Raw genomic sequence first — 128,366 nt, 5'->3', positions numbered from 1 at the left:
CTGAAGTTATATACCGCTGGTGTATTTTGCCACAGATGCACATTTACCGTCATAAAAGATACTGAGAAAACTGCCATGGACTCAACTCAGTTGTTGGTCGAGCATCAAAGGCACATCCTCTACAAATAAGCAGGTGACACTTGAAGCTTCATCAGGGCTTTGTCATCCATGACTATCCTGGGATACAAAGCTGTGTTTAATGATGGGCATTATGCTGTTAATACTCTACCATGCAATAGTGTTCTTTGCAGGGATACCACTGCCGGTGAAGAAGTGACTGCTAATTTACTCTTTTTTTAAAAAAAAAGATGTTTGAAAATGTGTGTCTTCACAGAAGAAACGTGCCCTGGTAGGTGGCGTATAGACACGGAAGATACTGTCTCTTCCAGCGTTTCCCTAACCCCAGCCTGCAAACTCCTTCAAAACAATACGCAGCAGTAGCTGTTCTGCCCACTCACTGCAGTTTCTGCCTGAGCCTGCAGCTCCTCAGCCTGCCCAGCCACGGACCCACCTCCAGGTGAGGCTGCAGGAGGAAGACCAAAGCGTGGTGAGAGCATTTGAAGCCCACGACAAATTAGAGGGAAGCGTGGCTTTAGGGCTGGTTCTAGGGCTGAAGTGATGCAGCGATGATGAGGGCCACCATTTGGGCTGCACGTGTGTGTGACAGGTGGATGGGAATACAGAAATGGTGAATGTAAACATACTTGCTACTGTGTGGTATACAAGACCCACCGACAGCTGCTGCCATCCAAGCAAGCTACGTTTGGAAAGCCATGGCCTGTCCTGAGTTGCATTGTTTTCTTCGCTTTTGGTTTTGTGCCGCCTTCACTGGCACCTGGTTTGATACCATTTTTTTAATGTCCTGACTGGAAAGATCTTGTTCTACTTCTTGTTCTAAAGGCGTGATTCGACTTCATGGCGTGTATATAGTAGGTTTGTTTGTTGCAGGAATTCAAATGGTGGTGTTTAACAAGAAGCTGGAGCAGTACTATTGACAATACTAAATTGAATAAGATAGTTTAAAAATCAGTTTACCAACATGTCATCTGGTAGTACTCCAATGAGTTATAAACATGTAAATGTTCTTGATAAAATTGGGGGGGGGTTCTTCTTTTTTTCTCCCCCCCCCCAAAAAAAGACAATGGAATTGCTGACATAATAGGTAAAGAGGAGTATCTGATGAGTTTTGCTGCTCATAATGCTGAAGTAGGCTGCTAATAATTCAGTTCATCCAAAAAGATGAAAACTTAAAAGGATCTAAGCATTTGCTCTGCACCTGCTGAATATACTGAAAGTTTTGGAAACACTACTTTTGTGTGTCTCCTCAGGCATTTTTTCCTGCATGTGACAAAATATTTTTGAGTAATCTTTTTGTCCATGCTTACCAAGAATGTATGAAACTGCAAAATAAATATTTGTATCATTCATAAATGGGATGTTATCTGCATTGCTGCTAGCTTGATTTGTGTGGCCAGATTTGGCAATCAAGGAAGTCTTACTTCATGCCACATGAGCTGTTAAGATGAAGCCTGAACTCTTCCTTACAGCGTCAATAAAAAATGAGGTAGTGGGTTTTTTTTGAGGAGTTAGCAGTTCTGGAGACACAGCTAGAAGAAACATCTTCCTCTCTTAAACAAACAAACAAAAAAGAACACCCCAAACCAAATTAACCACAGACTTCAGCGAGGGAAGAATGTCCATTTCCTTTCGTGAGACCTGCTGTGAACAGAAAGACAGGTTTGAAACTTACCTCAGGCCAAAACTGTTGCCTTACTGTCTCTACGAGACTACGTACAGAATGGTTAATGGAGTTAACTGCTTTTTTTTCATTGCTTACATTTCTCCTTCTTAGCTTGTGAGTGGCTAGAAACAGAGGTGTAGCTCCTTTGAAGGGAAGTTTTTGAAATTAAACAGTGAAAAGATGGTTATGGTTTTCAAAAGGAGTATCTTCAGAAACAGAAAAGACCCGACTTCCCACTGTGGATGAGCACCTCTTCTAGTGACAGGTTGTCTATAATTCATAGTAAAGCTACCAGATAGTGAGGACATACTGTGCTAGCAGAGAACTGCATAATATTTTTTCCTCCAGTTTCCCTCCTTTTATACAATGAGGTGGAACTGAGAGAGATCACCTTGATGTGTGCAAGGAGTACGTAAGTGTTTCTTGCCTGCCCTGCAGTGGTCTAGACAGCACAGAAAATTGACAAACTGGTGTTTATTTCATAGCTCTTCCATGGCATCTGAAGGAGAGCATAATTTATATTAATCTCTAAGCTAAGACTCTGAAAAGGAAACAGGATAGAAGGAAGCTCCTCTGTCCACCAGTTTCCTGTAAGAGCAAAGACAGTAAGTATACTAGAAAGGCCAGGATGTTAAATAAATACTTAAGATGGATTTTGGATGCATAGCTTCCAACAGCACTGATGCCCTCAACTCCAAGTAGAGTAGGCAAGAAATGCATACCATTGATCCAAGGGAAAAAATCAAACATTTGGTGTCTCAGATTAGGCTCTCAAAAATGGATATGTCCATTTAAATTACATGGGTCTAACAAATTTTTAAAAATATTACATTTTTCTTGTTTCTTTCCACTGTTGACACAATGTGATCACGGCTGCCTGTCAGAAGGCAGGTTGTGCACGTTTGAATTTCTTGTAGAGCAGTAACTCAGCTATTAAAACTGCAGCCAGTTTGTGCACTGAAGAGAGTTGTCAAGGCAGTGACTATCTTTTCAACACACGTGCAGGCAGGAAGAAAGGTGGTGTGAAGCAGTGTCTTGCCATGGCCAGTATCTTTGACACTCAGGAGTTTTCTCGTCACCCACACACATGCCAGATCATATCTATGTATCACTGATTTGTAACTGCAGGATATTTAAGTTCAAATTATATATAGGTGAGAGGGTTTAGCTTTACCTTAGTGATGTAAGGACACAATGGGTGTGGTGGGTAAGTTCCGTGCAATAAAGTGTCTAATTTATTCTTCCCAAAGCAAATAAATGTTTGTTAGTTAATACCATTCTATTAACAGTAGATTTTAATATTTTCTTTCTGAAGTTTTCGGACTTGTATCGGAGATCTTATTCTGCTGTAGATCCTTATGAGTTCCCCCCCCCCCAGATATATCCATATGTTTTTCCATTTTCAACTCTATTTACTTCTGGTTTTTTGCTAAATCTTTCACCTCTTCAGCCTTTCTGGACTTCCCTGAGGGCACATAGCTGGTGCTCTTCAAAGACTGTAGGGCTTAACATTCATGTTTGATACCATCCACACCATCCTCACTAAGGAATGATGAATCCTGCAGAGCAAAAGGTAATTGTTAGCAGCACACTTTTAGGCCTTCACTGCTTGACAGTCTTCCATTCCTTGCCTCAAATCATGCTGTTTTCTGCCAGCTCACTGGGAATGGAGAGATAAGCTATGACTGCCATCCAACAGGTGAATCCTAACGTTGTTTCCACCAAGGCATTCATTTGATAATAACAGTACAATCTAAAACTGAATTGCGTCTACTGACCCAGAATTCATCTGTAGAAACCATGTTTGGCTTATGTTTCCCCTTTCAAACGAAGTCTGAGTTCTGCTTGTCTGCAGAAGCAGAGAAATTCACACCAAGGCTGAGAGAAAAACACCAGCCAGAAAACATCGCTTTGTACCACAACCACAAGATGGTTAACAGAAGTGGCCTTCTTAAAAAGTTAAGCTGTAAGTGCAGGTGAAGAGAATAGCAGGGGAGCCCGCATTGTGCCAAGCTGAGCTGGCATCTGGTGTGAGTTTTCCTTACACTCTCAAGTAGTTTAGAGGTAAAAGAAACACGTATACTGGGTGCGCGTCTGTATTGGCAAAATACCATCCCAGGTAAAGAGCTGCATTTACTCCGGTCTTACACCTTGCTGCCTCTGCCTGCCCGAACAGCTCCATCCCCGTGCCAGCGGGGCCCAAGGACGGACCCTGGCTCTTTCCTCTGCCTGGAGGGCGGTGGGCGCCGGTCTGCCCTGCCCGGAGCAGCCCTGCCCAGGCCGGCCCGGCCCGGCCCGGCCCTGCCCGGCGGCCGCGCCTGCTCCGCCGGGGAAGGATCGGCGCCCCGCGGTGCCCAGCCGTGTCCGCAGTTTCCTTGCCCGCCCCCTCAGAGCAACGCTCGACCCCCAGGCGGGGGTGGTGGGGCTGTCTGACACCGAGACCGCGGTTTCCGACAGAAAAAGTGCGGGGGGGATGCGCAAGGATTTCTGCAGCTCTGAGCGCTCGCAGGTACAAGGCGCCTTCCCTCCTCCTTCCCTTCCTGCTTCAGTGCTTGCCTTCCCTGCTGCTTCCCTCCAAAATACCCACGGGCAGTTCGGGGACCGCCGGTGTTCGACAGAGGGGGGAAATTCCTGTCCCTCCCAGTGCGCGGGTGCGCTGCCACCGCGGCGGGCAGCCTGCGGGAGCCTTTCGGGAGAGGCGCAGCGCGGCCGGGGGCCGGGGCCGGGGGCCGGGGCCGGGCGCTGCCGCGGGGGGCGAGGAGCCCTCTGTGCACCGGCGCAGATCCCTCCCGCTCCGGCCGATTTCGGTGAGGAAGGTGAAATGCGGAAGTTGCCACCCAGAACTGTCAGAAGACCGTCGGGTTTTCAACCCGGAGCATGCAATTAAGAAAAACAAATAAATAAAGTCAAGCCGCCCATCGCGCGTACCGCCGGCGTCGGTCCTGCTCGGCAGCCGGCACCGCGACTGCTCTTCCCCCATGGCGACTTTACCCGCCGCAGACAGGAGGGCTTTCGCCCTGAAAATCAACAGGTAAGGGGCTTTCCTCGTACTTGGCAACTATCCCTCGCCAGTCTCATCCTAAGATCCGGCCAGGAAAGGCGAGGGGGCGGCGGGAGCGGAGACGGGGCGGCCGCTCCTGGGAGACCCGCGGGGCGTGGAGCCATCTGCCAGCTCCAGATAGCCGGGCTAGCCCCGCCGCCGCCCGCCAGCCTGCGGGCGGGCACCCCCGCTCCTCTGCCTGCTGCCCCGCCGGTCCCTCCCGGCCCCAGGGAGGTGCAGCTCTGCAGTGAAGTTTGCTCAGGTGAAGCGTGCACAAGACGTCGCCGGCTATGGGCTCACGTCCTCCGGCACGGAGGAAACGTCCAGCCTCGCCCCAGGAGTTTGTTCCCCATCTGCGCTGTCCGAGCGAGCCCCGCACCTACTGGAGGTCGCACCGCTGGCTGGCGGCGGTGCGGAGGCTTGGGGGGTTCCTCCTCCGCACGAAGCGGCGGAATGACCCGGTCCCTAAAGTAGCGCTCCTGGGAAATCAGAGGCTTATGTAGGGCAACGCTACTGCAATGACATATATGCCTGGGATTTTTTTTCTTTTCGCCCTTTCATCTATGAAAAGAAAGAAACCCTCATGATGATGGAGAGTAAATCTACCTCCACCCTTCCCTCCTAAACCAAATAAATTAGAGTTCGGCTGTTGGAACATCATACTCCTGCTACTGAGCTTGCTGTCTGCTAGACTTCGGTGTCTTTTCCCAGGGAACTGCTGACTCCCAGCTGGTCTGTGCTCTGTGATGGCAGTAAGAAGCCAAGACAATTATTTTCATATCGTTAGGTTAAAGGAAAACACAGACCTCCTTTTCAAGAGTCTTGTCATCTGAATCAAAAGCTGTGTTTCCAGGGTGTTGATGTAAATACAAGGTAACTGAGTTTGGTGACACATAAAAGAACAAATAGCATAATGGTCATACGAACTGAGGATAAGTCTGTGCCAGAGAGAAAAGTATGCAGAGAAACTCCACCTCCTCAGTAATTTATTGGAAGACATGGGGTTTGCAGTCACAGAGGATAAAATTAGCTTCACTGTGATGTGCCTTTCCCATGGCAGAATACACACCAGTGTACCTTTCAGTATCCTTTGGGAATTACTTTTAAATTTTTGGTGGAATACTCACAAGAGTGAGACACCATATTGAGAAGACATCGGATGAGCAGTTCACTGCAGGATCCTGACGTGATTCCTGATCATTTGGAGACTTGCTTGAATCAGGAGTGTAACTGGCTGATGTTTAGAGGGTTTGGGTTATTTTCTTTCTTCCTATTTTTAGGGTCAGCCTTCTGGCAGCTTTTCCCAGCTGTGGTGATGGTCACTGTTCATCTATGTGACTAAAGCCTTACAAAGTAGTGAAATCATAACAATTGCTCTGGCTTCGTTTCACAAAGTCTCACAATGGTTTTGCGAGTAAGAACTGTTGTGAAATTAATCCCTTGCTATGATGTTTTTTAAATTTCTTTTGTTTCAGTAGTGAAATATTCAATATTTTTTGTAGCAAATTAAACATTAAAATGTGATTTATCATGTTTTGAATATGATTCCAATTTAACAACCTGTATGTTTATTTTGCAACTAAGAATATTCTCGTTTACACAGTATGTGTACAGAAATTATATATATTTGCTAGAAGAACATCACGTTTCTGTTTCTTCAAAAGGAGCAGGTCATTTTTACGTGACAACTGCAGTTTGTTCTACTGACAGTGGAATGATCTTCACAAAAAATTTTTTTAATGTGGTGTTTTGTATTTTCTTAAAGAAATTTTCAGAATAAGAGAAATAATAGGTCAGTGTGTTAGCTCTCTTGCCTGTACACAAAAGACTACAAAATTTTGTTCCTCTTTCTTCAGAGTTCCTGAGTATACTTCTTCAGAATGCAATTCGTAGTGAAAGTTGGACGTTACTGGCAAGGCGTCATTTACAGGCGTTATTACATTGCCTGTATAATTACTCTTCATTCACTACAAATTTACATGCAAGCTCTTCTTTTTCTTGCTCTTTCTCTTACTAGTGACTTCACTAAGCTACATACTGTTTTTATGAGGACCAGCGGAGTTCTAGACTCTGTACTGGTTCCTCAGTACAACAACATCAGCTGCCTCCCAGCTAGTTACACAAGGCGTACCCTGGTGTGTTCAGTGAAGCATAACAGATATCTGAGCAGCTTATGAACTATGCTACACACTGTTCTGTAAAAAATTAGCAATGACGTGATCCAGAGTGTTGTGTTAGTGGTCTGTCTTGTGATGATTTAAAGTTAGTGTGAGTTATTGATCATGAGCACTGGAGCTGCAGTTGCTTCAGGAATAGCTGTTACATGACAAGCATCACATTTCTTTAAAACAAGGTCAAACTTTAAAATCAGGCCTTCAGATGCCTTCAAACTTGTAAGTTGCATATGCAACCTGCCCATGTCTTCCTATCACTTTATTCTTCCTTCCACCCATCTGGTGTCTGTTGCCTCAACCTGTTGCTTCCTGCCTTTTTTAATCCTGCAGAGATTTGCACATATGTTTTTAATGCATGTATGTGAGTAGTTCCTTCTGTTTTGATGGGTTCACTTTTATGTATAATGACGTTCATCTTGCATGTAGAAGTGAAGGAACAAGCCTTTAGTGTCCCTCATGTTAAGCAGCATTCCTACTACTTACTGGTGTAGTAACCAGAGCTAAGTTGCTGAAAACTGAGCAGGACCTCAGAACGCATCCTCTTCAACCAACTTTTTTTTTTTTTTTTTTTTACATGAGAAATTAAATTCCTGTCCAGCTTTATATGTTCTTTGCAATGAAGCCTAAAGTATCACTTAAAAGTAAGTTGTAATTGTCTTTCACGTGGCCTCCTGCATTGGACAAAGGAAGGGGAAGAAAGCCCTCATTAATGTGCAACGCTAAGAGACCTTTATGGCACTCTGAGCCTTAGGTGTCTGTGGTGGTTGAAAGCCAGCACAGGATGTGAAAAAGAAGATCATCCTTGTTGAGTCAAGTCCTAGAGAGTAATTAGAAAGTATCCGGATTACATGGTGTAAATGTGTCTACTTTCCAGTCAGGGAATTTGTACCCAGAAACCAAGAAAGTTGAAAGATAATTTTGTAAATTACTGAGAAAAAACAAGTCATCATTGCTATAAGTGTGGGCTCTAACATGTACCAGCTGAGCAGTGTACATCTGAAAGACCATAAAAGCTGAATTTTAATCAGTTTGCATCAGCAGTGTTAGGATGAACACAGCATTCATGGAAGAGATTTTCTTGGGTTTGTCTACATTTAGCTGGTACCCGGGGCTAAACTGTTAACAGTTGCTGTATCACTCAGCAACCCCTCATCAGCCAGGGAGGGGAATCAGGAAAAGGAGAGCAGACCTATGGGTTGATGTGAAAACAGATTTAATGAAATAGCACTAATACCAACAGAGGTATACAAAGTTATACTCAGCCAGATGAGTATGCAGCAATCAAAATTGACAGGAGAGAAGTCCTTAGGAGCAGGGAGAGCAGAAACCACAGCCATAACTCCAGCAGGACCCCAACAGGAGCTCCCGCTCCTCAGCAAACCTTCCCCCTTCACAATGACCATGACATTATGGTGTGGGCTACATCTATAGCTAACTCCGGTCAGCTCCTGAATTGAAAGTGCTAATAGCCTGGCTGGCATGGCTGGGCTGGGATTCCATCCCAGCCAAACCAGGACGTTTTTATTTCTTTTATTTAGCTCGTGTTGTTTATTATTTTATCTTCCACATAGCTCTTGCAGTGGTAGTTATTTGTTTTGACTGCAAGTGAAGAAAATTGTGCTTTAGGTGCCTACCAGGGGTCCTGGCCACCAGTGCTATACATTTGAAACATTTCAACACGTAAATTTCAAAACAGAAAACTATCAAGAGCGGCAGTACAGCTCCATAACATACCACTTAACTTTCAGTCACGTGACTCATGCAATTAAAACCCCTTCCAATAGACATACTCCTCATCTGTCTTTACAGACAACCAATGTCTGCATTTTACAAGTGTTATAAAACAAATTTTTAACATTTACTTCTATCATTTCATCTCCTTGTCCCTGAAATTGTCCAGTTGCCAAACAAAATTTTCTTTTCCTGTTCTAGTTTTAAGAAATGTTCTTAAGGATGAGTTTACATGCATAGATTTATATTTAAAAAACCCAAACAAGCTGCACTGCCAATATTAAAGCAAACATTTAGCTAAAGATTTCAAATTGAAAGAAGCCTATGATAAAAGTCAAACCCCTACCTAATTGTCAAATTGTACCGTGAATTCTACTTTACATTAATTATGTCAATACATTTAAATTATTTCTAGCTGAAATGAAAAGGTGAGCTTAAATCTTACATTGTACAAAGTCTTGGATCTGAAGGTTCACAAGAAGTTACCCTAAATGGCAAAGGCTGTTGCAGAGGGGTCAGTTACAGTGCAAAATGGTTTCAGTGGCAGAACAGACCATTTCCTATGTACTTTGAAAGCAGATTTCTGTTCAGTGCAACCCATTTGTGGGTCTGAGGCCAGCATCTTCTATTTGAATTTCAATAAACCCTTGTTACATGGATATAATAAAATGCTAATTACTTACAAGCATTTCCTAAATGCCATTATATAGGCCAAGCTATTTCTTTTAAATATGTTTTCCTTTTAAACTTTAAATATATTAAATAAGCTGCAGGGACAACCTCAGTCCTTTGTGTGTACATCAGATTTATGTAGCAAGTATAAAGATCTAGTGCATTTTTTAAAAGATGTGGTGATTCTTATAGTCAGTTTCTTGCATAAATACATTATAAAAACTTTAATAAAATTATCAGTCTGCTATTAGCGGAGGCGTTTTCTATGTCTTTGCTGCATACCTAAAATGTACATTCGTACTTTATCAGCTTTTAAAAGGTGCTTGTAAATATATCCTTCTTATCTAGTGCGATCACTGCGCCATAGCCTTATAATATGTAGTGTCAGGACAGTGGTAGTATTAAAAATCTTGTTTTCTTTTTTTACTGAGTCAACCTAATTCAAGAAAGAGAGTCACAAAGGAAAGCACACTTGATGAAGGGGTCGAATCCTGCTTTATTCTAATGTGTTGCACCCTGGGAATGTATCTAAGTGAGGATAACTCAAGTTAATAAGCCTTTGCAGGTTTATATTCAAGACTTTTTTAAAATGATCAAATAATAAGCCATTTGAGTTAATCTAATATCCATACCATAAGTATACAGTGCACTATGGCTTTTAAGAGAAGTTAAAAAATTCTAATTTGTAATTGCTATGGGCAGAGACTACTTCTTACGTGCTACATGTATGAAATAGTAGTGGGTTTGTATTTGGTACAGAGAATATTAAACACTAATAACAGATTAAAGATAAGAAAGTAGGATGTATATTAAGTTTCATATGTTATGTATAACAACCTATTAGTAACACCTTATGTGTAAATGGCCAGTTTTCTTAGACTTCCATAAAAATAAATGAGAAGCTGTTTTTTAAATCCTTCAGAGAAAATTACTTGGAGTTGCATGTGCAGGGAGTATAAAGATCAGGTTTGCATCTTAGAACCATAGAGTAGTTTGGGTTGGAAGGGACCTTTAATGGTCATCCCGTCCAACCCCCTTGCAGTAAGCAGGGACATCTTTAGCTAGATCGGGTTGCTCAGAGCCCTGTCCAACCTGGACTTGAACGTTTCCAGTGATGGGGCTTCTACAACTTCTCTGGGCAACCTGTTCCAGTGTCTCACCACCCTCATCATAAAAAATTTCTTCCTTATGTCTAGTCTGAATCTACCCTCTTTTAGTTTAAAACCATTACCCTTTGTCCTATTGCTACAGGCCCTGCTAAAAAAGTCTCTCTGTCTTTCTTATAAGAACCCTTTAAGTATTGACAAGTCCCTGGAGACTTCTCTTCTCCAGGCTGAACAACCCCAACTCTCTCAGCCTTTCCTCACAGGAGAGGTGTTCCATCCCTCTGATCATTTTTGTGGCCCTCCTCTGGACCTGTTTCAACAGGTCCATGTCTTTCTTGTACTGGGGGCCCCAGAGTTGTACCAGAGCTGGACGCAGTGCTCCAGGTTGACTCATGAAAGCAGAGTAGAGGGAGGGAGTCACCTCCCTCGACCTGCTGGCCCCACTTTCTGGGCTGTGAGCCCACATTGCCAGCTCACATCTGATTTTTCATCCACCAGCACCCCCAAGTCCTTCTCCACAGGGTTTCTTCCAATCCCTTCATCCCTCAGCCTGTACTGATCTTGGGGGTTGCCCTGACCCAGGTGCAGGACCTTGCACTTAGCCTTTTTGAACTTTATGAGATTCACATGGGCCCATCCCTCAAGCCTGTCAGGGTCCCTCTGGATGGCATTCCTTCCCTCAAGTGAATCAGCTGCAGCACAGCTTGATGTTATCTGCAAACTAGCTGAGGGTGCACTGAGTCCCACTATTTATGTCATTAATGAAGATATTAAATAGTATTGGTCCCTGTACTTATCCTTGAGGAACACCACTTGTTGCTGGTTTCCATTTGGACATTGAGCTTTTCACTATAATTCTTTAGATGCACCCATCCAGCTAGTTCCTTATCCACCTAACAGTCCATCCATCAAATCCATGTCTCTCCAATTTCCTGGTAAGAAGTTTGTGGGGAACCATACAGAAGTCCAGGTAGATGACATCAGTTGTTCTTCCCTTGTCCACTGATGCAGTCAGTCCATTGTAGAAGTCCACTACATTAGTCAGGCATGAGTTGTTCTAGGTGAAGCCTAGGGGCTGTCTCTAATTGCCTCCCTGTATTCTGTATGTTTCAACATAACTTCCAGGAGAATCTGTTTGCTGATCTTAGTGGGCACTGAGGTGAGGCTGACTAGTCTTGTTCCTGCATACTGGTTTTGTTTGAGACCCTTTTAATTTGGCTATAGGGAATACTGGGGTGGTTGTCTTTCAAGAATATCATTATACTTTTTTTACCTTTCATTAACTTTTATATTAATTTTTTTCCAGTTTTTCAGCTGAGTTCAGTGTGGGTTTTTTTCCCAATTGCCAGAGCATATATCTCCCATTTCCGGTTTACACTGACAGTTTATAACCTGGACAAAGTATCTGCTCATTTCTTTCATAGAATGGTTGAGGTTGGAAGTGGCCTCTGAAGGTCATCTTGCCCAACTCCTCTGCTCAAGTAGGGTCACCTAGAGCTGACTGCCTGGACGGCTTTTGAAGACCTCCAAGGAGGTGGACTCCAGAACCTCTCTGGCAACCTGTGCCAGTCCTTGGTCACCCTCACAGGAAAAAAGTGTTTCAGTTGGAACCTCCTGTGTTTCAGGTTGTGCCCATTGCCTCTGGTCTTGTCACTGGGCACCACTGAAAAGAGCCTGGCTTCGTCATCTTTATGCTCTCGCTTCACATATTTGTGTACATTGATAAGATCCTCCCAGAGCCTTCCCTTCTCCGGGCTGAACAGTCCCAGCTCTCTCACACTTTCCCCATAGGAGAGATGCTCCAGTCCCTTCATCACCTTCATGGCCCTTGGATGGTCTCTCTCCAATATGTCCATGTCTCTCTTGTGCTGGGGAGCCCAGACTTAGACACGGAACTCAGGTATGTCTCATCAGCACTGAGCAGAGGGGAAAGATCATCTCCATCAACCTGCTGGCAATACTCTGCCTAGTGCACCCCAGGTTAACATTAGCCTTCATTGCTGCCCGGGCATATTGCCGGCTCATGTTCAACTTGGTTGAAGTCATGGTCTCCTAGGACTAACGTGGTCATGGTCCTCTAGGACCTCTGGGTCCTTTTCTGCAATGCTGCTTTCTAGATGGCTGGCCCCCAGCATATATTGGTGCATGGCGATGTTCCAGGTGCAGGACTTTGCACTTCTTGTTGAACTTCATGAGGTTCCTGTCAGGCCTTTTCTGCAGCCCGTTGAAGTCCCCCTGAAAGGCAGCATGACCTTCTGGTGCATCAGCCACTCCTTCCATTTCTGTGTCATCAGCAAACTTGCTGAGGGTACACTCTGCCCCATCATTCTGATCATTGATGAAGGTGTTAAACAGGATTGGACCCAGTATTGACCCCTGGGGTATACTGCTAGTAAATGGTCTCCAACTAGACTTCAGGCCAGTGATCACCACCCTCTGGGTCTGGCTGTTGAGCCAATTTTCAGTCCAACTTGGCTGCGCGTCCAGCTCGTACTTCACCAGCTTTAGACGTAAGTTCCCTTTAGACATATAAAGAACCCAATCTCCTAAGTGTTACTTCTCCCCAAAAAAAGTCATTCCTGACTTACTGCAAGATGATTTCTCTTGGCTTTTTATGGCATCATTGTCTTGGTGTCTTCTGGATTTGTATTCAGCATAAGGAATAGGTTACACATGGCTCTAAAGCAGGTGCAGAGGAGGAAGAGAAGACAGGGAGCTCTGCTAGTTCATATGCTACTCATAAAGGCCAGTCCTTACCGCAGCCTCTGTACATAGCTGCTTTACTTCTCATCCCACCACTGTTTGGATGCAAGGCAATCTGAGAGAGCAGAAAAGATGATAAGGAGGAGTTGAGACCGTGGTTTCATGCCTGTCGTATCAGTTTTGAGTGCTCACTGCATGAGAATGACTGAACAGCCATTAAATGCCTCAGGTGGCTGTTTGCTTAGGTATATTAACCTCTCTCTCCTTTTTGGGGACATTTTTACAGGTACTTGTCCACTCCAAGGGAGAGATGTAGTCTGCAGGAATAACAACCTTCTAAATTTACCACAAAGTCAAGAACGTTAAAGCAGGCTGGGAAAGGATCCTCTCTGTTGTAAATAGCTCTAAAGATAATAGAGGGAACTTCTTAATACCTGTGAGGTTATCTTTTCATCAGCCCTAAAGATAATTCATTTGCCTTTGCTAGGGTGTTTCCAGTGAGCAGTCAAATTAGACTAAATCTATGTCAGTGCAATGCTTCTAAACTTGTTTTACAACCACACTTGAGCAGACAACAAATTTAGGTGGAATACAGTTTGGCTGGTCACTATGTATGATTCAAACCAATATCAGCTGATTGGCGTCTCTCATTCTGGCATTGATAACTGTTGCATTTAAGCCCAACTATATCAAAGCCTGTCTGCATCCACAGAGCCTGTTGAATTATACCTGGGAGTAAGCTGTACTGTAGACCACGTGAGCTAGAATGTAGCTGGAGGCCATAGGAGAGACAACTGCATGAAAGGAGGAACAGTGCTGATATATCTGTTGTGGACTAGGCTTAGATCGCAAGCTGTCATGTTTCGTACAAGCACAAAATTAATAAAAACAAAAGCAAAAAATGCACAAAGGCATGTGTGTCTGTGCAAAACTGCGAGTGGGTCCTTAAGGTGTTTCTAATTCTGATGTGTGTCGGGGAACTGGGTGAACATTGCTTCCTCCTTTAGCAGGAGTGGATTGTAAATCAGTTACAGGAGTAAGTTGAGGAAGAAAGCAATATTATATATCAAGATTATGCCACAGGGTATTAATAGATGAAATTAATAGATGCCTGTATCTGCTCATTTTTCAAAGATAAGATTATTTAGGGTGCTTTTACTAGATTTGGCATCCTATTTTCCATCACAGAGACTAAATGCGCAGACCTTTCTTCTGGTACACTGTGCAAAAGATTACAACATTTCCTGCCTAAAATACATTTAACTTTTAGGAAGTAGAAATGAGAGAGTAAGAAAATGCTCTCTTAACTACTTTTCAGAGGATACTAATGCCTTTGGTTATTCAGAGTGACTTACTTTTGGTTTGTATTGTTTACCCCAAACATTATGATTACCTTTTCTGGAGTGGTCTGCCTGCTATACAGTCAAGGTGATAGTAGCTACTTAACTAGGGGATTGGTGAAATAAACACCGGCCCATCCAGCCAAATCTCTATGAAAAATTACAAGTGCAGGAAAGATAGGCTCCATAATACAAGTGTCCTCTTTATCAGCAAGTAGGCAGCTGTAGGAGCAAAGCCTTTAGAGAACAGTTGGTCATGCAAGCAGAATACTGCTGTTACTGTTGAGACAGATGTTATTGGCAACTGTTGTTAGCAGGAAGCTGATCTTTTCATCTGATTGCATACTGAAATTGTGTTTAAAATAGAACCACCTATTTTTTGTTACAGGTGTTGAAGACTGGTATTATACTGTACTTACATATCTGTGCAACCACTGGAATCAGACATAATAATCCCTGATACATGATTAGAGTACTGAAGCTTTTGCTTTGTCTCTGGAAGATGGCTGGTGAGCAGGAAATGGGTTTTAGGCTCTTGAGCAGAAAAGCTGCATTTTAAAATCCTTTTTTAGGATCTTATGTCCCTCTTAGACTTCTATGTGCATTGTAAAATGTAGGCTGCAATTTATTATGTTCTTTTTTGGTAGTACAAGAAATCCTAAGTTTACCCAAGAAAAATGTAGTTGCAAATGAGAAACATCTTTATGTCTGCCAGGTCCCGTGTATGAATATTCCTTATTTATCTTTCCAAACAGTTTTCATTTTCAGATATGAAGTAAAAACCAGCAAGGAAGAAATATTTGATGTTGTATTTTATACCCTCTACCATTTTGAGATTTTATGGTCATTAAAAATCACAGTTCATTAGCATAGTTCAGCATAATTGTCCTTTTCTCTATTCTGACTTGATTTTTTTTAAAATTTGATTCAAAAACCACACACCAGACTATACTGTTGTCTGTTGCAGTGGGAAAAAGGATAGCCTGAGAAAAGTGCTTACCCAGTAAAATACTCATATTAAATGCTTGCAATCGTGAATGAAGTTACAGAAAAATGGGTCCAGGCCTAGATCAGCTTTTGGGACAAGTTCATACAAAAAAAGGCCACAGTATTTTTCCTCACCGCCTTTGTAGAATAATGCTTGCACAGGATGATTCACAGTTTCCTGAGCTTCAGTAACAATGACTTGGAGACTTTTTATAAAGGAGTCAGCACACCTGGACTCGGTATTTGTATTTTTCCCTAAAGTCAAGCAAACTAGATTAGGTAAGAGTGTATTTTGTTTCAGTTGTCACATGATCTGAGCATTACAATCATTGTAATAACAAAACCTCATGTTTAGATCATTGTTAGAGTAAAATTTAACTTTTCCCTAAGCTTGAAATTTTCCAGATGAATCACGGAAGTGAAATTCAGTTTGTAACTTATGATATAAATTGTCTTCCATCATCCAAATATGTTTATGAGGGTGCATAATATAATTTCTGTGGAAATTCTGCCTGTACTGATAGCCAGCAGATAGAAAAATACATTCTTTTTAACACGTAATTGTTAACATATGCCAAATTGTGTGGACGTTCTTATTTTTAAAAGTGTGAGTGGAAGATCCAGCTTTCAAGTCTGTCTTAGTTACTGCTCAGGCTCCCACTGAAGTTGAATCAAAATTCCATGTTCTAAAAAATGGCCGTACCTCTTCATGTACTTGAAATTGGGCCAATTTTCTTTTCAGGTATGCTGCCCTAATAAAAGAGCCTACTTTTTGTAGTTAAACTCACAGCTCTAAAGAAAAAATGTTATTCTAAGAACGAACTGGAAAAAAACCAGTTCGTGGGGTTTGTGTCACATAAAGGTCACACTGAAGCTCCACAAATCTGTGTTCTAGGAAATAAGGGGCAAAAATATTAACACAAATTATTTTTCCAGTTCTGTGCCATTTGCATTTTCTCCTCCTCTGGCTTTTGAAGTACTCACAGTCTTAAAGACCCGTCTGTGAATATATTGTGAATTTCTTTGAAGTTGACAGTCATGAAAGAGAGAAAATACACATTTTTTTTCCTGTGTTGATAAAAATACTATGACCTTGATAAAAATAAAACCAACCCTGTAGGAGCAAAAAGAAAAAAATCCCTGGAATAACATTTACATGGACTTTATTATTATTCTTACTGTCTGACCTATTTTTTCACTTATTATTAATAGTTGTTTATTAGGAAGAAAGTGAAAATAAAACACTTTTAAAAAATAACTATTAAACTTGGTACGGCTTTTACAATATTATCAGCATTATGGTAGCATTTTCTTAGTGAAGTCCTTGTGAAGCTCAGATAATACATGTGCGCTGGAAGATAAACCTTGCATTTATCTCATAATCACTCTGTTGCGAATTGGTAGGATAGTGCAGACGAAATAAGAGTCTAAAAGCACAAACTGATACCGTTCTGTTACATTTCAAGTCTCAGTATAAAAGGAAGACGGCATGTATGATCACTAATGCTTTTGAAATTGCCCTTATCATTGTTGTAGAGGATCTATGATTTTAGAATACATTCAAAGAGTTTAGCAAGGAACAAGTTGGGGGGGGGAAAAAGAAAGAAAAAAAAAGAGATAGGCCCTAACTAAAAAGTTTTGTCCTGGAATATAGACCTGTAGAGTCTTCTAGAGACTTCAGGGGCACATTTATTATAAAGCTTTTCTTCAGCCATCTCAGTTGAAACGAATGTTTGATAAGGCAGCCATGTGAGCTTTAATACTTCAAGCAGAGAGCGCTCTGAGCCAACAACAGAAAACAATCCTTAGATAAACTGCGGTTAATCCCTTCAGTAGGAGACATTTGTGTATATATTGCTGTATGCTGATAGGTTTTAAGCTAATGGGGACAACAAAAGAATTCTCTTATTTTCACACAGATTTATCTTCTCATAGCATCATTATTTAGCATAATGTGAAATATTCATTAGTAACTTTGTATTGCATATGTAGACTATCATGATCAGTTTAAGACTACAATAGGATGACAGATAAGATTAATTTATACTCTCTGATTTCCAGGAGGTACCACTAAACTTATGATATGAAACATTACACCTAAACCCACTTTCATTACAGGAGCCAACCAGTCAACAATGCCTGCACAATGTCTTCTCAAATGTCATATCATAGCTTTTCCATATTATCCATAGAGCACAGTGATTAAAGCACATAAGAGTATGGTTCATCAGGACCAAATCCTAAGCCTTCCATTTCTTTGTGTGGCATGAAAGTATGGTTGTCCTTTTCCTCCACTGCCAGGGTTGGAAAATTAGTTTTTATGTGTGCCTATGTCTCTTCCTGAGGGACAAACAGCAAAACTGAGCCGCAGTGAAAAATCTTCTCTGACTGAATGGCCTATGTGACCTGGGACAAAAATAAAAATTGACTTCTTCCCTGTTTTACTTTGTGACAAGCTGCCAGCCTGATGAAGTCGATGATTTCCTTTCCTAGACTTCTTTCTTTGTTCCTGCACCATCTCCTTTGAGAAGACCATGATTACATTTCAACCTTCTTGAATAGGATCTTTATTGCCTTCGCTGATACAGTCTTAATGTCCCCAAAGTGGGATGTTCCAGAGGGTATATAGCCTACCTGAGCCATCAAGGAAATAGCAGCTAGTTCAGACCGACCGACCACTGCTGTAAACAGTGACTAATAATGCAGAGCTCTGGTGCCTTAAGGACTGATTCAAAACTTAGAAGAAAAACAGGCAGTTCCACTGGCAGTAAGAAAGGGACTTCTAAGAAAGATTCCCATATTTGCTAGTTAAAGATCTGGATTGTTGCCCAAAACTTTGTGTGTTTGTGTGTGGGAGTGAGGGGGGAAGGGGGGGGGGGGGGGTGTTAGGTAATTGCTGCCGCCTTCTCTTCCAGAGTTTGCTGTTGCTTGTTTTTGGTTGTAGAGAAGTTTCATGTTAGGCTCAGAAAAAGAAAAAAAAGCTAGTCAAGAATTGTCTCTGTCAGTGTCAGATGAAAGGGATTACTCCTCAGGGTATCCAAGACTGAATATTTTACCTGCTAAGCAGAAGTTTTCACTATTTTACTTTATGATTCTGCCATCTGTATACATTTAAATGGGAATGTTTCTCTGTCCTTGGGGATAGTTCTTACAGTCTCTTTTTATTTCATTTTTTCATCTTCCCTTGCTGTCTACTTGTATATGCAGCTCTTGCAGAGGACACCTCACTGTTCCTCAGAATCTGCTAGAAGAGATTCTAAGGGTGTTAAGCATTAGTCTTCCTGCCTCCCTCTAGAAGGTAACTTCTAATAGCAGGTAACTTTGGATAACCTGATCCAGTAGGTGCATCAAGCATACTTTTAAAATCAGGTTTTTTCTTAGGAAGTTTCTGATTTCCAGTTAATAGATGATCTTTAAGGCTCTTCTCTTTCTGTTTTCTTTTATTTCTAAATTGCTGTTCTGTGTTTAAGTTTTCAGATTATCTACATACTAGCAAAATACCCACTGTGCCTGCTTTTAAACTACATATTTCAAAGAACAATATATCGTTGAGCAGAATTTGCAGTGAAACTACAGAACCAGTTTACATGTTGTGAGCACTCATATAATTTTAACTATAGAACCCAGCAGTGTTCAGCCACAGATCTAACATACATTACAGAGAGAAAATAAATGGCTGTTTTATCTTCTTATGCTGATACCTCATCTAGGCCCAACCAGTAACCCAGATCTCCACGTTCCCAATACTGCAATGAGCTCTGCCCTGAGAAACATCTCCGAATTTGACCTACAAATTAAATTTAATTTTAAGAACCTCCAGGTGTAGTCTGTTACTTCGGTTACACTGTTGGTTTAACATATTATGCAAACTGTGCACTTTGCATTGGAGAGTATTTGTGAAATACAGACTATGTCTCAACTTTTTGTTAGTAATTCAGGAGAATTGCTAGAGTATTGCATCTACCAGTGGGATAGACACTGGTGAAATTCTGATTAAGCAGCACCAGTTTGAGGGTTTTGGGGAGTTTTTTGGTGGTGGTGGTTTGTTTTGTTTTTGTTTTTTTTGCTACCCTCCAGTCCCATCTGGGTGGATCAGGAAGTCTGGTGAGTTCCAGCTTTTTCAGGATTTACACCAGAGGAGTACAGCATCATCATTCAGGCATGGCCAAGGCGACACAGAGTGAAGCAATGAATTCCAGTTGACATTACTTTGCTCCAAACACCATGGAGCAGCCAAGGATCTAAAAAGTCTGGAAGAGTCTTAGGCTGCCATCATCTCCCATCTTTCCACAGGTTTACACTATCTGGCAACATGCCATCTGAATGCTGACTATCTGTGAATTCAGCAGTGACTTTTGCAGCAAAAAACTCCCCCAAATCTACACCTTTTTCTTTTCAGCTAGTGTTTCCTCCTTATACTAAATAAAGGGACAGGTACCAACAGGAGAGGTCTGTAGAGCTATTAACACTGCTCAGTCCCATTGCTGGTCTCTGAAAGGCTTGCAGTTGCCCAGATGCTGTTATACTGGTAGTTCAGAGACATGGATCTATATCACCAGTGTGCTCTTGTCAGTGTGGCAACACCAGAAGGACACTTTCAGTGTTGTTGCAGTGGCAACATTTTTCCTAAGAGGTTCGTAAATCTTTCTTGCTTCAGTTTAAGCAGATTACTTCTTTTTATGGACATGACTTGCTTTCTTTACAGATTGCTACCTTTTACATAGTTGAGAACAGCTACTGTCTCCCCTCAGTCATCTCTTTTGTAAAATATCTGTTTTTTTCAATCTTTCCTCATTGGTCATCCTTCCCAAAATTTTTGGCATTCTGATTGCTCTCTTTTGAAGCCTTTTAAATTTGATTGCATCTTACTCTGTGGTGTTCTAATGTGTACATCAGCCTAAGCACTGTCTCATTGGCTTAAATAAACAGAAATAAATTCTCTCCTTCCTCACTTTTATGGTACTTTGTAAGTAAGTGTCCCAGTATACTCTCTCAGAACCGCTTCTGTGGCATGGTTGTTTATTTAGGCAGTTCATTTCCCTTTTTGTATTTTGGCACTTGGTTTTTTTTCTTCCTAAATGTAGGTGTTTACATTTATTCTTACTGCTGATTTCAGACTGTTTCTAAAATATAAGACATTTTGAGTGCTAGTCCTGCCCTTCAGAGCACTCATAACTCCTTCCAGTCTGATGTGATCCACAGATTTTGTTACTATGATACCTTTATCATCATCAGTGTTCTAAAATAAAATATGGACTGGAACTAGACTGAGGACAAATTGACTTGCTTCTTTCTCACAGTAATACATTGCTTGAAATCTCTTCACAATATTCTTTTGAACTATTGATGACTATGCTTTGAATATAATTTTTTTAACCAGTTTTGGAACCAGCCGTGATGATTCCATCTATCCACTGTCTCTGTGCTTTGCTTATAGGAGTGTCACAAGGGACACTATCAAGAGCCTTAAAGCCAGTTAAACCATCACAGAAAAGTATGAGGCTGGTTTTACATGAATGTCCTTTGATAAATCCATATTGGCTGTTCATCATTACCTAATAGCTGCCGATAATATATCAATAATTGCCAAAGTTTTTCGACCATCACTTACTACAGTCTACAGTTTCTAGTTGCCCGCCATACACTTCATCATCAGGCTGTTAATAAATAGGCATTACTAAGGTGATGTACATTTTAATGTTAAGTATGATTTCATGGTCCCTTGCTTCAACTGGAGACCACAGTTTGGGACCTGATGTTCCAGGTACTTATGTCCAGTAAGTTGCTCTAGTACTTTTTGAGGTCAGAGACCAGCTGACTGGCCCATGATTATTTGAGTCCTCCTTTCTGGAGACATAATTGCCTTTTTTCCTCAGATTTTTCAGTGACTGCTTTGTATTCATCCTTAATCACTTGCCTTCTTTCCTTACTGTTTTTAGCACGTAGCTAGACCGTCCTTACTGCTAAGGGTGACTGTGAAGCTCTCCTCGGAATCGTACAGGCCTGCTGTACAGGCAGGATGAGTAAAAGTATGGCCATGGCATAGATGGGCTGCAGCCTCTATAAAAGGTGGGACACCACATGCACTAGGTTAACATGGACCACCATTTTCCTGCGGGTACCCAGAGAGTGTCCGAGGTAGCTGTTTGATCAGTAAACAGGCATCTCACAGACCACAGCCATTCTGGCATTATCAAAGAGCCATCTAGAAGGACCTCTGTTTCCACCTTGGTTCTCAGGTTTTCAAAACTTCCCATGCTGGTCTCTGACTGTAACATGCACCTTTTCTCCATGTTGGGGTAGCTAACTTGTGCATATTTTAGCAGCTGTGTCTTTCCTTTACATATTCCTGTTAGATCCTGCCAATCAGTTCTGTGTTGGTTCAAACCAACTTTGCTGTCTTCTGTTATTCTTACTGTATTTCTTCTCCCTTTCTTTCTTCAGTGATATGAAATACATGAAATCAATCAACTGAACTACTCTTAAACTGTTTGAAATTCATCTGTATATATTACAGGATTCTTCTTCCATTGGACTGATTTTTTTGCAGGTTCTTTCTTTGAATATTGGGGAGACTCTGGAACTAATGTCAGCACTTGAGAAATGTCTTTCCTCTCAGTTAGCTGGGCTTGCACCCACGCTTTTACCAGACATCAGATTTGGCCCTTCATATACATGCATTATTCAACTTTCGTAGATGAAAATTCATGCCATGTCGTCTTCAAAGAGTCTCATGACCTGGTGTAATTCAGAGGTGTGTTATATCATTGTTTACAGCAGCAACTTCTGCAATACACTGTAACACAGGTTTTTACATACATTAAGCCAACATCTGCTGCTACTTCTATTATTTACATCAGTAACAGATATTTCACACAGGGTAGAAGCTGACTCCGTTTGAAGGAACGTAATAATTTTGAATAATTTGAGTTTGGTCTCATACCTTGCTACATACATTCATGATCAGAGATTATTTGCAGTGGGAAAATGAATAACAATAACCTTGATATACAAGATGCTTTTATTTTTAAAATAGGGCAAAAATAATCTAAGGAATGCATAGACTTCCTCACTCTCCCCACATGGTTTCTTGCTTATATAAGTGTTGAATAACCTTTAAAAAAATCCCATTTTATCCTGTATGTTTTTTGGAATACCACTGATGAGTAGGAATTTCTCTTCCAAATGGATCTCCTTTCTCTATAACTCTGGCTTTGCTCTGTCTGCAATTGCTGCTGCCTTCAGATTGGAGCAATGTCCCACTCACACCTGGTGTGGCCTTTTGACCTAAAAGCAACTACTCTTACTTATAAATCTTCTGTTTTAGAAATCAGACCTAATACTTCTAATACCTTTAATACCTTCTGTGAGATGCCCATCTCTTAACACAAGCAGAAGTGCAGTGAGTGGAGCTTAGCTTTTTGTCATGCTTGTTAAGAAAAGCAGTAGTAGGATGTTAAGTGTCACACAAGAGATATAGTAGTCATAGAAATCAAGAGGCCACAGAGGAGAGAAGGTGCAGACCAAACAAGCAGACTCTCATGTGGCATCTGGTGATTCTCAGATGCCTATTGATCCTTGCTGGAGTTGGAAGAGAGTCTCATATGGAAGGGAAAGTCTTCTTAGCTCTGTATTTTTCTGTCTCCCAGTTGGCTGCCCTGGTGGACTGCAGGATTTTTTTTACTTGGAATCTGCTTAAGTGCATCTTGTTCTTTTAAAAATCTTGTTCTGAACGTTCATGGTGAAATGCTACATATGTTCTAGATATTTTGTTACCATTTCATGGTTGATTATTCTTAAATCATATTAAATATTAATTGATTCAGTGAAAAATGACCAAGCTACTCTGATTACTGAATTTTCAGATTGGATACACGCAACTGTACTAGCATTCTGGGATTTCTGAAGAATTCAGTACTGGCCTTTTTCTGCTCTCATTGAAATCAATTAATTAGCACCTAAGAAGTCTTTTCCTCAGATGTTCAGCTGATACAGGATAGGCTGATTTTTAAATTCATGCTTTGGTTTGTCTTGTGCTTTTCGCAGCAGACTGCAGTAATGTAAATCTGGGCTTGTATTGTTCAGTGAGTGGTCCTGTCTTGTTTTTATCCCTTGGTCAATTACTAGTTCATTAAAATATTTGCCTCTGTGATACTCATTTTTCTTTGTCTGCTCTATTATCCTGTATCTTTACTTTGCAGAAATGAATCTGCAAGTATTGCTGTACTGTCTTGCAGTCATGCTTCACTTAAGGGCAAAGTTATTCTTTCTTGCATAGCCTTTCCCAGTTGCGAGGACTGTAATATAGTGATAGAAAAGTGTTGACAAGAGTGTCAGAATCTTAATTATATAGGACTGCAAATGTTTTTTGAGATTTGCATCAACTGCAAACCAAAAGGAGTCTAAAGCATAATCAAAATACATTTCTAAACATTGGAATAGGAGACTAAATTGGCTACAGTCTGACATTTGGCATTTATGTGGGGATAATTGTAATTATAAGGGTTTTTCTCTGCTTAATTAAAGGCACTCCTCTGCAGAAATAAGAAAGCAATTTACTCTCCAACCTGGCTTTGCGCAGTTCTGTCAACGAAGCTTAAGTACCCCTGGCTTTTCTACTCTTCATCTGGTAAGTTCTGGGTTTATCTTCTTTACACAGGTTTGGCATCTGCATTGATTAATGTTTTTAGGGTAAATTAAGTGGTCTTCTTCAGTTTTCTTGCTTTCCACAGGCTTCTGCCTGAAGCTGTTAAAAAATACTCCTTGGTGAGCTGAGGAAATTATGCATTTGAAAAAACTGAGAATGGTCTTTGGAGCCTGAAATAGACTAATTTACTAGAAATTTAACTAGAAATTTATTCACTATCAAAGATAATTAGTAAGTGTTGGGGTATATGACATCCTTTGCTTGCTGGAAACATTCAATTCCATCAAGTAAATGCGGTTGTGTGGTGATCACAGATGATTTGCAAAAGGTTAGTGAATAAAGACACAGCAGAGAGAGCACACTCATGTGTTTTTCAGTGCTGTACAGTGAGCATGTTAAGTGACAAATGCCATAGTGTGTCCTGATTTGCATAAATATGATTGAGTCAACTGTTATGTGTCTCCGAATCATCGTCAGCCTTCCACGTGTAATCCTCTGAAGAAGTCAGACCGTGTGACACTGCCCTTATGACAAAGGGAAAAAATGCCAGATCTTCTTAATTGCCTTTCAGGAGGCTGGGTATTCTGTGAACATACTATGGCATAAATAAAACTGACCACAATTTTGATACTCTCCTTCTTCCTATCTTTTTAATTTTTTCTTTTTTTTTTTTTTTTATTTGAGGCCCAAGCAGGAAGAGTCTTTGTGCACCAGTGATTGTGAAAAATGTAAAGCACTAGGTGTAAGCAGTTACTTCCTGTGTGTCAGGGCCTCCCGCCACTACTCACTTCCTTAATCTGAAATGCTGTGGTGTTTTAACTTGTTCCTTGCGGTTATTCAGCCTAGGGAGGTTAGGTCCCTTCTACACGCAGACAACTGCTTTTGCTCTTGAGAAACTTGGTAACATTTCATTTACCGAGTATTACGCCGTAGCTGCCATTTTGTGTGCTGTCACAACCTACATGCCTCTAATCCATCATCCTTAAAAAGGTATGTTTGCAGTAATGATTTGTGCCATTTTCTGTAGAGTAAGTGTTTTGCACACTTGTATGATGCATGAGAAGGACTGTTGACTTCTTAGTTGAAACAGTATCTCTGTTTCCTTTGATGATCTGTCCCGGTCATTAGGGACACCGTTACCCTCCCTCTGCATTACATTTTCACCATCTTTTTTACATTCATGTCTAAATTACAATAGTCAGAAGCACACATTTATAGTGATTAAAGACTATTATTAACACTTCAACTAGAAAAAGGTGGAAGACATAATGAAATGCAATGGGTTTGGCTTGTCAGAATGGAAAAAAGTGTTATTTCTCAAAGAAAGTGGAATGCTTAATCGAAAATTAGACTGTATTAAGCAAAAATATTTTGCATGCAAAACATTACGTCTTGAGCAGCTGAAAGGATGTAATATGCTTATGTATACTTTAAGCTGTGTTTTACTTTAATCTTTTGTGATTTTTTTTTTAAATAAAACTTCATATATATACACTAACATGTAATGTTTTACCCATTGGCAGTACAGCAAGTGAACGTCAAGGATATTATGCTGACAATTAATTAAAAAATCAATAGCTAATAAAGATCACTATTTACTCATAACTGTTGATCCAGTATGCTCAGCACTACACTAGGTACAAACCAGAGATAGTGCTCAATCTAAGCATTTATTAACAGCACAGTGTATTTCTTCAGCTGACTGCCTCATGATTTGCTGGACTTACTGTCAGTTTTAGGTTTTCTCTTTGGATAAAAAGAGCAAAGAAAGAGAGAGATTTTCCCGAAGGAGTTTTCAGACAATACAATCCATCCCTTAAATGTACGGGCAGAGGGTTGAGCTCAGAGACGTTATTTATGCAGAGACAAATACAGTTTCTCTATAAAAGGGGAACCTGAGGTGGGGGGTGGTAGCTGATTGTATTCCAAGGCCTCTACTACATCGTTTGAGGAGTGTTTACCACATCTATTTTTTTCAAAAGTGTAAATGGGTTTGCTTCTCCTAGATGTTTTTAGCACATTTCTTCTAAATATGCTTCACTTTCTGCAAGATGTTTCCAGATTTTTAGTAAGTGAATAACTACCTAACTTATATTTCCAGAATATTAAAAAGGGTCCAAAACTTGTATTTACCACTAATCAGCTCTAACTCATCTTCCAATCTGCAGTGACTGACGTGGCATATTATGTGTGAGCCATTTTAGTTCAGAGTTAGCCAGAACTTTGAAAATTTTGAGCACCTTTGCATGTTTCATAAATTGTGGAATTCCTCATTGTCCTATTGAGCTAAAATTCAACAGCACCACAGAGGTAGATTATCTGATCTATGTTCAGAGTATTTGTTGCTGGCAGCTTCAGAAGGCAATCTTGTGAAAGGTGTTTGGACTAATTAGTGCAATGGAATCCTTGTTCTTTACAGACAAGGATGATTTGATCGCTATTTTTTGCTAGAATTCTATCTTCTAGTAAATAAGTTATTCCAGTGCTATTATTCTAATGCTCCAACTGTTTTTCTGTGCTCTTAGTGCACTGAGGTGTCCTCAGCCTTTCTGGAACTTGCAGAACATAAACTATAGGTTTTCTAAAGCTGTACTTTTTAGATCTATTTGCTACTTGTCAAGAAAATTAACAATATGAGGTGTTGGCCTCTGCACTCAACTGAGAAGATGTTTTATTTTCTAGACATATACAGGCTATTTTCTTTGGCTATATAGCAAGTAAAATAATATTCAGTTTTATCTATACATAGAATAATACATACTTTCAACATATGAGTCACACTTATGTGTATGTGGAACATTTATAGGCACCATATCAAAACAAGATTTCCTGCCTCTGTTTTTGAGACTAAGCAGATAAAAAGAGCCAGACAGCTTCATAGCATGTGTGAATGGCAGAGCTTGTACTTGTTTAACTTTGTTCTGATAGGATGTTCTGTGTAACAATGGCTGATTAACTGTAATTATATACAACTTGCTCTCTATCAAGGTGCACTGCCATGTGCTGTAGAAATGCTGAGTATCTAAGGTTTGCAATAACAACTTTAGCAGTTCCATGAAATCCTTTGTATAGTTACTGTACTATCCCTTGAAAAATCCAATAGAATTAGGACTCCAATAATATGCAAACCAGTAACATTTAGAGACAGAAAAATAATAATTTCTTCTGATTTTGGGTATATCTTGTCCTCAACTTTGTTTGGAGTTGAAAGCACACAGCACTTCTAATAGTATCCTTCAGGCACAGCACCTCAAATGAGTGAGATCTTCATGATGGCAGCCACGGTGCTCATGGTCCTTAGCTCAGTATAACTTCCAAGACTTACTGCCTTGGCCTTGCTATTGCTAATGCCTTTTGTCACATATGCTGTAATGTCCATTGGCAGCTCCCTGACAGCTGGCGCTGACTGGCACTATCATTTTGGTCACCTGCCCATGTCCTCTGTTGTTCCTATTCACTGCTGCCTTTTTCATAACTCTGTTTAATACCATGGATTGGACAAGGGGGACTGAATGCACTTCACAGGAATCCAGCAGAACACATCTGAGGGCTTCCAGGATATACCTCAGTTAGCCCTCCTTCTACCAGCATCTAGGAAAGCTCAGCAGAGAAAATAGATGCAAATTTGGGTGTAGGTGTTGTATCTTCCATTTCTTGTTTGTGTTTTAAAACTTTTCTGTCTTTGTTCCCTTGTTTTTTTCAGCTGAATGTTTCATTATAGAACTCATATTCATTCAGTTCTTTCGTAGAACTACAACTTTTCTCTGCATTAAATGCAGTGCCACTGTGTATCAGGTCAAAAATCTGTTTCTGATGCTTAATAAATAATGGGACAATGACAAGAATTAAATAAATAAGCCTAAATTACACTATTAAGAAAAAACTTCTGTTGCTAAAGTCAGCATCTTTTTATTTCTTCCATTAGCCTTCCTTTTACGACGCAGTAGACCCAGTAGATTTTGAAGGCTTCCTAATGACGCGATTGAACAACTTGGACTCAGAACTAGCACAAGAACTTGGTGACTTTCCTGAAGATGACTTGGACATTGTCTTTACACCCAAAGAGTGCAGGACTTTGCAACCCTCTATGCCAGAAGATGGGTAAGGAGACTTTCTGTCCCTCTGAAATGCTGCACGTTTAAAAATAGTTTTGAAGATGCTGATCTAGACACCTCACTCTGCCATCCGTCCATCCATTATGCACTTGCTGAACCTCAAACATTTTAACTTTGCTATTGATTCTGTTAGGCCTGTTTGCACACTTAAAATTATGCAAGCACTTACATGACTTCCTGAGCTAGCTAGCTGGTAGTGGCGGAAGTGAGGTAGGCGTAGACCAGGAAGATAAGTAAAGAAGGGCAGGAGGGTAGTATGGAAAATAATTTTGTAGCCATGATTCCAAAGGTGGAAGTTGATTCTGATCATGTAGTAAGCATAGGATTGTGGGTTATTTCTTTTTTTTCACCAGCTATGTGTTACATGGCATTAATCAGAGCACTAAGCATCTCTTTCGCAGTACCTTTCTTGCATAAAAGGGGGGAAATAGTTCATACTTCACAAGGTTTGGGGAAAAAAGCTGTTAGTTTCTAGTGTAACAGTCACTTTTGGTTTTGGGCTGACATTAATAAAATAATTCCACTATTTTCAACAGCTTTTAAATTAAAATAGGTAGCATGTGTTGATACAGGTGCTCGGACATCCTGGAAATATTTAAGCTGGTTTGATAAATACAGAAACTATGGGCATCAGAATTTTTCAGTATGAGAAAAAGGAATATATTGGAGAGTTTTCTGATGTGGTTTATGAGAAGCCTATGCATTGTATACAAAATACTCTTCAAGGATTTTTTTTGCTGTGAGTGGTACTTTCAAGTAGAACCACAAAGGACTATTGAGCTTTGCAAGCAGTGACAGTCAGATAAATGTGAAGTCAGCACCAGTTTAGCCTTTAACTGCTATGTCTGCAAAGATGGCAAACCGTGCAACATGGGGGGATGGCTCCTTCCAGTATATTCAGGAAATGAATGGCGCAGTCTGTATTCTCTGCTGTGCTAAACCTGAACACTAAAGGGACAAATACGGTGTCTTGGCTCGTGGGGCAGACTTGCATCCCCCTCTGTTCCTGCAAAAGTTGTAACAGCCTGCTCTAATTTATACCAGCCAGCTGTATAAACTAGAGCCCTATACAACAGTGGTATTTGTTCAGTGTTTTCTGCCCAACATAGCAAATGCAATGAGGCTAAGACAGTTTATATGACTTTTGTCAGCTGTTGAGTATTTGAGAACGCCTCTGTCTAAGCAAGGCCTCAGCCTGCAAGTTCCTTCTTGGCCCAGTGCACCTCTTGAGGAAGTTCAGGAGAGCAAAGATGGAAGAGACGAGGTGCCATACTAGGTCATCTAGAACTCTTTGAATCACACAGCTCCTAGGGGATTTTGTAACATTTGCACAGCAGGTGATTTTCGCTTGAAGTTACTTACAGAAAGTGTTCTTTATCATGAATTCTTGTTTTCCTGTGGATCAGGGAGAGAGAATGGATGTGAGAAACAGTAAATATTTTGATGCTTGAAGTTCCCATTTATTTAAATGGTGGACAAAAATAGTAAAAAATTATTCAGCTTTGAAATGAGATTTAAAACATAAGATGACCATTTCTCTCCTATTTCCAAGGTTACATCCCTCCCCCATGCCTACTGTTTAAAAATATTTTTTCCAGTGGGAGAACATGTAGACTCATGCTGTACACTCAGTTTTAGGCCTGATTTGCACCACAGTGACATTAAGGGTTTTGTAAGGAGTCTGTGGCAAAGCTGAAATAGTCAATACCAACAGACAGGCTTTCAGCCTATTTTTTTACACAGCATCTTCCTATTTAGCCATTCACACCACCATTAATCAATATTAGTGCTTTCACAGAAAATCCTGGTCAAGGGAAGATGGGAGCACAGGAGAGGCATGCACCAAAGATTCACCTGCAGGCAGTGCAGTCTGTGTCTTCTTGCACCAAGAGCAGGAAACAGTTACCACCCACCAAACTGGATTAACATGCTGCCTGCTTGCAGACATATGTCCCACCTGAACCAGAAGCGGAAGCGACCGTGTGCTGTGTCAGTCCACTGGTGGCAGGGACACACAGCAGTCTGGTACCAGCCAAAGCTCCATCCTGCGGTGCATGCATGAACCCAAATCAGTTGTTACAGGGTCTTGAAAATTGTTTGCAAATCTGTTAAGTTTGGGGTGGAAAGTGCTAAAAAGTGTCATACCTTTCACCCATTGTTGCATTACATGTGTATTCTGCTCTTTTACTCACTTGGATCGGACAAGGTAGCAATTTTTGCACAGGTCACTAAAACTTTTTAGAGTAGGGGTAGGGGAATTTCGCTACAGTATCGTGACAGCAAATTCACGCATATCAAATTTAGCTTACAATATTTCAGTTCCAGTCACTATCCAGTCTATCAGGAAGCACTGACAACCCCCTACATCAAATGAGACTTAGCTGAAAGTTGAAAAATTAAATTATAACATATCCTTAGATCTTAAAGTTTTATTATGCTATCTGATTAAAAGCTTAGGGTCCCTTTTTAGAATTTTCTTCACTTCTCTGAGAAAGAGAAAACTACACCAAAAACATGCAAGACACTATGTATTTGCAAGAGTCCAGGAGCTGAGTGAGGTCTCTAGAAAAATATCTCTGTCTGTTGAGACTTGTTACCGAGTTTTGAAAATCACAAAGATAGGTACCTGGTATAATTTCTTTTATTTCACTGTATTTTATAGCAACATTGGTCTCATATTCATGAAATGCATAGTGTGGCAAATGGTTACCTCTGTTAAATGTATGTTTGTTAATTTATAAACACAAAGAAAAACCTGCATCAGGGAATTCATACAGTACACAGAATTCTTTAAACCTCAAACAATAGTTTAGCAGTAAAATAAATATACAGGAGATGACTAATAGAGAGGCCCTTATCTGAATAGTGGTTTTAGATATGTTTCTTTGTCCTTAAGGCAAAGAAAGGTACTAAAATATTTACAATACATTGCTCTTTCCCCAGGGTTGAACTGGACTCACATGTCAGAGACTGTGTTCAGACGTATATCCGGGAGTGGCTGATTGTGAATCGAAAGTAAGCTACATACAAGTAAATAAAATAGAAAATACTTTGCATTTTATTTGTCAGAGAGGAGATGCATGCTGTTGTAAGTAATCCTACAGAATAATGATTTGAATCACTGACTGAAGACAAGAACTGGTTTTTCAGTAATATATATAACTATATTGGTCCTTTTGAACTAGTGGGCTATAGCTAAGTATTGTTGCATTTACTTCTTATCAGACACTATGGGAATTAATTGCGAAGAAATTCACTGTAATGATGTCTGTAATAAAGTCTGTAATAAATAATGTCTGTAATAAAGTCTATAATGGAGCTTTATCTAAATCAGGAATACTACTATTTGATCAGACTAAAAGGAAAGATAACAGGGGTAAAGGTTACATTTGTAAGCTCTTCATTTCACTCCATGCCTTGAAAATTCAACATGATCTGATTTCTAATGGTATCTGAAAACAAAACGGAGTGCTAGTAGCAAAAAACTGAGGATTGTGGGCTTTTCCAGCAGTGATTGCTTGTGTTCATGGGATCATTGTTATAACATCCTATTTTACTATTTTACGTCAGTAAGTGATTTCTGCATTTGGGGTCAGTGTAATTCAACACACAGAATTGTACCAGTAGTCATTACAAGTGACTTAATTTCCTTTATTTTATTTTACTTTAATTTAATTTTATAATTTCATTTCATTCCATTTCACTTCTTAAATGTGAAGGAAACTCTCAATCAGTGCTTCCTTTGTGGGGGTGTCTGTCCCCAGACTTTCAGGGATGCACTGTGCCAGTGGAACTCCACTCCTTCCCCATCATCCCCTCCTGCTCTTCAGAAAGGTTTTTGGAGCTCTGTTTTTCTGCACCGCTTCCTGTTCATCCCCTCCCACGCTCAAGCCCTGTTCTTGAGAAGCGGTAGTAGCAGCTGATGATAGAGTGCTAGCACATTTGCTGCCATTTTGTTGTGCCCCTTCACCTGCCCTTGCTATTCTCTGTTTTTCTGACCTGATGTACATCAGCACTCAGCGTGTCGCAGGTTGACTCTTGGTGATCATAAAGGAATTGCATTGTTTAAATGTGCAGCTTGTGCAGGGACGAGCAGCTGCTCAGGGTTGTTAAGAGACTTCCTCCAGGGGTGCTGATGAAATTGATTCAGTTCTCTGAACTGTTCCACAGTGAGTCACTAAAAATAAGCTGGTGGGTTTTGCAAGCTCTCCACCTGCACCGCTCAGAGCACAGGCGCTGGCTCTTTCACGCGGTGGTGTTCTGAGCATGGTGTAAAGAGCCAGCATGCAACTTTGTCTGTGCATACAAGTAGGGAGTGAGCAGTAAAGCAGGTGAGGTGAAAAATAGGACATAGCTATTTTTGCACTTACATATGCTTGTAGAAATGTGAATGGAGCCATAGAAACAGAGATGCATGAAAAGATTTGTCGTGTGTTTTACTATTTCATTCATTCAGATAAGGTAAATTTGTGTTCAAAAACTTTATTGAGCCGTTGAGTCTGCAGTAAACATGACAAAGGGCCCTGCCAGAGGGCTGAGCTTTGATGGCTGTGGCTAACAAAGCAAGGAATTTATTAAAAATTGCAAAGAACAAGACAGTGTAAAAGATGCTGTAGTGTCACATAAACCATGGATAGATTGTTATTGGGAGTCTTATGTTATGCTTGGACACTATTCTTAAAACAGATGTGAGAGGAAGAAAAGACATCAAGAGAGAACTGAGAAAAAGTAGTTGTAGAAAGCTTTCCATTGTTTTGGGAAAGGCTGGAAAAACTGTAGTTTGAAACTTTGAAAGACAAAGATTCATAGGACAGCTTGCCTAACGTATGGTCTGGCGAGTTATGGATGACAGGAGTGTGTAAGAGACTTTCATCTATTCATGGATGTGAAGGTTCAGAACAGGAGATTGAAGAGTCTTCAGTGGGTTGCATGAGTAGACGTGGTCCTTGTGCGCCAGGGCAGAGGGGTATGTGACAGAGGGGCTGGACACGGCTGAGGGATCCATGTGTTGTTGCCAGAGGCTGAATGGGAGGCTTGTTCCTGTGCCTGTCAGTTTATTCTTTCAATTGTCCTTTGCTCCTTTTCCTTGTCCCATTTTGTTAGTTCAGTGTGTGGCCATTAAATTGACATGTGTGCTAAAAACAGTGTTTGCCTCTTGGTGAGTTTCAATTGCTACCATGCTTTTCAAAATAAATAAACAATATAAATAAATTTTCCAGGAATCCTTTAGGGGAAAGGCATCTCTAGCATAGCTTGTATACCTTGGGGAAAGGTCTCAGGTACAGAAATCTCTCCGTTAGTCATTCGTTTGCCACTAGCGGTAGTGAAAAAATAATCAACAAAACCACTTTTGGATGCTGAAATATCTTAAAGTGAACTCAGGCAGAATTTCTGTCTTTCATTCTTGATTATTAAGGTGGTTCCAAAACAAGGTCACATCCAAGGAGAGCTGGGGTTGTCTCTTTTATGACTTCAGTTTTCATTTGCAGTAAACTGGTAAATGATTAAAATGCAAACAATTAAAATTAAAACACATCAGAGCATATAATTCAGTTACTCCCAAAATGTAATAAAACGTTGTCTCCCTGATCAATAATTGCTTATCATGGCATCTTTATGAAAGTACTCAGATGTTTAGACATCGCTTTGGGAGTGTTACAGAAAGGAATATGAATGAAGCAGGATTCTGTAACTGAGGAGGCTGACTGCAAAAAAGGCCCTCACGGGATTTAGCAAATTGCATAGTAAAGTGGAAGAAATAGAGCTCTGGATGTGTCAGTTATCTTTTTTTCAGGGTACTAGCTGGTTTTTTAAATCTGCCACAAAAATGTAACTTGAAATAGATACCTTCCTGCAAAATTTTGGGAAGTTGCTGGCAGAGAAGGTTACACTGTGCTGTAGCAATAGTCCTCTTCAAAAACAGGGACTGTTTGAAAGGTATAGATTGTTGTATGTGATTAACTTGGGATACCAGCTAGGTCCAGGACAAGAGCAATGAGTTCCTTGATGTACAATTGCTGGAGCAAAGAGCCAGCCAAGAGATAAGTGATCCCAATCTGTGTTCTTATGGTCACTGAAATAATCATAGTGTCTGATGAGGAGCTCAGAGCTGAATTTGTACCTAGGTTGGGTTTTGCTGCTGTCTCAGGCTCAAAGTCTATGCAAAAGTGATCTGAGTGAATTCTCTTCCTTTTAAAACCATTCTTAATGATAGAGTTGCAGTGGTGTGATAAAACAATTAAACATTGTGCAATGTCACATTTTTGCATAAAAGCTGTGCTACACTGCTCTTTGGCACAATAATATTTCCAGTTGCTTAATATTTTTTTTTAATTTGTCTTTTCTGTTTTATTTTCCCTTCCTCGTCCTTGTGCTGTCCTTGTGCTGACTTTCTCGGGCTTCTCTGTGAAAGGAACCAAGGCAGTTCAGATAATTGTAGCCTGAAAAACAAGGGATCCCGAAAAGACTTTCACAAGACACTTCGAAAACAAACATTTGCATCAGAAACATTGGATTCCGGGGATGCAAACTTTCAGGTACATTTTCTTCACTTCGGGAAAAGCAATCCAATATAGCAGCTTTCCTTAAAGGAAGCATCCTAGGATCTTGTAATAGCATGAGGCAGAGAGCTGTGCTTGCCATTAGGCCTCGTGGCAGAAGTGGCATTAAGACCCTCTCTGCCAGACAAGCAAGAGACGTTTCGCACCGCCCCAGTGTCCAAGCCACAGCTCACCATTTTGTGGTTTTCCAACAGGCGGGGCCCCGACACATCCAGGCGCTCCCTGAGGAGGCCTCGAGGACGACCCTCGCCTCCTCTGACTTTGACCTGCGCAGCCTGCAGCCGGAGCCCCGCCTGGAAAACCTGCTGCGGCATGTCAGCGCCGAGGAGTTCGAGAGGCAGAATGAGGAGGCACGCCGCACCAACAGGCACGCCGAGCTCCTTGCCCTCTACCCCTCCGTGGATGAGGTGAGCTCAGAGGCTGACTGGCCTGCAAGCCCTCCTGAGGTGGCTGTCCTGGCATGTCTAAAGCTGCGCCGCGGTCAAAAGACAGGGTTTGTGGCCTGGATATGTGTCTGCCTTGGATAATAACATGGCGAACGGATGTCACCTTGGGCTCCTGTCAGCTATCTTGAACACGCATTCAGGGGGTTGTACTTGGACTGGTGATGTTGCCTGAGGCTTTGTTATACCCCTCTCAGCGTGGGTCAAGCCGTGTGCTGGTGATACGGTTCTGTCAGAGTGTTACCCTTTGCTGTAATGCTTGGGGGCCAGAAGCATAAATATTCAGAAATATAAATCAATTTTCTTTCATCTCTGAAGAGATGAAATTCCGGCTGAGTGTGGGAAATTGCTACTCTGTAGCAGTGGCCCAATTAACATCACATAAAGGTTTTATGTACGTATGTAAATTTACGGTTGTTTTAATTGAGTATGACTCCAATAGCTGTTTAATTATAGGAGGATGCAGTGGAGATACGGCCGGTGCCAGATCGCCCAAAGGAACATCTGGGCAACAGGATTTTGGTGAAGCTGCAGACTCTGAAGTAGGTATCCTTCCCAGGCATCACTCACCATTTCTTAGTTCATACCAGTTTACTGTGGCTGACCCTGCTACACCACTACAAGTGTCCTGCTCCGCAACTGTTTATACACTTTCTTGTTCTTTCTTAGTGTAGCAGAGGACTATTTCTGTCCATCATTGCAGGAGTCTTTAACTTGTCAGGGTGAAAAGGAATTGGGAATGAGCCCAAATTATATATTTCCAGCAAACTAGATTGGTCTCCGTACACGCTACTGGACTTAATCAACAGAAAAAAAATTCATGAAAGATATGATTATTTTAACTAATATCTGCGACCAGCTTTCTGACAAATTTAGAAAATACATTGTGTGCAGTTTAGTTCCCTTCTTTTCCTCTTGCAATCATCTAATGAAATGCACTAATAAAAAAATCCTCCAGACTTCGAGAGAGCTGAGGTCTGAAACTAAATATTTCTCCTTATTTTCTAATGGAAGTACCAGTCAAAATATAGTGCTTTCATTTTTTTATTATACAGAGTCATAAGAGTGCAGTATTAATCAGTGTCCTGGGTGTCTTTCCTTAACAGGTTTGATATAGAGATTGAACCTTTGTTTGCATGCATAGCTCTCTATGATATAAAAGAACGAAAAAAGGTAAGTGTGCGTACAGTATTTTTGTTCAGTTAGCTTGGACTTTTATCTCTGGAATAATAATGTAGGAAAACTTACAAAAACCATGCCATTTTTTACACATGCAGTCTGATCCAGGATTATTTTTATTCCGTCAAAGTCACATGCTTGCAATTTTTTATTTTGTAGTTCTACTACTTCTGACTTATTTTCAAACAAAATCATAGAATCACAGAATGGTTTGGGTTGGAAGGCACCTTAAAGATCACCTAGTTCCAACCCCTCCACCATAAGCAAGGACACCTTCTACTAGACCAGGTTGCTCAGAGCCCCATCCAGCCTGGCCTTGAACACTTCCAGGGAGAGGGCAGCCACCGCTTCTCTGGGCAACCTGTTCCAGCTTCTCACCATCCACACAGTACAGAATTTTTTCCTAATATCTAATCTAAATTTCTTCTGTTTCAGTTTGAAACTGTTACCCCTCATCCTATCACTACAATCCCTGATAAAAGAGTCCCTCCCATCTTTCCTGTAGGCCCCCTTTAAGTACAATCTGATGCATTTTTGCTTTGCAATACCTTTTAATTGTTTTTCTTTTCAAGATCTCAGAAAATTTTCATTGCGACCTCAACCCTGATTCATTAAGAGGATTCTTGCGTTCTCATACACCCTCCATTGACTTGTCTACTCAGGCAAGATCAGCAGTATTTTCTGTCACTTACCCCTCATCGGATATATACCTAGTAATAAAGGTATGTTACAGTGCTACTTCAACACCATTTTTCTGGTTCCTGGCTGTGCTTGTTTGAATTCATGGAGCTGACAAACATGAGTCTCCTGTAGCTGAGATGAATTCTGGTAGTTTTAAATAGTACATGTGCAGGTATGTCTCACTCCCAAGCTAAGAAGTTATATTGATACCCTGTGTTCTAGTTCTTCCTATCTCTGCCTAATGGAAATTTAAATTAAAATGAAACAAGCCATTTTTAAAAATTGTAATTACATTCTGTGGAGGTTTTTTGGCTTTGGCTTAGTGCACTTTGCATAATTTTGTTTATTTAATTCTGAAACTGAGTTAGGCTGAATCACTTCATTTGGAATGTGTTAATTTCCTGATTCAGTGAAAATGTAGTAGTACCCGATTGTCAGTGTTGTCATGTATTTATCTTCTGCATTCTAACAACCAGAGGAAAAACTAGAAGTTTTTGTATCAGTTACTCCATAAAGACAGTTTTAAATATTCTGTATTGCGCATTTAGACAGGTTCTTCCGTATTGCTAGAGAAGCAACACGTTACTACTTGGGGGATTTTTTTCTTCCATATTGCTAGAGAAGCAACATGCTACTACTTGGGGGATTTTTTTTTCTTTGTAAGTGTCTTGTTTTACTGATTTTTGTAGATAGAAAAGGTGCTTCAGCAAGGAGAAATTGGAGACTGTGCAGAACCCTACATGGTTCTTAAGGAAAGTGAAGCTGGCAAGGTAAGTAAATAACTATAAAGAGTATTTAGATAAAAAATGTATGCCCAAGGGAAAAAGAGAGAAAGAGTAGGCTCTATGGCACAGGACAGAATCCCAAGAACATTGGGGAGGAAGCCAGTTGGCACATCTGTGGTGTAAGCAGTCTGGTGTCTGTGACCAACGGGACGAAATCATGAGAAGGCAAGGTGCACTTTCATTACTGACCCCTCTGAAAGTCAATATGGACAAAGACTTGAGTCAGTAAGCAGATAGGGGTGAGCAAAGGCGATGATAATGCAATGTGGAGTAGCAGAAATATTCGTACCTGCGAGACATGTTATTGAGTTGGATGGGCAAACAACCTGTTGTGTGTATGTGGCCGGTTCGGTGCTGTCATCCATTGATAACATGAGCTTTCTTCAAGGAATTCATGGTCATTTACCTCCCTGGAGCAGACTGAGAATGTTTGCTGGCCTTCCACCTGTCTCTCACTATTAGAATATTGCTTTCAGCGGAATATTGGGTTTGTATCTGATGAAGGAAGTAGAACCTGCTAAACTTTCATGGTGATTGTTCATGCTAGGCTTGAAGGTCACTGAAAAAAGATTTGTGTTCTCCTTTTGTATAATGAAAATGAACTAATTGAAAAGAAATAAGAAGTGAACGTACATCTCAAAACAGCTGTGATGCTGGCAGTGATGTAGCAAGAAAACATGGAAGATAAGAATGCAAATTATTTACTGAACTGTAAATATGTAATTTCCATTTTTTATCTATAGTAGCATTAAAATAACTGATTGCTTTTTAAACAGTCATTATCTTTTTTGTCTTAGACAAAAGAAAAGATTGAAAAACTGAAAGCCCAAGCCGAATCCTTTTGTCAGCGGTTGGGGAAATATAGAATGCCATTCGCCTGGATTCCCATAAGCCTAACTAATTTCTTCAACCTTTCAACACTTGAACGAGAAATACCTGAGGCCGAAGGTTTAAATGGTAGTTGTCTAACTTTTCTAACTAAAACAAAGAGACTCTTTGGTAGGACTGTGCATAAGAAACAAGGTCATTCACTCTGGCATCAAGAGAAAACAACAGATTCAGAGTCAGCCTTCATTTTCAGTGCTACAGGCACAATATGCTCATTCTACATCTCTGCATATTTATTTTTATGCATACTAAATATTCTTCTATTTTTAGGCCAAATTTTTGTTGAACACTGGCTTTGTAGAAGTCCCTTCCATATGGAGCTTGTTTGCAATATAAGGCAGTCAAAATACTTAACATCTTAGTTTCTAGCATATACAGGACCACTGGTCAACAACATTAACCAAACTGCTTTATAACCCATGAACTAAAAATTTGATTAAGCCAGTGCTCTGCAGCAGAAAAATGTAACTTCACTAGGTGTGTCCTGGCATTCCAGTATTTCACATAGTGTGAAATGAAAGTAGTGGAATGTTTTAGATACTCTTTCTGTCCTCTGATTATGCTGGGAAGTTGTGGATTTCTAGTGTATTCTGATAGTCTTGTACTGAAGCAACACAAAGCAAGTTGATGTTTCACTTAATTTCCCTTTGAAGGAAAAGGATCCACTAGTGACAAGAGGGCAACGCTGCTACAGGCAAGAAGACTTTCTGAAAGAAGTCTCAGCTCGGAGGACAGCTATCCAGTATCAAACTTCAAAACAATCTCTCTGACCCTCAGCACCTTTTTTAAACAGGTATTGGATACTCCTTACTTCTGATTGCCTAAGACGTTTTTCATCTATGCAATGTGAACTGTGTTGGAAAAAGTTACCAGTGATGTTCGTATGGGGACAGAGGATAACTGCTGTCAAGTAGGCAATAACCCACTTGCTTTGCATGCCTCAAAGACATGGTTTACCCAGAAGCTTTTCTTAGTGTTATGGAGTATTGTTGTAAAGGTACTGATTTTTGTCTTTCTCTTGGTAGGAAGGAGACAGGCTCAGTGATGAAGATCTGTTCAAATTTTTAGCTGATTTCAAAAGATCATCTTCCTTGCAGAGAAGAATTAAGACTTTACCAGGTACATAATTCAGTTTGGATGGAAAAGAATATGTGTACTTTTCTTCCCTAAATTGTTCTGTAAATTCCAGCCCCAAAGTATAATTGACTTGGGGTTTAAGTCTATAGTATGTGCTATTGCGGAACATCCTGGGCTCCCAGTGTCTACCTAAGCACAGATGCTTTTGAGGGTTTTTTCCTGTATGAGTGAGGATGGAGATTTATATTTAGCTTGATATTATAAAATTATTTGCTTTCCTCCCTAATTTACAGTGTATCCACTTGATGTCTGTTGTTATTATTCAAACTGTTTGAAGACAGTGCTTAAAAGAAAATTGCTAAGAGCCTTGCGATTTCCCTGCAATGGTTTTAAATGTGTCATATTTTACAGAGGGAGATTGTCGGGGTGTCTGGGTCAGTGTGATTTAACGAGGTAGAGAAGCAGAGATACTGTCAAAAACCTGACCACCTTATTTTTTCTTTTTACATCAATTACAGCTCAAGGTCTTCTGGGCTGTAGAGGAACCTTAACAAACATGAACTGAATGCAAAGCTGGTTTGCCTTTTTAGCACATTGTCAGAAATGACAAGTCTGAGTTCCCTAAATGGTTTTCACTAATCACAGCAGAGAATTTAAATTGAAAGTCTAGTTATACTTGGGTAAATGTCATCAGTGTTAACTGTTTAAGTGCTTACAACAGCAAGCCTGACTTTCCTGGTGGGTGGTGTCTGCTTTGGCAGGGATTAATCAGAGCAGAATCGGCGGGGGTGTGTTTGTGTGTGTGTGTGAGAGAACTGTATTAGACAACAGCCCTTTTGTCTTTTATTTCTCTCCCAGACAAATTTTATATTATTTGTGTGTGAAAGATACCAGAACATCGACCCAGCATATGGTATTCCTTTTTTCTTTCCTGCTTCCTTGAAATTGTACAGGGTAGACATAAAGAGCTATATATTGGCCTGATGTGTAGCGATGTGTGTAGGTTACTTCCTGTGTATCTTTCTAGACCTATGCTTTCATTCTCGTGCAGACTGCAAGCTGAGTGTCCAGTTCTTACTTCTGCACTGTTGCTATGTAACCTCACATATTATTTTTGTTTTATTATACATTGGTTATTTTTTATGGGTTTTGCTGATATTTTGTGAATTTTTTTTAAAGGAACACTTAAACTGGAGATTTCCCCAGCTCCAGAAAACCTTGGTTATTGTCTGACACCAGAGTTACTACCAGTGAAGCCATTTTCAGAAAATCGTAATCGTCCTCACAAAGAGATTTTGGAATTCCCAATTAGAGAAGTGTATGTTCCCCATACCATTTACAGGTAACAAATAACATATATTTTTAAACGTCTTAAGTTTCATTTTAAAAAATAATTGTGAGTTAGATTTTTTTTCATAAATAGAAAATAAAAATAATTCAAAAAATTGTTAAAGACTGTGAGTTAGGCTGATGATTTAATCTTACTAGCCGTTATAAGATAAAATGCCTGCAGTATGTTCTGTAGTGTACTTACTAATCTAATTATGTGGTCCTTTCAAATTTTTTCTAAAATGTCAAAAAAACCCCTCAAACAGCTCTCATTGGTACACATATATATATTTATTTTATATATCTCTCTCTATCTTTCCTCTTCTGTGTTTTTTCTCAGTAGATCTTACTATAATTTTTAACGGTTTTGGTAAACGTTTGTGCTAGGTGGTTTCTACTGATAATTTGAGTCATCAGAGGAAGTATTATGTTGCTCTCTGTACTTTCTCACCATGAACAAGGACTCTAGGCTATGTCATTTATTTTCTTAAATCTGTTCTATTCTGATTGTTTCAAGGAGACCAGAGTGTTCGCTAGCATGCAACTGAGCAATTCCTATAATTTCTTAGTGGTCTAGCATATCTGAGTCTCCAAGAAGAAATGAATATCAAAAGAATGTACTTCAACATGTTTGTGCATCTTAGTAGTGCTAGTGAGCAGTGATTGGCGACCCAGACAGAGGTCCCACGCAAACATGTAGGTGTCGAGGCCTCCAGCTGCAGAGAGTGCCGGAGCCTTGCATTTGCAGTGGAGGACTGTGGGGACAACACCTGTGTTAGATGTGAGCAAGTGAATCAACTGCTCAGCCTTGTGGCTGAGCTGAAAGAGGAAGTCAAAAGGCTGAGGGCTATAAGGGAATATGACAGTATGACCGGTGGAGTCAGACTCTTTCTTCCTTGGAACAGCCCCAACAGGCACACAGTGCTAAGGACACAGAGGGTTCCCTATCCTCTCTCCATCTTGCTGAATGTGATGACTTAGAGGATAAGGATCAGTGGCGACAAGTTCCTGCCAGGCACAGCAGGCATGGCGTCCCAATAGCTACTGCACTCCCCCTTGCAGGTTCCCTTGCAAAATAGATACACTGCTCTGCAGGGAGAATCAAACACCAACAAGGACAAAGGTTCACCTAACTTAGTGGTGTCACCAGTACGAAGTCAGACTAAGCCACCGATCAAAACAGCCTCAGTAAAGAATAAAAGGCACATACTTGTCATAGGGGGACTCACATTTGAACAGAACGGAAGGCCCTATTTGCAGACAGGACCCACTTCTTAGGGAAGTCTGCTGCCTCCCTGGGGCCAGGGTCAAGGAATTTAAAAGAAAACTTCTTACTCTGGTTCATTCCTCAATTTACTACCCATTATTAATTTTTCAAGTGAGTAGTGAGGAACTTAAATCAAGAAGTCCATGGGCAATGACAAAAGACTTCAGGGCCCTGGGTCAACTGGTTGAGGGATTGGGAGTGCAAGCAGTCTTCTCCTCTATCCCACCAATTGCAGGGAGTGATAAGGGTTTTGGCAGGAAGAACCATCAGATGAATTCTTGGCTTCAAGCCTGGTGTCACCGGCAGAACTTTGGGTTCTTTGACCATGGGTTGGTCTGTAAGACACCTGGCCTGCTAGCAACAGATGGGATTAATTTGTCTCAAAGGGGGAAAAGGATCCTGGGAGAAGAATTAGCAGGGTTTATAGGAAGAGCTTTAAACCAGCTTCGAAGGGGGATGGGGCTGAAACCAGGCTTGCCAGAGAGGAGACTGAATGTGGCATATTGGTGCTGAATGGTCGGTGTGCTGGTGTGTTCTTTCAGTCTAACATCTCAATTGAGGTGAGGGAAGGTAACCCATTCAGCAGCAAAAGCACTAGGCTTGTTGATGAGTTAGTAACTGTGGAAACGGTGGAGAATGATCAGGTAGGAATTAGGGCTTCTCTTCCCAAAACAGGGGCAGGATTGTTAGCTCAGCTGAAGTGCATGCATGCAGCATGGGCAATAAACAGGAGGAGTTGGAGACCATTCTGCAGCAAGAAAGCTATGATATAACTGCTGTCATGGGAACCTGGTGGGATGACTAACACAACTGGAGCACTGCAATCAATGGCTACCAACTTTTTAGAAGAGATGGGCGAGGAAGAAGAGGTGGTGGGGTGGCCCTCTATATTAGGGAGACATATGAATGCACGCAAATTAATGACAGTGATGATAGGGTTGAGTCACTATGGGTAAGAATCAGAGGAAAGGCAAACAAGGCTGATATTGTGGTGGGAATCTGTTACAGACCACCCAACCAGGATGAAGAGGTGGATGCAATATTTTATAAGTTGGGAGAAGTTTCATGATCACTACTCGTTGTTCTCGTGGGGGACGTTAATTTTCCAGATACCTGCTGGAAATACAATACAGCAGAGAGAGAGCAGTCCCAGAGGTTCCTGGTGTGTGTGGAAGATAACTTCCTGACACAACTGGTAAGGGAGCCAACCAGGGAAGGTGCCCTTCTGGACCTGCTCCTTGTGAACAGAGAAGAACTTGTGGGGGAAGTAAAGGTTGGAGGTCATCTAGGGCATAGCGACCATGAAACGAGAGAGTTTTCAATCCTTGGGGAAGTAAGGAGGGGGTTAGTAAAACTGCCGTCTTGGACTTCCAGAGGGCAGACTTTGGCCTGTTGAGGAGACTGGGTGACAAAGTCCCTTGGGAGGCAGCCCTGAAGGGTAAAGCTGCCCAGGAAGGCTGGACATACTTCAAGAAGGAAGTCTTAAAGGTGCAGGAGCAGGCTGTCCCCCTGTGCCGAAAAATAAGTTGCCAGGGAAGAAGACCGGCCTGGCTGATAGGGACCATTGGCATGACCTTAGGAAAAAAAAGGAGAGTTTGTGACCTTTGGAAGAGGGGGCAGGTCTCTCATGAGGACTATAAAGAAGTAGTCAGGCTATGCAGGGGGAAAATTAGGAGAGCCAAAGCCCAATTAGAAATTAAACTAGCTACAGCTGTTAAGGACGATAACAAATGTTTCTATAAATACGTTAACAACAAAAGGAGGGCTAGGGAGAATCTTCCTCCTTTACTAGGTAGAGGAGGAAACACAGTGAGAAAGGATGAGGAAAAGGCTGAGGTGCTCAATGCCTTCTTTTCCTCAATCTTTAGCAGTAGTTCCCTAGACACCCAGTGCCTTGAGCTGGAAGACAGGGAGGGAGGGCAGAATGTGGCCTTCACAATTAAAGAGGAAGTGGTCAGTGACCTACTACACCACTTAGATATACAAGTCTATGGGGCTGGATGGGCTGCATTCAAGAGTACTGAAGGAGTTTGCGGATGTGCTCACCAAGCCCCTTTCCATATCTGCCAGAAGTCCTGGCTAACTGGGGAGGTCCCAGTGGACTGGAGAATAGCAAATGTGACACCCATCTACAGGAAAGGCTGAAAGGAGGATACGGGAAATTATAGACCTGACAGTCTGACCTCAGGGCCAGGGAAGGTCATGGAGCAGATCATCTTGAGTGCCATCATGAGTCATTTACAGAACAACCAGGTGATCAGGTCCAGTCAGCATGGGTTTATGAAAGGCAGGTGCCGCTTAATGAACCCAATCTCCTTCTGTGATAAGATGACCCACCTGATGGATGAGGGAAAGGCTGTGGATATTGTTTACCTCGACCTCCGTAAAACCTTTGACACTGTTTCCCAGGGAATTCTAATGAAGAAACTGGCTCCTCATGGCTTAGATGACCATACACTCTGCTGGGTAAAATACTGGCTGGATGGCTGGGCCCAGAGAGTGGTGATCAATGGAGTTAAATCCAGCTGGCGGCTGGTCACAAGTGGTGTTCTGCAGGGTTCAGTACTAGGGCCACTTCTGTTTAACATATTTATCAATGATCTTGACAAAGGGATAGAATGCACCCTTAGTAAGTTTGCAGATGACACCAAGTTAGGTGGGAGTGCTGATCTGCTTGAGGGTAGGGAGGCTCTGCAGGAGGACTTGGACAGACTGGATCAATGGGCCAAAGCCAATTGTATGAACTTCAACAAGGCGAAGTGCCAGGTCTTGCACTTGGGTCACAACAAGCCCAGGCAGCGCTACAGGCTTGGGGAGGAGTGGCTGGAAAGCTGCCCAGCAGAAAAGGACCTGGGGGTGCTGGTCGATAGGCGTCTGAACATGAGCCAGGAGTGTGCCCAGGTGGCCAAAAAAGCCAGTGGTGTCCTGGCTTATATTAGGAATAGCATGGCCAGCAGGAGTAGGGAGGTGACCGTCCCCCCATACTTGGCACTGGTGAGGCCACACCTTGAGTACTGTGTTCAGTTTTGGGCACCTCAGTACCAGAAAGACATTGAGGTGCTGGAGAGAGTGCAGAGAAGGGCAACAAAGCTGGTGAAAGAGAATAAGTCATATGAAGAGCGGCGGAGGGAACTGGGGTTATTTAGTTTTAAGAAAAGGAGGCTGAGGGGAGACCTTATGGCTCTCTACAACTGCCTGAAAGGACATTGTAGAGAGGTAGGTGCTGGTCTCTTCTCACAGGTAATTAATGACAGAACAAGAGGGAACAGACTCAAGCTGCACCAGGGTAGGTTTAGGCTAGATATTAGGAAAATTTTTTTCACTGAAAGGGTTGTCAAACATTGGAATGGGCTGCCCAGGGAGGTGGTTGAGTCACCATCCCTTAAGGTGTTTAAAGGTCGTTTAGATGTGGTGCTTGGAGATGTGGTTTAGGGGTGTACTTGTGTAGGGAAGGGTTGATGGTTGGACTTGATGATCTCAAAGGTCTTTTCCAACCTGAATGATTCTGTGTTTCTATATTGGTAATAGCTAACTAGCAGTAATTGAGAATGGGTGTGCCACAGTATTATAGCTACAGAAATACCAGCTTTCTTGTGACCATTGTGTTACTGAAGGCCTGGAAGAGTGCTTATTACAACGGTAGTTGATGCAATTCTAAAGGACTTTTCTGATCCCTAACACAGTAGCTAGGTACTGAGTTGCAGTAGCAGCAAAGATGTGACTATCAGTAAGGAGTCACTGAATGAAGAAGCTGGAAAAAAAGATTTAAAGCTTACTCATTTCTTGCAGCAGAGATTAGCAAAGAGTCAGCCCTCCCACCTGCTCACCTGACCCCAGCCAGGAGGGGAGAAGGGGAGGGCAAGACTTGTGGTTCAGTGCAACTCAGAACTGCAAGGCTGCAGACTGATTTATCCTGGGTAGATGCTCCACACCTTCACAGGAAACTGCAGTACTAGTGGGGCTGTTGGTGACACCTGGATTTGGGTCTCAACTTTTAACGAAAGCAAAAAGAGGAAGTGGCATCTTATCTTATGATAATGACTTGCCATATGGTGTCAGAAGGGAAATAAGTAAGCGTGTTTGGATAGAGCCTCATTAGAAGTTTTGGAGGAGTTATTCCTGGGCCGTGCCGTGAACTCCTGAGGGCAGTTTCTTTATGCTCTTGGCACCAGAATGCTAAAATACAGGGTGTTACGGTACTTCTGTCTTCTCTGTGTATCAAAGATAGAAGTGAATGTCTTTTTTTTTTTTCTATCTTTTGTTTTTTTGCAGTTTTGGGGGGTTTTATGCAGACATTTCTATAGGGGAAGTAGTTTTTGTACAATTGAAAGTGCAAATGTAAATGAACTTGAGTAATGATGCCTTTTTTTTAAAAATTAAAATGTAAGATAGAATTTTAACTTTTTATTCATTGTCTGGCCCCAATAAGGAGTAGCATGTGTCTACTCCAGTGTGCAGCCTTGTAGTGTCTAAAGGTCTGCTTTTGAAAATGAAAAGCATTAGCAACCGCTGTGTTGCCCCATCGGAGCTAGAAAGAGAGTTGATGATATTCTCTCTTTAATTCTTACCAAGAACAGCCAGACATCTTGAATATCAAAGCCACCATGCTGAAAATTAATTTGTGCATCTACTGAAGCAAGTTTGAGTGTCTCCACACTGTCCTTCAGTTGCTAGAGTGTCTGTATTGAATACATACACCCACGTTAGAAGAAATGCTTCCTATAGCTCAACAGTTACACTCTTTGAGCAACAGTTCATACCCAGCATGCTTAATCTCATCAGGCTTTTGGGGCTCTGTTTTGATTTTCATGGTAAGTAAAAGTCATGGTGACAAAACAAAGTAGGGTCTATCCAGCCTAACTTGTAATGATGAAGAAAATATCTCTAAAGAATAATTGACTTCATTAATATTTACCTCAATTAGTGAATCAATGGTGATGATGCAACTGATAGGTCATAAGTAGTGTTATGCTGTAAGCTGGACATTCAATCAGTTAATACACAAATAAAACACTAAAGACAGTTAGTTGGATATACTGGAGAAATGGTAAAAAAAATGCAGAAATACTAGATCATGTTTCAACTGCCTTGTGACAGCGAACATGTTCGGAGTGAGAAAGGGGAGTTGCCAGCTGAAACTGTTAATGAACTCCAGCAATAGTTCTCCAGGAAGTCAGACAAGGTAGCTTCGCAAAGACCATGGAACAGCAGTCTGGAACTTGGTGGCGTCCAGGAAGTAACACTTGTGTTTGTGCAGTGCCATTGGAAACACCTCCTTTTCCTACAAGCCAGAATCACCTAGCCACGTTTGGATGCTTTTGCCTCGCAGTCGTGCCAGTGCTCTGTTTGATGAGCAAAAGTGTAGTTAGGGAATGTAGGCCAATGTGTTTAGAATCATAGAATTGTTTAGGTTGGAAAAGACATTTTAAGATCATCAAATCCAACCATGGACCTAACACTGCTGAGTCCACTACTAAAGCATGTCTCCAAATGCCACATCTGCACATCTTTTAAATACCTTCAGGAATGGTGACTCAACCTCTTCCCTGGGCAGCCTGTTCCAATGCTTGATAGCCCTTCCAGTTAAGGTATTTTTCCTATATCAAATCTAAACCTCCCCTGACACAAGTTGAGGCCATTTCCACTTGTCCTATTGCTCGTTACTTGGGAAAAGAGACCAACACCCACTTCAATTCAACCTCCTTTCAGGTAGTTGTAGAAAGTGATAAGGTCTCCTCTCAGCCTCCTCTTCTCCAGACTAAACAGCCCCGGTTCCCTCAGCTTAATTTATGTCACACAGTTCTCCTTGCTTAGTTCTCTGCATGGTGGATATTGTTTTGAGACTCAGATTAAACTAACCTATGCAAAGTAACTCTGAATTTGAATAGAGCCAGATATTAAGTGTTTCATGTTATTGTATTCCCACTCCTCTAATCTGAAAAGTAGAACCATCCTGTCTTAATTAAGCAATGTGCTAGCATTTAGTCATAACTGAGTGTCATGGCCTGCTAGTGCGTTATGGGTGAGTGTTTCCTAATTTTTGATTACAAGTTTGCAAACCAATTTGTGGCATTTTTTTTACCAGTGCTATAGATTTAGATATTAAAGGAATGAATAATGGAGAAAATAATTGCCTGTTTCCTGTTAACGTTACCAAGAATGTAGGAGATGGTTACATACAGAAATGTACTTGAATAACAAATAAATGAAAACTTACAAAAATACAGGCTGGTAAGCTCTTACTGGCATAATTATACCTCTGCATATGTCCAGACAAATGCTAATGAAACATCTGGCTTCAGTTTTTCTCCTGAATGTTTTACAGAAATGCAAAGATTTTGTTTACTTGGTGAGTTTTTTTGGCCAATGTAAGATATTACAGAGGAAAAAGTCTTCTTTTTTTCTAAAAGCTTTTTCCTCTGTAACAGGAGAAGCAGAGTCTTCTGTTATCGTCTCTGAACTTAGCTGTTGCTAGTTTTAATACTGGTGTAATGCCATTATTTTGAATGATGCTATTTCTGACTTATGCTAGAGGCATCAGCCAGTCCACTTTCTTAGTGCACTGTGAAACCGAGCACCTCTTTTTTTTATGTACCTCCATTTCTTTAATAAAAATAGTTTTCCAAAAATGTCAAAACACTCCAAGATTTATTTCTTTCAATACTATTCTATTTTTAGTAGAAAAAAATCATATAATTTAAAGTTTATAATTTTATTTTCTCATTAAATATAAATGAAAATGATGCTGCTTACTGCCACTATGAAATGTTGATGCTGAAGAAGAGGGATTTGTCCCATCACTTCAGCAGTAGCTCAGCTTAACCAAGCACCAGAAGTCCTGTCTGATAGGGGAAGTGCCTAATGCTTAGGGGATTTTTGAGGAGTGATGGTGGGGAAACCTTTCCTTTGCTGTTTTGTTTCATTTAATTGCAAACAGCTTGGCAGTGTGCTCAGACTCGCTGTAGTCTGCAGTGTGAGCTGGAGCCCTTCTGCTTTTCTGGTAATCATCCTACTCCATGCTTGACTAGTTTTGAGCAAGGAAAGCCTATTGGTGTATAATGGTCTGTTATTCCCTACTGACATCACAGCGCTACCTACTCCTTTCTGCCTCTCTGCTTATGGGATCTGGAGTGAGCACGGTACCCCTGCACGTCTTCTCCAGGGCTGTTGCTCTAATTTTGTGCTGGTTAGAGATGCTAGCACTTCTAACTTCTTTTTCAGAGTAAACAAGGTGGAGAATAGTGTAGCACTGTTGGGCACAAGTGCAGGAAACAGCTTAAGCTAGTACTACAGTTTCAGAGAGAGATGTGGGTGTGTCCTGATTTATTCTGCTCCTTAGTACACATGACTTCATCCCAACACAAATAGCTGGCTGCTGTTTTCCAAGCTCTGTAGTCTTTCCTGAGCATCTATTATGCTATCTCAACAGTAGGAGGTTTCATGGAAGGTTTCCTAATTTTTCTTTGCATTTTACTCAGTTAAAAATAACTTTGTCAAGTACTGCATAACAAAGCTGAAACAATGAAAACAAAAACGTCACAAAGAGGATTCTGGGAGTGGATGCCCCTCTCCCATAGGCAGCTTGTCACAGTTTTTTGAGATGAGGTACTATACCTGACTCCTTATAACAAAATTCATTCATTATATAATACAGAGAGAAAAATGCACCAGCATGGCATGGTGATTTCTGTGTAGTCACTGAGCAGAGACTGAATAAAATATGGATTTGTCTAAAGTTCCAGATGAAACCAAAGCTTTTAAAGAAATACGTAATTGTTCTTTTAAAAAATATACCAAATGCAAGTAATTTAATTAGAGGGGGTTTTTGGGTTCCTCAAAATATTTCAGTTAATTGTAATTTGATATCATACATTAGATTCTTGCAAACTATTTTCAGCAGACTCTTAAGCAAGTATAATTCAAAAAGCAACAACAGCATTTTAAAAAATCTTGACAATTTGGTGTCTTGAATAGGTGCTAGCTCTCTGTGTGAAAATCATTAGTGTAATATCTGCTTTCACATTCTGCTGAGTACTTTTCTACTATTTAAAATGTATCATATACTGATAAATACTGTGTTTTCCCTTTCAAACAAATCTGATGTTTTATTTTTGATGCCCTTGTTCTTTGGCTTCAGTATTGGTTTGTTCTTTGGTTTGTTCTTGGATCTGCTGTGTGGAAACAAAAGAGCGGTGACAGCAAGAAAAATCCTGTTAAGGAAAGCTTTTAAAACAACAGAAAGTAAATGCGAAGCATTTATAATGTATACCAAGTAAGATAGTGGTCTTCTCTTTTGCAAGAAGCTGAAGTGAGTCTTCCAGAGACCTGTAGGAATTAAAGGCTGAAATTAACATGTAGGTGTGTTAGTTCAATCAACTTTCTAAAGTACAAGGAATGTGGGACCGAATGGAAGTTCTTAAATCCAGTTCCAGTTCTACCACTGACTTTCTGCAAAGCCTTGGCTTATTGATTGTTTCTCATATTCTCCAACTGCACATTCACAACCACAGCAAGATACCTACCATACAGGAATGTTAGCAGGTTTAGACTAATGTTTATACACTATGTTCAAACAATGCTGGGCATTTTTGTTGTGGTTTAATTCCCCAAACTTGAAGCCATTTTTTCCCACTTCTTTTTCCCTGTCTTGTAAAGGGTATCACTACTGCTTCTTCCTTTAGGATGTAGACGTAAAAACACTTCATTATCTAGCACAATGGCTTCCCAGAAAAATTGAATTGCTTTTTAATCATTATCATTAACAGTCGGTGCAACACTGAATGCTCACCTTCCTCTCAAGAAAAGCTGTAACTGAAAACACAAAAGACATGAGTAGTGTGTGGGGCCTACATTTCCAGATGGTTGTGAATGAAAGCATCTTCTTCACTGATTTGATTTTGCCACAGCTCCACTCCAGAAGGCAGTGGCTTATGCTTTGGTCTTGCATAAATGTCTTCAGAAAAATGAAGCTACGGTGATCGCTGATATTGCCCCTTGTTAGGTAGTAGGGTACTGAATATTGTCCTTTTGTAAAAAGCTCACAACCAGGACTTTTAGAACCAAAACATTCCTTTCCAAGCCTGCAGATCATTTTGCTAACCTCAGAACACTGTGCTTTCTCCTTCGAACCATTTGTCTGCTTTTCACTGGAATGAAAATTCTCCAGTAACATCATCCAAGAATTGTTAATAGTGGTGGATCAGTGGTAGTAGTAGGTGGCTTCCTTTTTGGTAAAAACAAGTAACTTCTTTAGTTTATATCTGGAGGGCACTTAGAGGACATAGGTTTTCTAACTGGATTTTTTCCCTCTTGCTTGATAAACTTTTGAGGTGCACAGTTTGGAGAAGAGGCATCACTCAACGGAAGGGCAGTTGTCAGTATAGCTTCCGGTCTCCCAGGTCAGGATAGGGGAGTGTGTAAATGTGTCAGCGAGACAACTAAAGCAAATCCAAGTTCCACCTGTGGACTTCTAGCTGCAGAGATCCTGCGTGCTCCTGAATCCTATTTAGGCATTTTCAGCTGAAATTTTAGAATTGCAACAAGAAGATGCTGGTAAATATGAAATATTGCCTCACATTGTCTGACACATGTTACTTCAGGGGGCATGTTACCAATATTTTGGGAAGATACGGTATGCTATTGTATTTATTAACGGTCCTTCGCTGGGTCATTTATTAATTAAATATATCAGGAAAAACTTATCTCGCCACAATTCTCAGCTGTACCACCATATTTCAGATAGGTTCGCTATTATTTGTAAAATCTATTGTGTCAGAAATTTTACTCTTTGATTAATTTGTATTCAATTATAATTTTGGGATAGAGGTTTACCTCTGTTTACACAGCTGGAGGAATCATAGGTTCTGGGATGAAAAATTATGTACAAAATACAGCTCTATGGTATAGTTACTGTCTTCCTTTTTTCAGCTTTTCATACTTCATTCAGGCAACTGGATAATGCCTTATGTGTGACCTACCATCTTGTTATTACATTGATGATGCCATAGTTGATACTTGGAGGATATCCGCTCATTTATCCATGTTAAGAAAACTGCCAACTCAGGATTCAATAATACTGGAACCAGCAGGGGAAGTGAGGGTATTATCAGTGGAATGGTGGGTTTAGTTTGGTAAAGGACAGCAAAACATGGAGGACAGAGACATCAGAGGGTGGTATAATTCCTTTGATTTTCATATTTGAAAAGCTTAAAATCATTTTAAGAGTAACCTCAAAAAGTTCCCTACATTTATTTGCATACTAGAAAATCAGTATGATAGATAAGAAATTACTTTGTTGGTGATTTTCATGATTCGCAAAATCTCAGATATTTGCCTTTGGTTTTGGTTTTCAAAAGCATTATGTCATTGATTACTTGTTTGCAATATTTGTTATTTGAAGTAATGGTAGGTCAGTTCAATGGTGTATAGTGAATAACTATGAGTCCTGGAGAGAAGGACATTAAAATTTTAGTCTGACTTGACTCTAAGCTCTAGGTGACATTTAGGTTTAGAAATATCTATTTTCTTGTTGTAATTTTGTGATTTGAAGCTGCAGAAATCTGATGTTTTGAGTCAGCCTTCAACTACGTTCCTCTGGCAACATTTTTTTTTTGTGTTGACTAAAACTTTAATAGAAAATTTATTCAGGTTTTCACACCAATACTAATGGACAGAATGCAGTGACAGTCACTCTCAGCCTGAACTTAATGAGAATCTGACCACTGAATCTTTAGTTCATTCCTAATTTTAGCAACATGAGAAAAATCATTCAAACTATTATCCAAATTATCCATACTAAGATACAGAATATATGACACATGTACATCCTCTTGAACGTGACACGTTGAAGTTCCATCATTGTGCCATTTGTTCTAATCAGTGGTTGACTAGAACAGGTTTCCATGTTTGGTAAAGTGTTTGTGATTTACATTATAATTTTCAACAATTTTTTCTGAAGATTCCCTGCCCAACAAAAGTGTAGAGGAATCAACAAAGGTTCTGGAAATTATAACTAATGTGTGTATCAGTTTTTGTTTCCAGTGCCATAAGTATTAAATGGCAATGATATCTTATCAGTCACTGTTCACCTGTAGAACATTTGTGGTTTCTATCAATAGTGACTATTTGCACATATATTTGCTTTTGCTGTGTATGGTGTTGTAATCACAGTCTACAACGAACATGTCTAATACTCATTTTGAGATGCACTTGTTGACACCTCACATGTTGTGTAGTTTAGCAAGGAGAAAGATTTCATTATGTTGCAGATATGCACAACCAATAATTACAAACAGGAATATCCAATGAGAAGGCTCACAGACCTGAAACTCTGCATAGATTTTATTTTGGCAGAAGATACGTCTGCGTTGCTTTGGCCATGGGAATTGATAAAATCACTGCTGCTAAGTCCCATGAAAGTGTAGGAAGGTCAGCAAATTCGAATGAGAATTACTGCATGGTGTCCTGTGTCAGGCTAGTGGACCATTAGCTTTCCCAGCAAGTAACTGATCCTGAAATAGCCTCTTGTCTTACCATCCCGCTGCTGGGTTAGTCTCCAACCCAGAGAAGCTTCCTGGATCCATGCCTGTAACGGGTCTGCGTGGCAAGGTTTTGGTAGCCGGGGGGTTACAGGTGTGGCTTCTGTGAGAAGCTGCTAGAAGTTTCCCCTATGTCGGATGCAGCCAATGCCAGCCGGCTTTAAGACGGACCCGCCGCTGGCCAAGGCCGAGCCCATCAGCGACAGCGTTTTTCGCCTCTGTGATAACGTATTTAAGAGAGTGAAAAAACCCCTTGTTGTGCAGCAGTAATTGCAGCGAGTGAGAGGAGTGAGAATATGTGAGAGAAACGTCCTGCAGACACCCAGGTCAGTGCAGAAGGAGGGGGAGGAGATGCTCCAGGCGCCGGAGCAGCGATTCCCCTGTGGCCTGTGGTGAAGACCACGGTGAGGCAGGCTGTCCCTCTGCAGCCCATGGGCGGTGGAGCAGATGACTGCCTACACCCCGTGGAGGGCCCCCACGCCGGAGTAGGTGGATGCCTGAAGGAAGTTGTGACCCCGTGGGAAGCCTGCACCGGAGCAGGCTCCTGGCAGGACCTGTGGCCCGTGGAGAGAGAGGAGCCCACGCTGGAGCAGGTTTGCTGCTAGAGACCCCGTGAGGGGGGCTCACACTGGAGCAGTTGGTTCCTGAAGGACTGCACCCCATGGAGGAGACCCACGCTGGAGCAGTTCATGAAGAACTGAACCCGTGGGAAGACTCACGCTGGAGAAGTCATGGAGGACTTTCTCCTGTGAGAGGGACCTCACATTGGAGCAGGGGAAACGTGTGAGGAGTCCTCCCCTTGAGGAGGAAGAAGAGGCAGAAAACAACAGTGTGATAAACTGACCCTAACCCCCATTCTCTGTTTTCCCCCCTGTGCTTCTAGGGGGAGGAGGGAGGAAAATCGGGATCAAAGTTATGCCGGGGAAAGGAGGGAGGGGTGGGGGGAAGGTGTTTTAAGATTTGGGTTTATTTCTCATTACTCCTGTCTGAGTTAATTGGCAATAAATTACATTTCCCTTCAGTCGAGTCTGTTTTGCCCGTGACAGTAAATGCTGAGTGATCTCCCTGTCCTGATCTCAACCCCACAAGCCTGTTGTTATTTTTTTCCCTCTCCCCTGTCCAGTTAAGGAGGAGGAGTGATAGAGTGGCTTTGGTGGGCACCTGGCGTTTTGGCCAGGGTCAACCCACCACAATGCCTTATTCAGAACTCTGCTGTCCTGTGGGACTCTGGTCTCAGTGAAGTTGAGTGCTCTGCCATGGCTCTTGTAGACCCATACTGACTCTGAATAGCTCTTTTGCTTTTTGTAAGCACATGTGACCGTATCTGGAGGTAGAGCCCTACACTTTCTGTAGAGGGAGTGAGGGGAGAAGTTTAGTCACACTGACCAAAAGCTGTGACATGTTTGAATTTTTCTGCTCAGTGCAGAGTCTCAAGGGAGACACAATGCCTCCTGGAGCTCACCACATCCTTATGGGCATGCTAGCTGTCCTGTTATTTGCAAGACAGTGTTGTATGTTGCCCAGAAACCCCTGCTAACTGCCATGTGGAAATGCTCCTTATCTTTGCTTCCTCTCAGGCTTTTGGAGGGTACAGATGCTCTTATGCAGACAGAAGCACTTATGCAGTGGTCAGCAATGGGTCTACAATTCATGCATGTGTGAAGGAACCTTTTTTGATCATCTCCCCACCTTCCTGCTTTAAAAAATCAGTCATCACTTTCATCTCTGCAGGATATCCAGAGTCAGCATTTGCCTCTGTTCTTCCTCAGTGCTGATGGGTTTAATACACATGTAAGCAAGATCTCTAAAACTGCTTGAGCATAAGTGGCACAAGCTTTAGCTCTTTGGTACAGTACTTGCTGGAATAATGCTTCCTTGGTTTTGTAGTCAGCAGAGAGCTCTCTGTGATTTTACATATCTTTCATCTCATGTCACATCTAAATGCAAAATCCAGTGCTCAGGGACATTATATGGATTTGTGACATCTTCTGCTGGGCTGCAGATTAATGAAGCAATGACTTGATTATGCAGTCTCCAATACATGTATTTCTTCACCTCTGGCAGATGTAATATTGATAACACCCTTCATTTAATACGTCATTCTCCCAAGCATAATTCAGTGGAGGTTACCAATATATTTCTCTCTTTCACTTAGCTTTTCCTAATATCATCTTGGAGAGAATTTGGCAGAGCAGAAATTGCATTTGAGAAGGTAAGGAAGAAAGTGCATTAGTGTGGCAGGCAGGAGTACTACTCTGAACAAAGGGAAAGGCAAGTTACATGCTTGTTTGTTTGCCAAGGCATGCAATGGCCCACGTAGCATTTGTTGGTTAGCAAAGTAGCTTGGACTGTGTAGATGAAGGGTATTGTCACGTTGTGACACATGGCAATAAGGAGAATCAACCACAGTTTTCCAGCTGTTGGGATACAACAAATGGAATATGGACTGTCTGACTTTATGACAACACCGTCCAAAGCTGCTCCACATTTTCAGCTGAGGATGGCTGAGGAGATATTTGTGATAAGGGCAGGGCAATTTTGTGTGTAGCTCCTGACTATCACAGACAAAAAGAAAGCATGAAAGCCCATGAGTAGTTCTGACTGTCTCTCATTGGAAGCCAGTATGCTTGCACCGACACTAGTCTTATTCCTTACACTCAGAGGACAAACAGTGAGAATCCTATACCAGATGGGGAAAATGAGACATCAAATAGACATAATCGTGATGCCAGAATATGTGCAATCCAGGTCTAGCTGAACTCTTAAACTTGCCATAGACTTCACTGGAGAAAAAGCTTCCTGTTAGCATTTTGACTCTTCTACCAGAATTGTTGGGCTTTGAACTGAGAAGACCATCTATGGTGCCACATTCCCTACAGAAATGAAAGATGCTTTTTAAGTTTAATGATCCGTCCATGTACAGAAGCTAGTAAAAAGCAAAGAATGCTGTATTTTAAAGCATTATTCATATTCATTACTAAAAAATGTCAGTTTCTAGAATTATAGTTCAAAATTTCTTGTTTATATTTACTCAGGTTCATTGATACTGCTTTTTGAGTTGTGTAATCTAGAAATACATGCCATTTTGTTGCTATAAGCTAGGAATGTATGAACTTCTGTTGTTGGTTTTGTTTGCTGATTTACTTGTTTTTGTCACATCTGAGTGATTCCTTAGCCCTTCCAAAATCTGATTCTTCGCAGCTGAGAAGGGAGCTGCTTTCTTGAGAGATTCCTGCTTTTCATTACATCAAGCAAAGATATTCATTCATTTGTAATGTGGAATTAGACATTTCGAAAAGTAAAAGATAGGAAGACTGCCTTCTGAAAGACATAGCTTACTGTATGAGAATCCTTCAACACTGGATATTCTACATGTCACAGCAAGAACTTACCTTTTTCTTGTGAACTTTTCAAATGGAGTTCTGGCAAAGCTTTCACTATCTAGGTGGAATTGAGGGATAGGAAGAGGAATAAGCAAAATGCTAGTTTATGCATATCATTTTGAAATGCAAATGCTTGCCATTTACCCATTTTATTCTTCCTTTTCTTCCAGAAATCTCCTCTATGTTTACCCTCAGAGGCTGAATTTTGCTAATCGATTGGCTTCTGCAAGAAACATTACCATCAAGATCCAGTTTATGTGTGGTGAAGACCCATCCTGTGCAATGCCGGTAGTAAATGCTGAGATTTCTTAGCAGACTTCTGGTTACATGCATTCCTGGGGAACTTCTGAAGAGATAACTCATTGTTTACTTCCCATCACCACAGTTGCTAGTGGGGCCTTAGGAAGCCCAACTTGTGAAGTTTGTCATTATCAGAAGACAGGGCTGTAGTCCTTACAACAGGAAAGACCTGTCACTCAAGTGGAACAGAGGCCTGTTGTATTAAATCAATGCCGTGTTGGAAACTCTAATGGTAAAATTCACAGAGCTTCAGAGACCTTTGAAGAATGATGTAGTCCATCTTCCAGTGTAACTCCTCTGCATGCACTATGTGTACGTGAATGCTCAGGTGTAACACTGGAAGTTAGAAGTTGGGATTTTCATCGCCTGGATCTGAAGGATACACAATCGTGCAGTGTAGGTAGAGTTTTCCGTGTTTGAAACACAGTGTGTATTAGGGCAGGTCTGTGCACTAGTAGCAGAGCAGGCAGCACTGTCTATGTTCAGGTTATTCAACATTTCTGATTACAAGATACTCTCTTCAGCTTTACCAGGCTTCAGATGTTCAGTTTGAAGTGCTCTAACCTAGATGTCTGCTTCAGCCTGATCTTTTTGGGAAATTTTCAGACAGTGTAATTGGCTGTTTGAGAATGGCATTGGGATAAAATCTTTTGTGATTTTATGTGTTAGAGGTGGAAATATGAGTGGAAATACTACTTTGAGGAACTTTAATCCAACAATATGTTGGAGCAACGAGTGACATCTGACCAGCCTTTATCAGTGTGCTGACACTGCACAGTGCATACTTTGCAGCCTTATTCCACATCAATTCTGGAACTGAAATCAGAGCATCAGTGCAGTGTTTTCTCAAGCCATGTTTCTTCCAGAGCTGGAGCTATGCCATGTGAATGTAACACCATCTTTTACACAGTGGAGTGTCAGTGGCTCTGGAAATGACCCCTGCTCCATTTTCCTGGTGTTTTACCCTGAATGGTGTGTGGGGAAGATGCTTGGTAATAAGACATTTGTGTCAACATGCAAAGATAAAATTAAAGAGTCAATTTTGGCCTTCAGGTACTGTCTTAAAATTTATATAAGATGATGACAATTAAAATGCTTTAGACCTGACTGTTGTTACTTTCTTTTCTTCTTAATGTAGGTAATTTTTGGGAAATCTTCAGGTCCAGAATTTGTGCAAGAAATCTACACAGCTATCACATATCATAATAAGTAAGTATTGTTACTATTTTTATGACTTGAGAAGTATTAAACATGACCTCTTTGTATAATTCTTAGCCTACATAGTTCATCAAGGATTGCTGGTACTAATCCATTTTAAACATACACATTTTATGTGGATTTGTCATATCTAATTTGGATTGCTACAGGCATCTACATAAGTGACCATTGTGTAAGCGACCGTTGCTTTTCTTGTTTGGAGCTTTTCAGAGCTTAATTGAAGGTTAAGGAGCAGGAGCAGGAAGCAGCAGCACAACTTTGTAACAGCATTCACTTTGATAAAATCATAGATCTAAAAGAGCTGAAGGGGCATTCTCGTTACCATGAGTGTAGACTTGGGATTTAGGATTTGCACAATAAATATGCTGAAACACAAAATTAAGATTGACTGGTTTTGAAAGTATAGAAATAGGTGAAAGCTGAAACATTCCAGCTGATACCATCTATGCCTTCCTTGATTAAAAGCTGTAGATAGTCCATAAGTATAGCTGTATGTATGTGCTTTGTTCAACTCAGCTCTGAGGCTGTTTTCAGGATTTTTACAGTTTTTATAACTGTAGCATCTAAAAGCCTACTGTCAAATTTGCCTTCTGCTCGGTCTCATATTGTAAATGTGCTTGGCATTTTTTTTAAACAGGTCCCCTGACTTTTATGAAGAAGTGAAAATTAAGCTGCCAGCAAAACTCACAGAGAAACACCATCTATTGTTCACGTTCTATCACATCAGCTGCCAGCCAAAGCAAGGAGCATCTGTGGAAACCCTTCTCGGGTATTCAGTAAGTTCCGTGTGATATATAAGAGTGTGTGCGTGTATAATTATACATCCATTATACAAAAAGACTCTTTGCTTGTCAAGAATTTTGTCATATAGTCCCTTTCTGGTTATGGTAATACATCAAAACCAGTAGAAGGTCCTAATGTTAATTCACAGAAACCAGGTGCAGCCTGTGCTGTGTTACATCCTCATCCTGTAATTTTACATTGTTAAGTGTTTTTGAAGTTGATGAATTCACCTGACGCAACTGAAGATGATTATGCATCTAAATATTTGCCACAGCAGTGCTTTATAGCATATCACCTAATTCTGTTAGATTCTATTTATTGTAAAAAAAACCCTAAAACATATGCAGTTACAATTATTTACTGTTCTCTAACATGTTTATACACAAGGTAACAACTAATGTAGTTGTTTTCAATTAGGTTTTATATGGCATATTGTTTATGTTTTAAAATATCTTTTACCCAGATCAAAATTAAAAACCAGAAAGAATCCGGAAGGTAAAATGTAGTTCTCTTGCATTCATCATCTTCATGTTGAGACTAGCATGTTTTAGCTTAAGAAATACATATGTAGAATATTCTCTTTAACTTTTCTTTATCAATCATTATTTTTAACTGGAAAGATTTTAAAATAAGAGGAAAGCATAGATGATGATGATATTTCAGATTTGAAAACGTCCTAGTGCTATGGTCAGCACTTGAGATGTGGGGCCAGACGAGTGCTTTCAATGTGTTCCTGCTGTGAAGTTTCTTATTTGTTTTTTGATCCCAGTACTGAGAATCCTTTCAAATGGGCTTTCTTTTATAGGCACATATAGTCCAACCAATGTCAATGGGATTGGTAAGAAGTAAATAAGTTTGTAGTTCAGGAGCAAGGCTTGACATAGGTGAGGACTTAATTGTCAAGCTTCTGTTCACCTAAATACAAAATATTCTGCCTTGTGATACTCAAATGTACAGCCTCTTTCTGACTTGAGTAGGAGAAAAATCAAGTGTGTCCAAATATCAGTACACAGTTATGATGAGTTATTCTGACCTTAATCCTCGTGGTGACCATGACCAAGATGTTCAGTTTATCCTTAGCAAAAAATTTAACTCTGTTGATGTGCTTCAAAGCCAAGGATCAGTCTATTCAACATAATGTGATTTTTTAAATAAAAACATGGACTCTACTAAATCCTTCTGGTAGCACTTATTAGAAAAATGTATGTCACACATGAAAAGCTCAGTGTTCATTTTCTTCCAAAGGGGTGGTTTGTAAAGCAGTCTTGTATATTTTTCTGCAGTAGCTATCAGTGAATTTAAAATGCAAATAAATTACTGTTGAATGGGTTAGAGCAGAGAAGTTTGGGTCAATATCTCATTTGTTGTTTTGTTCACTGTACATAACAAATTAGATAAATAGCCCTAATCATGTGTAGTCATGAATATTGCTGTGTTTTCCTTTGTTTCAGTGGCTGCCAATTCTATTAAATGACCGTCTTCAAACTGGACATTATTGTCTCCCTGTTGCATTGGATAAGCTGCCTTTCCACTATTCAATTCACTCTCCTGAGGTAACAAAGAAAATTATGAAAAGATAATATTTTCCTAACGTAGATGAACAGCATGTTTTACCATCTAACATTGCTGCCTGCTTATAGACAATACCTCCTTTTTCTACTTTAAAGGGGGAAAGCGCTGGAGAAAAATCTAGTTCTCATTGTTACTAGTGTTATTATTATTATTTTATATTGTTATATTGTGGTTTTTAAAGTTAGTTATCCAAGCAAATCTTTGTAAATTGTCTAATCAGGGATACATTTGTTTAGAGGGTGTCCAAGTCAATAATTTGCTTTCTTCTACAGGATGATTTGCTCATTTTTTGGTGGCTGTGTGGGAGAGGGAGGAGAAATGGAATCAGGTGCTGCTATTGGAGCAGGAAACTGTGCCCTCTGAGTAAATATGGCAAGTAGGAAACTGTCCAGAGGGTCACCATGGAGTGCCTTTGACAGTGCTTTAACTGGGAACTTCTAACCTTAAAAATATCCTATGAGAAGATGTATATTTGCACTGTCTGTGCTAGGCATCCAGCTGAAGTGCTCTAAATTTCCCTGTTCAATGCCATCAACTTCTCTCCATCTAGTCTATGAGAACAAGAAGATGCCTAGCTGTGGTCCGCTGTATGGCACTGAATTTCGATATCTAAAATGAAGTGAATAGCGTGAATACCCTGTAGACCCCTGTGTAAACAGACTTTCTATTTGATCGTTAAAAGGAGAATGATGACCCCCGTTATTTATTTTCCATCACAGAAAGTTCCATCTCAGACACCACCTATTAAATGGGTTGAAGGACACAAGGGTGTTTTCAATGTTGAAGTGCAAGCTGTTTCATCTGTTCACACTCAGGTAATGCATCAGAAGCAACACACAGCTGTACTTTCATTTCAGAAAGAATTCAGATGTCCAGGACGACTTAGGGGCTTTATGAAATGGAGACGTTTAAGGCCACACAGGTTTAGAACCAACTAACAGCTATGGAAATAACCTGATATCCTCAGTGAATTAAATCCTTTGGTGAAATGAAATCTGTTGGTACAAGTGAACAAATGAACATTCTCAGCAGCAAGTTACATCAAGCAATAGGCAACCTGATGTCCTCTCAGCTCAGCAAGGGTCTGCTTAGGCTGTGTTTGAGATATTGGCAGGGCACAGTGCCAGTTTCTGCAGTCTGCATCTTCTGTTCTGCAAGGGTAGTTTGAACAATGTGTCCACATCTGCAGAGACCTAGCACCTCTCTGCCTCTAGGGACAGGTTGTACAGACAGAATGCCTTAGAGAGCTCAGCCATCAGTGCCATGTGGTGTGGGGACACAAGCCGAATGCTGAATGAGAACTCTACGATTCTGGTCATTTAAATGTGGTAGGAAATTGGAACTTTGCCCATCTTTTTGGAATACTGGTTTGAAGCAGAGCAACTTTATTTTGTTTCTGCTGCTTTACAGTGTCTCCTATGCATTATCCCGTTCTAGTTAACCCTGATAGCTATATCCTTACAGCTGGGGACCCTCTGTCTGAAGCAGGTCCATCACACCTTTGCAGCTTGCCTTTTAAATACAAGTAAGGTATACTCATAAGGCACATAACTTGTATGTAGCTGGAACTTAGGTGTGGGTGGCAGAGGGAATATAGACCTATGACATGATGGAGTTTTATCAGAGAGAGGGAACATTAAATGAAGCAATCACTTTCGTGAGTGCTTTAGCTTTTCTGCTTTTAATCTGATCTAACCAGAGTCTGAATTTGAGCCAGATGAACAGGAACAAACAAAAGGCTGTGACAGCTGCTTTGCAAATTGATCTCTAGGGCTAGCCACCACTGAAAGCCAGAAGGGTGAAAATATTTTCTCTCATCCCATCAGATGGGACAATCAGGCTTTGCATAGCTAGCAGCAGCCTGAACTACATCAACTTTGTTGACTGTGAGTGCACTGTATTTGCAGGACAATCACCTGGAGAAGTTCTTCACTCTGTGCCATTCTCTGGAAAGTCAGGTGACATTCCCCATTCGACTGATGGACCAGAAGATTACAGAGGCTACACTGGAACATGAATTGAAACTCAGCATTATCTGTTTGAATTCTTCACGTCTTGAACCTCTTGTCTTGTTTTTACATTTGGTACTAGATAAACTTTTCCAGCTGGCTGTACAGCCCATGGTCATAGCTGGCCAGACAGGTATTCACTGATGCGTGGCCTTCAAGTGGCAGTGGAAGCAACCTAGACCTGTGGGGGAAATGATTGCTAAATATCCAGTCTTGGGTTTAGTATTTAGTCCACTTCAGAAAGAGTTGTACTTCTCAATGCACAGTTTCACTGCACAATTTAATCAGGTTTAACTGAGTTTCTGCCTTCTCTCCTTTTCCCCCTACATATAAGACTCTCAGACTCTGGTTAGGAGGCATGTGAAATTGTAGTAGTTTACATGATCTGGAAATACAGGTCAGAAAGTGAGTTGTGGTTTAACTTCCTTTGGAATTCAGTTGTTTTGCAAGGAAAACACCAGCAAAATCACTTACCCTGCAGCTGACATTGCTGACTGCATCATATCCTCTGCCCAAATATCTTCAGACAAAATTGGGTGAGCACAAAAACAGAGAGGGTGTAGTAATGCACACAGATTTTTCTGTTACTGAGGCTGTCAGTTGCCTATCACATATGTTAACTCTGGACAGAAGGCGTACTTGGAGACAGTGGTATAGTTTATTTCCTATCTCATTTTGGTAATCAACACATCATCCACTATAATATTTGTGAATTACAAGCCTGCTAGCTTGCATTTGTCAGCTGGAGAGTAATGAGTCTTGGTGTTCTTCAAGTAGGTATTTTGTACGAAATTCATGAGGGCTGCTAGAAATGGTAATTAGCAGTTATGGTCTGCTGTTATGTAGCACAAAGTGATGGAGTAGCAGTGATTGGGTTGAAAGTCAGTGGGTTTACTGAAGATAACTGGATATTGGCCTATGTAGACCCTGGGTCTGGTCAGGTATAACAATTGCTGTGTAGAGCTCTGAATTTGTTAAGGGCTGAATTAAGGCATGTAGGATCAGTTGTTGTTGGTACAAAGAATGCCCTCACCTAGTTATATTATACCCTTCAGTGCTGAGACTAATTCCTGCCTTTGTTTCACAGCCAACTTCTCACAGTTTGCGTTTGAATCTGTGGTTGCAATAGTGAACAGTCTCCACAACAGCAAAGACCTGAGCAAAGACCAGCATGGGAGGAACTGCCTCCTGGCATCTTATGTCTACTATGTATTTCGTCTGCCAGATCCTCAAAAAGAAGTAGTCAAACCAGGTAATATTGGTGCAAGTGTTGAAAAAGTATTATTTTTTCTTGATATATGCTGTTCAGCATAGTGCTTCTGAGACGAGGACTTAGGGAACTGGCCTGTAAAACAGCGAACACAACTTCTCAGACCCAGACTGTATACTGTTTAAGCTTAGCACTGTTCAGATATATCGTTTTTCTCAGACGAAGGTCAGGGATCTCAGTGCTGCAAAGAGCAACATGGACTTGCCCCCCATAATTTCTACTCTCAGTCACTTATTTAAGAAACAGGGTTGAGGTGAGAGGACCACAGCTATATGCAATGCTGTAGCTTCATGAAGATCAAAGTGAGAGACATCTCCTAAGCTTAAGTTTTCTTTAGAGGAATTTCCTCCAGAAATTAAAATGTCCTTAAGTTGCCAATTTCTTACTGACCTGTACATCAGTAAACTACTTTCCATGCAAACTAACTTAGTGCCAAGTAGCACAGGGCCAAGCTCTGTCATCACATTAGGGATGTCATCAGCAGATAAAACCCTGTATGTTGGTCAGTAGGTCAAGGGAGGTGATCCTTCTCCTCTGCTGAGCACTGGTGAGGCCACACCTGGAGTACTATATCCAGTTCTGGGCTCCTCGGTACAAAAGAGTCATGGACATACTGGATTGAGACCAGCAAAGGGCCAGTAAAATGATGAAGGGACTGGAGCATCTCTCCCATGAGGAAAGGCTGAGAGAGCTGGGACTGTTCAGCCTGGAGAAGGGAAGGCTCAGGGAGGATTATCAATGTATACAAAGACCTGAAGGGAAGGTGCAAAGAAGACAGAGCCAGGCTCTTCTCAGTGGTGCCTCAGCACCAGAGGCAGTGGGCACAACCAGAAACATAGGAGGTTCCCTCTGAACATCAGGAAACACTATTTACTCTGGGGGTGACCAAGCAGTGGAACAGGTTGCCCAGATAGGTTGTGGAGTCTCCGTCCTTGGAGATACTCAAAAGCTGTCTGGATATAGTCCTGGGCAGCCAGCTCTAGGTGGCCCTGCTTGAGCAGGGGAGTTGGACCAGTTGTGGACAAAAAGTCCCTTCCAACCTCAACCATTCTGTTATTCTACTACAATCCATTGTGCTAAAGCCTATAGGATTCATATGATAAATTGCTATATATAAAGTGATTTAGAATCATAGAATCATAGAACAGTTCTGGTTGGAAGAGACCTTCAAGATCATCGAGTCCAACCTTTGTCCTAGCTCTGTCAACACCACTAAACCATGTCCTTAGGTACAATGTCTACCTGTCTCTTAAACACCTCCAGGGATGGTGACTCCACCACCTCCCTGGGCAGGCTGTTCCAATGCCTAACAACCCCTTCAGTAAAGAAATTCTTCCTAATATCCAGCCTGAACCGCCCCTAGTGCATCTTAAGGCCATTTCCCCTTGTTCTATCGCTTGTTACTAGGGAGAAGAGACTGACCCCCGCCTTGCTACAACTTCCTTTCAGGTAGTTGCAGAGAGTGATAAAGTCTCCCCTCAGCCTTCTCTTTTCCAGTCTGAGCAGCCCCAGATGCCTCAGCTGTTCCTCACATGAGACGTGCTCCAAATCCTTTACTAGCTTGGTAGCCCGCCTCTGTACCCTCTCCCGCACCTCAATGTCCTTCTTGTAGAGAGGGGCCCAAAACTGGACACAATATTCAAGGTGCGGCCTCACCAGGGGCACGATCACCTCCCTGCTCCTGCTGGCCACACTATTGCTGATCCAGGCCAGGATGCTGTTGGCCTTCTTGGCCACCTGGGCACACTGCTGGCTCATGTTCAGCTGGCTGTCAATCAACTCCCAGGTCCTTTTCTGCCGGGCAGCTTTCCAGCCACTCCTCCCCAAGCCTGTAGCACTGCATGGGGTTGTTGTGGCCAAAGTGCAGGACCCAGCACTTGGCCTTATTGAAACTCATGTAATTGACCTTGGCCCAGCGATCCAGCCTATCTAGATCCCTCTGCAGAGCTTTCCTACTCTCAAGCAGATCGACACTTCCACCCCGCTTGGTGTCATCTGCAAACTTACTGAGGGTGCACTCCATCACCTCATCCAAATCATTGATAAAGATGTTAAACAGGAGTGGCCCCCGTACTGAGCCCTGGAGGACACTGCTCGTGACTGGCTGCCAACTGGATTTAACTCCATTGACCACAACTCTCTGGACTTGGCCATCTGGACTTGGCCATTCAACCAGTTTTTCACCCAGCAAAGTGCATGCCCATCCAAGCCAAGAGCAGTCAATTTCTCTAGAACGCTGTGGGAAACAGTACCAAATGCCTTACTAAAGTTGAGGTAGATGATATCCACAGCCTGTCCCTCATGCAACAAGCAGGTCACCTGTCGTAGAAGGAGATCAGGTTTGTTACACAGGACCTGCCCTTCATAAACCTATGCTGACTGGGCCTGATCACCTGATTGTCTGGCATGTGCTGCATAATGGAACTCAGGATGATCTGCTCCATCAGCTTCCCTGGCACTGAAGTCAAACTGACAGGCCTGTAATTTCCCAGATCATCCTTCCGTCCCTTCTTATATATGGATGTTACATTGTCTAACTTCCAATCTGCTGGGACCTCCCCAGTCATCCAGGACTGCTGATAAATGATGGGCAGCAGCTTGGTCACTTAGCACCAAGGTCACTGTGGGAGCTAAAGCTACATAGATCCTTTTCTCTTTCAAATATTAATCTAAATCTCCCTTGAGGGATGTTTAAACTGATGTTAGGATATGCTAAAATCTCTGAACCTGCCTTCACTTGCCAAGTTCTTCATCTTAGAAAAAGTAAGGTCCATTGCGGAAGCTGAAAACTAGGTAATCATTTAGTGAAAATCCTGCTGGCAGTGTTCCTTGCTTCCTTGGATACTTTGAACATGGTGTTAAATGTTGTGTGTTGAAGGTGGTGTTTTGTGTTTAGGCTTGTGAACTTGTCTCAGTCTACAGCAAATTAAAAAAGGTTGGTGGGAAGAAGAAAGGGCTATTGTATTAGTGCTGCTGCTCAGGTAGCCATGTTAATCTTTTGTTAGTTCTCGTGCAATCATCCTGTGAGCTGTTGACTGAGAAAACATCTGCACCTTGTCATTCAATGCCTGTGTAATTTGTTAATGAAGCAGCTGGTGGTGAGATTTTCAGGAGCTTTATGCTGTTCAAAGTGCTGATGCTGTAACAGCACTAAGCAAAGCTATCTTGAATCTCATGTTTGTTTCATATATATGTCGTTTAGTCTTAGTTCAAACATCTTCCTATGGGCAGGTGCAGGCAGTAGTGCCATTTTGACAGAGTCTCGTTACTACACATTTGGACGCACTTCCGCAGTGTCTGTTGGGAGCAAACTTCTGCAGAGCCGAGTGATAAGCTGCAGCAATCCTGACATTGCTGTTACACAAACGACTGCTGATGAGGAGGTGAAAAACATCATGTCATCCAAGGTAAGAGAAGAAAGTCAAATATCTGGAGAATTGTATGGGCCAAAACCTAATAATACAGATTTGTTCTTTGTAAATGCACTGTATGTATCACCAGCAGCATTTGCTGTTTTTCTGATTTGGCATAAGCACATGTTAAATCCAATTGCTACTTTCTGATGTCTCTTATCAGTAAGGAGAGCAAGAGGTAAGAATTCTGTCTCTTGATTGAGGTTTAAACAGTCTGCAGAGGGATTTGGGTTTTGATGTGCCTCACTCTCCTGTTCTTCCTGACATTTATGTTCTGGTCCAGGCTGCACAGGGTCAGTGTGAGGAAGGACTATTGTTGATTACACTGGGGTCAGATTCACTTTCTGAAAGGGGTGAAATTGTCCTCAAAAGGCAAATAGTTTTCCTAAAAGGCACTGATAATTTATTCTTGCTTCTTTTAACTGTTTTTCTTTTGTTTTTAAAATTGCAGAGCCTGTTTGGTGCTCAACAGTTTCATGTTAAAAAAAAAGTAGGCAATTTATGTGACAGCAGCCCCATGATTTTATATCAGTTGTGGTACAGGTGCCATGGGCCTAGTTTGTAACTGGGCCTTTCCAAATACTTAATTCAACCACAGAGTGAAACACAAACTTCCTCTGTCTTTCTCATCCACAACTACATATGCCACCAACAGCTTTCAGGATAGAAAGGACTATGACAGCCAAGAAGCAGGATTTTGCTTCCCTGGTTGGCAGCTGGTGCTTACTGGCCTACAGCATCCCAGGCTCATCTCAGAGCTTTATGAGGATGGCTGTGCTCAGCTCTCTGGGGAAGCTAAACTTTAGAGTTTCCCATTCAGCAGGAGTTGGGCAGCTCTGCCTCTGACAAAAGCAGGATTTTTCCGCTGTGCAAGGAGCCTGCTCCTAGCTGCAGCCCTGGCAGAGCTCCACAGCAACATGTCTGCCGACCTCTGAACCATATCCCCCCTCCGTTTTCTTTGAGTGTTATGTATGTAGAATACTGCTTCTCAAGCAGGTTATTTTCAGAAACATTTTGAATTCTTTTCTCCGTTGAATGATCACATGCCTCTCTAGTTAAAGTGAATAGATGCTTGTCTTCAGCAAATTAAACCAAAACTAGTAAGATGCACAGTCTTTGCCAGTCTATTTGATTTGTTCGTATGGGCATACGTATTCATCCATAGCAATTTTCATAATGTAGGTTGGAACTTAATAGCTTTATGAATTTTACTCTAATGTACTGTGTCCTAAAAAAGCAGACCTTGAGGCTTTTTTTTTTCAAATTAAACAAAATTGAAATGTTTGATATTACAGCTTCATCACAGTGCTATACGTAGCAGTTTACAGTTGGCTACTGCCATTTCACTGCCTTTTATATTGGCATTACTTTTAATGGAAGGAAGATTCCCAGATGCTAGTTAATTTCGGATACAGAGCGACCGGATAAAATTACAGGCCAATTATCTTCGAATGGGTGTAGTGCTTCCAGAACACAGCTGCAGTGCTGAAGTTGGGCAGGTGAGGGCAGCGTTGGCATTCGCGTTCTCCTGCTGCTGCATTCCGGTGGTCTTTGGCCTCCCCTGGGAAGGGGGATGGCGAGAAGAAAAGCGAAGAGCTGTTTAGGTGAACAACAGAGCATGTTTTCCAAAAAAAAACCCCACCGGTGCTTATTTCTGTTCTGTTAATTAGCTTAAGTTATGTATTAATTTATTATTATGTATTTTTTCTGTCTGTGCCCTCCAGCCTATGGATCACAGCTCCAGTCGGATGTCTTTCTATGTCGAAGGAACAAATGACATGCCAAGTGTTTGTGCAAGCCCAAGACCAACCAATAAAAAGGTAGCCTACCACTAAGTGTGAGGAAGCACTGAAATAGAGCCTGGAGCTTCCTGAGACGGTGCTGGTAATTAGTGCTTCTAAATGAGGAGAGGGGAGAGAGAAAACAAAACAACAACCAGCTATATTGAACAATGAGTTTGTGATGGAATATGGAATCAGTGGGTAAATATGACCCAAATTTTTCTGCATCTGTTCCAGAGGCTTTAGATTCTTTTTCCAGGGCAGATTTAGACAAGTAGCAGCCTGCCTGGATCCTCCCTTTGCTCTCTTTCTCAAGTTATTGTGGCCTCTGTCTTTTTTCCACTGCTGTTTACCCTTGGATACCTGCCTTTACATGTTACAGTAGGCTGAATTCAGAAATGTTTGCTATCTCTTTCTTCTGTAAAGAATGTTTTTCTTTTCCCCTTTTGGTAGCTCTTAGAGCCAAGAAATTTCATCCTATCTTGAGTATGTATTCCCAAATAGCTTTTTAACAACATACAAGATACCATATCACATAGATAATTTTTCCAGAGCTGTATCTTGTATTTGGCATTGATTAGCAACAGTGACTTTGGATGAAGAAGCAGGGGAAAAAAGCTGCAATGAGCAGTTCAGAATCTGAGTTAGTTAAGAAACTCTCCTTTCTTACCTTGTTTATTTGTTTGATTTCTACCAAAAAAACATGGATGTTTATACCCGATCTGAATATTAGATGGATTAATATGCCCTATTAAATGTAATATGCTTAAGAATCTCGTTAGCTTTATTGTTTATGTCAGGAATAGACATTGCAATAATTTTTTAGTCTAGATTTGAGTTCCCTAAAAGTTTAGATCATTGGGATTGGGTGTCATATGGTCAACTCTCACTGCAAAGAGTATTGTTTCCAACTACAAACTGCTTTACAAGCTCTACTGTGGTTATTACTGTGTCCTTCTCTCCCACCACAAAGACAATCTTGCTTCTACCTTCTCTCAAAAAACATGAATGTGCTAAATGGAAATGCTTAATGGGGGGTGGGGAAACGTGATTGCTCCCTGTCATGCACACAGCCAGTGGCCTGAGGATAGACCCCAGTTTAGTTACACAGCGTCTGGATCCACAGAAAAATGGGTCCCAAAGCCTGTTTGCCACTAACATTCTTTATATGTCATTTGATCAAATCTGCCTTCTGATCCTACACATCCCCATCCAGCTTCTGACTCCCAGTATGGGGGAGTTTCCCACAGGGAAGAGGGGAGATGTTGAAACTGGAAGATGAGTGGTTTGAAAAGCCATTTCCCAACACTCTGTGTTTGTTACCTAGCATTTCCATGAGGAGCTGGCACTGCAGATGGTGGTCAGCACAGGTATGGTGAGAGAATCTGTCTTCAAGTATGCCTGGTTCTTCTTTGAGCTCCTGGTAAGATTTGACAGTGGTATTTTAAAGTAAGTTAATAGTAAAATGTAGCAGGTACTCCAGACACAGATTTAGTTGGATGGTGATCCCTTCAGTTATTCAGCCTCTGTGTGAAAAGGAGAGATATCAAATAACAGAATTACAACTAAAGGGTTCTCCATATTCACCCCCATTCCCCACTGACAGCCTGTGATGCAAAGTCTTGCGTGCAGTAGATGAACACTGGTCCACCATTTGCAGAAGGCTGACAGACAGACATCAAACTGAGCCTGCCCTTTTCTATGAATACCTGTTTCTGTCTTTTCCACTTTGTTAACAACATGGGAGCAGTGACAAGGCTCCCCAAACTCGCAGTTTCACAGAGCCCCGAGGTGATGGATGTCAGTGGAAAAAACATACTGATTTCCACTAGCAGCATATAAGCAACCCAACATCAGGTCAAGAAACAAGAATTAACTCCAGAGTTATCACTCTCTGTCTGTCATCATGAAGGGCAAATGTTGCAAATAGCAGCATTTCAGAGCTGCAAATGGAAGGGCCTGGGGAAAGTGATTCTGATTTCAGGTGCTGGGAGTAGCCAACTGCATGGACATGAACAGGAATCAGTGTCTGTCCGTGTTTGAGTCTTAGACTCTCTGTTGTCATTGCCAGTACATGTAGGATTTATCACAGCAGCTCTGAGAAAACAAGAGTGATTACATTCAGGGAAAAACAAGTAGGGAACCTTACTCCTATGGACTAACTTAAAGCAGTAGTTTTACCTCCAGTTTGGTCATTTTTTAGATTTTTTTTTTTTTCTGCTTTGCAGATAAAGAGTATGGCTCAATATGTTCATAACATAGAGAAGCAAGACAATCCACGAAGAAGCCGGTTCTCCGATCGCTTCAAAGATGATATTACCACTATAGTTAGTGTGGTTACTTCAGAGATTGCTGCACTTTTAGTCAAACCACAGAAGGTAAGTGCATGAAATAAGCACCATGAATCTTTGCTGCTCACCCTGTGTTACACTGAGCTGTATTTAATCCCATTTCAGCTTCAGCTGTGTCACCAGGATTAGGCCAAAACTGAGGCAGTATTCTCACATGGACCTGAAGCGAGAGTTGTGGCTGTGCAAGAGGCAGCCTTGTGCTCCCCTGGCAGACGGTTTGTTTTTATTCAGCTCAGCTCCTAGACTGCTTCTCAGTGTGGCTGCAAGGTGCAGGGAGGGAATCACCTTTCCCGTCAACAAGCAAGTTTGGACACCCATTTTCAGTGGCAGTGATGCTTTATGCCAGGGTAGCCAGGGCATCAAACTGCAGCCCAAGCAGGCCTTATTCCTTTTATCCTGCTTCCCTGTTACACTCATTTCTACTGCATAGTCTTTTATTCCACATTTGACTTCTCTGACAGTAGTGGGCTATGCAATATGAAGGTGGATTTCCTCCTGAGAGTTGCAAATTCCAGCCATGAGTGATCTAACCCCAGATCTCTTGAAAGAGGCACTGGCCACATGAAAATTATAGACAAGATAGAAGCCCTAAATCCCATTAAATTCTTTCTCCTGATATATTTTTAAAAGTTGCACTGGTGTAACAGATTATAAAGTTGAAAAGATCACAAAATGTAATTTTTATTTGAACATCAATACTGTCAGCTTATATCACTGATGTCTTTCTGCACTGATGAATAGACAAAGTTAAGGCTACAGATAGGCGCTGGGTGGCTGTTGTTCATTCAATTGTTACGACCAACTTGTCTTCATGCCAAATGCACTGCGCTAGTCCAGCAGTGTGCTCTGCCACAGGGCAGACCAGGATGGAGGGCTGGCCTGATGGGTCAATTTTCAACCAGCTCAGTTTCCTGATCCACTTCTCTGTGTGTGCCTCACTGTGTTATTGAGGAGCAGAAACTGGGAAAGAGCCAAGACCTGACAACTGAGTACAGTGAATGGCAGAAGTGATTGTCACCATCCACCAAAAGTTGTTCCTGAAGCTTTACTCTTTGCTCAGTCCTTTGGTGTGCTTCCATGACAGCCATGTAGAGAAATAGTTTCCACAGAAATGTTTGCTTAAGGCGTCAGTGACACTTTTTTTAAAATACATTGTGTAATAAAAAATTTGTTACATTAAAAATGTTTTCATGGAACTGTAGGTTTTGCAAAGATTAGTATTTTATGGTTTTCTCATGAAAAATACACAGGTGTTTATGGGCTGTTAATTCAATTCAATTTTGATAAAGTGAATGTGTAGAACCTGGTTATGTGTGAAAATTCCACTTCAGTGTTTGCAGAATTAGGGCCATTGTTTAGTTGTACAGAGCAGCAGTTGGTAATGTGTGTCTGATTTAAAAATCTAAGCAGTAATGATCCATGTTTCAATACATGGTTGAGCGTGTCAGATTGCCCTGCGTGGCATAAGTGGTATGTCTGGCATATTTTAGCCTACCTAGTAAGGCAGTGGGAAACTAATTTTTTCTTCACAGTAGAAAAATGTTTTGCTGTGTAAATTCCAGATCATTGGAAATACATACATATTCCTGAACAGCAACAAAAAGGTTGAAAAGTGAAAAATGAAATCATAACCCCCCTGAGGTGCTGCACACCTGTTCTTACTAGTCAGAGGCACCGGTAGGGACAACATTTTTCTCAGTCATCTCCTCTGTCAGTCTTGAGTGAATCCATCTGAGGGATCTGAGCATTAAATGTGTGTGGATCCCTCAGGCACCTCCACCAATTCCTCTTGGTGAACTACATATGCTACTGAGATTTTATGATTTAAATTGGTATGTTTGAAGTAACTGTAGCCTTAATTTAGAGGGCTTGTGAAGTTCTTTGTAATTTTTACTTGGGAGCTACATATCTCTGGTAATCGGGCCAATTCTAAGCATGCAAGAGCTTAGCTGCTGAATGGTAAAAGCCAGAGATTTATCTTACCAGTATTTTTTTACTATCAGTTTTACACTTAAAATTTCTACAAAAAATACTTGGCATTCTATCAGCAGAGCCAGTGCAGATTTTTATTAATATTTTAAAACAATATATTATGTTTTAAGTACTTAAACCAGCGTTCTCTAATGTTAAAGCTTCAATTAAAAAAAAAAAAAAAAAAGGGATATGCAGGATTACAGCCCATAAGGAATTCACAACAGGTCTCAAATTCCATTTAATTGTTGTCAGCCCAAAGGTTTGCATAGATAAACTTCTTCATTCATCCTGTGATGTTCCTCTGTGAAAGCTACAGCAGTTGAAATAATTTACAGTGAGTGATTATGTATAATTTTAACAACTTCACATAAATCAGAGAACCAAAACAATCTTGTCCAGTGTGTTTCATGAGATGGTTCTGGGAGCTGTCCCCTACCCTATTTTTTAATGATATTAAAAAGTCTTCCACCTTTATGTAAGTTTTATACATCATAACTGCAATTATTTTTTTCCCTTTTTTTTTTAAAGGAAAGTGAGCAAGCAGAAAAAATTAATATCAGCCTGGCATTTTTCTTGTATGATCTTCTTTCTTTAATGGACCGAGGATTTGTGTTTAATCTCATCAAACATTACTGTAATCAGGTAGGCATCATGCATGATTGGGATTACATTTGGCTTATGGCCAGTCCAGTGTTCTCTTCTGATTCATTTATCCATCCAGATCTTTTAAGTTGTGTCAAAGGGCCAGGTAAATTTCCTATTTCCTATTGCATATGCAGAGACTTTAAACCTCTTTTGATTTGTAGTCTGCAGAAAAAAAAATTGAGTGGAGTCTGGGACTCTTTTAGAAATGTCATACCTTGCACTGCTGCAGAGCATCCGTGGAGCCACTTTGCTTCCCTTACTTTTTTGCGTCTCTTATCAGCAGGCTCTGCAGACCATATAGAGCAGCTTTTGATGACTCTTCCAGTGCTGTGAGGACCATATTTAGATTTGGGGGAATCAATCAAAATGATCCATCTCTGTCTTCTTGCTTTACAAGCCTCCCAAAATTAAAAGTAAATGATGACGCAGGATGATATGAAATTATTTGTTGTATTTGAAGGGGAAAGTTTTCCTTCTGTTTTGTGACCTGATAGACCTGCCGTAGTTTTTCCTGCCAAAGGAAGGCCCTCTGTCAGCTGATGGTAGGAGAACACAAGGTGTTCTGGTTTCCTAGAGTATGTGCAATACTCCACTGATGTCATTGTATTGCTATGAAGGGAAATGACAAGACTACTGATGCTCTGTGTTGCCTAGGATCACTTTTTATGAGTTTGTCACAGACTCAGCAGTTTTGTTTGATGAATCTGTGTTATGCAAAAGGAAAAAAATATTGCATGTTTTTCCTTTGGGAGGAAAAAACCCAATTGATTCTCTCTTGGGAAGTTGGTAAGTCAGCTGAGGAGGGGGGAAAGAGACACCACCACTGCCAAACAAAGAGCAGCTAATGGATGGAAACTAGCCAGGTACAGGGAACCAATGAGCTTTTTAATGCATGCTGGGCTATTTGTCTGTTCCTCTTTCAGGAAGCAGGATATTTCACTGCATGGCATTTAAACAGTGCACACCCATCACATGACACTTTTTTGGTTACCTTTTCTAGCTCTCAAACAAGCTGAATTCACTCTCCACCCTGATTTCCATGAGACTGGAGTTCCTGAGAATTCTCTGCAGCCATGAGCATTACCTCAATCTGAACCTCTTCTTCATGACCTCTGCGTCTGCTCCAGCATCCCCCTCCCCCTCCTTATCCTCCCAGGTAGGCATCCATTAGCTGATACTGCATGAACATCACATGAAGCACACATGTAGGGGAAGCATTATGTTGCTCTGTATTCAGATGCTTAGGTTAGAATTAGCAGCTGTGAGATCAGGGAGAACAACTTTCCTCTTGAAAGAAAAGGGGCAGAAGAATAAAGACTAAGGGATTAGTACTGCAAAACTGCATCTACACAAGTTAAAACTTAACATGACACAGATATGTGCCCCTCTAGAAACACACAAACAGAAAATGACTGTTAAGGTAAACATACAAGGTCTAAAAGGAGCATGGCTCTGAAGGCTAGTTTACTGGCGAACCTGTGTCTTGTCTATACACAACCAGAAATAAGTATTTCAATATCTGTTTTGGAGTATTATGGCATACAGCAGTGGACAGAAAACTTTCTGTGCATTTGCCTTCTATCTGAACTTCTTGTTGTCCAAATGAACGTAAATGCTACCACTATGTAAGTTAGTGACTGAAGCACTGCAATTTTCAGTATCCTGAAATCATGGATTTCTGTTGAGCCTTAGTGTTTTTCAGAGCAGGATTATCGTGCTTTCCTTTTCAAAAAGCAGCATTCTTTGTTCTGGATTCCTCCCCACCCAAGTGGTACTATGCTCGACTATGGTAGATGCTATGCCTTTGTTAGTGATTTTTCTGTGTTTTCTGGACAGTGTTTTTGCTTTTATTTGAACTTTATGATTTTTCTGTGTGGAAACCCTTACATATGCTGAGTAGACCTCTTTACACAATTTTTGTAAATGTCCTTCCTCATCATTTCTCATTCTCCCAGGCTGTCATTCCCAGTACATGCACATTTTCCAAACTTGACCTGATACTGACACAGCTCTAGACTTCCTGAATGTCAGGACCTCCCATCCTGGGCATGGAGTTCACAAACACATTTAATAAAGAAATTGTTGTCTGGCACACCACACACTATTTTGGCAGTGTTGCGCTCTTCTCCTCTGCATTCAACTTAGATGGTATCTGGTTTTTACCATGGGGCAGACTCCCTAACAACGGGTGTTAGCCTGCCTGTTTTCCACCTCAGTGGTCTTGTACAGATCACGACTGGGATGAAGCACTTCAGTGCAATGCCCCATAATTGCTACAGGGATGAAACTGAAGCTAAGAATGGTGGGAGATACAAAAACACTTCAAGTAATGGAGCGGTTCAAATTCATGTTTTCTTTTTCAAGTGTCATTGCCAAAGAATTGGTTGGATGCTAAGACGTGCTACATCTCTTACCTTAAGGGTTCTGACAGATCACTAATAGTAAATAGTATTTTCTTGAAAATTTCCTGGTCTTAAAAGCAAAGCATGAAGGTCTTAAAGTCAGGATTTCCCAATAGTTTGCCATTAAGCAAATCCTGGATGCCAAATAACTAGAAATGGGACTCTTCTGGTTGAGGGGAAAAAAAGAAGTCAGCATAGCTTTTGCAGCTAGTTCTAGCAAGTCAGAGCTGGGCAGACACCAGTTCAATCATTCTTTCCTTCAAGCAACATTCTCAACTCTTTTTCTCCTTTAGGAGTAACCTATGAAGTGTAACCTGTGCAAATCCATAAGGCTTTTGTGGCCCTTGGATGATTTAATACATTAGCTGATGACCCTTGCAGTGATTTTGATCTGTCTGCAGGAGTGCTGCCCAGCTAGAGTTAGATTTCCACTAAGAAATGTGGCCTTGTGAATAAATCTTTCGCAATTCTTGGAGAGAAGCCAAATTCACTTAGCTGGGTGCTCTGCACTTTAATGTTATTCCACACAAAAATAGTACAGCCAGTGCCTATCTGCTTGAGATTGAATTGGGAGTGGGCTTAAGTACATGGCTCAAAATATGGGGCTGCTCAGAGACATGAGTTTCATTTGACCCAATATGCTGGAAGACAGATGCCACAATGTAGTACAGTACGCTGCTGCTTCATCTGTTTGTTTTCTGGGACTATTCCCAGGTGACTGACAGAAATATTGGGAGACAATATCAAAGAGTATAAATTAAAAGCAAAACATAAAGCCTAGTAGCTGCATTGGGAAGTAGAGTCTAAGACTTATGCTCACCCGATCAGGGGACAAAAACATTCCAGGTGACCTGTGGCACAGACCTACAATTGAAGAAGCTAAGAAGTTCACAACACATATATACCAGCAGCTTTCCATTCCTGGGCTGGCTGTATATCAGTCAGAGCTGTATGTTACAGCAGTTTGAAGACTGCTCTAAATTATGCCAGCTGCCAGCAAGCTCAGCCAAGGATTTCCAGGGTGAAAGGAAACACTTCACACATCTTCCTGACCTTACTTCCATGATAGACATCATGGATGCTGAAGAAGGCACAGTGTAGAGCTTCTGACACCAAGGTCTTTCTTCGTGTAGGGACAGCTATATGATGCCCAATGGCTGCTCTGCAACAGTAAGAGCAATGTAAAGGGTTGTAAACATGGAGAAAATTCTGCTTTGTGGCCTGTCCAAAGTAATGAATACAGGTAGGAATTTTATATCTCAAAAAATGTCAAATGAGCTGCTCGCACAGAATGGAAAGGGTGAGATTGCATCCTAGCAAACAACTCGTTTGAAACTAGATGCTTTTTATTTCACACTCAGATGTTTTCCTCCAAAATGTCCAACCTTCTTTCAAAGTCCGTGCTTTTCCTCTGGTAGAGATTTTCTGTTGGCTACATGGACTGTGAGTACAATGTCTTTAAGAAGCTTTGATTTCAGTGATCATTGTTTAACACTTCTAATACACTTCTGCAGAACTCTAGCTCCTGCTCTAGTTTCCAGGACCAGAAAATCGCTGGTATGTTTGACCTCTCAGCCGAATACCGTCAGCAGCACTTTCTAAGCGGCTTACTTTTCACTGAATTGGCAGCAGCACTGGACACAGACAGCGAGGGGTGGGTATCCCAATTTGCAGATTTTAGAATGGGATTGAGTCACACTATTACTCTTGGCAAGGTCATAGTTTGTTCCCAGGACAGTCCTGTTTCCCGTACTCTTTTCAGTGAGTCACCCTGTAACATAGCAATAACGCATTCATTGTTTCATCTGCAGTATGTTGGTCTCAGTGAATAAAAATACACTATTTGTTGCGGTAGTGTTGGCTAAATACATGAATTGAGAGCACAATTTAAAATTTCGGTTGCCCTTCTCTCTAAAAGACCTCTGCCTTTATCTGAGCTTAAGTGTTTAACTAGACTTTGGTCAGAGTCTGGTGCTTTTCTTTAATCACCTCGCTTCACCATATTGAATTTCTATGGGACATTTGAAAGACTTGGCTTTTTGATTGTGGTGAAATGGCTTGGGGATGTAAGTTAGCTATATTTTGCAGGGAACATAAGTCTTTACTCAGAATGGAAGAGATTATCATAAGAGATGAATATTTGTTTCTTTCACCTCCACTCTGTTTCTTAAATCTTGATTTATAAATAAATTGTACATGACCCATTAATGGAGCTCATGGACAGTTTTTGTGTTAACAGGATGAGCAGAGTGCAAAGAAAAGCTGTGAGTGCTATCCTTAGCCTGCTGAGTTCCCATGACCTAGACCCACGCTGCTCCAAAAAAGAGGTGAAGATTAAAATTGCAGCTCTCTACCTCCCTTTGGTTGGTATCATTTTGGATTCACTGGCACAACTCCATGATTTTACAAGTAAGACCTTTTTCCCTTTGTATTTTTCAGCTTCTTAGATTGCTTAGACAAGTCACTCTATCAAACATAAAAGAGACTGTGCTAAGTGCAGAAATTCCGCACAGTCTCGTAAGGCTGAATATTTCTTGCCTTAGAAGTAAACTGGATTTTTAAAAAGAAAAAACTTCAGTGTCCTCACTTCATGAGTAAGTGATAGACCAGAGTTGGTATCTATAAGTACTCCTGCCTATCTCTTAATGTAAATATTATGATCCTGCAAATAAAACCTGCTAGAAATAATGAGATGTAAGTAAGTTTAACAGACAGAAGGGAAGAAAACAGGAGTGATAGTGACACAATTAAAGAAATTGGATTGTATCCTTTCTGTCTTTTTCGATTACGCTTTAGTGCTATTAACATGATACCAAAATTAATCTCAGAGAAATGTAATCATCACACAGGAAATATCTTTTTATCATTTATTATAACTGTAAACTTTGCTCTACATTATCAAGCCTTCTAAAACAACATTAGATAAGCTGTTTCCTTGCATTTTGTTACACATGGTCATATGATACTGCTGAACGTAGCTATTTCACATTTTTTTGTAAGACAGTTGATCTCTGCTACTTGGAAAACTACATTTCACTTCCATAAATAGAATAAAGGCTATAAAGAAAAAAGGTGTAATCTTTGAAGAATATATTTTTCTCGCTGGTTCTGAAAATATTTTGCATTTAAATGTCTGGACAAAATACTGACAGTGTAATTTAGCACTTTCAGTCTAATAGGATGAAAGCATTTATTATACATTGGCTAAACAGATCTCACCCCATTTTTCTAACCTAAGTATTATCCTGTTATCACAGATGAAAAGGAGACATTAAGAGGAATCCTAGGTGTACCAGTATGGCTAGGTTAGAGTGTCTTTCTTTTTTAGTACCTGTCACAAGGGGCTGTTGACCTCGTTCTGAACAGACTGGGACTGGCTGGCCACTCAGCTTCTCTGAAAAACAGGACTTGCAAAACACAAAATGGACATTCAGAATCAGAGATTTTTACAGAACTTAGGTATAAATAATTTTGTTTGCTGAAACTGATGTCAAGAACTAGCGGGTAATAGAAGCAGCTAGATGCCTGAAATTAAACTTGTTCTTTAGCCAGCAGGCAATACTGGCTCTGTCAGCTGTTAGCAGACTTACTTACTTTGTTGAATATCACCAAACCCATATATGGTTTTGCATTGATCATCTTGCCTGAAATGGACTGGAACTGGATGGTTCCAAGTCCCATGAAGTGCTTGCTTAGCTTTGAACTTCAGGGACAACCTCACATTTGCTGCTGCCTTTGCTTTTAATTTAGCTTCTCTGAACACCTGGAGCTTGTTGGACAGATCTCCTTTCGCTGTGTTTATTTGAATGAGTTGGCAGCCTTTGCAGATGGCTGCAATCTGTCTTGCTAATGCTGCGCCTCTTTCACTGCTTGGTACATCAGCCAGACCAACAGTCTCAGAGGTGGAGGTGCCAATTGCTTTGTTAGGTTACAGCCTGATGGAAGATGTGTGAGTGGCAAAAACTGGACTGCTCCTGAAGTTCCAATGGAATATTTGAAATCTAGTTTCAGATGCCCGCAGTGGAAAGGGACGCACAGGAAACCCAGAAGAAGAACAAGAGTCTACAGGTGCAATCAGTCAAAACGTGGCCCTTGCCATTGCAGGGAATCAGTTCAACCTCAGGAGCTCTGGAATATCTCTGGTGTCTCTGGTATGTCCAGTGCTCTGCCAGTCTCCTTTCTTGTATCTGTCTTCCTCTTTCTTTGTTTTCTCCTTTTATCCTTTCTTGCTGCTAATAACTACAGTCATGAGAAATGGCATTCTTGTTTCCTCCAGTGCCGAATAATGCCTCATATTCTTCCTGTCATCTCCTCCTCTTCTCTTCTAGTCATTTAATTACTCCTTTACCATAAATAGTTGCACTTTTTCTCCCACATGCCTAGTTCCATTTCCACACCAACCTAGTCTCATTTCCAGATCAGCAAATGCCACTATGACTCCCCTACTGCCTCCTAGTCCCAGTCTCACTGAAGCCATGGATCTAGGACTCCAGATCCTTCTTTTTCTCTCTCTATCTCTTTCTTCATGGTTGTTTTTATCTTCTGTACAATTTGGCTGACACAACTGCATGGCAAGAGGGGGCCAAATAGTTACAGAATCTTTTTCTACATTATTCTAAGGAAAATAAAATATGATTATCTAGCAACAATGCTCTTGTGCTTCTTTCTGTCTTTCACATGCATGCAACTGGTCCTGTCATTAATTACACACACATACGTTCAAAAAACACAATCAGTATAATCTGGAAGAGGTTTAACTTACTGAAGTCCAGTCCTGAGGTTTTATTTCACTGATATTTAAATAACATTACTTCATCTGAACGACCTCCCTCTTCTTTTTCTTCTTTCAGCTGACATTTACTTTATCTGCTCCTAGCCTTACAGACAGAGTGCCACATTAGGTCCTGATACTACTCGCAACCTTTTGATCTGTTTCCTCTGGATCATGAAAAATGCTGATCAGAATCTAATACAGAAATGGATTGCAGACCTCCCATCCATGCAGCTGAATAGGATTTTAGACCTCCTTTTCATTTGTGTCTCTTGCTTTGAGTACAAGGTAAGTGAAATGTGGCCTGATTTTGTTGTCCTGATTTGGTTTAATTTTTTTTTCCTTATCTTCTGTCTGTCCAGGGGAAATTTGTTATTGAGAATTGTTAAAATTAGCTCTTATCTAATATATGCTACAAATAGCCAAATTAATGCAGAAAAAATAACTGATATTAGCCTTCAAACAAAATGCAGCCAAAACCTTTGAGGAAGTCCTGTGAAGTTGACTTAAATTGTTTTATTATTTTCGTTTTCCTGGGGTTTTGAGGGCTGTTTTTGGTGGGCAATATATTGACAGCTCCTTTAAGTACTGGACAGGACACTGAGGATGACCCTTCAGTGAAGAGCTGGGACTAGACATCAGAACTCACCACTCTGATGGGTCTGTCTGAAATGAATCAAATAACCTTCTCTTTAAACTTTAGTTTCTCTCTCTGTAGCACTGAGCTAAATATTTGTGTTTATTAGCAGTACATATACTACCTCTTTCGTCATCTGTGACATTTAATTAGCCTTCATATATTAGTCAGTCATATTCATTACTTTCTGACCCCTCTGCAGGTCTCTCCTGTTGTGTCTAGTTCTGGAGATGTAATTTGGACTGATGTGCAAAGATGGAGGCTTTGGTGTTGACTGCTTTGACTTTACTTTCAGGGCAAACAAAGCTCGGATAAAGTTAGCACCCAAGCACTCCAAAAGTCACGAGATGTAAAGGCCCGATTAGAAGAGGCTTTGCTGAGAGGTGAAGGAGCCAGAGGAGAAATGATGAAGCGCTGCAGGATACCAGCTGGTACGTCATACCCCTCTTCCCCCCAAGTCTTTTGAGAGGATCTCAAGAGGTTGTAGACATGAATGAGTTTGTTGGGCATTATCCATACTCCCCATTTTCATCCTTATGTTTTTTACCCACAGTCATTTCCCTTGCAGACCTTCCTTGGTTTTGCTGGGGATAAAAATACTATTTCAACTGAGCTTTTCTCAGGTGAAGAATATGAGGCCAACTAAGAAGTTTTAAGATGCTATGAGAAATTGTGTTAGTGTCTAATCAAGAGCCAAGAAATGGTGTCAAAACTATCAGTAAGAACAAATTGTTCATAGCAAAAATGTTGTTTCATTTAATAAATGGAGTAATTTGTGTTTTAGTCTTTGAAGACATTAAGCAAGCTAATGTTCTAAAACTCCTAGATGAAAATAATGAAGTGAAAAAAAGTTGAACGGTTTGAGTTCTGACAGACTACTACAGACATGTATCTCCTTTCAGTGAGCTATCAGGCTTCAGGTGTCCCCTTTAATCTTACTGATGCATGTTGCAATTGTAGGGAACGACAGATCAGTGGGGATAAATGAAAACCTGCGCTGGAGAAAGGAGCAGACTCACTGGCGGCAAGCAAATGAGAGACAAGATAAGTAAGTAATTTAATAAATATATATTGCTTTTATTAGACCCAAGCTGTATGTGTTTTTTACGTTTTGTTCTTTCTCCTGGGATGTTTTATCACAGTATCAACTGTTTCAATCTTTTCCCTCTTCTGTCAGAGAGAGAAATAGAGAATGTTTATGTAGCAGAAGTATCCAACTGTGCTATGACACAACAAAGAGATGACAAATACTTGAATGAGAAGTTTAAATAGTTATCTACTGTTAATAGCGGTGTGGTAAACACTAGTTATTGATACCAAAAACTCCACAGAGACTTGCTACAACATTTATTTTGGGTTTGCTATACAGTACTGTGGTGTAGATTTTGCCACATAAAAACAGTTGTGCTCGATTTGATGTGCTGTGTTAAAATTGAGAAGAGTTATTAGCAAGAGTAGAGTAAGACGATTCTGTAGTGAGTATGTTTCTTGTTACAGGTTTTAAGTTATGATGTCTTAGTACCTTTCACTTTATCAGCACTTCATGGTAGTAGACAAGTCAATGTCTAGGTTAATGGAAAACTGTATTTTCAGGAATGGTTTGTTACTAATAGCATTTTCATATGATATGTGCTAAGTTTCTCTAAGCGTGGAACTTTTTGCTTTTCCCTAAAGGGGGTGTGTTGTTTGTCCATAGATACTTGCTTGAATTTTGAATATCTAAACAGGCCACTGTGTGTCAGATAGAGACAGCCTCTCACCAGTCTAGCTGCTGTGAGCTCCCATGATATCCTTCAACATGTGTGAATTTGAACTGAGAACACTGGCTTGTGCTATGCAGCAACTACCTTGTTGTAGCCTGGCGCTCATCCATGATTATCACATACATTTTTTGAACACAAGATTGTTAATTTGGACTTTATCCCAACTTTAAAAAAGAATCCTTCCACCTTCTGTGTTAGATTGGAATAGGTATAGATCCCATGTGGATATTCTTATTTTGCCCTGAAAACAGCTTGCTTTCTCCCAGACAGTTTCATTGAAATCAGAATAGTCCTCAAGCAGCAAGTCTACAATATCTCTTTACAGTAGTTCAATTAAACCACTTAAAATAAAATTTCTGGTTACATAAGCAAAATTCTGCATACTGTCCAGCGTTTCTGGTTTACCCAGTGTTCGTTAACTGTGGTATGCAAGATCTTTTCTCTCATCTTTTTGAATCCCTTTAATGCACATGTCCCATTAGTAACGTGTTTGCAGGTAGTACGTAGCACAGCAGATTTGCACAGGTCACAACTCAGGCTCACTGAGCCTGCCTCACCTTGGGTCCAGCGTGGTTTGGGATTGTAATTGCAGTTATAAGCTATGTGTGGCGTCAGAGAAGATCCAGCAGCATGGTTAATGTACAAGGCTCAGCGGTTGCTGGAAATGGTTCAATGGTTCAATGTTTGCTTAATTTGTTCAGTTCTTATTCATATTTAGTGATCCCTGGCTTGATTATAGCACCAGCCTTTTGGCAGGCCCTTCTGTTCGTCATTGCTTTGAGATATTGTAATTAATAAAAATATCACTGCCCTGACTTTCTTTCCTAGCCTTCCCCAGAATTATCTGGTTGTGCCCCAAAGGATATCTTTTTACTTTTCTGGTTTTCTTTTTGGGTAAGACTGCACTGGAGAGAAATGGTACATGAATGTAGCAGAAAAGCCACAGATTTTGAGGTCAGAAGTGTGATTGTAAGTGTGTTGGTCCAGCCACAGAAATGCACCTTTGGCCCATGTCAGAGCAGCTCTAGTCTCAAGCTCTGGAGAGCAGCTTCTGGCCATGCAACAGCCATTTTCTGAGCAGTTCAGGAAAAACAACAAAGCATCCTTGATGTTTCTGGCATAGAAAGGCTCTGTGAAAATAGAGTTTTGTTAGGAGCTGCACCTATGCTTAGAGTATTCAGCTGCAAAGGAGCTTGTGTTCCAGACCTCGTCCTTTAGTCTCGACTAAGAGGGTATCATGCATTGCCTTAGCACCACCTTCTATGTTTTATAAATGTTTCAGTCCTCTCTTAAATGGCCTGGGGCACTGCTATATTGACCCTGCTGCTGCTGGACTTGCTGTCTTATGTTGTCAATGGTCTCAAGAATCATCGTTTTAAATTACCTACATTAAACACTGCTGCTATGGCATTGAAGCACCCTCCCCTTTGCCCAAGCCTGCTATTTTTATTTTTGTGTTAGATCACTTGCCTTTTATCCTATTTTGCGCTTTGGTGTCCTGCTACAGGCAATGCATTCAGAAATTACTGCATAGCTTATTGAACAATTGAGCATGATCCTGAGGGCAGAGTAGCCATTACACAGATTGCTATTAAGGAAGCAGAAGCATCTGTTTGAACTATCCAGAGTCCCCTTTGGGACTTGTGTTCTGCGATATCAGGTCTTCTCCTTTGATTCTGTAGTTCTTAAGAAATACCTCTGAACACTGTTTTAATTGTTTGCTCTTATGGGATCGTTCAGAATGGTCTTGTTTCTATTTTGGCTTTGTTTAAACAGCATGCCATCTAACTCTGGGGGTACTCTCTGCATGCTGTAATTAGAACTGTGTTTTGCAGGACAAAAGCTGAGCTAGATCAAGAAGCTCTGATCAGTGGAAACCTGGCAACTGAAGCTAACTTGATCATTCTCGATATGCAAGAGAACATCATCCAGGTATGAAATGGCAGAGCTAGCTTGGTACCAATCCCTGCTCCCCCAAAAGCCACTGGAAGCAAGATTAATTTCTCCTTTTGTTTCTTAGGCAGTGCAAAATGTTTTAATTAGATCTTCTGTAAACTTGTATAATCTTGAAGGGAAAAAATAAAAGATGAAGAATGAATCCAAAGATGAAATTGCTGCCAGCCTTACACTGTTGCCACAAACCCCTTTTACTGTAGGGCATTGCAGTACTGTGAATGAAAGGGAAATCTACCACCTTGTCTTCAGTAGATGTTGTTGAAAGCCATTTCTGCTGTCTTACTATGACACTTAAGTTTGGCGAGGATGAGGGAAGAAAAACCTTCATTTATGCTAGGAATGTATCTGAAGATATTAGTAATTTGGAACTGGACTGCTGGGTGGCCTTTGGTCATGCTTGCATGTATGATCCTCTGAGACAAAAGGATTTAACCTTGACTGCCACAGAATGCTCAGTGCTGGAAAGTATTTTGTGCTTACGTGGAGTCCTTCTGAAAAGAGATATGCCCTCTTAGAGCAATGTAATGTGCAGAACTTACTTACCTTCTAGGAGTGAGGTGCCGTAAAATTTCACAGGTCCTTTGACAGCAGTGGAACCATGATAGATAACTCTGCTTAGGCATGGTCTCATGGTTTAGGAGAGCACTCCAAATTGATGGTATGGGAATACTACTATTGGAGCAACATGCTTATTCATAGATAGCATGGAGAAAACTTTATTCTTGAAAACCTGTTGGTAGAAAAACATTTAGCTGCTAGACTCTTGAAGCTCTGGGCATGATTTTTGCATGACACCGCTCGTAGCACCTGCTCTCCTCACTATTGGTATGTGGGTTTGATCAGATCATACCAGTATGCCTATTTAGCCTATATACCCAAGAAATCAGAGCATGAGGAGGCAAGCGGAATGATGGTGCTTGCCCACAGCAGGATCACTTCGTGATCCAAGGTGCATGAAAGATTGGACAGAAGGTGGACAGAGCTTCTAGAGTCACTGCAGAAGCTGGCTGAGCTTAAAAACGTATTGGAGAGTCTGCGGATATTGATAAAAGTGTGGGACATTTTCCCCACCACTACAAAAGTGTTTTGAAATTCCTCTGAAGATGTTAACAAATGAAAAAATGGCAATCTCTAAACTCCATGTGTCTCATGGACAGGAAGGCAGAACTTATGTTCCTATGTGCCAGTTCATTGCTGAATTACTTCATGCAGTTATTGTTCTTCTCTTCCATGTGTAGGCAAGCTTTGCAGCAGAGTGCAGAGACAATCTTTTGGGAGGAGTTTTGAAGGTCCTGGTAAATTCTCTTGGCTGTGATCAGAGCACCACTTACCTGACTCATTGCTTTGCTACACTCAGAGCGCTCATTGCTAAGGTAGACTCTTGACATTTTCTGTTTTCATGCTTCCAATCAAATCATGCTTATTAGCACAGCGTTTCTAGAGCAGAACTGTGTGCATTCACTTAGACCTTTTCCTCTGGCATTCATTAAATGTTTTGCATATGTAAATACAAATGCCTATCTATAGGGGTGTTACACAGAGTCACACAGAATGTTAAGGGTTGGAAGGGACCTCAAAAGATCATCTAGTCCAACCCCCTTGCCAGAGCAGGACTACCTAGAGTAGGTCACACAGGAACGCATCCAGGTGGGTTTTGAATGTCTCCAGAGAAGGAGACTCCACAGCCTCTCTGGGCAGCCTGTTCCAGGGCTCTGTCACCCTCACAGTGAAAAAGTTTTTCCTTATGTTAATGTGGAACCTCCTGTGCTCCAGCTTGCACCCGTTGCCCCTTGTCCTGTCATTGGACGTCACCGAGAAGAGCTCGGCTCCATCCTCCTGATACTCTCCCTTTACGTATTTATAAACATTGATGAGGTCAGTCTTTTCCAAGCTAAAGAGACCCAGCTCCCTCAGCCGTTCATCATAAGGGAGATGTTCCACCCCCTTAATCATCTCTGTGGCTCTGTGCTGGACTCTTTCCAGCAGTTCCGTGTCCTTCTTGAACTGAAGGGCCCAGAACTGGACACACTATTCCAGATGCACTCTCACCAGGGCAGAGTGGAGGGGGAGGAGAACCTCTCTCCACCTACTGACCACAGCCCTTCCCATACACCCCAGGAGGCCATTGGCCTTCTTGGCCATGAGGGCACATCGCTGGCTCATGGTCATCCTGCTGTCCACCAGGACCCCCAGGTCCCTTTCCCCTGCTCTACTCTCTACCAGCTCAGTCGCCAACCTATACTGGTGCGTGGAGTTGGTCTTACCCGGATGCAAGACTCTACACATGTTGTGTTTCATTAAATTTCTCTCCGCCCAGCTCTCCAGCCTGTCTAGGTCTCGCTGAATGGCAGCACAGCCTTCTGGTGTTAAGGGACTTTTACAGCTGTTGTAAGGTTATTTCATTGACCACACAATATGGAATAACTGAATCCGAATAATCTTGTGGTTTTAACAGTCTACTCTTAAATATAGAAGATTTACTATTAGGAAGGTAAAAAATTCCATGCATTATATTTCAAATACATTCTGGTTTTAATTGGGAATCTTAATGCCAGTGATTGCACAGTTTCCATAAAGTCAAAATTTATTTATTATATCATCAGGATTAGTTCCCAACCAATTGGGTAGCAGAGAAATCAAAGCTAACATCTGAGATCAAGGGGATCATTCTGGGTTTCTACTTCTAAGATAGGTTCAAAAATTCTATGATGTTGACAGATCTCATTTTCATTCTGCCTGAAAACTAAGCCAAATCCTAATTTCTGTTTCATTTCTGTATCACCAATAAAAAAAAAAAATTAAAATATATATGAGAACACAGTTTGACCCAAAATTGTTATACTATGGGTCATAAGGGGTTAGGTGCTTCACGAGGACTCTCTAAAATCTGTTTAACATTCGTTATCTTACAAAGAAAAGCAGTTCCACAAAGGAAAAATCCATTAAGTGTTTTTTTTTCCCCTAAAGTAGTCTAAAATGCAAATAACAAACAGGATACTCCTGTCCAATTAATGCCTGTCTGCTGTTAAATGCAGATTGGCTGACAAAGCCTAATTACAGGGTAGATAGCTGAGTCGTTATGAAACTCATAATTATGTTTTCATTGTACTTTATCTTTGACAGCTAACGTCCAATTACAATAATGAATTTTGTGAAGCAATCATTATTCTTATTGAAATAGATCTTCTAGTTAAGCTGACTCAGTTCTGTATTTTATGAAGCAAGCACTCCAATTATTTCTATTATACTGTAGGTATATAGATGCTGTTTTACAAATAAAAATAGTAGAACCCTGTGCCAGCAGACTTGTAATATAAATTAGCCATAAAACAGTGAGATAATGGAGTGAGGAAAGGTTGAGAACTGGGAAATGGGCCTGCAAATGAGAAATAATATCCTGTGTTCTGCTCACACGCCTTTATCCTATGTATGTACATACGGTACTGGTGCATCTGTGCTGCCTACAGTGAGAGTTTCTTAGGACAGACATCCTGCCCCATGGTTTTATTGTCTGCTGGGTGCATTGTGGAGACATTGTAAAGGAGGATCTGGCGTGAAAGCTGGGCAGTGGAGGTTTTGTGACACGTTGTAAGAGGAAGAACACGCTGGAAGGCTGGGGAAGGGTAGGGTGTTGATGCAGAAAGCTAGTAATTGCTCCTTATGCTTAAGGAAGTATTTGCATGTTTCATCAGCCATTATATATTCTGAAAACAGCAACTTTCCATGCTTCTAATAATTTTGCACTATTTGATGTTTTCAAAAGCTCCTGAAGCCATGGGACTGAGAATTTTTTTTAGTCCAAATAAAAAGAAGTATAAAATGTAGTCTTTGTCTGAATCCTGTGATTTTTGTGCACTAAAGTTAATGATGTTTTAGTGGACAGAAATGAGAGTAATGAATGTTTTCTTCTCTATCTCTCTCAGTTTGGAGATTTCCTGTTTGAAGAGGAGGTCGAACAGTGTGCTGACCTGTGTCAAAGAGTTCTCCATCACTGCAGCAGCAGCATAGATACTACACGAACTCAAGCTTGTGCCACACTTTATCTCCTCATGAGATACAGCTTCAGCTCTACCAGTGTAAGATTTTGAGAACAGCAGTATGTTTTATGCCACCTTTTTTGTGATGAAATGAAACTGAAAACTGAAGTTGTGGTAGCAAATGGAATATGTCTGCAGATAAATAGTCATATGTTATGCTGTTCAGCACATTTGAGCCAGGAGAAGTGCTAGAAGTGAGGGGGAAAGTATTTTTAATTATTATTCATTATTTTGCTTTTCTGCAACATCTATAAGTGCCTCTTCAAATGAAATAGCATTGGGCCCTTGAGAGCAAGGACTATACAATGTATAAGCAATACTCTTCATTTTGTCATGTTTTTTTTTCCACTCCTGTGTGAGAACTACTTAAACTTAGACTAGGTCTATTCTAATGCAATTACAACCTCAGTAGAACTACTGTATGCTTGTATTAATGGGAATTCTTCACTGGCCCCTTGGTCTCAATAGTAGGCTTTTATTCTTACCACACATACACAGCAAAAATTCGTATGTTATGCGTGTAGGTTCACAATGTCCCAGCATAAAAGTCCATGCATTACCATTTTGGATAGCATCTGATCTCGCACAGCTTTTTCTTCCGTAATTATTACTTTACAAGCCTTGAACATGTAAAAAGCATTGGCTTTGCAGGAGGAAAATGTGCCTTTCAGACACCATGATCAGCATGGCTTAGTGCATCACCAGGTGAAGTCCTCAGAGGCTTTTCTTTCCAGCGTTGTTTCGAGAATGTTTTCCCAGTCCTGCTTCCACTTCTTCTCCTCTCTGGGTGGCCTGATCTACACACCCACTGACCTGTGCAGAGGGGAAAAAAGATGCTTCTGTCTTCCCCTTCTCTCAAGCAAACATATGTATTCCAAGGAACATTCTTGCCCCAAAGCACAGACATGTCAGAATTGGGGAACTTTGGCTTAATCAGGTAAAACAGGACTGACTTTGATGCACCAGAGGCCACTCATGTGAGCAGTGAGTTTAATGCAATCAGTGTGGGCAGGAGAAAGTGGGTTTTGTTTATACAGTAGTGAGCTGATTGTTTATACAGATGTGAGCTGATATTCATGGTGCAGTGCAGCCATCATTCTATCATGGTTTTGTTTTTTCTTCTGAAAGAATTTTGCAAGAGTGAAGATGCAAGTGACCATGTCACTAGCCTCCCTGGTTGGAAAATCACCGGAGTTTAATGAGGAATTCCTTCGACGGTCCTTACGAACCATCCTAGCCTATGCAGAGGAAGATGCAGATATGCAAGCAACTCCATTTCCCGTTCAGGTCAAATCTTTTCTGACATCTGTGGATTTTATCAGGAGCTTTCACATAGGAAAGTACTTGGAGCAAGTCCTAGATCCTGGTCTTCCAAAGCAATGAAACTGAGGATGCAGGGGTTATTGCATGAGTTTGTTTCTAACACAGCAATAAGCAGGGAAGAAGTAGAGGACCTAATTGCATAGAATAAACTGAAGTTCCACTGAAATCACATTACAGGAGAATCATCTCTTAGCTCCATGTGCAGCTTTCTTCTAGACCCTGGCAGGAACTGTACCCTGTAAGAGTTTCCCAAGGTGGAATTTGATCCGTTACATTTTCAGACAAGTAGCGTCACGGAAACTTCTTTCCCTTTGTCAATTCATAAGGCAGTGCAGAAGTAATGAAAAACATTTCAGTCAACTGTCAGGTGCTTTGCTGAAGTTTTCACAGTAGCTCAGCTTGTGCTGAAGACACAAAACCATCTGCTTTGTTATCAGATCACAGATCAACTAAAGATGAACTCCATTAGCACATAGATTTAGGGGGGGTTAATTCAGAAATAAACAGATCAAAGGATTCCAGCTTATTTTGATTAATTTAAATGTGTGTATAAAATTTGCCATGTCAGCAGTCTTCGCTGCATTGGATAGAGTTGGAAAAACATATCTTGCAGCAATTCAGCATCCTGTTATTTCCTTGGGTAAGAGGGACTAAAAGGGAGGAACATCATCTGGTACAGATGCTGTTATTTTTTTAGAAGGGAAAAAATAAACATCTGAGAAATGCATGTTGATCTTTGTATTACTGCAGGTAGAGGAGCTGCTGTGTAATCTAAACAGCATCCTGTCAGATACAGTGAAAATGAGGGAATTTCAGGAAGATCCGGAGATGCTTATGGATCTCATGTACAGGTGAACCATTTAGAATTGCTACTGAGGAAATTCTGCAGTGAGGTGAGCACAAGAACTGTGCATTTTAGGGACAAGCTGCGGACAAACCCTCTAGCTGTCCTGTTTGTGTATGTTTCCACTTTAGCACAGCTGATCTGTCACAGGAGACCTAGGGTGTGGGAGTGAGCATGTTGCAGCAGTGCCACTGGGAAGTGGGCATAGGCTTTGGCAAGGATGGGAGTCAAGGACTGATGAACACTGAAGAGTCTGAGGTTCAGAAGTTTTACTCCCCTTATAGCCCCTGTGTGTCCTGCCTACCCCTACTTAACCATTCTTTTTGTCCTGTGCTTAGTGAATCATACAGAATAAAAACAGACATGTCTCCTTCCATTCAGTCCAGGTGGAGAATTATAAAGGTTCTTTCTGTTATTTGAGGAGAAATGATTGTTCACACCTCCTTTCTGCCCCGTGTTGTTAGAATTGCCAAAGGATATCAGACATCACCCGACTTGAGGCTGACTTGGCTGCAGAACATGGCAGAGAAGCACACGAAGAGGAAGTGCTACACAGAAGCAGCTATGTGTCTAGTCCATGCTGCAGCTCTGGTGGCAGAATACCTCAGCATGCTTGAAGATCGAAACTATCTCCCAGTGGGCAGTGTCAGCTTTCAGGTAAGAAAAGGCTCCCAGACTCTGACAACATAAGGCTGGGGTGGCCTGTTCTGGTGCGTGTATTCCTTCTTGTGTTAAGCAGAGTAGAAGTGCATGCATAGGGAGGAAAAGTTACACTGGCAGAGTATCCACCACCACTTTTGGTAGGTTGTTCAGATGATTTATGCTTACTGATGAAAAGTGGAACTTTAGTATCTGGCTGTTTCTAGCCTCTATTTCCAGCAGTTGGATACTGTCATCTCTTGTTTGCTAAGTAGAACCCCTCTATTGTCATGTGCCTTTTTCTGGGGCTGTTACTCATCAACTGTGACAGATGCATCTTTCAAACTTCATTCTCATAACCTAGGTAATTGGAGCTACTCAGTTCTTGTAGGCATGTTTTCCAATCCTTTGATTGTCCTCCAGTTACCAACCAACACTGTTTTGATTGATGAATGACACAATCACCATAGTCTATATACAGTCACATCAAAGTCAAGTAAAAATGTCCTCTAAGTTATTTCAGCCTGGGAACTATCTCTTAGCTTATCTCTCCAAAGATTCTTTTGGCGTTGTTGAGCTCTTTGCTCAGTAATACATTGATCTTTTCCAGAGAGTTTTCTTGCATTTTGTTTTTTACACTTGTTTTCTGTGTCACATAGATGAAAGCATAACTCTTTGTGGTTAGAGTTAGACATTTTGAAATGCAGACATTTATATGTAGTTTATTGGATTATGCAGTTTTGGTTACCCTTACCTGAACTGACTTCATGTGCAAATTCAGTTATTTTACTGCTTTTTTCACACATTATTGAAAATAGAAATGGCTGAACCCTTAAAATATTCCCTTGTGTTGATGATTCCTCCCTTACCGTTATTCTTGAAGACCAATGAAGACCGTTGTTCATTTACAGAGTATTTGCTGCAATGTTTAGGAATCATTCCAACTAATTAGTGGAAATGTTTTGCAGAATCAACTCAGATGTTGTAGAGGCATCTACTGTTTGGGCATTATTGCCATTATGAGGTTGTAATATCTTTAAAAGTATCAGGTTTCTATAGTCTGGTGCTGATTCAGATTAATTACAATACCTTTAATTTTTTCTTTAGTAATATTTTCTATGAGTATTTCCACCACTTTGTCCTGGATGCAGACTGATAGATCTACCACTATCTGCTCATATTGTTTACTTTTTAAAAAATGGGGTCCACAAAGCATATTTCCTCCTCTGGAACTTCCCCAGCTTTCTAAAACATCTGACAACTCAGTATTCACTGCCTCAATACCCTTTTGCTTAGCTCTTTTAAACTGTTGAGGAGCACATTTTATGGTCCAGGTGATTTTTGAAATGGCTAACACCAGTAGTTGGTACATTTGTCATCCCTTGATGTAATCAGACCACCTGGGTTTTTTTTTTTCCCTTCAGAATAGTGAATGTGAACATAATTGAACTACTTGGCACTTTGCATTGAATTTAGTACGTTAGGCTTTAGTATTTGCAATTCCACCTTAGCAATCAGGTGGTGGACTAGTATTATTCTTAAAATCATTTACTCTTAAGATAGCTGTATATACTTTTTTTGCTGGCTGAACTTCTGGCCATGGACTTATATTTCTGCCATTTTGCCTTCCTTATCAGTTTTGTATACTTCCTAACTTCTAACTTCCATTTATTACTTCCATTTTCTTCTTTTCTACCTACTTGTTAACTATCATCACTTAGATACAAGTGAAATCCCTCCCAATGTCATCCTGCTCCCAGGCTGCCTTGAATGCTTGTAATCTCACACACTTAACCCTAATGCAATTCCTCCTTTCATTGCCCCCAGATTATGCTGACTGCCGTGAATGGGTACATTTCTAGTTATTTTAGAGAACTGAATACTATTCTACAATGCACTAGGCAAGCAAAAACTTAAAGTTTAAAAGCAACAAATCAATCTCTCTCGTCAAAATGCTTGTGTAAACGTGTTTGTCAAAGGAACAGTTGCTCCATAGGAGAGAAGTAATAAAATGCATTAGTGACCAGAAACCAAATTACACAACTCTTTATCTGACAGCGTAATTTTGAATTTCAGTTTGCTCAATAGCAATAATTAACGTACAATAACACTTTGCATTTTTACAAAGACTTACGAGAGAAGAGTTCCCATTCTTTACAAACAGGTTTGTGTTTTGTAGCACCTGTAAAGGTCTTGTTCAGATGACCTTGTTAAAAGAGAGAAACACTGCTGAAACTGTCTCAGCTTCACCTGGAATTCCATATCTCACTCACTGACTCTTTCTGTGCCTATTTCTTCATTTAGCTTAGATATGAAATGAACTGGTATTGGTGATACACATTTGGTTGAGGGTGATAATAATGTGTATTAAAAAAAGAATATTCTACATGAGCAGAATAAGATGAGTAAAATGAGGAAGCAAAGGGTGAAATCAGTTGACCTAGATCTGCTGCAGTGACTCTGTTAGCATCCAGAAAACTGATTGTCAGTAGAGTAACACTTTTCCTTATAGTGTGCCAGACAAAACTGCGTATGCTTCCCTCTGTGCAATCAAAACTGTCCCTCAAAATCAGAACGGGTCACTTCCAATGAAATTCCTTTTGAACTTAATTCGTGTTTACACTAAATGCCCTTTGCAAGTGGTAAGGTGGACTTAGAGTATGAATTGCATATGGACTGACTTGAAAGACACTTTATACTACCACAGACAAGGACTTAGTGCATGTGTCTACCTGCTGAGGCACAAGGCTAATTAGCCTCAGCAGTAGCCTAATTCAACTGTGCTGTTTTGGGGATCTAGGTTGCAGGCTACCCTGTATCTAACGTGGTGATAAGGGCTGGGGATCACGGTAAAGCCCCTTATTTTACAGAAGTTTTTCTTTTCCTTAAAGAAAACTAGGCTGGTGAGGTCCTAAATAATTGCTGATGGTATACGTGGTAACTTATATATTGCCTTTATTATACAAGGGATGTGTAAAATTCTTCAATATGAAAGGTAGATCAAGGCAAAAGGTGGGTGAGGCATGTCTACTTTGCAAAAGACCATGCAAGCACCAGGAGTACATCATGAAGGCTCTCTCCTACTAGTGTGCATGGACTGTGAAACGTGGAAATACATGCCTACCATTAGTTATTACAGGTTTAAAGGCAAGGTGTCTGTGACTTTCTTGGTTTCTTTCATAAATAAATCACTCCTCTGGACTCTTTTCCCTTTACTACAAAAAATAAAAAAGCCACTAAAGGCCACATGCCATTCTGTGAAAACAGTCCTTAATGGCTACTGTTACAAAAAGGGAAAACCAGAAACTGAGCTGCAGCATGAGTTGCCCTCAGCTGCAGTTGTATGAGGTGTGTGCCAGGGAGGCCAACTCTGGTCGGAGTCACTATCTTCAGTGAGACTGTTGGGTAAGAAGTACACATGGGTGTGCTAAAACATGCTGCAGTTTTCACTCTGGCTGAAATTCAGACATATTCTTAACTCCTGCGAATGCTGTCCTGTCCTTTGTGCTCGTCCTTCCAGTGGAGCTGACATGATGTGCCTAGACACTATGACAGCAGCATGGTTAGAGTAAATTGCACCCATAGAGAAGTAACTACATCTGCAAAACCTAAGGAGGAAAGTCCCATGTTGCTAGTGATGTGTGGTGCCAATTCCTTATCTGAAATCTCATCAATAGTAACAGCCCTCAGTGTCTCTGGCATTTTATAAAGATGTCTTTAAGGAGCTGGCTAGCTAGCCAGCGGGCATCTATCCTGCACTCCGACAGATTGTCATTGCCAGTTTCTGCTGAAGTGAGACAGTATGACACTAGTTTAACTCCTTTTAATTACTAGCAAATCGAAGCTTACCATTTCTGCTGCTGTTGAAAGTTACATGTGCTAGTTCCATACTGTATGTACACATATTTTAATGATCATTTATATGTATTTCTATGTATTATAAAATTTTTAATATTGACTCTACTCAATGTCATTTATTCCAAGGGATCCTGAAGAACTGTAGACACATTATTTCATGGTCTAGAATCTCAAAGAGTGACTGACACTGTATTCTTTATCTAGTTTTCTATAAACACACATTGAGATCAGTAACTCTTAAAAAGAAACCAGGTAAATTCTGCAGGATCAAGGTGTAATATGGCAGAGGCTGAAACAGAGGAGCAGCATTCAGTTACTGCAGTTTTTAGAGCAGCATTGTCTATGTCCTACTTTTCCTCTGCTTGTAAAAGTCAAATCAAACAACTTGAAAGCTCAACTTCTTCAAGCAGGTGGCAGGAGGTCCGGCATGCAGCTTGGAATTTCCCACCCCTAGGCACCAGCAGCGGGAAGGGCACATTGGTTGTAGCTCCACGGAAATCCAGCCATCATGGGGGGGCAGTTTGCGACCTACAGAAGTCTGCCTTTTAAACCCAAAGCAAGAAAGAAATTTAGGATTCTTGTAGTGGAACTCCTGATCTGCCGTCTGTGGTGATCTATGATGTTACATTTGCTTCTAAATGGAATTTAACTGTGTATCCCCTGGCTGCACTTTGTAATCTCATTCTTCTTGCCATCATGTAAATATGTTGAAACTGGTTTGCCTTAATCTTTATGATAGACTGTTGAACTAGGCTTCTGATTTCTCTGATCTGACGTATTTTAGAACATTTCATCCAATGTGCTGGAAGAATCTGCTGTTTCAGATGATGTTTTGTCTCCAGATGAAGATGGTATATGTTCTGGGAGGTATTTCTCAGAAAGTGGCCTGGTAGGTCTGCTGGAAAAAGCAGCAGAGCTCTTCAGCACGGTAAGTGAGGGCCAAAATCACCAGGAAATGGAGGGGGGTGTGTCTGGGCCAGATCCATAGATTATTTTCCTGCACATGAGGAAACAAAGTCTTACTGCTAAACCAGGCTCCACAAATCTGCCCCACTGCAAACAACAGGAGGCAGATACATTCGATGGCTGACCCAGCCATGCCTCAGCCAGGTTGGCTAAGCAAGGCTTTTCAGGTAGCCTAGTTTAGCCATATATCCACCTCTACTGTGCAGACTACAGTCAGCATCAGCAGAAAGTGATTGTCCCAGGCATGAACCTTTTGGTTGGTATTTTGATGGGATAGTACATTTAAGAAAAAGATCTTGCTTAAACTATAGATTTTAGAAAGTATATGAGAGTTACTCCTGTGCTTTTACACAGCATACAATCACCAGCCTCATAATCTACACATGCCACCTAAAGAGTCATGATGTTAATATTCAAGTAGCTCATCATATTGCTGTAGTGCTGAAGAGGATATATGATTTAGCGTCTCTGAAGATATCATTTCGGTTCCTTTTGTCCAAATGCAGCTTTGGTTCCCCTAAATTATACATGCTAAACAAATCCATTTCCTTCTGCTCACCTGCATTTCGAACTTCTCTAGCCCCTAAGTAGAAACCGTGTGCTTTACACAGGAATTTGGGCTTGAGAGCCCAACAGATCAGAGATCCGAATTAAATCCAGTTTGTTGTTTGCGGCTCTATTACTAGTTTTTAGAAAGCTAAAACAGGCAACACAGAAGATTAAAAAATGAGCCCCATAAATCCCCTTTTCAGCCAGGCCATTAATGGAGATCTAGTTTCTTTTCAGAGTGCATGAGGACTCATGTCTTTTCTCCTATTTTTTTTCCCTTTTTTTTTCTCTCCCAAGGGGGGATTGTATGAAACTGTGAATGAGGTGTACAAAATCGTCATCCCAATACTGGAAGCACATCGAGACTTCAGGAAGCTTACCTTGACACACAGCAAGCTACAGAAGGCCTTTGACAGCATTATTAATAAGGTACTCGTGAGGCAAGACACTGCTAGCAAAACACATTGCTGGGTTGCACTGTTTGTTTAAGACTAGTGGTAATAAAACTGTTCATGTGAAATAGATCCTTTTCCTTTTTCTAACAAAAGTTTCCGTCTGCTTTGGTCTACCTACAAAGGGTAGGTTACTGTGAAAAGAGGCTCTATCCTCTCTGTAGGAAAAAGCAGAGATGAATATAAAACTGGTTTAGAGGTACGGAAAAATAGCTGAACAGGTCAAACTTAGAATAAGAACATGCATGCTTCCACCTGGCCACATCTATTTAAGAAAAATAACTTTATTGTCAATTAACTATTGTTTTCAGTTATAAAATAGAAGAAATACAAAAGCCTGGCTAAATTCTCAGTGCTGACACTGCCTCTTTCTATCTCTTTCTCCAGAAGAATCTTATTGCTAAATCTAGTCAGTTTCCAATTCTTACCATTTTTCATTGCAAAATTTTAATTTTGTTAACGTGTATCTAATGGAATTAAAAATAATAAATTATTTTGTTTTGCAAAAGTCACTTCATGATTAGCCCAAATTTTGTTAAATGTCAGTCAAATGTCCCCTTAATTTCTATGCTTTCCTTCATGAATATGTGCTTCTAATCTGTCAGCACTGGTGATAAATAGAACTGGCTCTGAAATAGGGAAAATGTGGCATTAGTGAGTTTTCTTATACATAAATTGGGAAAAAAGGGCATCCAAATACTACAATGTTGACATAAAAAAATAAGTAATTCTAAATTTCCTCTTTTTATTGATTAGGGTCAAAAGCGAATGTTTGGAACTTACTTCCGTGTTGGTTTCTATGGATCAAAATTTGGGGACTTGGATGAACAGGAATTTGTTTATAAGGAGCCTGCAATTACCAAACTTCCTGAGATTTCTCACAGATTAGAGGTAAAGAAAAAAAAGTTGTGTTAATATGATCTTCAATGTTATGTTATACTTCCTAACAAACCCGCACAATCCTAATAGTATTATTGCTATATAAAAATCAGTAACAAACTGATTTGTACCACAGATTATTTCCTTTGTGTGTATCCCTTCCATTGTAGCCCTTTTTATAGCTAAATGATGAAAGTGATCCATTCTCTTGAGGCTGTGTCTCTTATGGGCAGGCCTGTAATATATTGAATTATTTGATTTGAGCATGCCAGCTACTTGCTTTGGTAGCATCTTTTCAGCTTTTTCACAGAACTGCAATGTTCCCTTCTGATTGCTTTACCTCGAGTTCTGCTTTTTTGTGAGCAACTCACACTGGTCTTTGTCAGAAGATGCCTTACCCTGGCCAGCTGTGTTTCATGAGCAGTATACTGACTGTACAGAGCCCAGAAATTATCATGGTTACTCCTTTCTCCTAGACGCATACAGATAATTAGCGTTGTATTAAGGACTAAAAACATTCTAGGATAATTTTGTTTCCTTTCCAGGGATTTTACGGCCAGTGTTTTGGGGAGGATGCTGTGGAAGTGATTAAGGACTCTGCTCCTGTAGACAAAAGAAAGCTGGATCCCAATAAGGTAGAGAAAGTAGTACTGAGAGTGTTGTGTGTTTTGTCACAGAAGAGAAAGGAAGAGAGGGGGATCCCCTTGAAACTTTTATGCTCAGACATTGAGACACCCAGAGACATCTCTGCACCCAGGGATGTCCTTAAAGCGTCTGTGACAGGTTTAATTTGGTAGCTTGTCACAGAGTGTGGAAATTAGAAGTTCTGATCTCTGGTCCCTGCTCTGGCTCTGATTCCCAGGGTTAAGCTGTGCCCTCCCCAGAGGCAAGTTTTGGCATCTCTGAAGAAGAGAAGAAGCCCTGAAGGATTTGCAGCTCTGTGCTCTTCCAGACCACGCTTAGCCAATGTGAACTATGTGATATTTCACATATGCCATTCCTTTTACACTTCTTAGGTTGTAAAGTACTGTAATGGTTCTTCCCTGTTTTCTCAGGCATACATACAAATTACTTTTGTGGAGCCATATTTTGATGAGTATGAGATGAAAGACAGGGTAACCTATTTTGAGAAGAACTTCAGCCTCTGTCGGTTCATGTACACTACGCCTTTCACCATGGATGGGCGCCCCAGAGGAGAGCTTAGCGAGCAATACAAGAGGAACACCATCCTAACCACAATGCATGCTTTCCCCTATATCAAAACTAGAATCAGTGTCATCCAAAAAGAAGAGGTAATTGTGTTTTGAGGACAGATCTAATTTCTCAGGGGCTGAAGGAGTGTCTGGGTGGGAAGATTTTAAAATTCTATTCTTGGCAGAAAAAAAGAAGGCTGAATTTCTCAGATATGTTACTCTCATAAATAGGAGTTGCATAGAATGGATTGACAAATGCAAGGTGGGTATTTACTATGGAGAAGAGAGCCAAGTGTACATTTTTCCTAGTTGTAATGCTGTGTAGGAGGATGTATGGAGCTTTATTTATAACTGTACTCCTAGCTGATAAAGTATGGTCAAAGACCTAAATTGAGCTGCGAGCTAGTTTAGAGACAGGGAAGCTTTATAAAGGTAGAAAGTGCAAAACCATTTCAGACATGAAGTCAGTAACTTCGAATAATAATGAATTTATGTGAACAGAGAGTCAGATACACATCCTATTCTTGCAAATTATAAGATATCAAAGAGCTTTGGATCAGATGCAGCATGTACCAAGATGACATTTAGATTGAACAGTCTTTCTGGGTTTCACAACTACTGCTTTTGGCACGGGAGAATGATAGTGGTATTGCCAGATTTAGAGCAGGTCAACTGCATGCATGATTCAGGTAATGAAGCATCTTTTCTTCCACTTCCATTAGTTTATTTTAACCCCAATTGAAGTTGCCATTGAAGATATGCAGAAAAAAACACAGGAACTAACTGCAGCCACCAACCAAGAACCACCAGATGCCAAAATGCTCCAGATGGTTTTGCAGGGTTCAGTTGGAGCCACTGTAAATCAGGTAAGGGGTCCAAATAAGCCAGATGGAGAGTTTCTGCATACTTTTTTCATTGTGCTTTCTTTTTCACTGTTATATCTTGCACTGGAAGGAGTACATCTAGCCACATTTAGTCACAATGTGCATTTAAACTTCATCCCTTGATATTTAGTCATGAATACTGTTGATTAGGTATGCTTTTGGTGAAACTTCTCGTGGAAGTGCTGTCTTGGTTGTAGGTGCAGAAACTCACAGAAGCTTTGTGAATGCATCCAAGGATTTTGCAATTCTAGCACACTAGCTGTCTCAGCCATTTTGTTCACTCCAGGTATATCCTTGGGAAGTGGGAATAATAATAATAATAACAATTCTGCTGTGAGACCACCACAAACTCACGGTTTCACAGAAAATACATGAAGTCAAGACCGGAGTGCCCCATAAGAATGTTGAGATGCAATAATTATAACATAAATATGCCTGCTAACAAAAAAGGCAATTTAAAAAAAGTAAAATGAAAGAATGAAGACATAACTGAGAGAAAACTTGGCATTATTGGCAGTTTCACAGAGCTTGGTTTCTTCGCTGAAAGCCTAAATACTCCAAATTTCTCCAGATTTTTCATCAACCAAAGCTTCTAGTCTGAAGTAACACATTGTTGTAAGCTCTGGAAAGAGTGGTCCTTTTCTGCGCTGGGCTTATTTTAACTCCCCTGGAGCCTTGTAGTGCCACACAGAGGAGCTGTGTTTCTCTCATGTAACTGGGTTTGGCAGTAGAGCTATCCCAGCTCTTCTCTGCTGAGTAGAATTTTACTGTTCCCTTTTTTGTGGGGATGGAGGAGAAATAAAAACAGGAGAGGATAAAATGTGGTGGGCAAAAACTCCGCTTGCCAAAGGAAAAATCGGGGGGTGGCGGGGGGGGAAGGAGCAAAACCTCATCCTGTTATGGTTACTATGTGTAGTTTTCTTTTCTTTCATAATTCCTCTCATGAAATAACAAACAGTTTAACCAAACGTGTGGTCTGTTTTCAATCTAAGTAGGTGTTTTTGACATTTTCCTGTGTTATTCCTATAAGGGACCGCTAGAGGTAGCGCAAGTGTTCCTGGCTGAAATTCCAGCAGACCCCAAACTTTATCGCCATCACAACAAGCTGAGGTTGTGTTTCAAAGAGTTTATAATGAGGTGAGTGTATAATTTACTCACACTTTACTTTTGTGAGTAAAACACAATTGAAATGCTTAATTGTATCAATAAAGCAAATAATCACAATAATGTAATGATAATATGACTGCGTAATTAATTATTGAAGTTAGCGTCATGAATCCTGGCATCTCATGCTTTAGATACTTGGTCCAGACTTGCAATCTGTGCTTCATGGTCAATGCTTTGGTAGGCTTTGCATCCCAAATGGGAACAAATGTTAACACTTCAAACCAATTTTGCAGAAGTTAAGATCTTCCATTTGTTTTATCTTTTGATATTTTACAGAAATCAAGCATTTCAGACTATTGCCCTGATTTTGTTTTTAATCAAATGACATTTTTATGTAGTAAGCTGTTTGTAAGAAAACATTTGACCCTATCTGTCAAGCAGATACATTGGTAGCGATAGACACATATGGCCTTTGCTTTAGACATGCTTGCAAATCTTAACAAGCGTACTCACATAGCAAGATATTAATCTCCTTAGTCCAAACAAAGCATAATTCCTGAAGGATAAGTTTGAGTTAAATAAAAATGAGCCTTATGCAGAAGATAAAGCCTCTACTCTCTGCTATTGTTAGTCTTTTTACAGTAAGTAGGCAGGTAGATCAGTGTTCTGCAGTCATTAAACTTGGTTTTTTATTAGCTCCCTCATGCATTTTGAATGTCTTAAGAATACCATCTCAATTTGTGTACTTGGAAAAGACAGAGATTTCTTATTAGTTCATTATCATTTTGGACTTGACAAGTTGTTAGAGGAATGCCTAGCCCAGAGGAGCTGGATCCTTGGCCGTTCAGAATACCTAACACAAAGTTAAGGAGTTTGACAGAAGCAGGTGATACACATCATGCCTTTTTTTCTTTCCTTTTGCCTAGGTGTGGTGAAGCAGTGGAGAAAAACAAGCGCCTTATTACTGCTGACCAGAGGGAATATCAGCTAGAGCTCGGAAAGAACTACAAGAAGCTGAAGGAGAGCCTTAGGCCCATGATTGAGAGGAAGATCCCAGAGCTGTACAAACCTGTAGTGAAAGTCCATAGCACAAGGTACAGTTAGGGCATGGTTATCTGTTGTAGCTATACAAAAAGATGTTCTTTTTTGCAAGGAAGAAAGGCAGTTTTACTGGCAGCTAAAACCAGGCCATAATATACGCTGCCAACTTCATACTTGGTTAAAGAAGTCCGCTGACTTCCACTGGAGCTGAATGTAGTATTAACTGTGTTTCTCAAGCTGCTTATTCCTGGGGTGGGGGATTTAAGTCATTTTGATGCAATGTTAGAGAAGACACTTTCTCCTCTCACTAATGAAAAGATACTGGAAACATCTTGCCATTTCTTCAACATCTGAAGCCAGGAAGAAGGTAGAACAGGTATATGTTTCTTTTGAACACATGGCACCGTGTGGTGTTAGCCAGCATGAAGTAAAAGTGATCCTTTCACTCCCAGGTAACATAATCTGGTTTAGTTCCGTGACCGAGACAGCAGAGCCCTAACCTACATTCTTTACTTATGAATATACGCTTCTTCACAAAGCCACTGTGTCCAGTGTGGGGTGGGAGCAGAAGAAGGAATATGCCTGTGACCTGCCAACACATAACATGTTTCAGCTGAGGATTTGTCAGCTGCTCATTTTCACAAGGCAGGTATTTCTTGGATTTCTTTTCATTTGCCAGCTTTATTTATGGATCCATTTCATTGCAGGGAATCTTTTCATAATCACAGTTTTAGGAAATACGATGCTCAGACTTCTTCACAAAGCACCTAAGGACTAGCTGCTTTGGCCAAGGAAGAGCTTCATGCTGCAAGTCAGAAGTGGTGGGGTATTCAACATCTATGAAATCGGAAATCTCTCATGAGACGGCATGTGCACTTTCTGGACAGCATGCAGAAAAACATTTACACAAGATCACTGAATGAAAATTGGGGGATGACTCCTTATCAGCCACATCTCATGAGGGCTTGGCAAGGAGAAGGGTGCTTTTTAGATACTTTTGCATATACTGTAAAATAATCACATAATGCAGAGCAGTGGACCATTAGAGTAGTCAGTGGCCTGAGGTCAGTCACCACTAGCTAATAGACACAGAACTCTGTGTGGTTTGGTTGCAGTGTCACGTGAATCCAAATAACGTGTCTAAGGGATGCTGACAAATTATGTCTATTTATGATCCTTTTCCAAGACAGCAATTTATCCATGTGCTTTTGGCAATGGAGCACATTCTGCAAATTAATCACATGCTTAGATGCTATCTTAGGGAGGAGGGACATGGTCCCCTGCTCAGTGCTTGCTAAGCTGAAGCTGTAGGAAACAGTAATTTCCTTGATCAGTTTCTGTCACCAGTTTCTATCATGGTTCTTAACTCCAGGGAGAGTTCTGCATAAGTTTTCTCAACCAAAGCTTGTAAAGTAAGAAGTAGCAATAAATAATTCTTACAGATCATCTAATTTTTTTCTAAGTATAGGGATCACTGTGTGACATGCAGTTGGATGTCTTGGTAATCAGTGACATGTTTAGCAGAGCCAGCAAGTAATAGTTTAAAAGGAAGTTGCTAAGCTATGAGTGATTCTTTTACTATACAATGCTTTTATGTAGATAGCCTTATCTAAAATTAACTATAGAAGCACACAGTGAGGATTTCCTACAAAGTACTTCACTCAGGCTTTACTGCAGGTTAAAAGAAATTAGCACATAAATTATAATACCTAGTGCACAATATTTTCTGAACCCTTAGCAAACATTTTACTAAACAATCTTTACAGCACTTCTCTGAAGTAAAGAAGTATTATTACAATTTTGCAGATTAGGATGTTGATAGAGATTAGGACTTTGGAGCTCATTTAGTGAGGCAGTGGCAGAGCCTCAATTTGTATTGTGACCATGCTTACCATGTAATGTTTGTATTTTGAAACAAAGATCCGTGAAAGCATCCCTCAATATTACTTCCTTCCCTCCACCTTTCCAGGGTTTTGGAAATCACAGTTTAATGCTGGTTAAAGTAACCAGTCCCATTTGCCCAAACACAGAATGTAATGTTAAAATTAAATGAAACAGTGGAATTAAGTTTTAACTTTGTACATCATTTTAGAAAACCACAGTGAACTTTCTCAGAGCTGATGCCATGTGTTTCTCAGCCTCTTTGCTCTGAAAGGGAGATTGAGGCTGCTGCTTTTAGTGGAAACATTTTGACTTTTTATGGTCATCTGCAGCCTTGCCATTTGATAATAGGAATTTTCCCAGCACTTCATTGACATCTGAGTGAGTCAGATTTTGAATATGCTATGTAGAAGATTCACATGGATGATTAACAAGATGAGATGTGGAAACAGGTGAAATAAACCCTGTACTTAGACAGCACGTGGAGTGTAAGAAAGCATTTCCCTCCTTATTCATAGGATTGTTAAATGCAATAATCAGGAGTAAGTACTCTGTGATTTTAAAGTGAACACATCCAAAGCAAATGGTATAAAAAGCTCAAAGCAAAAGATGCCTCCGTGGACTGCCTTCCCTGTATTCGAGTTGCTTTGAAACAATTCTAAGCTGAAAAGATGATTAATTTCCCAAAGTTCTGAAGGTATGAGATCTCTGCCTGTCAGAACCTAGCCCCTTACCTATTGCTTTTAACAGCCTGTTCGGGAGGAAGGTCAGAATACTGTCATCTATCAACCCCATAATCCAACCTCATTGTTTACAAGATGCTTATCCTTTACAGCCTAAATAACAGAAACCTCAGGTAAACCACCCTACAGGTGCACAATATACTAGGTAACAGTAATGAAGTGTTTCATGTTACGTGGTCCTTGAACTGAAACAATACTCAGGATAATATGAATACTGAAGGACTCCTCAGTCACATTTTTCAAGCTGAGCACCAGTTGGCCAGTCTCGCCCTCAGTTTGTAGCTCATGTTGTCCCTTCTACAAATAAAATATGGTTTATACATTTCTTTCAAGAACTAAACTATGTGAAATGTAAATTTTCTACCTTCTGATACTCATTTTGCAATAAAGTGACTGTTTCACAGGATGTTCAGAAGTGCCTTTGTGTTGCACCTTAAACCTTGATAGAACCCAGCTGGAAAGAAAATTTCAGTAGGAAGAACCTTTCCTTGTAGAAGCATCATTCAGAAAAAAAACACAGAGATTTGGGCAGGGAAGGCATCAGTCTATCTTTAGGATAAATTGTGTCTGTTACAGGGGTGACAGGCAATAACTTGCTTCCTAACTTCTTTTTTTCATTCAATGTCCGTGAAAATGGCAGTGGGAAGTTCAATGACAGTAATGCCCTCCTTTCTTCCTCTGGTGTGTAGGCATAGAGCAGAAATATGCCTGGTTTTTGAACGACACACCACCTGGGTGATTGAAGACTAGGTAGGGTGAGTGGTGTGTGTTCAAGCTAGTTAGGTCACAGGGGAACCAGCACCCATCCTGGTCCAGAGATTCCCACGGTATGAAGACTTGGAAAAACGAAGGAGAACATTTTAATTCCTTTTTTTTTATTTTCCTTGTTGTCTGTTTGAAGTATCATCATCTCAAATATTTCAGAAAGGGGAATTAAAGCTTAGTGAACAGCCTGACATAGAGCCAGCTAGTAGGACTCTTTAAGGTGTTATAATCTCTCAAAGCAATGTTTGTTATGAAAATGAAGCACACGATAACAGTGGTTTAATGTGTTTTACTGCTCTACAGTGCTGCTGCCTTCTGGTAGACAGGAACACATGCAAGGACTGTTCATAGGGTGTTGCCATTAGTGCTGTATTTGGAGTGGGGTAATTTAGAGAGTAGCTCAGCTGACTATGTTTTAACCATCTTTTAAACTGGTTAAGCAGAGTGATTAAAAAATAATCAACAGGTCTTGGTAAGTCACCTCAAGCTGGGTAATGCTGTGGTCTAATCAATGTACTGAAAGGAGAAGGGACCTCTGTGGAAAAAGTCCTTTTTGATTACATTAATAAAGGCAATGCACACTCACAGTAGAGCTTGGTTAGTGTCCGGTGAGGTAACAGTAAAATCTGGCATTGATTAAGTGCTTGACATAGTGAATTCAATAGGTTTCTGTGACTCCTTGTGTTCTCAGTGAGGGACTGGTTTAAATGAAGCATTTTTATTCAAAAACTGTTTTCCAAGTCTTTCAAGAATAAAAAAACCTAACCTTGATGAAGTTTTTTGCAGACAATTAAGTCACTCCATATTGCTCAGTAAAAATTCCTGAAAACATCAAACTAAATGTTTAGCTGATCAAAACAAACAAACAAAAACCCCAAAGACCCTCAATAGTAGTTTTACTAGGATTAGTTTAGAAAGCCTTGAAAGTTGTAACATTCTGTTCTGCTTGTCTGTTCTAAGCAATCTGGTGCTTTGCACCCTTTAAAATAATTTTTTTCCTTTAGGAAAAAACATGCAAAGTTGAATTCCACTCTTTTGTGGGTTTTTTAAATTTTCCTTCATGAATTTACACAGCATATGCTGTGATGTCCAGGGCTAAGCGTGCGTTTAGTCCCGGTAACTACACAGATGCACTATTTATAAGCTCTATACCTTCTCGATAGAAACAGTTGTGAGAGGAAAGATTGGTATGTGCTTGTTTAAATGCCAAATGTGTGGAATAAAAAGATACCTAAATGTAAATGCTCTAAATCATTACACACTTTTTTTCCTATGATATAAAATAGATTTTATATTTCTGTCTATCTGTGGATCTAATACTTCTTTTAGAACTGTTCGTTTTTACAGGAATAAGGTTTTTCCCTATCTGTCTCTATTCATGTAATGTTTCTAAATATGAATTGGATGTCTACTAGGACTGGTGAAATCCAAGTTACAAAGAAAGTTAAACTGTAATAGCCAGAGGGACAAGGTATTTCAGCTGGATGGGAGGAGGACTATGTCTTGTGCTATTTAACAAACACCTGTAAAACAGCTGGAAGGGAAGATTTTCTATCACACATTTCTCACTTTGCCAAACATGAATGTCAGTACAAATTTCTGATCCCCAAGGAGAGCTCTGTGGAAAAACAGAAAAAGCAAGGTTGGCATTGCTGTTATATCTAGAACTTGAAAGTGCCAGAAAGCTATCTTAATACGTCAAGCAAACAAGTGTGTCTGGACTTAATAAACAGTGAAGAAAGGAAGCAGGCACAAAACCATATCCTTTCCTTTGTTCGCAGCTCAACTTTGAGAGAAATCAACAATCCCTTCTCAGGTATCAAAGAAAGGTTGGAAGTGTTCCCAAAGGAGTGTGTTCCTTCTTGAGTTAAGGCATAAAATGCTGGGCTCAAACCTAAAGCTCAAACCTAAAGCCGGCATTTTTCCGGCGGGGGTGGGAAGGGAAGGGCAAGGCAAGGCAAGGCAAGAGAAGGGAAGGGGGAAAGGGGAAAGAGGAAAGGAGGAAAGGGGAAGGGAAGGGGAAGAGCTACCAGCAAGAACAGCTTTACAAAAATTAAGCTGAAAGTGCTTGCCTCAGAGGTTGGAGATTTCTTGGCATCCTGGAAGGATGCCATTTCTCTGTAACTTTATGCTGCCAGCTTTAAACATTGGGAGAATAATATTAAATCAATGGGGTCTAAAATATTTCAAAGATGTCAGCTTATGTACCAGACTTCAACATTGACTAAATCAGGAAGACAAAACTCATGTAATTTGTGGCAAGTTAAAGAGAATAAAACTAGTCCTCCATGACTTTGTAGAAAGAATTGCTCAGCTCAGGTTGTAGAGAAACCCAGTTGTCCACAAGGCCTTCTGCAGCCTAGGACAAAGGCTGCAGCTGAGTGACAGAAATCCATCCATAAAGAAATAAATATGCAATCAGCAAAAGATTGAAAACACAACACACTGCGGGGAACAAAGGGAGTAGTACCATGGAAATGGCATTAAGGGCAGGTTAAAGTGCTGAATGTATCTCACTTTCTAGACCATGTGGGGCACTCAGCACCAAACTGAGGGCTGCTCTGCTTTAATGGAAGCTATCAGGCAAAAAGTAATCACAAAAGATTAAAAATTAATAATAATAAAATTGGGAAAACTCTATTTTTTTCTAATAAAAATATTCTTATGTTTGGAGGGGAATTTTGGGGTGTTGGTTTTGGTTCTTAATGCTGACTGCCTGGATTTTGCTAGTTTCTGTCAAGAACTGGTGAATGGCAAAGGCAACAGACAAAAGGCACACTGTGCTTCCCATTGCTCCTTTGAAGGAGGCAGACTAAGTGGCGGGATTGTTACTTCCAGCATGGGATCCAGGCCACCTGGGAGCAGTGCCACAACCCCATATGCCTCCTGTGGTAACGGGTACCAGGAATGACCACTGGTTCCATGGCCTATGCACAAAAGGGATGCTGTGGACAGAAACTATTCAGCTTGGAAATACAGTCATAGACAGGCATAGTTTGAGGAAACAGAGAGCAAAGGCAGGATGTCCTGTTATTTCTGCTAGTTTTGGTTCACTGCTAATCTTCTCTGTTACTAACCAATGGAGGATGCACCCAAATGCACCCACCAGTGGCTTTGCAGTTACTGGGATCCTGCTCATGAGCCAGGCTCCACTACTGGGCCACTGACCACACAGCACCAGCTGCTGTCCCAGCACTCAGTGGTTCACTGATTGAGGCAATCTTCCTAGAAAGGGCAGCAAAGCTTTCCTTCACTGCTGATCATTCCCACAACGTGATAAGGAAAACCGTTTAACACACAATATTCGTGGTTGCTGTCCTGGGTTACAGTGTAAAATGTGCCAAAAGGAAAAAAAAAAAAAAATTCTATTACCATCTTCAGGAGCTGTTGAGACCAGGTGGGGCGGTGCTCCCTGCCTCCCCCCTCTGGACTATCTCCTGTTACTGGGCACAACAAGGCCTTATGGCCTGACCCATCGATAACTCGCTCCTGGGCTATCTCCTGTTAATGGCCCATCAAGGAACTGCCTCACGACTCCCCATCCCATTGTGAGATGCTCCGCCCGGGGAGGGGGGGGAAGGAGCCAAGCAGTCCATGCCAAATAAAAACGGAGATTTTGAACACCCTAGCGGCCTTTCTTCCACTGGATTCCCAGAGGAGCTTTTCCCCCCCACTGGAGTTCCAGAGGACAAGAGCTACCTACCTACCACTGGACCTTCGGAGGAAGACCAGACTCTTTTACCTGATCGCTGCTTCCACAGAACTACACCCATCACTTCAGGAGGACTGCAGCCAGCATCTGATCGGACTGCTACTGCCACCCTAACAGGGTGTCAGGTTGTATTCCTGACTCTGTCAGTGTAAACCAGTGGGTTGTTTGTTTTTCCCTGCCTTGTGTTATATATATATATGTATTAGTAAAGAACTGTTATTCCTATTCCCCATATCTTTGCCTGAAGGCCCGTTAATTTCAAAATTATAATAATTTGGAGGGAAGGGGGTTGCACTTTCCATTTCAAGGGAGGCTCCTGCCTTCCTCCACAGACACCTGTCTTTTCAAACCAAGACAGTTGCAAAACTGGATCTTGTTTTATGCTCTGTTTTAACTTCAGCAGTTTGCCCTCAGACAGTTCCCATCTCTGTTCGCTGGGATGCTGCTGTTAACTCACCCCGCGCCCAAGATCCCTGTGTCCAGCCTCTGTGAACCTACACAGGGGTTGAGTAGGACAGTCCAGTGTAGGAGGGAGTGGCCACAAAGGTGTTGGTGTGGCTCACAGCTTTGCAGGCACAGCGGCGGGAGAGCACCGTGGGGACTGCGCAGAAGAGCTTGGACACGCCAGCATGTGTCAATGAGAGGGCTGCTCAATGCTACTGCTGGAAGGAGGGCAGAAAAATGCCCAAACCCAAGAAATGCTTTGGGGATTAAGGCAGTTTTTTGAATCCTCAGCAGCACTCTGCCTCAGTAAAACATCAAAGCGCACCCACTGCCTCCAGAGAGGAGAATTGCACATCATGCATTAAAAACAGGGACTTTTCATATGTTCCAGGATGGTATGAAACAGTGACAGGGTACCTGTGTCTATACAACAACTGCCAGATCCCAGATGAGGCCTCTGTCTGGCAAAAACAAAGCGATAGGTCATCTTAGTTTATGGAGAAATCCGTACTTACTGTCTGTGCCAGCTTGTGTTGTCAGGAGGTACATTTGAAGGCTGAAGACTTCCACTGATAGCCGTGAGTTTGTTGAAACATAAATATAGTGTTATTAGACCTGGCATGCCATTCAGCTCATCCAGTTTCCTACTCGTGCAGCAGCTAGTATCAGATGCTTCAGGATGAAGAATCTCTGTGAGTTATGAGAGAGGATCTACACGCACCTCCAGCACTGTAAATCACAGATTAATCAGCAAGGCATGCATTTCAAGAACAGATAAAACTTTCCCTAAACTCTGCCAAAGCAGCTTCACAGTGATGTCTGCAAAACAGAAACAAAGAATCTGTTCTGTTCTTCAGCTTGATCACTGGTCAAGGTGAGACCTTTAGTGTTCATAGTTGTCACTGAAGAACTATCAGATGGGCCCTTATTTGTTAAGTCAGTCAGCAGGTGAGAAAAACGGGAGAATATAGCTCGACCACCCTTCTCAACAAATTGCCCAAGTACAACAAGTTTTTTCACTTGGACTTTTCCAGTCAAGGCCCTCCATATCCTAATCATATTTAAAACAAAAAAAAAGTACCGTGTGTCTCAGTTAAAATATCCTTGTGAATTCGAAACTAGGGTGAAGGTTGAGAAACCCCATTCTAAGAGGACAGTTGACTAATGAATTTGATGAAATCAAATCATCGTCACAAAAATCAAATCATCATTTATACAAAGTAAACAAACCTGTTCGTGTGTAAAAGTGGTTCTTGCTAGCCTAATTCTGGCACAGAGCACATTTTAATTTGAGAATTTTCAGTGTACAAAGATAGAAAGAAAACTCCAAATGTCTTTTGTGTAAAATGCAAGGGTCCTTCAAAGGGTCCCTCAGGTCCTATGTATCTCCTGCTGTTCGACCAAAATCCACCATGAAGGAGGAACTCCTCCAAGGCGCCATGCATCAAGGAAGCAAATACTGGGGTCATGAATTTCCTGATTCTGCTATTCCCTGGGGTGAACATGAACAAATTTATGATCACACCAACTTGAGTCTAATTTTGGGAGTTCATTTAACAAATGCCTTGCTCCAGTAAGAAACTGCCAAAGCTTTTTATCTCCTGCTTTCTTCCTATAGTAGTTGCTTTTGTCTTTTACCATGGGTCTCAAGTTTGCTCTTGGGGTGCTGTGAAATGTTTTCCGCCTGTGCTGGCATGCGAGACAGGTATCCTGCGAACTCCTCCAAGTCAGCTCTCCCTCTCATGAACTGGCATGTGGACCTGCTCATCCTCCCCAGAACAGGTGTTCGAATAGACCTTTGGGGATAATTTTAGGTTTTAGCATGATTCCCCAATGTAGTTCTAGACTCCAGTTACTGTATGCACATACCCATTATTATATTAATCTCTTAGACAACTCTTGAGAGACATCAAATCCAACAAAAGCTGTTTTCGGAGACTAAGCTTGGAAATACTACTGTTGATTCAGCTTAAACTCCAGTGGCCTCTCATACCCAGCTCAGTGGTAAAATAAAGGTCTGAGAGCTCTGAAGAATCAAGCACTCTTTACAATATTTCAGTGATAAAAGGCAGATAAAATCTAGAAGGCAAAGTTACAGCAAGTTTTCCTCTATCTTATTAGAGCTGGTCAAATCTTGGGGAGCATAGTATTTAGACAGTGCTTCTTTAAAGATAAGAGAAAAGGCAAGTGCTACATTTAGTCTAGTAAATGATTTCTGGAGCTGCATTCCTGTGCATTCATGCACAAATCACGAACCGTCTTATGCCTCAAATATCCTTAGGCCTAATGATGAGATCCAAGACAATGTGTGGCAAACAGCAACACAACATGTACCCTCCAGCACAGAAAATTCAGATGATGGAAACTCAGTCCCATGCTGCATTATTTCCTTTCACTGTGGACTAACAGGGGAGCATGTGGTACTATTTCCAGGCTGGCACTGATGCGAGTCCTGAACCAGGGCAGAAAATATGCTCTGCTTTCTTTTGTGTTTGTGTAACATCCTTCCTTTGCAGCTGGTGCTCAGAAACAAGCTATGTGGTGCGATTTACTAGTCGTGTGCTAAGATGGGAAAAGAGTGAATATGTACACCTACTGAAACCACTGCTTCCCTAGAAGCAAGTCAGAACAGTAGATACACAGAGAGGAAAAGCTGGTCTTTTACAGGCTTGCCAGCAGAGAGGATTAATCTGACTCTCATCTGCCATGCCCACTGCGTGGGGTCATTCACACCAGTGCAATGTGTTACCCCTGCTTTTCACAATGGCTTGCAGAATATTCAGGACAGCAAAGGTCTAGTGCTTTTAAAATTGGGTTTTTCTTAATTCTTTAGGTTGCTAATCAGCTTTACCAACAGCAGCTGCTTGGCAGTAATCAGCACTTCAAAGCGTCCTTCGCATGAAGAAGAGCACCTCAGGCCCTGAAGGGAGATACTCCCAGCAGCCTAGCCCTGGCGGCTTTCAGCCCCTCTCTGTGTAAGACCCCACAAAGGCAGGAAGGAATTGAGGGGGAGAGGGGCTGTCCTAGTGATCTGCTCAGGCTTAGGCAGGTGCTGTGAACACCACTTCCTACAAGCCAAAGCTTCTTTTTGGTAAAAATGCATTGGTTTGGTTTTTTTTTTCAGGTAAGTAGTATTTCTAGAACGGACAAAATAAGGCACAGGAAAGTATTGCCATTTCCTATGGAAAGAATGGTTCAACTTTCTGGTTTGCTTTGGCAAAACCAGAATTATTCTGTTCATAAAATTTTAAGAGGATTATTTTGTTTACAGGGCAGAGCTGTTTCCACTACCCCAACAAAGCAGATGAAGTTCGCTGTGGGTTCAGGGGTTTCCCTGGAGCTGTGAGCCTTGTGGGACTGGCAGCACCTCAGATTTTGGGGGTGCTGGGAAAGGGGGGGAGTGGGGGCATTGTGCAAAAAGTGAGTTGGCCTCAGCCTTATCCACCCACTGTGTCCTGCTGAGGAGCTGCTTGCTGTGGAGACATTGAGGCCCATCCCAGTTAGAGGAAGACTTAAGGCACCTCATCTAAGATATCCAAGGCCTTTTGTGCTCCTCTATGGCTGCAGCTAGGCATAGAATTGCTGCCCAGTACAGCAGCAGAGGGGATGTCTGATCCCCCTGCTTTCCACATTTGCAGACAGGGTATGGGCCACAGCTGGGAGCAGAGTAGGTGCAACCTGCATCTAAGTTTAGCCCCCAGGTCGCCTGCACTCAGGTGCACTTCCAGTCTCCAAGGCTGCTGATGTGACCCTCATGCTCTAGCAGCCCTGTGGCTCCTCAGTAAGCTGTGCGGGATGTTCAACACAAAACAGGTCTCGGGCACGGTGAGTGTTAAAACCCAGAGGGATGGCACCTGAGAGTCCATGGGAACTCATTCTGCCCGAGCCCCTGCTCAATGCACCGAAAATGACATTGGGCAGGATGATTTCTCGTAAGTCCTTCTTGTTTTTAACACGTGCTACATGTGCATAGGCTTTATCTGTATTGTGTGCAACCTAAAATCTCACAGAAAACTCTGCCAGAGCATACACAATATTCATCTGGATCAGATCCAGGTCACGGAAAAATACAGCGTGTTCTCTCTCTTCGAGTATTACCTTTACTTCTGGACATGCTACTTCATGATTACGTACTCACGGACCTGGGGCACCTGGCTTTTTGAAGGAAATAGGTGGGCTTGGTTTTTTTTTTTAGGGTGAGTATTTTTCTTCCTAAATGTTAACGGTGTTTCCAGCCCTCCTACCTGCCAGAGCAGGTACCAAATGAAGACCCCAGGGAGCTGGAAAATCCCTACAAAAGCACCTATTCCCTGCTCTGTGCTTCTCGCTGGTGCTTGGTCTAAGCAAGGCAAACTCACTCACTCCCATAGCCCTGGGTGGACAGTGCGGGCTGCACAGGCATCTCCAAGGGTGACACAGCCAGTGGCAGTGCCCCAAGCCAGGGCATGTCCAGGTGGGGAGCATCATCCCGCCGCTCACCACTCCCACCTGTGGAGGAGTAGGGACACACTGCCATCCTCATCCTCCTCTCTTCTTGAACTTTGCCAGGGTTACTTTAGATTGAAGTCAGTTTCTCTCTTTGGTGCTTTACAGGGAGTCTATGGAGGGTCTCTGTCCCCTCTCCCAAACCGACCTCCCTCATGTGCATGAGCCCAGGAGGCCGGGATGGACAGAGCAGAGCAGCAGGTACTTACTGTCCCTCTTCACTTTCTGCTCCCTTACATCCCCTCTCTGCCCCACTTGGCAGATCCCCAGGCTCCTGGTTAGTGCACTTTGCAAACTCCTTGCAGTGCTGGACGAACCTCAAGGAGCTGAAGGGTGAAGGGAGACCGGGTGGTTTTAGTTGCACCATCAAAGAAAAAAGACCCATCTACTACATGACCACACTAAAAGTCTTTTCCTGTCACTCTTACGCAGGTAACGCAACAATTGACTTCTTTATTTAATTTCACTTGTCTAAACTGTCAAGAGCTGGCAACTCCTGAAAGAAGGGATTAAGTGGGAGAAGTGGAAACAGCCCTATCTGCTTGCTCTGTTCATTGCCGTAGTCTGGAGTGCTTTCATGCTGTGTTTGTACAGTTTCTGGTACAACGTGGTCCTGACCCAACTATTCGGATGAATAAGCTGATGCTAAGGAGTTGTTTGCTGGCCTGAGTATACTTTCTTTTTGGTTGTTAATATAAATAATGGTAATTGGTGTTCACTGTTGTCTCAATTATTTCTTTCATCAGTCCCCCATTTTTTCTAGGGCTGGTAGCTCAGCCATGAAAAGTAGCCTCTGGATGGAAAGTTAGCACAGTCATGATTAATAATTACTAGCGTCTTAAAGGGCTGCAGGGCCTGGTCACGGATTTGGACTGCAAAGATTTCTAAAAATACATGCTCTTGAATTAAAATGCATGAAAGCTTTTTTTTTTTTTTAAAATAAAAGCTTAGTGGTTTGAGAGATGGTTTATATCAACGTAATAGTAGTTTTATTTACAAAAATACTTGATGTAATTTAATCTCTAAAATGCTTTACTGGCTTCAAATATTTCAGAAGAAATACTGGAAATGGTTTAGACGGAAATATCACTGAGCCTGTTAGTTTTTTAATAGAACAAGAAAAGCCTACAATTTGTTGTCTACCATTACTTGTGTGTGGTCCACTGGGAAAAGACAGGGAGATTTTCAAATTTCCTTAATAGCCTCCTTGCTCTATTCTGGAATCAATATTCATTGAGGTAATCTCTGCTGGTCTCCATTCATGAACTTCAGGTACCATGTCTGCAAAAACCTATCTGGAAATACGCAGAGAATTACAGAGGGAAAGGTAGAAGAGCAGAGGAGTGACACAGAAGGAAGGAAATGAGAAGGGACAGTCAGAAGCTGCCGGCATTAGACAGCACACTACAGGGAAAACCAGAAAAAGCAAGGAGAGATGCATCACAGTTGCATCCTTTTGTGCTGTGAAGTAACTCACAATAATCACCTTGCAGGGTCCCACATTCAGATCTGGAAAAGAACACCAAGCGTTGTCAACCTCCTGACTTTGCTGAGTCTCCTGCATCTTGCTTACTGCTGGCCCGTGGATTCACTTACTGACCTCTCTGCGTTTGGGAGGGACTCCGAGCTGTGAAACCCATCCTGGTATCGCCACAAAGCCTCTGAAGCATTTGCTCCTGGGGATCCGGAGCCCTGGGGCAATAAGGATAGCACCTGAGATAGGAGCAGCAGGAGGGGTGAAAGAAACCATGCATCAACCTATACCGAATATTCAAACTGTTAAGCAAAAAACTGAAGGCTCACAAAACAGGGATTACTGTAACCTTTCACAGCTGAAAAGGCTTTAGAGACTGCCAGTTCTGGACAGTAAAGATCAAGGCACAAGTTTAAAAACATTGCTTTTAAGCTGAGATTCACAAAGCAATGCAGAGGGAGCTGATGCACAGTTTGGTCTCCTTGGAAAGCCTTGGCCGAGGACCAGGTCCGGCCCCGTGCAGCAGAATAGTTGGCAGCGGGTGGACACATTCTGCCGAGGCTCTGGCACCCAAAAAAGCATTTCACACCAGAGACCCCGTGGGGAATCCCAGCCCCTTGGCACCCGGCAGCGCCAGCCTTGACCAGGTATCGGACCTGACCCAAACCCTGCCGAGGCCAATGCTTCTTTTGCGAGCTTCGAACTGGTCCCTCCGGGCTGAGCACAGGGAAGACTTCACCTAGGTTAGCTCCAGGCAGGTTTTCCCAAGGATGCTGTATTTTCGGTCGCAGCCCCGACAGTCACCCTGCTCTCCCTTGCCGGGAGCTCCCGCATCCCGCTGACCCGCTGACCGAGGCTGTTAGAGGGAGGCGAGGAAACTCCTTCTCGCAGCCGCCTCCGGCTCCTGGCGCATCCCCAGAGCTGGACGGAGGGGACGTGCCGCGGCCGCCCACGCCCCGCAGTGCGCCCCCAAACCGGCCCCGAACCATCCGCCCTCCCGCGGCGGGGCAGGAGGGTTGCATCGGGGGATGCATTGCTGTGCGAGGGGACTGCATCGTTGCGGGGCTGGGGGTTGCACCGGCCGGGGTGCGGGAGGGTCTGCGCTCTCGGAGGGGACACGCTCGGGGGCTGCGGAGTTTTCGCTGCGGGGCGGGGGGGGGGGGGGGGGGGCGGATTTGCACTCCTGGGGAGGCAGAGGATTTGCTGTCGGGGGTTGGAGGGATGGCCCTGGGCGGAGGGACGGCCCTGCTGGGTGGGTGCGGGGGGGCGGGAGGGCCAAGGGTGTCGGCGGGGGGCTGGAAGCGCGCCTTGTTGATTTTGGGCACCGCGCAGCCGCAGTGCGGGCCGCCGGCGGGTACAAAGCGGCTGTGAGAAGAGTTTGCGGGCTCCCGGCAGTGTGGGCTGGCGGGGGTGGGGGCGGGCTGGAGTTTTGCGGGGCTCCCGAACGCACCACTGCCACCACTGCACCACCTCCCCACTCCCCCCACCGGGGCGCGGAGCTCGGAGGTGAGCGGCGGGCGGGGAATGGGGATGGGGGGGTGGGGGGGCGGTACGGGGCGGCTGCTGCCGCCCCTCCCGCCGGGCCGAGCAGCCCCCCCCCACCCCAGGGGGGAGCCTCTGGGTCCGTCCGGCGGGGAGCGGGCGGTCTGCTACGGCGCTGCACGGCTCGCAGGAAGGCGGCGGTGCCGGTGGACCGGTGTGCGACCGTGTCGCGGAGAGTTGTTGGTACCGGTACCCGCTCCCCGGTTTGAAGTAAAAATGCGTGGTTTTGCCTGGCGGGGTACAGGGACGGGTGTGTTCTGTGCGTGGCTGCATCCCGTCTCTACCTCGGAGCAGCAAAGGTGCATCCCTGCCCTTCACACGGTGCCCGTCTGACCGGTGCGCTCCCCGGGGCAGCCACGGTGCGCCCGCCGCAGGTTTCGGCGGTTCTCCCCGACCTTGAGCCTGGCTGCCTCCTTCGCGCCCGTCCGGGGGTGGAGGTGCGCCCAGACGAGGTGGGGAGCATCTGTGCAGGGGAGAGGAGGGGGACCGGGAACCAGCGTGTGGGGGAAGGGTCACATCCCCAGCGGTGCTTTGTTTAAATGGACTGTCTTGAATGTGGTCTAACCTGTGAGCTGGCACTTCAAAAAGACAGTTGAGAATTTTTTTTTTTTTTTTTTTTTGCGGGGACAGACACACACGACACGACACGGACAGGGCAGTTCTTGGGCTTTGATGCTCGATATTTGCCTTGAGCTATTCTTCATGGATCTCAAAAAGCTCTTAAAGGCATCCTGAAGTATCTGAAAACAGTTTTACTCTTTCTGAAACGAAGAACATTGTGAGGCCCTGTAGCTTGATGCACAGTTAATGTGTAAAAACTGATTTAGGCATAGTTGCAAGCCTCAGTAATGACACTGACTTTCTTGTGACTTCTTTGGCCCTGGGTTTCTCATAAGTTCAAGCTAAGTTTAACTTTTTTGTTAAGGTTAAGCATAGTGTGCTTTTTGTTAAATCAAAGCTCTCAAACATTTTAATTAACAGCAGAGCCCATCTGGCAGTTCTGTAGCTTAGTTGACAACCTTGCATCTTGGCTAGCCAAGAAAGGTGACCATGACAATTTGCTGATTAAAAATGCAGCTGTATCTTACTCTTTTATTTCACCCCTTCTGGCAGGGTGACTGAATCTAGTTAAGGGTTGTGTGGGTGCATGTTACGAAGAAAGGGAAACATGAGATAAGTGAGAGGAGGCTGATTGGTTTAATGTGAGCTTTAGAAAGGCTAAACTAATTTAGTAAGTGCCCAAGGTGCGCAAAGAAAGCCCTGACACTTTCGCTCAGGTGGGATTTCAAGCCCTTGGGAGTGCTTGCTTGGATCCTCAGGTCTGGAGTCAGTTTTCCAAAGGGAGTGGGTACCAGCATGACACAGTGGGGCTGGCTCGCAGCAGTGGGGCTGCCCCCAATCCATGCTGCAAGTGGTATCTTTGAAATCTTGTCTTTCCTCTGTCTGGGACTCACCTTAGTGACCAGGTAAAATGGGATCTTACCCCAAAACTGCCTCCTCAACAGAAGATGAGGTGTTGTCCTGTGGCAGGGCAGCCTGGGTCCTTTCTCTATCCATTGTGAGAGAGAGGTTGCAGCTCTGATGTCGGAGGCTGTTGTGGGTTGACCCTGGATGGATGCCAGATGCCCACCAAAGCTGCTCTATCACTCTCCCCCTGCCCCAGCCAGACAGGGGAGAGAAAGTATAACAACAGGCACCTGGGTCAGGATAAGGACAGTTTAATAAAGCAAAAGCAAACCAAAAGATTTTATTCTCTACTTCCCATCAGCAGATGATGTCCAGCCACTTACTGGGAAGCAGGGATTTGGTACATGTGGTGGTTGGTCTGTATGACAAATGTAAGACGAATGTGTCGTGTCATGTCCTCCCCCCACTTCTTACTCTTTCCCTCTAGCTTGTATTGCTGAGCCAATGTCATATGGTATGGAATACCCCTTTGGTCTGTTTGGGTTAGCTCTCCTGGCTATACCCCCTCCCAAGATTTTGCCCGCCCCCATCCTACCGGGGTAACGTTGGAGAGAGAGCCTTGATGCTGTGTGAGCCCTGCTCAGCAGCAGTAAAACACTGGTGTGTTATCAACACCTTTCTAGCTACCACTACACAGCACAGGACGATGAGGGCGCCATCACAGACAGACCCACTACAAAAGGCGTGGGGCGACTTGGGTGTAGGAGCTTGAGCATCCCACACAGTGCTGGGTGCGGGGAAACGTGGCTCACACCAATGCTGGGTGCACTCCAGCTGCCAGAGAGCGTCTTGGGCAGAATTGTACGTGGATACAGGCTCCTGTGCTCCTCAAAATCTGTGCCTTTGCTGACTGTGTGCTTGGTGGGTTTTGATGTTATGCTGAACTCTTTGTGTTTCGTTTGACTGATGTCACAGTGAGGTTTTTCCCTTTTTATTGCCAGAGCTCTAACTACATGGAAATTAATCATCCGAAGTGGGTGGTTCTCGAGCAGCAAACATGATACTGCCATTAAATAAATTACTGATGACCAGTCTGGCTAATTTGGTGACAACTTCTGTAGCACTCTAGCCTATACGGGAGTCCCCAGTGTCTTAGTTTTTAAATTTGTACACACCTGCTTTCCTTTTGGGATTAGGCTTTACTTCAAAAATGCACTGGAGAAACTGAGAGTAAAACTGAGTCCTTAGCTTGATAACTGAATCTTTTTAGATGGTGGTTTAGCAGATTTCTAAAAATTCCACCTCCTTGGGAGAACTGGCAATGGATGTATTTCTCATACCCTGAATGACTTTTGTATGAGATGAGTCTTTTCATTCGGTCCCCCTCAGTATCTGCCTTTTCCCACTCTGGCAGTTTTCTCAGGCTTGTAAGCCTCTGGTACAGCTTGTAGTCTCAGTTTCTGCCGTGCCCTGTATGTCTAAATAATAGATGCTGAAAGTGAAATGAAAACATCTAAACGAAGAGTCTGTTTTGCAAATGACGCAGAGCCACTGTGGAGAGCTGTCAGGAATGGGCAGCTGATCGTGCTTTTAGTTACTAAAGCATTAGTCGTTAATTGAGGACTGTCGCAGATTTTCTTGTGGTGTCAACACCTATTGTAGTGGTAGGTCATGGAAAAAGAGGTTGTTTTTCCTAGTCATTTAGCTAATGGAATTGACTATAATGGGCCATAGGAGATGTTTCAGGTGTCACTGCTCGGACTGTCCAATCCATCTGAATTTGCCTGGGCACCTTAGAAGAGAAAGAAACACAGAACGTGCAAAGTGGCTTGAAAACTTGTGTGTATATACATCCATGGGTATACATTTTATCTAAATTTTTGTAGGTTGTGTCAAGATGGCAAGTGTTAAGCTAATAACTGGGTTATGCCATAATGATGAGAAGTTCACGTGAAACTGCAACATGGAATAGCAATGAACAACTTGCAAAAGTTTTGATTCCACCTATCTTCTTGAAGGTGCAGTAAATGCAGTTTACAGATGGCTTGAAATGTCAGCTGTAATTTTTTTACAGAATTTACTTGAAAAGTGTTTTGTTTGAGCTATATAAAAATATTTAGAAGTCACAATATCTTTTTATAAACCTTATGTAAGCGCTGAAATAAGTTTGTCTTGATTAGAGATTCAGATTTATGATCAAACTTATAATGTATTTGGTTCTAGTGGGAAATGATTCATTTTAAGTATCTTAATAGTATCTGCATGGTTGAATAATTGGTGGTGCTGTAAAAAGGCATTTAGGCATCTCATGGAGAAATCGGGGAAACCACTTAGGCTTGTCAACTCCAACACTCCACAGTTATCTCTTGCTCCCATTATAGATGCTACATATCAAGGAGAAATAACATGCAAATTATGTGGCTGTTCCCAGCTGTCAAAAGACTGGGACCTGAAAGGAAGTAATAATACACATGAAGAATGAACAACAAGCATAACTCTTTTTTTTTTTTTTTTTTCAGTTTATATATTCTATGCAGATTACTCCTAGCAGTGCTGTACTGTGGATTATAATCTAATGTCTAGCTCATTCTCCAACTCTGAATGCTGCCCATATATTTTACTTTGGGAAACTGTGTCTGCAATCATGACAGCAGTGTTGAGACTTGTAGTTAAATCTGAATACTGGTTTAGGCTATATTTGTATTTTTATGACAAAGGTTCCCTGGCAAACTCTGCAAAATAGCAGAAAGCTGTATATAGCGATAGTCACTTATTTGTTGTTAAAGATGTATTTGTCCGCGATGAAGAAAAGAGGAAAATACTCTTAAGGTGCTCAAAATGCTTTTCTGATCTTTGCTAGTAATGAAAAGACTTCTGTCATTCAGGATGGATGGCCAGAGTGTCTAATCTCACTTCCAGGCTGTCACAGGCCTTGGGCTCTTACCCCTGTATTAAGCCTAATGACTAGTTTGACTAAAGCACAACTTAGAAGAAGGCATCCTGTTAGACTTAAAATGCTCCCACAGGCTTCCCTTGGCAGTTAATGCCTATTTTTTGCGTCTTTCTGTGCTCAAAAATGTTTCTGATTTCTAATTAGAGCTGTACTGGGGAAGGACAGCTGACAATTAAACATGAGTCATGAATGTGTGTTTTGAATGTCCCTTTAATTCTTCAGAGATGTGAGTAGACTGAAGATGGAGGAGTCCGACAAGAACAGTTGGACCTTAATTGTGGGTAAACAAATCTATCAAAATAAGTCTGGCCTTTCTAGAAGCCAAACTGCTGTTCACATACTTGTTCAGTGTACAGGCTCCTTGTTGCACACAGTAGCTAAAACTAGACCTGGATATCTGCCCTGGTGGGTTGGAGGTTGTAACTGCATTTCCCTGAAATGAGGCATCTCCAGAAAACGTCCTGGTGAAGGTGATGGTGGAAGGGTGTTGGGTGGTGGGGGTGTCCCAACCTGTTCCTGGGCTCAAGAGTGGTGCCTCCGTGCTGTTCCTCGCGCAGAGGGAGGTGTCTGTGCTGACCTGAAGCACTGAGGCCTTGTTGCATGGCATGCAGAGCCCAGGAGAAAGAAAAGCCAGTGAGATAAGGGTCTTTTACAGGCAAAATGTGGGCTTTTTCTCCATCTTCTCTGCAGCGGTGTATGCCAGAAGGTATAGGTATCTCTGACTTTGATGGTGGTGGTTTATGTCCAGGAGGGCAGTGGGAACACCTTGTTGGCTCTCTTGGGAAAATGTTCGTAGCACTACACTTCCCAGGATGCGTCGCTGGTCTGCTCTGCTTGGTCACCTCTTCAACCTGCTTCATCATGTGCCCATCCTCTGAAGTAGAGGATGCCCTCCCTGGCTGTAGATGCCCTAAGCTGTTGGTAGAGGATGCTGAGGAAATACAAAAGGTTTTGCTGCAGCCGCTTTAGCAGAGCAGGAGTGCCAGAATTACTGCTGAGTTCTTCACTGTACGAACATAGCCATGCCTCATCTGAAGGACCTGGAGTTTTCTGAGTTGTGTACCATTTTCTCTGCCCAACGAGTGACCAGTGCAGTTACATGAAAGAGCAACGCCCTGGCAGGAGTGGGTTGCGCTGGTGCCGTGTTTTCCGAGGAGGCAAAAATAGTCAAATGTTGGTTATTGGACAAGGCACCAGCCCTGGTAAGGCTGCTTTGTGCTGAGAGGTTTTGTATGAGAGGCTTTGAGAAACGTGCAGTATCCATACATGTCAGACTGATGAAGGCTAATCTGTTCCATACCTTATGTCTTGTATGGGTCTGTTGTTAGTGGACATTGACTTTTAAGCCCTAAGACACTTAGGGACTTAATTTTTTTAATTTCTCTGAAGGCTTTAATTATGTGTAGCTCCAGATAGTCTACCTACACAAGTGTCCAGTCCTTCTCGTGGTCTGCTGAGCTGGTAGCCTTCATGGCTGCTGTGCAGTGATAACTACTTCTGTAGCATGTGTGTGCACACATTTCAGACTCTTAATTACATGGCTTGATCATCCCTCTTTTTTGAGATAAGGAGGAACACTGATTTAGCTTTTGTGCATCTTTCATTATTTTATGTAAGTCCCCAGCCCCTTCCAAATAATGTTTGATTGGTTTGTTAATAACTGAGGTGTGTTTTCAAATATTTTTTCATGATTTCTACATATTTCTGATCCCTTCCCAGTTCTGCAGTGTCGTTATTAAGGGGGAGGATGCTGCCAGATTGACCCAGATGATTTTGCTCCATTAATTCCTAAAGTGGCATCAGAACTGTGGTGGTTTTTTTTTTTTGTATCTGTACGAATCCCTGCACCTCCCAGGCTCTTTGCAATTGACTGCAGCTGCCCGTGCCACAGGGGCCTTAGAGGGGCTCTAGGTAGGCAGCAAATCCGTGCCAGGCTTAAAGCGGTGAGTTCTCCTCTTGCACTTTTGCTGCCATTTTCTTTGTGATGGTGCTAATATTTATGTGGCTCTGGGATGAAACAGATCGCAGCACTGATCTGGCTGGAAATAAACCTGCTCAAATACCCCTCTCCGGCTATTCTCTGTGTGCATAGTGTCCCAGGTGCTGTGCCAGCGCAGTGGGAGAGGGTGGGTAGTCTCTCCGTGGTAGTACGAGGTTGCGTCAGAAATGAATAGGCATGAAATCATAGTACTATGATTGCCTCTCGAGTCTGCAAACTCTTGGAGACCAATGTGACTTGTTCTAAAATTTGGTCCATTAGGACCAGCTTGGCAGATGATGATCAGAAGCATCTGGCTCTGTGGGTGGGATTGGGAAAGCTCCTTGCCTTGCGTTTCATATTCACACATGCTACTGACCTCCAGCTTCTTCCTCTCAAGATGGAAGAGTTTAGTTTAAAACAATTGTTTCCCCTGAGTTATTCTGACTCCCTTTTTTTTTTTCTTTTCTTTTCTTTAGCTGCAACTGTTTTCCTAGTGTAACGGCTGGGAGTCTCCCCTGGAGTGAGACAATGTCAGAGGTTGAATGTGTTTGTTTAGGTGCATAAACATGGCTGTGCATGGTGGGGCTTCGGTCACAGTGTTTTCATTCACTTCATGAGCTGTTAAATGAGAAAAGGATGGGGCTCATTCCTAAGCTGTTTTGGAACAGCTGTGTCAAAAAACCCCCAGGGACCTCAGACAATAGTGAACTCTCTGCAAATGTTGTTCTTTTCATCCCTGTCTCATCATACAGTGATGCAGAGGATCTCCAAGAGTTACTCGAAACTAATCTGGTTTAGACAGAGAAAGAAAGACATGCGAGTGGTTTATGTGGCTCTTCAGTATTTCTCCATAGAGAATTTGCCAAGAAGTGTGGTGACTGCGGGGAAAAAAAATCTTTGGATTCAGACTAGAGAGACTTTCTCTCTGGTTTTGGCTTTTGAGCGTTTGAAAATTAGAGTATAAAAAGTAACAAAGGACAGTCAAGATGTTAATTGTGAGACAAAACTACGGGGACATGACCCATATATAATTATTAAATGAAACAATATTGCAGAGTTTGTCTCTGATTTCCAGACTTCTGACAGAAGAGAAATTGATAGGTCTTCTCTGTTTTGCAGCTTGGCAAAGGCAATTTAATTTAAGTCCTTAGGTTTTTTTCTCACCAGTGCCTTGTTATTAACCCAGTGGCTACTAGATAGGTTGTACTGTTTCGACTCCTTCTCTTCAATATCCTTGTGATGTTAGCAGATTGATGTATTAAGACATAATCCACTTCCTACTGCAGTCCAGCCTTTGGAGGCCTGCACTGGAGCTTGCTTTTTTTGCTGAGTGGATGTACCTCCATAGACTCAGCAAAGAATCTGCTGTTTAGCTGGATCTTTCTTCAGACTAGAAGCTGATGCTGGGGTCAGTCCTGTTGTGGGCTGGTGCTGGTTTTTGGTTGTGTTGTTTTTTGTTTGTTGTTGTTTTTTTTTTTTCTTCAAGCAGAGTGCTTTAATGGATAGTGACTCATTTATTGGAATCTGACTTTTCACTCCAATTACCCACAGATAGACCAAGATGTATCTGCAGTTCTGCAATAGATAACTTCAATGTGCATTGTTTACATTTCAGATACCAAACCAGGGTGAAAATCGGGCTGTCCATTCATTGTGACCTGTCATGTAGCTGAGCGTGAGTGCACATCCCTTCAGGCTCCATTAGCATGAGTTAACTTTGTAATTGGGTTTCTGGGGCAAATGGGGACAGGAAGCAGAAGTAATTTGGCAGGCTAGGCTTAGCTTTTTTGTTCTGTGTGGTGTAAGTGCACAGGAGAGCAGAAGTAAAAGATGGGTGCAAAATGGCTGGAAAATTCCTAAAAAAAGGTGGAGGACAGTTGTCAAAACTGCATATGGATGTTTTGGAATATCATGCAGCTATACCAAGGTGGGACTTTAAAGCCATATGGAAGTAGGATTTCTATAGCTTCTTTTCAGAGTTCTTCTCTTGGTCTTTTAAACCCACTCTGTCTTCTCCAGCTTTCTGTCCATCTGGCAGTAACGCCTTGTCTTGTAGAGACAAGGGCTCTTGCTAAACTAAAACTGGGCTTGCTGAGAGAAGAGCAGTTGTCACTCAGTTTTGACACCACTTCATAATGAAGATGTTAATAGAAATGTAAGTTTTAAAGTTGCTCTAAACTCTGTTAATATTCTCCAGTTTTCCACAAGCAAAACAAAAATTAGAAAGTCTCTTTATTATAATTTCTCACAGTTTTAGCCCTTGGACAGTTTTGCTGAAAAGCTAGTTTTGGTATTTAAAAACAAGCAAACAAACGAACAAAAACATTAGGGTTCTTGAACAAGGGAGTCAGGTTTTTTTAGTTTCTTTTTTTAAAGGCATTAAAAGTCATCTGGCTCTTTTCAGGTGTTCAGTGTGGATTTACATGAGTGGGATTAGAATTAAGCTGCTTCATGGTATTTTTTTTAAAACCGCACTTCACATTTTTCAATAAACAACTTTGCTTTTAAAACAACAGTCTTTATCCCAGACTAATCTTAAGACTTACAGGAAGCAACACGACAAGAGATTTCTAGTTTAAGTTCCATTTCTTCCTGACATGTGGTGTTGAACTCATTCTTAAACTTTTAACTTGCCCTTTTTTTTTTTTTTTAATGGTAAGCTCTGGAAGAGGTTTCTTTCCTCAGATGAATGCTAGTCTTATTCTGGCATCACTGACCATTTTCTCCACTTTACCAGCAGTCTGCTTGGATTCTTTCTGTGCATGGCAAGTCGGTAACTTTCCCAGATGTGATAAAATCACCTGCAAGAAGACCCTGGGATTGAATCTGTCTGAAACCATGAGGTGCTGAAAATTATGTAGGCATGATTAGCTGCAGTTTATGTATCTTGTCAGCATTGTTTAACCGGCTGACAAACTTCATGCATGCCTCTTACTTTGTTCTTGTGGTGTTGTGTGGGCTGTTTTATTCATGTTTC

The 128,366-nt window shown here is 41.5% G+C and overlaps 1 protein-coding gene across 1 annotated transcript; it reads left to right on the top strand.

Moving 5' to 3' along the window:
• The first annotated feature begins 28,099 nt into the window (after positions 1-28,099).
• Positions 28,100-105,567, top strand: DOCK8 (dedicator of cytokinesis 8). The gene is made up of 46 exons (XM_086479207.1): positions 28,100-28,242; positions 31,200-31,271; positions 34,669-34,792; positions 35,011-35,223; positions 35,716-35,801; positions 36,366-36,432; positions 37,011-37,160; positions 37,809-37,889; positions 38,702-38,861; positions 39,446-39,585; positions 39,818-39,911; positions 41,049-41,211; positions 57,556-57,673; positions 58,824-58,894; positions 59,541-59,679; positions 61,138-61,239; positions 61,978-62,073; positions 63,166-63,400; positions 64,355-64,519; positions 67,769-67,944; positions 69,675-69,770; positions 71,059-71,154; positions 71,960-72,109; positions 74,585-74,698; positions 75,702-75,857; positions 78,618-78,757; positions 79,343-79,512; positions 81,109-81,254; positions 81,980-82,162; positions 82,807-82,942; positions 83,472-83,559; positions 86,110-86,206; positions 87,469-87,603; positions 90,154-90,306; positions 91,396-91,554; positions 92,341-92,441; positions 92,899-93,091; positions 97,716-97,859; positions 98,744-98,875; positions 99,655-99,789; positions 100,323-100,412; positions 100,833-101,069; positions 101,693-101,836; positions 102,885-102,991; positions 103,888-104,055; positions 104,710-105,567. Exons 1-46 carry the CDS (start codon positions 28,115-28,117, stop codon positions 104,771-104,773), a joined length of 6,114 nt encoding a protein of 2,037 aa, XP_086335333.1. The 5' UTR covers positions 28,100-28,114; the 3' UTR covers positions 104,774-105,567.
• Positions 105,568-128,366: the final 22,799 nt, after the last annotated feature.

This window comes from Leptosomus discolor, chromosome Z (genome assembly GCF_034619465.1).
Source record: "Leptosomus discolor isolate bLepDis1 chromosome Z, bLepDis1.hap2, whole genome shotgun sequence".
In the NCBI taxonomy this organism is placed as follows: Eukaryota; Metazoa; Chordata; class Aves; order Leptosomiformes; family Leptosomidae; genus Leptosomus; species Leptosomus discolor.
This window is presented reverse-complemented; position numbering and strand designations above follow the sequence as displayed.

Bases quoted from the DNA above. Each gene is read 5' to 3' on its own strand.
- DOCK8 (XM_086479207.1), top strand. From the start codon at position 28,115: ATGACGCGATTGAACAACTTGGACTCAGAACTAGCACAAGAACTTGGT. The intron at 69,771-71,058 runs GTAGCCTACCAC...TTTGTTACCTAG, and splicing joins CAAGACCAACCAATAAAAAG to CATTTCCATGAGGAGCTGGC. The intron at 102,992-103,887 runs GTGAGTGTATAA...CCTTTTGCCTAG, and splicing joins TTCAAAGAGTTTATAATGAG to GTGTGGTGAAGCAGTGGAGA.